The sequence below is a fragment of the Vulpes vulpes genome, chromosome 6 (assembly GCF_048418805.1).
Source record: "Vulpes vulpes isolate BD-2025 chromosome 6, VulVul3, whole genome shotgun sequence".
Lineage (NCBI taxonomy): Eukaryota > Metazoa > Chordata > Mammalia > Carnivora > Canidae > Vulpes > Vulpes vulpes.
In genome coordinates this window covers 65217622-65339517 of record NC_132785.1, presented here as the reverse complement: position 1 = coordinate 65339517, position 121896 = coordinate 65217622, and the positions used below count along the sequence as shown (strand labels likewise).

Below are 121896 nucleotides of genomic sequence, written 5' to 3'. Positions count from 1 at the left end.
TATGAATCCCAACGAAGTCCCCTACTGACCATACCATGGGTTTGCTCTGGGGCATGCTGCCTGACCTGTGCACACTGCCATTTGCACACTTTTACTAAAGGCTGGCTGTGAGGGTAGGTGAGGTCCCGAGTGTGAAGCACCAGGTGAGGCCTGGCATCAAAACCCATAGGTTCTCTCTGGCTCTGGGCTACTTCTTCTCATAGACCAGACTGGTACCAAGGCCAGCCCCAGAACAAAGCTGATGTGGGTGTTCCAGGCTCCAATCTAAGACGTGCTTACTTCTTGCTATCTCGATTTCTACTTGCTGGAAGTTTCTGAGTTCAGTGAGGAAGCTGTTGCAGAGTTCAGTTAACAAATGATTCTGGTATTTCTCTTCATCTTGGGGGCATCAAAGGGGTGTTTTTTTTTCCCCACAGAGAAACATATCTGAAGGCTCTGTTAAAACTACTTTCTTGAAGTCAGGGGATAAAAGGCCTCAGATAGGAAAAAGAAAGAGTGAGACAGAGACAGACACTGAGCCTGGTTCCCACAGAGAGAATTTATTGAGGGAGCCAAAGCCTTTATTGAGAGGACGAAGGAGTCCTACTTCAACATCCCTCCTTGATACTGCTGGCTGCCAACATGATGGAACAGTCTGGGAAGGGAAGGCCTGCCCTGTGTGGGGCCACTGGGAGCCTCTCACACCACAGCCTGTCCCACCCTGAAGACCCAGACAGAGCTGGAGAAGACATAATTCCCACCCCAGCAGGGTGCTGAGGATGCCTTCCCCAAAAAGGCTAGAGCTCTAGCCTTCAGGATCTCTGGAAGAATGGCCAGGATGCCTGGCCTTCTGATTGGCCAGTCTAATCCTCAATATGAAGGACAGGGCAATAGGCCCGGCTGACAGCTCAGTTCAGACCTGACCTCAGGCATCTACTCTAGGAGCTAACACTTAACATCCAAACATGATTAAAAACACTCAGGACAGTTCTCCTGCTGACAAAGGGCACACCCCAGATAATGGCAGTCCTGCTGGACCCTGGCCAGAGATAGAGACCCTAGCCAACTGGGTGTGAGCATGTGAGGAGTCCACTCCGCCCCTTGGGGAGGATCTTCCAGGGCTCAGCTAGGGCCCCCAAACCTGGGCTTGTGTTTCCCCCATCCAATGCCAGTGAGTCCTCAAAGATCTCCCGGAAGGGAGAAAGGCAGGAAGAGGCAGAGAGCTTGTAAGAGGCTCTCCGTGTACGGGGCTGGAGATTAGAATTACTGGGGGGAGGAAAAGGCTGTAGAGGGGTGGGGCACCGGGGCAGGGGCACTGGGGGGTTCCTCAGATTCTGGCATGTCGTCCTGGAAGTACTCAGCCTGGCGGTACTGCCACAGACGCAGGTTCCCGTCCCACTGCAGAGCAGAGGTGACAAGAGTCAGGAGATGCTGCCCCGCCTAGGTCCAAGTCCCAGACATGCACTGGTCCCTGCCCCCCAAACCCTTGTAACCTCACCGAACTGCTGACAATCTTTTCCTCAAAGGGATGCCAACTGACGTCACGCACACAGGCCTTGTGGTTGGTCAGCTTCTTCACGATGTGGCCGCTGAGGAGGTCATACACTGTCCAGGGAAGGCCGGAGTGGAGAGGGGCTGCCAGAGTACCTTCCAAGCACCCCTCATAGTTCCTCATCTGCACTACTTACCTATCTCTTAGGCAACTTCCCTGCTTTCACAGGGGAGCAAAGCCCACACCAGAGGGTGCTCTAATTCCTCAGTTTCTTTTCCCTACCTTGGGCTGAGAGTATGGTCTAGCAGAGCTTGGGTATCTCTCCCTGGCCCTTAGCTAAATGTCACAGGGTCTACACTAAGAAAATGCAACATGGTTCTAAAGCTCTTTAAAGCAATTTTCCAAGAAACCCAGAAGACACAGAAGGCATAACCAAAGTGAACAATGGGCCATCTGCAGACATCTGAATTTGCTCTTCCCCATCTGGATGGGGGTGCATCATTCTCTCTTTCCCAAGTGGGTCTCTGTCCGAGTGCCTCCCTAAGTATGGCACTATCCTAGGCTCCTTATAAGCTGTGGGTGTGTCTGTGTGCCCTTCTGTACACTATTCTGGCTTTAGGGGCTGCACATCCTTTACTTGGAGCTGCTGTCTTTTTGTCTCTGATCCACCCCCACCCCCCCACCTTTCATATGTAATCTCTTTAAAAAACAGAATTGCATATATTTCTGGCAATCTTTTATATTTACTGATTAGAATTCTATGTTCCCTTTCTTAATTTAAAATGCTGATGAATATAAGGTTCTCTATTTCTCTGTTTTAAGCCTGACCTGCTCCAGGCTAAATTATATTTCACTTGTAGTCACCACTGGGCTTTTTCGGTGGTCACTGGTGGTTACAGGTGAAATGTCAGAGAAACATTCTTGCCTTTCCCAAGGCCCCCTGTCCTGACACAATCCTTACCAACAACTTTGCCAGTAGAGCAGCCGCTGTAGATAAACTGCTGGCCCGTACTATGGATGGGAGAGAATCGGCAGCGGATGAGGGTGTGCAGCACCCCATGGCCCCGGTAGGTCATCAAGGAGCTGTCCCCTGGGAGCTTCAGTTTCCGCCAGGCTGGGTAGGGATGCACGGAGAGCCCCGAGATTAGGGAGTCTGGATCTTCCCTCACCCTTAGTCCTCGGCAACAATCGATGCTCACAGATGACTGCCTTTTCAATCCCCAACTGATGGCTCTTTCCCCACCTAATATTCCCCCAGGTGGCTCTGCTGGTTGTGAAAACACTGAAATACTTTTGTATTAGTTGGTTCTGAATGATCTCCAGTCTCTTGCCCCAACTCTCCGCACAGTTGGGCAAAGAATTAATGTGTGGTGAAGGGGATGGGGTTTCTCCAGGCCATAGTTACATCCACTGTGCCCTGTTAGGTCTTACCTGTTAGGTCTTACCAGGGGCTAAGTATTGGAACTTCCACCCCTGACTCTCCACTCTCCAGGTGTCAGCTTCTACCTTCCACACTCACCTTTTTTGGGCACCTGCTGCCAGCGGTAGTCCCAGTTTTGCTGTGTGGCAGCCTGCCGTGAGGCCTCCATTCCTTCCCGACTAGAAAAGCGTCGGATATCCCAGAGCTTGATGGTCTGGTCTTTGGAGTTGGAGATGAGATAGCGGGCATCACCCTGGGAATCCCCAGATGGATAACAAGGCATCAGAGCTTGCGAATACTGGTGGTTGTGTCTGTCTAGCTCTTCTCCAGGTAAAGGGTAAGAATGCCAGTCCTTTGACTTAGCTTGCCTCTTTCTTCATCCAGGCCAGCTCACTGCTGGTTTTCTACCACAGAACCCACCCCCTGGCTTGGTTTTCCCTTCTTTGCCCCAGGCACTGGCTGGGCCTCCCATTCTATCCTGGATTAATGGTCTTCTTTCCTTCTACAAAAAGCCCTGCCCTGCTCAGAAGGATCTCGTGTTTCTTGGCTTAAGCCCTTCCCTAAACTTCAGCTCTTGCAAACCTTAACTAATAAGGAGCTCGGTGAGTCCCTACACCAGGCCACTGTGACATGCTCCCAGACAACTGTAACCTGGATGTGCAGGTCTGCTTCACTGCCCACCTTACTGTCAATGAATGTGATGCCATCCTGGTGCCCAGCCAGTGCGCCCACAGGTTTGGGGTCGTCCTCCCGCATGGTGCGTCGATCCCACACTTTGCAGATGGCATCGTCACCCCCAGAAAACAGGATCTGAGAGCTTATGTCAGCAAAGGCCACTGCATTCACATCATCCTCGTGGGACTCAATCTAGGGGAAGAAGGAAGCCAGAATACCTAGGGCCTCTTGCTAGGTCTTCTAATAGGGCCAAGGACTGGGAGGCAGAGGCTCTAAGAGCAATACCTGAAGGGTGCGCCGGTTCTGTTCTCGATCAAAGACATATAGGCAGCCGTCATTTGCCCTGAAAGGGAAGGGATAAAGAGGGTCCTGGGTCCAGAACCAAGAGAATCATTGTTATGTATGCTCTGGAGAGTCTCTGTTTTGGAGTCCTGCTGAAGGGCAAGCCCCAGTCTCTATACGCAGGAGGTGGGAGAAAAGTTAGCTATGTTTGCAAGGAGGTTTGAGACCTTTCATCTCATGCTGGGGAAATGGTGAGCAAGAGGTGAAGTAGCTCTGAAACTCTGACCTTGGAGAAAAATGGGCTGGTTGCTCTCCATAGCTGCCTGGATAGCTGTGTCCAGTAGTCTCCGAGAGAGCAGAGCTGGCCTCTGGGAGTACTCCCCTCTCCCTGATCAAGGGCTGCATCCCTTACCGATACTCACCCTCCTAGCACTTCCCGTCCATCGGAGGAGACAGCAATGGAAAAGACAGCAAAGCGACGCTCGTCTGGCCTAAAAAGGAGCAGAGAAGGAGCTGGGTGAAGTAGGCCTCCTTCAGCCTCTGTTAGTCTACACAGAATCTAATGAGGGTTGCAAGGTGTACTTCTAAGGGGAAAAAAAGGTCCTGCCAATACGTCCCAGAATGTGGATTACCTCCATGAGAACCCCGAAATAATCCTGCAACCATCTATTTTACCCTGGTCCTCTGGCTGACAAGGATAGGTGCTTCCCTCCCAGGAATCCACACAGAGACACTTGCAACCAGTGTACTCTTCCCTCTAAGCAGGAGTTCCAGTTCAAGAGGTTTGCTCCTGGAGAGCCTTCCTTGAGAAGTTTCTGAAGAGTCTGCCCAAGGAGGGAAGCCAGTACCTTAGATCCAGGGCAGTGTGTGTGTCTCCCTCCCCGTAGATGTTGCAGATATGAACTAAGAGAGGCAAGAGAAACAAGAATCTTTCAGGGCTGGGGGAACTTGGGTGGAAGTGAAATTAGGCAGGAGACGGAGCAAAGGGCAAGGATGTGAGACCCTGGGAGTGATTTTCCCGGGAGGAGGCATGGAGTCCTGGCACAGAGGACATGGACATTTGGAGAGGTCCAGAGCTGGAGAGCCAGTGGAAGTCTGGGGCATACTCACTGTAATCAGACCAGCTTGAGTATAGGAAGTGATTCCCATCAGGGGTGAAGGCCACATCTAGGACGCTCCAGCCTACATCCCGGGCCTTGATGCTCTTGAATTTATGAAAGCGGCCATACCGGCAGTCATACAGTCGGATCGTCTGGTCTGGGGAAGTAGGAATCAGGCAGAATTAGGGAACCCCCTCCTGGCATCCTCTCTAGATCTGACCTCTCTTCCTCTGTACATCTGTGGAATCTTCCCTTGATCATGGGAAACATGTTCTGGTCAAGCATCCCTAACCCAGGGAGTTCCTTGGGCCTGGGTCCTTCTAGCCTTAGTCAGAGGGTATGCTCCTTGTTCCAGGGCAGTTTGCAGGACCAGGGTCTGGTGGTACCTTGGCAAGCAGACATGAAGATCTGACCGTCTTTGCTGTAGATGCCACAGAAAGCCTTCTGAGAGTAGGTATCAGTGAAGCCCAGATCATTGGGCAAGAAGCTGGAAAGCAGAGGCAAAGTGAAGGTAAAGGGAGCTGAGGATGAGGAACGTCCTGGTTAGCAGAATCCTAACGGTGAGTGTGAGTACAAGGGTGGACTTCCCTTTTGCCTTGGGGTACGATCCCTTTTTTTTCATTCATTCAATCATCCTCTTAATTTCTATACTCTTCCAATTTGTTTACCCTCAAGCTTTGATCCCATTCAACCTAACTTTAATATCCCTGAGGATCCTCTAACACCTGCCTCTTCAAAGTTTAGGGGATAAAACCTATCTGGCTCTTAGAGTCTCTCCACCAAGCCCCATACTCACTGAGACATCATTCGAGACCGTTCTCCAAGGGAGAAGCTTCCCCGGTGGCAGAGGCCCCGTTCTCTCTAAAGGAAGGGATTGGGGAATATTGCTAGCAGAAACAGAGGGCCACTTCAGCCGCACCAACCCCCCTCCTCCAAAGATATTGCTCTTGCTGCAGAAATGGACACCACATACACAAGTATGTCCCACCAAACTCTGATGCAGGCTGGCTAAGAAGTCTCCAGCTCCAGCACTTGATGCTTCCTTAGAAGGTTTATTTCCCTCTTCTCTAGGGCAGGCAGGGCTCTGGCTACCTCAAAAGTCCTGTGGCCAGGCTGGTTGGAGGTGGAGAGGCCTACCTGGTGCAGCATCTGAGGAAAGGTGTGCTCCTGTGCTGCCCGCCTAAGCCCCAGCCGCCCTGTGGCCAATTCCACTTGCGTCTTGATCTCATTGCATTCCAGCTCCCGGGTGTCAGGGGTTGCATCCACTGTGAGTACCAAGGAGAAGTTCCATCCTAGGTCATCCAGTCCCAGGACTGTCCTCCAGCCCACTTGATGTGGCTGAATATACCGGGGTTACAAAGACTCCCTCATTCCCTGAATCATCCCATCTTCTTTCAATTTAACCTACTGTTCTTGCAAAAAAAACAGAAAAAGGGTTTTCTAATGAAAGTCTTCCGACGTTAGTGTCTCAATCTGCCTTTCCTCTTACCAGGTGGGTTGTATCGGTCCCCAAGACGACCATCCCAAGCACTGTCATGCTCTTCCTCTGAGTCCGAGAGGGCCTGGATGAGTTGTAAATTTGCTGCACCTCCTCCCTGCACCAACCTCACTTGGCCTCTGTGGAGAGATGCCCATGATAAAAGGGAGGATCTGTTCCCCAAACCAACCAAATTCAGAGTCAATGGCTACTCAGCTCTTAGATCACTGCTACTCAAACCCTCGTACTGTCCCCATGTTGTAGTTTGAGGTTGACCAGACCTTGGCTGTTACTTTCAGTCTCCTATAAGATACAGTAGGAAATGAATCTTCGTGCTTACAGCAGGAGTAGAGAACCCCAATATTCCATGGAAGTTGACACACCTACTAAGTTGACTTCCTAAGGAGCTAAAAATTCGGAGAGCATTTCCTTCTGAGCCTCTGCCTGAGGAGTCCATCACAGAACACAGTATTCTGAAGGGATCCCTGAGCTTGTCTTCTTCCCCAAGGAGCCATAGCTAAGAAACGGAGCCAGTGGCACACCTTTCCAGTCAATTACTGGTGGTGGTCACTTTCCTCAAAGCATTCTTTCCTCAAGAACAGGGTAAGAGTTAGGTTAATTTAAACTTGTTTTTCAAGTAAATCCACATGGCCTCATATCACATGTCAGCAACTTCTGGAAAGTTCAACACCCACCTCCCCAGCTCTTCTCTTTACCCCTCACGTCACTCCTTTTCTATCACAGCAAGGTTTTTATTTTATTTTTCACTTACTTGGAAAATGGATTCCATTTGTGTAGTCTTAGCTAGAGAGGCTCCCCAACAGTCCCCTCAAACACAAAAGCAAGTCGTCTTCATGACCCTCCCTAATTAAAAACAACTCTTATTGGGTGTTGAGCTCAGTGCCTGAGTGTCCAGAGGGAAGCTCAAACAGAACAGCTGGTCTGGGCTAATCTCACTTCCTATCCTTTGTAACCTCCCTGCCTGGAGTTGGGATCAAGGGACTGTGGTGATCCCTGGTGGGGACACATCAGAGGGTAAGTTACCTGCGGAGGAGATAGGCCAGTACCTGGGCCAGATCCACATCTTCATCCTCCTCTTCCTCTTCCTCGCTCCGACGCAGGCTAGCACCTCTTCGGGGCAAGCCCTCGGAGGGGTCTCCGGACCCAGTTCCTGCACTGCTGCTGTTCCGTGATCCCATCTTCTGATCACAGCATCATTAGGTCCTGTGCAGGGACTCCTCCTGTCACCTCCTTAGGTTCGGTGAAAGCAAAGCCTGCTCTAGAAACACCAGGGTTCTCCCGAGATAGAACGGTAGCTATCTCTAGGAGGGCGACCCTTCCTAGGGATTGAAATCTGTAGGACAGATTCTCTGTAGCCTGTGACAACTCCCAAGGCTTCAGGAACACAAACCCCCAATTCTGTGAAGCAAAAAAAAAAAAAAAAAAAAATCAGAGAGTGAAGCCTAGGGCGCTACCCTAGCTCACCAATGAGAATCCTTTGAAGAGGAATTTCTCAGTTTTCTACCTCAAACTCACCTATCAAAGTCCCTGGAGGGGTGGGTGAATTCCCAGGTAACCTCTTTGGCCGACCAATCAAAACCCCTCGCGGAAGAAAGCGCCTCATTAGCTTATCTTATCTAACCAATCAAAAGCCTGCGGGCTCTGAGACCCCCGACGCCCCCCTTAGGAACCAATCAGAGCGCTCCGTTGCAAAAGCCGGCAGCATCGACAACCAATAAGGTTCGAATTCGACTTAACACCCCCTCCTGTCTCGCCTCACGCCCACGTGGTGTGCCGGGGGTGTGTACGCCAAGTGGGGGAGGCAGGGAGGAAGCCGAGAAGCCCCTCCCACTGAAGCCGGCGGTTACCGCCCCGCGCGAGACCACCCACCAGCCAGGAGCGGTCGCAGGACCCGCAGCGGCTCGAGGCCTTGTTTACACCGACGGAGGCCGCAGCCTGGCCAACTGCTCTCCGTCACGCGCCTCCTTCGTCATGCATCTCCCGGCTTCCCGGCCGGAGGGCTGCAGACGTCACGCGCCGCCCCTGCCGGCCCCGCCCCCTTGGCCCGCTAACTGGACAGCTGAGCGCGGTGATTGCTAGATGGGCGGGAGAAGGTGGGTGAGCGCTGGGCGGGGAGGAGGAGGAAGCGCGCCTCGGAGGGGCGGGCGCTCGGGGTTGGGCGGAGTAAGCCGGGAACCGCTGCTTCCTGAGAGACGGCGGAACTACGCTTAAAGGGTGACGGGCGGGGCTTGCAGAAGAAATCGGTGGTTCGCTACCTGGAAGTGTCTTTAGCGAAAGATGCAATTTGCTGTCGGCCCCTGAAGCTCTTTTGGCTTCACCATTTCCAGGCGACCTCTAAGGGCCTCCCTTTCTCCTCACTCGCCGCCCCCCACCCCGGCTTCAGCCTTCCTTTTTTTTGTTGGCTGCAGCTTCATTCGGCTTTGCTCTAAGGGGTGGCCAGTGCCTTTGGGGTGTGTTTACGTCACAGGGAGATCCGGGCCTCCATACCCTCTCTTCCGGGATCCGGGAGCCTTGTTTTGTGGGGACTGCCCTTTCTAGACCAGCCCTTAGCTGCTTTGGCCACTTTTTAGACGATCCCTGGCTTTTCTCCGCGGTCTTTGCAGACGCTCCCTAATACTAGCCAGGCTCTCTAGGGGCCTTTCCGGTTCAGTCTGTTTCTCTTGGACTCTCCTCGGCTCTCCGGGATTTGCAGACCTTCCCTAGATCGTCGGTCTTCGGCTGGCCTCCCGGCCTGGGCGCCTAGTCCGGGGAGTGCTTGAGAGCCGCCTCCCACCCCTCCTCTGGGTTGATGAGTAACCCACTGAGCCCACGGCCCGGACGTGCCACGTCTCGGGATCCTCTCCCAGGCAGGAGGTCGAGTGACCTCGCCGCGCCGAGTGCTAAGGCCCTGGTTCCTAGCTGCACAGCAGTCCGCATTCTCTTGGAAGTGTTGCGAGCTCACCTAGGGCCTCCCCGAGGTCAGGGATGGGTGCGAGGGCTCTTAGTTGACCCTGGGCCCTCCTGCCTCTCAGTGTCCCTAGGAGGGCGAGGGTGTGGTCAGACCCGGGCGCTTCTTGGGCTCCAGGCATGTAGAGCGGAGCTTATCTCTGATCACTAGAGCGGCCACATATGGGCTGGGCTTGCGATCTGTACTGGGCTCTACGCTTCCAAGGGCCCCGTGTTTGGTTTAATGTCCTGCTATCGCCGTCTTATTCTTTTTTTTTTTTTATTTTTTATTTTATTTATGATAGTCACACACACAGAGAGAGAAAGAGAGGCAGAGACACAGGCAGAGGGAGAAGCAGGCTCCATGCACCGGGAGCCCGACGTGGGATTTGATCCCGGGTCTCCAGGATCGCGCTCGGGGCCAAAGGCAGGCGCCAAACCGCTGCGCCACCCAGGGATCCCCGCCGTCTTATTCTTAATTCAAAAAGTTTTTTTTTTTTTTTTTAAAGATTTTATTTACTCATGAGAGAGAGACAGAGAGAGAGGGAAAGAGGCAGAGACACAGGTAGAGGGAGAAGCAGGCTCCATGCAGGGAGCCCGATGTGGACTCGATCAGAGACCTCAAGATCACGCCCTGAGCCCAGGGCAGACGCTTAACCGCAGAGCCACCAGGTGTCTCAAATTCTTAATTTTTTAAAAATTTATTTATGATAGTCACACACAGAGAGGGGGGGGGGCAGAGACACAGGCAGAGGGAGAAGCAGGCTCCATGCACCGGGAGCCCAATGTGGGATTCGATCCCGCGTCTCCAGGATCGCACCCTGGGCCAAAGGCAGGCGCTAAACCGCTGAGCCACCCAGGGACTCCGCCAAATTCTTAATTTTTGAACAAGCACTCCGCATTTTCATCTTGCTCTGGGCTCTACGGATTATGTATGTAGTCGGTTCTGCCCGTTACCCACCTCTCATTGTCAGATAAGTTACTATTAGTTTCCCTGTGACATTTACTGAGACCTTAGGATTCTGTGGTTTCTGGGTTATCCGGACTGGAAAATCTGAAATCATTAAAACACACACACCTCACAAAAACTTGTATGCCATGGGAAATTGTGCAAGTTTCACTGGTAGGTTTTTTGTTTTTGTTTTTTTAAAGGTGGTGGTCAGTTCCTCTGGTGACATGTTGTGATGGATGCAAAAATAATATGGTTTCAATTACCCATTCAAGAGGTCTAGGGGTATCTGGGTGGCTCAGTGGTTGTTGGCTCAGAGAATGATCCTGAGGTCTTGGGATCGAATCCTGCATCAGGCTCACCATAGGTAGCCTGCTCCTTTTTTTTTTTTTTAATAAATTAATTTTTTATTGGTGTTCAATTTACCAAATACAGAATAACACCCAGTGCTCATCCCGTCAAGTGTCCCCCTCAGTGCCCATCACCCATTCACCCCCACCCCCTGCCCTCCTCCCCTTCCACCACCCCTAGTTTGTTTCCCAGTTAGGAGTCTTTATGTTCTGTCTCCCTTTCTGATATTTCCCACACATTTCTTCAGGGAGCCTGCTCCTCCCTCTGCCTATGTCTCTGCCTCTCTCTCTGTATCTCTCATGAATAAATAAATAAAATCTAAAAAAAAAAATATTCAGATTCATTATATCATTAAACAAATAATAAAACAGGGAAGGCCTTGCATGAATTAATGACAAAGGTGTAGCATGAACAAAGCATCAGGATTAATATGTTTTGAGCACTTTTGAATTCCACAAAAAAGAAACAAAAACTTGTTACACTCATCTTCTAAATAATGCATTTCTTGATTACCTCTTCCCTAGCCTCCGCCTCTCCTTACAAACTCAGTTTAAAACTGAAATAGAAATTCAGACCTTTGAAATATAGAATTTGTATATTATTGAATAAAACATTAAAAGTCATATTTTTAAAAATCTGAAATTTTATGACCAAAATGAGTTTTAACATGAAGATAAAGCTAAAGAATGTAGGATTTTATCTCTGGATCCATTGATTGATTTCTCTATGTAAAAGACTTTTAAGCTTTTGAACTTGTCACCTGGGGATGCCTGTGTGGCTCAGTGGTTGGGTGTCTGCCTTTGATTCAGGGTGTGATCCCGGAGTTCTGGGATTGAGTCCCACATCGGGCTCCCTGCATGGAGCCTGCTTCTCTCTTCCTCTGTGATGCTCATGAATGGATAAATAAAATCTTAAAAAAAAAAAAACAACTTGTCACCTGTGACTTATATACTTGTTAAATATATGAGCATTTATATCTTAGAATATACTACATGTCCATTGAAAGAAAATAGCATTTCTTTTAAGATAATTATAATTTTAAAAATAATTATAATTAAGTCATTCTGAGAAACTCTATTGGCCTTCTCTGTCATGATTTTGAAATTTAGCACTTTGCTTGGTGACATTTTGTAAAGTGCTTTTCATTTGGGGCAGCTTCTGCTTTCCCCAGCTACACCTGAAGCCACTTAAAGCCACAGAGAGCTTTTCTACCCTTAGGTATTTTAGGACCTGTTCTAGTGATTGCTAAATTGATTTTCTCTCTGACCTTCCTTTGGCTGTTTCTTGCTCATTAGCATCCCCACTAGAGGGCGGGCTAGGCTCGAGAGGAAAGAAGGAGAGCAGATTTTTTTTTTTTTTTTTTTCCCCTTTCCTAGCTAACCCCGTCCTCTCTCCCTTACCCCACTTTCCAGCTTGGCAATTATACAAAGCTCCTGGGACACTTGTCTAGCTCTGGACTACAAAAGGGAAAGTTTTGTTTTCCGAAGTGACCGATGACATGTGTTTATACATTATCTTCTTGTAGCATGCTGTGTAGAAGGAAAGGGGGAAGTATGCTAATTTACCCAGGACTTAAAATCTATTGAGTATAAAGCAATTGAGTAATTATGGGCTTTCTAATACTCTCATGTTCTGTGTCCCTGAGAACCAGAATTTTTTGTGTGGCAGAGAGGAGGTACAGGTGTGGTACAGAAGTTAAAAACCCTTTAGCCAGGGAATTTGAGTAGGATGTAAGTATGAACTCTTGAGGCGATTTACTGTCTCTATCCTTTGAAAAGGTCTGAAAACAATGACCAGTCCCGTAGCCATGTACACTCCTACCACTTTGACCTTAAAATACCATTTCCCATGGAAAGCAACCAGAACTTGAAGAAGTGGCTGATTCCACGGCTGGGGCGGGAAATGTATAAGATGAATGTGGAACAACTCATCTTACCAGTTAGCAAGAAGACAGCAACCACTATCAGAGTGATGGCAGAAGGACTCAGAAGCCAAGTTCTCATGGCCAAAGTTGGGACAATTTGAGCATTAAAATGATAATTTAATAAACGTTAAGTATGTTTAAATCTATGAGGTTCAGGAGTGGTGAGTAGCTAAGTTGGTTAAATGTCTGCCTTTGGCTCAGGTCATGATCTCAGGGTCCTGGGATCACAAGCCAGGTCAGGGGAGCCTACTTCTCCCTCTCCTACTCTCCTACTCCCCCCGCCCCCTTATGCCGTGTTGTGTGTGTGTGTGTGTGTGTGTGTGTGTGTAAAGCTAATTGTTCGCCCTTTTGCAGGTTGATAGGAAACCAAATCATTATATTGAAGTTAGTAAATATGGGAAAAGAATCAGTTATCTTGCTGTTTTTTATAAACTGTACCTCAAGGTAATGAACTAGATGAAGGGATGTCATTTTTTTTTTTAAGATTTTATGTATTTATGTATTTGAGAGAGAGGGAGCTTATGAGCAGTGTGGAGGGGCAGAAGGAGGGGGAGAAGCAGACTCTTTCCCTGAGCGGGGAGCCTGATCCCCCTCCCCAACCTGGAGATCATGACCTGAGCAGAAGGCAGACACATAACCCACTGAGCCACCCAGGTGCCCCTGAAGGGATGTCTTTTTGTAAAAGTATTCCATCTATTATGACAGAGTTTGAATATAGCTGTTTTGAAATCCCTAGTAAATTAATGAATCTAGACATTGAGTTTCCGAGTCTGGATGCTTCAATGGTTAAATTGAGGGAAAAGAAAGGAACGGAGGGGGAGCGTGGAGATTGAAAGGCATGCCTTCAAAGGCATATGAAATTCTTAAAAATAGGCAAAGCTGAAGTATAATGTTTAGGGATCCACATTTGGGTGATAAAGCCACAAAAATAAAATAAAGGACATGATTATCATGCACCATAAGTATCCATTTATGCCAAGGAGGGGCTGTGATGAAGGTGAAGAACATGTCGGGGGGAGGGGTGGGGGGCTTTGGGTGTCTGCAAAGTTCTGTTTCTTTCTCTGGCTGATGGTTTATTTATTTATTTATTTATTTATTTATTTATATTTTATTTATTCATGACACACACACACACACACACACACACAGAGGCAGAGACACAGGCAGAGGGAGAAGCAGGTTCCATGCATGAAGCCTGATGTGGGACTCGATCCTGGGTCTCCAGGATCACACCCTGGGCTGAAGGCGGTGCTAAACCGCTAAGCCACCCGGGTTGTCCTGGGTGTTGGTTTAAAGGGTGTTCACATTTTCTTAGTTTATGAAGCTATACCTTTGTTTTTCATGGTTTTCTGTACACGTGTGTGTGTGTGTGATTATTTAAGTAATTTCTTTTTTTAAGATTTTATTTATTTATTCATGAGAGACACAGAGAGAAAGGCAGAGATATAGGCAGATATATTGTGGCACTCAATCCCAGGACTACGGGATCATGACCTGAGTGGAAGGTGGATGCTCAACCACTGAGCCACCCAGGTGCCCTACCTGTGCTTTATTTTTAAAAGATTAGGGATGCCAGGCTGGCTCAATTCAGAAGAGTGTGCAACTCTTGATCTCATGGTTGTGAGTTGGAGCCCCACATTGGGTATAGAAATTACTTAAATGGGCAGCCCGGGTGGCTCCGTGGTTTGGTGCTGCCTTCAGACCAGGGTGTGATCCTGGAGACCCGGGATCAAGTCCTGAGTTGGACTCCCTGCATGGAGCCTGCTTCTCCCTCTGCCTGTATCTCTGCCTCTCTTTCTCTGTGTCTCTCATGAAATAAATAAAATCTTTAAAAAAAAGAAATTACTTAAAATGAAAAGGTTACTTAAAATGTAACTGTTAACTATGTTTTGTTAACTGTTAACTATGTAAAATGTTAACTATGTTTTATCATGTATCTGCAGCTGCAAGGCACGCAGCCCAAGTTTATTCTAATCATCAAAACCACTTTTAAGACTAGTACCTTCATATCACTTGTATGTGGATACCAGGAGGGGCCTGGAGCCCCACTTCCCTGCCTCTTTCATAGAGGGACTTATTTCCAAACCTATTTTCTTTCTCGCCTAAATATTATTTACATTGCTTATTTTCCTCGTAAACTGAGGAGTCAGCAATATGTGATAGGGGCTTATAGGGTCTACTCCAATCAATAGAGTGGAAAAGTGAGAGCAGCTAGCATATAGCCGATGATTACTCTGTGCCAGGCATAGTTCTGAGTGCCTGGCTCCACTGACCCTTTTTTTTTTTTTTTAATATTTATTTATTTATTTATTTATTTATGATAGTCACACAGAGAGAGAGAGAGGCAGAGACACAGGCAGAGGGAGAAGCAGGCTCCATGCAGGGAGCCCGATGTGGGATTCGATCCCGGGTCTCCAGGATCGCGCCCTGGGCCAAAGGCAGGCGCCAAATCGCTGCGCCACCCAGGGATCCCCTCCACTGACCCTTTGAATCTTCCTAACAACACTGTGAGGTGCAGGCACATCTCCATTTTACAGATGAAGAAACTCAGAGCACCGCTGCCCAGACTCTACTGTGTGCCTAACATCTGTGTTATGCTGCCTCTGATCCTATTCTCAGTTACCATATGCTGCTCATGAAGCTGAGGATTTGGCTGTATATTTTTAAGTATAATAGACTCCATTACTAACCATGTTTTAGCACGTGATCCACTCTGACCTTAGATTCTTTTCTGCTTACAAATGGTAGCTAATGATTGGCTGTCCTCTATGAAACACTTAGTTTCCTCCTCCAGTGTTTTCTTTGGAGGCAATTCCCAGTAACTCCATTATATTTGTTGAAGTTTATTCTCATTTTCTGGGTACAGATTTCCATCTTCCCAAACTTATACCGTCACTCAGCCTGATTCAGATCAGAGGTGAAGTTATCCCTTAGCCAGTGCCCCTGATTTATGGAGGATCATCTCTTTCTTTGTGGTTTCCCTCTAAAGCTGATTTCTGAGGATTTAGGCCAAGGCCTTGCCACTTCAACTATGGTGCCCAGATCAGCAGCATCAGCATCAATTAGGAGATTGTAAGAGGACGGAATCTTCTGGCCACTTCAGACTTGCTGAATGAGCATTTTATCCCTAGGTGATTCATATGTACTTTTAAGTTTGAGAAGCATGGGATGGGGGACATCTAAAGTTCTTCTAGTTTTTTTTTTTTTAATAGATATTATTTATTTATTCATGAGAGACAGAGAGAAAGAGAGAGAGAGAGAGAGGCAGAGTCACAGGCAGAGGGAGAAACAAGCGCCATGCAGGGAGCCTGATGTGGGACTTTATCCTGGGTCTCCAGGATCACACCCTGGGCTGAAGGCAGCACTAAACCGCTGAGCCATCCGGGCTGCCCAAGTCCTTCTAGTTCTACAAGTCTGCTGCTGCTATGAGAGATGTCTATGCAGTTACTCTTTACCCTGGCTCTACTGTTCACTGTATGGGCTTGGACAATTACTTGACCGCCTTGGGCCTTTGTTTCTTCCTCTTTAATGTGGTACTTGCTTCAAAGTGTTGTTTTGTAACATGCTCGGAACAGTACCTGGCACATAGAAGGTACTATAGAAGTGTTAGCTGTTTTAATATTGAATATGTTTTCATGTATGCTTTGGGAGTCCCAATTTCAGGTCAGGCAGGAGGAAGAACAGGTTTAACAACTGACAATGGAACTGCGGAAATGGGGTTATAGAGGCTTCTGCATCTCACAGAAGGAGATCAAGAACTTTAGGCCTGGAAGCTAGACTGAGCAGCTCACAGAAGCCCCATCTTTTTAAGACCTCGGAACATAGAGTTGATGTGCCTTCTCCCAGAAATTCCTACATCTAAGGCCCAATGGCAGAGCTGCCTGTGAGGTCCTGGAAACCACGAGGCTGTGCCAGGCCAGGCTGCCTGCCTGGAGGGCTGCAAGACGACTGTGAAATTGATGTTAGAAGCCCGTGAAGACAGGCAGGAATGAAAACAGCAAGAAAGTTGTGGAAAATAAATGAGCATCTTATTGGACAGAGTGCCAGAGAAAGTCTGTGGTCTGGTTTCATGGCACCCAGATGTCAGTTATATCAAATTACTCATATTTTCTGCAAGCCTGGTGGCTCTCCTATCCCTAGATGGGGGGTAGGAAGGGATGGGGAATGCTGTGCTTTCTTGTTAGCCTGGAGCCTCAGGTCACATCCTGCGCACACGTCCCTCCAGGGCCTCCAGTTCAGCCAACACCTCTTTAGGTAGATCCTGATTGACCTGCTCTGTCAGGTAGCTCCGAATGTCACGAACCTCCTGTTCCCAGAAGTCCTTGGGGAGTGAGAACAGCTGGGTGGTGTCTACAGCTCCCAGGCCACTGAGATCCAAGGCGCCTTCCTTGGGCACCAGCCCAATGGGCGTCTCTTGGGCACTGTCCTCTCCCTCTAGCCGCCGGCAGATCCAGTCTAGCACCCGAGCATTCTCTCCGAAGCCTGGCCACAGGAAGCGGCCTGCCTCGTCCCGCCGGAACCAGTTGACGTGGAAGATGCGGGGAAGCCGGGCCCCCTTGCGCTCTTCCATGCTCAGCCAGTGTTCCAGGTAGCGCCCAAAGTTGTAGCCAAAAAAGGGGCGCATGGCAAATGGGTCGTGCATGATGATCTTCCCTGGGGAGGGGAGCAGGGCAGGTAAGGAATCTGTCTTGTTATCGGAGAAGGCGAGGACACCCTGCATCTGGCTGGAGGGAGTTGCGAAACTTTGGTGGCTCTGGAATCTCCTCAGAGCAGGGTGGACAGAAGGGATCCGGAAAAGAGACACGTGGGGAGGGCAGGCAGGAGGAAGGTCTGGCTCAGGAAGGGTGAGAAGCAGCAATGTGGGTACTCAGAAGAGGGGTATGAGAGGGCACCCACCTTTGTGTTCTGCCGCTGCAGTGGACTCCGAGCGCATGGCACTGCCCACAAACACCCCGTGGCGCCAGTTGAAGGCCTCATATACTAGGGGTACTCCTAGAACCCAGGGGAACAGGGTCACAGGTGGCTTTTTTCTTTGGACCCTCACTCCATCCCTACTGCTGATCTTGACTCCTGGCCTGGCTCTCCTAGGATCTTTGCCATCCCATTTTTGAATCCCATGCCTCCCCCTAATTTTGCATTCTCCAGGGGACAGCTCTACAGCCAGAAAGCTACGGCTGGCAATCCAGGCAGTACAAGAGAGAGGCGGGCCCTAAAATGGAGCCAGAAGGCATGGAGCCCACACGATGCTTACCTTGGGGTCTGCGGCCTCCAAAGATGATGGCATCGATGGGGACACCTTCAGGGGCCTCCCAGGCCGGGTCCATGATGGGGCACTGGCGAGCCGGGGCACAAAAGCGAGAGTTGGGATGTGCACAGGGCTCTTTGTCTCCTGGCAGGGGAAATACAACCACTATCACTTCCAAGGACTTGTCCACCCCCAAAACACACTTACTTTTGCATGCACTCTTGCACAATTTCCATTTGTGTTATCAATTCCCTGCAAGCCGTTGTTGTGGGAAGGAGGAGGGAGAAGGGAGTCAGGACATGTCCCCCAAAAGATCAGGTTATTTACCTATAATGATGCTGCCAGCTGAGCTATGTGAGAAAGAGTGGGTGAGGAATTGGGGTTTAGCAAGACACTACTGTTTATGCCAAGCTATAGCTACCTGGCATTGACCAGTGCTCAAAGGAATGGGCTTAGCTAGTGGCAGAAGGTTAGAGCGGAAAATTTATCCCAGAAACAATTTATTTATGGGATTATTATTTAAACAAACACTCAAATCTGAAGCAAAAACTGAGACTGTCAGATCAGCATTTCAGACAACTGGCTTTCCATCAGCAACTAGGGGAAGATGGGATCTTCTGAGATATCAAAATGTAAATTCATTTTGAAGCTAGCAGAATTCTGGTGATTTCCCTGGGTCTGTTCAGACCCAGATGGAGCGACAGGGCTTGAAGAACTCAGAGATAACCTGAGGAACAGAGGTCATCTGGCCCCTTCAGGTGCCCTGGAGAGGGGATGGACCAAGTCAGTGGCATAGGTACAAAGCAGCACCATGGAGACCCTGAGTGGACACGGTGTCTTCTCTGCTGGAGGTTGCTGGTCAGCCCTGGGGGGACCAAGGGAGTTCTAGAGCCAGTCCCCTACTCCCACCGCGTCCCCTTCCCAACTCCCAGCTCCTGCCTCCACTTGCATGTAAGAGCCTCTTGTACTTCCATCAACCCCCAATTCAGGTCCCTGGCACAGGGTTATTCCGGGAGTTACAGCTGGGCACAACATGCCCTACTTATACCCCTGAATCTAGAGATGATGAAAGGGTTGGGGAATTAGCCTGCAGGGAAGTAGGAAAGTTTCTTGGGTTTCTCAGTTGGGTGGGGAGGCCTGGGAGGGCTTAATGATGGTGGTGGATAAAGTGAGGGGTGATTAGATAAGGAGGGAGCATGCTCAGTCAGCCCAGCAAATGTGAATTTAGACTTCAGCGGCCACAAGCATGTCGTCCCCAGCAGGCACTTGTTTGCTCTCTTCCCTTGCTCTCAGGGCTCTTTGGCTGCAGAAGGTCCAGAGGGCAGGGGTGGGGGAGGGGGCAGGGCTGCGAGGCGCCAGGGGCAATGACAGGGTTGAGAGACTAGCTTTTAGAAGAGGCTAAAGAGGGACGCCTGGGTGGCTCAGCCCAGGCTCCGTGGTTGAATGTGTCTGTCTTTGACTCAGGGCATGATCTGGGTCTGGGGATCCAGTCCCACATCGGGCTCCCTGTGAGTAGCCTGCTTCTCCCTCTGCCTGTGTCTTCTCTTCCTCTCCCTCTGTGTCTTTCATGAATAAATAAATAAAATCTTTTTTTTTTTTTTTAAAGAAGCAGCAAAAGAGCTGGTCTGATTTCATCCAGAAGATGGACAAACAGAAGATTGGGTTATTGGGTTGTGCGTGTTAGAGGGATGAGGAAGGGCAAGGGGAACAACACAGACCTTTATTTATTATTATTATTATTATTATTTTAAAGATTTATTTATTATTTTAGAGGGGGGTAGGGGCAGAGGAAGAGAGAGATAGAATTTTTTTTAAAAGATTTTATTTATTTATTCATGAGAGACACACAGAGAGAGGCAGAGACACAGGCAGAGGGAGAAGCAGGCTCCATGCAGGGAGCCCAACGTGGGACTTGATCCCAGGACTCCAGGATCACGCCCTGAGCCAAAGGCAGACGCCCAACCACTGAGCCACCCAGGCGTTGAGAGAGAAAGAGAAAGAGAGAAAGAGAGAGAAGAGAGAAGAGAGAGGGAGAATGAGAGAGAGAGAGAGAGAGAATGAGAGAATCTTAAGCAGACTCCCTGCTGAGTGCAGAGTGGTCAGGAGGCTCAATATCGTGACCCTGAGATCATGACCTGAGCCAAAATCAAGAGTCAACCACTTATCTGGTGAGTTACCCAGGCTCCCCAACACTGACCTTTAGACAATGGTTGTTTTTTTTTTTTTTTAATTTTTTTATTTATTTATGATAGTCACACAGAGAGAGAGAGAGGCAGAGACACAGGCAGAGGGAGAAGCAGGCTCCATGCACCGGGAGCCTGACGTGGGATTCGATCCCGGGTCTTCAGGATCGCGTCCTGGGCCAAAGGCAGGCGCCAAACCGCTGCGCCACCCAGGGATCCCCCTAGACAATGGTTGTTATACAGAGGATGGTGGGAACCAAGTGGCAGGGGGAGGGTCAGGTTTCCTCCTTCCTAATGGGTCAAACTTTATGGACTGTACTTTGAGCCCAATTCCTTGTGTAAAAATACTTTTTTTTAAGATTTTTAACTTATTTATTCATGAGAGACATACAGAGAGAGGCAGAGACACAGGCAGGGAGAGAAGCAGGCTCCATGCAGGGAACCTGACGTGGGACTCTATCCCGGGTCTCCAGGATCACGCCCTGGGCGGAAGGCGGCACTAAACCGCTAAGCCACCCCGGCTGCCCGGTAAAAAATTTCAAGGCAGTCTTTGCCTTTCCTTTTTTTAAAAAAACATTCCGGCTTATTTTTATTGATAATTTGCTATGTATTTGGCACTGTGCTAAACCCTTTGCATGCATATTAGCTTTAGGAGATAGGTACTTTGGTAACTACCTCTATTTAACTGATGGGGTCACTGAGGCTCAGGAGGGTAGGCTCAGGATCCCAAAGCCAGTACTTAGTGGAGTTGGGATTTGACCTGAGATCTCGTTTGGGGTTGGAAACGGAATATTCATAACTTCCTGTGCCTCCCAGAGGTCCTGGAGGATGGCTGCAGGTTGTGGAGAAGGCTTTTATATCATCAAGGTACTGAGCCCGGGGGAGGCTGTCACAAATCTCTCACCCCACTTACCAGGTTTCCAGGGTTTGCCCAGCCAGGAGATCACGGTGACACCAGGTGGAAGGGGCTGGTCAATGCCCTCCCAGTATACTCCACCATCGCTGGTCTCAGCCACATTGGTGAAGAGAGTGTTACTCTGGATTGTGGCCATGGCATTGGGATTGGTGGTGGCAGAGGTACCAGGGGCCACCCCGAAGAAGCCATTCTCAGGGTTGATGGCCCGGAGTCGACCTGTTAGGAGGAGAAGTGAAAGAAAAGAAGGACCAACCAGGAAGGGTTGAGAGGTGCAGCCATGGAAGGTTCTGTTCTGCTCCTGCTTGCCCTGAGCTGGCCCCCAGATCTGATGGGGAGATTCTGTCTCTAGGTGACTAGACTGCTGCCAGGAGGTATGGAGCAGGTCTGCCAGAAGCAGTGGAAAGGAGACTCTTTTTTTTTGAAGGGAGACTCTTACACTCTAGTAAGAGCCAGAACTGCGACTATGATCCAAGGGCCTCTCACCATCACTGTCAAACCTCATCCAGGCAATGTCATCCCCCACACACTCCACTTTCCAGCCCGGCAGTGCTGGCCGCATCATGGCCAGATTAGTCTTGCCACAGGCACTGGGGAAGGCTGCCGCCACGTAGCGCTTCTTCCCCATCGGGTTGGTGATACCCAGGATCTGTGTGTTGGGGAGAGAAGGAATGAAGAGGAGGTCACCAAAGGTCAGTTATGGTCTGCACAGAAAGGATAGCTGGGGGTTATTAACAGGGAGGACAAATGTTTATTTGCTAAACAGGTGCCAACACCTCACCACGGGGCTGGGGTGGTGGCAAGTCAGAGCCCCCTCAGTGTTCAGCAGCCTGGGATCAAAGCTTCAGTCATTTGGGCAGAATCCCTGCCTACCAGCCTGGCATCTGGCAGTGGGGAAGTGAGGCTAATGCTGCCAGCCAGGCCCCGCCCCTGCCCTGTTCCCTGCAGCTGCCCAGATCCTCACCAGGCCCTCACCAGCATGTGCTCCGCCAGCCAGCCCTCATCCCGGGCCAGTCGAGAGGCGATGCGAAGGGCAAAGCACTTCTTGCCCAGCAAGGAGTTGCCACCATAGCCGCTGCCGAAGGAGACGATCTCTCGCTGGTCAGGCACATGGCCAATCAGGGTTTTCTCTGGGTTGCATGGCCACTGGCTCCCCTGCTCCCCTAGGGGACAATGGGGTCATAGAGCTGGCTGCTGGCGAGGGCATCAGGGACTGAGGTGTTAGGGGCTGGAGGGATCGGGGTTGGCAGGAGAGACACTTAGGAGCAGTGGTGGTGCCAATGAGGGCTAAGGCCCTCCACCTCATAATATCCATCAGTTCCCATGTCCCTGTTTTGGGATGTGGACAATTGACTTTTCTCAATCTTGTGCAAAGTGCTCTGGCAGTACGGCATCATCTCCAGCCCAGACTGCTGCCCTAGATTTTGGGAATTAGGTATTTCACGAATTAGGATGGGTACAATCTGGAGTTCCCTCCGAGTGCAAGCAGGTCTATGTTCCCCCCTAGGCAGGGCAAACACTTACCTTGCCCAGTCAGGGGCTGGCCCACCGAGTGCAGACACTTGACAAAGTTGCCATCTCCTAGGGCCCGAAGCACGGGCATCCCCAGCCGGGTCATAATCCGCATGCTTGCCACCACATAGGCTGAGTCAGTGAGCTGCACCCCAATGCGGGACAGTGGGGAGCCCACGGGACCCATGCTGAATGGAAGCACGTACATGGTTCGGCCTGTGGAAGAAAATGCCACCTGGATGAGGGGTTCTAACCTGTTCGTACCTTCAGTGCCCCTGGTTCTGTGTCCCTGCCCAGGTTACCCTGCATGCAGCCTGGGAATCTCTCATCCACAGCTTGCTGGAACTCAGCTGGGGACATCCAGTTGCCTAGTTGCCCACGAGCCCCACCGGCGGGGAGGGGCACTGTGTCCCGTTGAGAAGGAGTTACAATCACCGTCTTGCTCTCTACTCGTGCCACATCCTTGGGGTCTGTGCGGGCCAGCCAGCTGGGGGAGAAGGGTTATCAGGAAGATGTGGCCAGCCGAACTCCCTCATCCCCAGATCCAATCTTTCAGGTCCCATTTGGACTCTAGGTCTTCTGTGGGCCTGATTTCTTTCCATCCATTTGCACCTCAGTTGCTTCCTCCAGATTTTATCCCAACTAAGGGGGTAGTTCCCTCCGCCCAGCCTTCTAAAGGTCCTTAGTGAAAACTCTCTGAACTTGGGGGAGAGAGAGAGAGAAAAAAAGGCACAGGTTTTTACTTGTGTCAGCTGCTCGGTTTAATGTAAAAAAACAGACCAATCCCACTAATTCCTGATTCTGTTTCTCCCAGAGGTCCCATTCTTGCTCATTTCATTGGGATGGTCTCGATAACTTTGATTTTGTCTTGGTAAATCAAAAGTGGCCTCGGTGCAAGCAGCTGCCCCTGCTCCCACCTCATGGGTGGGTCATGGGGCTGTGGGCTTACCAGTTGTCATACTTGGGGAGCTTTCGGATAAGTCCCTGCTTTTCCAGCAGGGTCAGTGTGGCAGTATTCTCACTCTCGGAGCCATCACAGATGTGGATGGCCTCTGGTTGGCACAGGTGGGCACTGCGCTCCACAAAGTCTCGAACCCCAGCAGGCAGCTGGCCCAGATCTCCACTGAGTACCCGCAGGGTCTGGATGCTGCGCCAGGATGACCAGCCCCAGGGGCTCAGCCCAGGCCAGCTAAGCCTGCAAGACAAGAAGCAGAGAGGTGGTGAGCAGGGTGTTCTCATGGAAGATGGGCGAGTCAAGGGGATAGGAAGCCTGAGGGGTGCTAGGGAGTGTGCAAAAGCGTGTATATCATGGGCTTTGTGAGTCTCAGCGAGGGAGTCTCCTGTTCAGCAAAGGACAGGTATTGCCCAATGAGAATAAGGGCACATGCCTGGCGGTATGGAGCATGTGTGTAGGCACGCTGAGGTTATTGCTGGCTTAGCCCACGCCCACGTTTAACTGTGTCTGGTTGGATGTTGGAAATGAGGAGGTGCCCATGGCCCAGTGTTGATAAGCTGTGCCTAGGTGAGTTTCGTGTGTCTCGTATTTGAAGGTCTCATCCCTGTTCTTCCCATTCTCAAGTACAATTTTTATAAGTTAAAAAAGCAGCTATTTTTACTTTTTTTCTTCTGGTGTGTATGCTATAAGACTGTGAAAGCCTCAGCAAAGGACCCAGTCTTGGATAGTCCCAGGTTTCTAGATTAGGCTCTTTTGCACAGAGAGTGAATAGCTGGATATTGAGGTTTCAGGCATCAGAGCTAGGGCTCCCCACCTGCTCATCTGGCCAACGAGGGTTGCATAAGATGTTGCCTTTGGGTAGGTGGGTCGAAAGCTGACTGTTGGGGAATGTCACTGGCTAGGGTTCAAGCCCATTCCCAGGAGGGCGGGGTCCCTGTTGTTTGTCTCTTCACAGGGAGAGGGAGAAGCAGGGTCTGCTCTGATTGGCCTGGACCCAGGGTGGAGTAACCCAGAGAGCAAAGGCCACAAGAGGGAAGTTGCCCTCCTCCTATGCCAGGGCCTTGCCCACCAGAAACTGCTCCACACACTGGACTGCATGCCCCTGTCATGCAGGTGACATGCATTCCCCCTCAGAGGGGAAGCCTAGAGAGCTTCGGGTGTTAGTGGTAGGAGGGAACATCAGACTGCAGAAAGCTCCAACTCAGAGGCTGTCAGCCCAGGGGAGGGAGAACAGTCACTCAGACCATGGATGTGGGAGCCAGAGCCTGCTTGGAGGGGGACCTGGGCTGGCTTCCAATGGAGAAAGCAGGATGGAAACCCAGTATGGCCACAGGGGCAGAGGATGAGGACTCCTGGAACCTGGAGAGTTATTCCTGAGCATTAATTTCAAAGGCACCCAGTCCTGGGGAGAGCTTCTCCCCACAGGGGGCTTGGCTCAGGAAGGCTCTGGTGATGTTCCCCCACTCCTCTCCAGCCCCCTAAGTGGGACCTCCTTTTCCTCTGCTCGGAAGACCACCCACAAGGGCTGGCAAAGTGGGACCAGCTGTTGGAGAGATATGGGGTCAGTTCAGACTTTGGGACAGATTCTGGGGAGAAGGGAGGCTACCCAGGAAAGATGGGAAGCTGTGAAAAGGTAGAGGGCCAAGGGGCTCCCGTCCCGGACAGGGGTTGAAGCCAGCCATATACGAATTGAAGGCAGCCTGTTTCCCTCCTGCCCTGGCCCCAGGTCCCTTGGCTGCACCCGGCTTCCCTCCAGTTCGCGGGAGGCTGGGAAATGGAGGTTTACCTTCTACCTTCTTTGGGGAGCTCTGAGCTCAATCCCCCAGGGGTTCATGCACCCCTGACCCCAGGGCCCTACCGCTTCTGATCGCAACTGAGGCACAAGAGTTACCTCTGTACAGGAAAGGAAGAGACGAGGAGACAGGGCTTAGCGGGGGCAAGCGAGGAGGGGGAGGAAGTTCTAAGAGCGGCAGATCGAGGCCGCGCGGTCAGAGACCAGCAAGGCAGGGAGGGGGAGGAGGGGGAGGAGGGGGCGGAAGCGGGGCGGCCAGAGCGGCGAGGCCACCCCGACCTCCCGCGAGCCGCCGGGCCCCGGAGGCCGGGCCCTGAGAAGCACGCGGCGCCCGCGGAGGAGGCGGCGGGCGGGCAGCAGAGCGCCCCCGGCAGTCCCGGGGCCGAGCGCGGCGGGAGGTGCGGGTCGGCCCGGGCTGGGGCTCACTCACCGCAGGCCGGGGCGGTACACAGCGGCCATGGCACCTGGGCGGGGGCTGCGGGGCGGCCGCGAGAGCCGCGAGGACCCGGGAGATAAGGAAGGCGGGGCAGGAGCGGGCGCCGCGAGCGGGAGCGACGGCCCGGCGGGAGGCGCTTAAAAGGAGGCGGGCGGGAGGGTGCGGGGGCGGAACCCAGCCCGGCGGGCGCGACCCCGGCCCCGCCGGTCCCCGGCCCCGGGCCCGCCCAGGCGCCGCCCCAGGCCCCGCCCCAGGCCCGCGTCCTAGCCCCACACCCGTCCCTCCCATTGGACGGCGGGCCCCGTGCCGGCCCCGCCTCCGCGAGGCCCCGCCCCGCTCCGCCTCGTCCCCTGCACATGATGTAACTTTGAGGACTCTTGCTCCCGAGCTGGGGCTGGGAGACCCTGGGGTGGCACACGAGCCAGGAACGAGGCGTGAGGCCAGGCAGGGGCCCAAGGAGACTGGAAGTCCAGAAGCTGGGGGTTGGACATTGCCTTTTCCCTTTTCCTGGGGACTGGACACTCTGAGACCCAGGCTTTTTTTTCCAGGGCCCCAGGGCTAAGGTTCCATACCCCCATATCCCTGCTTCTTCTCCTCCTGATGAGGGCTCTCTTCTGCCTTCCCATGAAGTGGTGGTGCCTTTCCCCCAGAGTCTTTCCTTTGGGCCTCTGCCCTGGCTGTTCTTGCCACACTCTCCTGGAGAACAAATCTGTCCCACCCAACCACCACCATAAAGTCCTTAGGTAATTTCTCAAGTCAGGTCTCCAACTTGAGAGCACTGAGTATCACCCCAAATGCCACAGTATGTCAAACTCAAACATGTCTATGGTAGGCACCTGCCCAGCATTGATTCCCCCTTTCTGGTAGTAGCACCCTGATGTTCCTTTGGGGAACCACCTCTTCAGTCCCTGTGATCATATGGGTCTCCTATGGGTAGGCTCTCAGTTTGGCCAATTTGTATGTTCCTCACTTTGGCCACAGCGATTGGGAATGTTCAGGGATGGGCATGAGTTCCCTCTTGGGAGCTTTTGCTGTAAACTTTCAAAATGGGCTCTCTTTCTGCTGGGTTTGCTGAGCTGGTAGGATATAAACCTAGGTAGGATATAAACCAGGTAGGATAAACCTGCTGGGTGTCAGCTTGGCACTGCCCTAGATGGAAGGCAGCCTGGAGGAAGTAGAGCAGAGGGATGGAGAGCTACAGTTCCCTGATTTCAGTTATATGAGTCAACACATTTCTTCTCTCGCTTAAGCTAATTTTCAGTGGATTTCTGCCATTTGCAACAGAAACAATCCTGATTCTCAGGCTTCTCAGAGTTCTGTGCTAGAATAAGTGGGACAAGGAGGGCTGGCCTTCAGCCTTAGGCTTGCTGTTGGCTCTCTATCTCTTCCACCCAGTCTGCATCCTGGACTCAACCTCATGTGTATATATTTGGGATTCTTTCCTCCAGTTCCTATATCCAAACTCTGTCCACACCTACTCCACTTCAAACAGCTGCCTTCTTGTCCACCTTTTGGGCTTAAAGCTGTGCATGCCAGTGGCAGCATGGATCTGCCGGAGGCCATCACCTCTTCCATAATCCTGCACCTGCTCTCATGCTTCCCCATCTCAGTGAATGGTACCAGCATCTGGGCAGTTGCTCCAGAGGAACCTGAATCAGTCTAGGCTATTTCTTCTCTTCCAGAGCCAATCAGACACCAGAACCTTTGGATCTGTACTTCCTAATTAGCTCTCAAATCTATGTCTATCCCCACGGCCACTGGCTTAGTTCAGGGCTTACCTCTCACCTGGCTTCAGGTGATATCTTCCAAGCCACCTCTTGGACGCCCACCTCTCCAAATGCCACCCGACTCCCTCCCACTAAGCTACCCTCCAAACTCCGCATGTAACTTCACTTTGATGAGTTAAGAGAAAGAGGGATAATGTTTATTGTGTGGCCACTAGATCAGATTCTGTGCCAACAGCTTTACACACATCATTTCATTCAGTTTCACAACCTTAGAAGAAGTTGTCATCTACTCAGTGTCACATAGCTGGTCATCAGAGAGAAATGGAATCTGAATCCAAGCCTTTCTGACTCTTCTTACCAGTTTACTTTTTTCCCTTCCAATCCTATAGTGTCCCCTTGATTTATCATTTTAAAAAAAGTGAGATCATATCACTTTAAGGCTTAAAATCCCTTTGAGGCTTCCTACAACGTGGCAACTGATACCCTTTGTAATCTGGCTCCTATTTATCTAGCATTATCACTGCCACCTCCCTACTTGCCACCTCTCCCACATACCCAGCTGCAGTTTCCAGAGCACTTCTGTGAACCCCTTCAGCTGTTCAGATTTATTTATTTATTTATTTATTTATTGCTGTTCAGATTTAAATTAAACATCCCCTCCTAGGTGAAGTCAGTTTGACTCTTAGAATTAACATCTATGTCATTTGTGTTGGTTTTATACTGTATACATACCTCTGTTTTTGAAATTCTCACACAGGGATCCCTGGGTGGCGCAGCGGTTTGGCGCCTGCCTTTGGCTCAGGGCGTGGTCCTGGAGAGCCGGGATTGAATCCCACGTCGGGCTCCCAGTGCATGGAGCCTGCTTCTCCCTCTGCCTGTGTCTCTGCCTCTCTCTCTGTGACTATCACAAATAAATTTTAAAAAAAAATGAAATTCTCACCCTTTACTATAGTTGCTTTTGTATCTCTATAATCCTTACTCAAGTGTTAGTTCCTTGAAGGAAGGACCCACATTTTAGTCTTGTTTTTATCCTAGTTCCTAGTAGAATGGCCTGTAATAGGCAGCTAATAAATGTATTTGAATAAAAGAGTAGACAAGTCTCATGTTCCTGAAGCTCCATTATATCCTTCCTTCCTTAACTTTAGGGGCTCCTATGAAGGTTTCCTTATAGTGTTGATTCCCTTTATTTGCTACACTTTTTTTTTTAAGATTTTATTTATTTATTTATTTATTTATTTAATTTTTTAAATTTATTTATGATAGTCACACAGAGAGAGAACGAGAGAGAGGCAGAGACACAGGCAGAGGGAGGCAGGCTCCATGCAGCGGGAGCCCGACGTGGGATTCGATCCTGGGCCCTGGGCCAAAGGCAGGCGCCAAACCGCTGCGCCACCCAGGGATCCCAAGATTTTATTTATTCATGAGAGACAGAGACATAGGCAGAGGGACAAGGAGGCTCCCTGTGGCAGCCCGATGTGGGACTCAATCCCAGGACACTGGGATCGGGACCTGAACCAAAGACAGAGGCTCAACCACTGAGCCACCCAGGTGCCCCTATTTGCTACACTTTTATATGGTTCCCTGGTGCACCGCCCAGCCTGGTCAACCAGTAGGCCCAGTGTTCCAGCCACACCACCACCAGGGGGCAGGGTGTGACCAGCTTTCCACTGGTCTGCATTTTCTCTTCCCCAAGGCCCTCTGGGTCTGGCCCTTGGATGCTGTGGTGTGCCACCTAGATTCCTTCTTCAGGATCCAGGTATTCATTGTCCCAGCCTTGGAGCATTGGCTGCTAATGGCTCACAGCTGAATACATCCTGTGGCTGAAGGGAGCAGTCTCACCAAATGTAACACCCCTTTCCTGGGGCAGCATGTATCCAAGGACTGGTTGATGCAGGGGACCAAAGGCCTGGTCCCCTTTCCTCAGTTTGGTCCATCCAAGCTCCAGAGCTCCTGTGGGATCAGCTAAAGCCTCTGTGCAATTGCAGTGCATTTCTGCTTTTCCTGCTATCCAGTCCTGTTTTTCTCTCTGCTTTTAAAAGTCACCGCCCCCCCACCCTGCCCCGCAAGGAACCACCTGTACACAAGCTTCCATTTCAGAGTTTGTTTCCAGCTTAAGATATCCTCCAAATTCAACTTGGATACTGCATTAGCCCCCTAATCTGGTTCTGATTCCGTTTTTCCCTCCTCCACACTAAATCCAAAATGAGCTTTTCAAACACAATCTGATCATGAAATTCTTTAGTAGCTTCTCTCTACTCTTAGAGCTCAGGGGCACCTGGGTGGCTCAGTGGTTGAGCGTCTACCTTTGGCTCAGGTCATGATCCTGGAGTCCTGGGTTCAAGTCCTGTATTGGGCTCCCCACAGGGAGCCTGCTTCTCCCTCTGCTTGTGTCTCTGCCTCTCTCTCTCTGTCTCTCAGGAATAAATAAATAAAATCTTAAAAAAAAAAAAAAAGCCCAAATCCTAAACTTGGACTGCAAAGCTCTGCTGGAGTGAGTGGGAGGCGAAGGGAAGGAGAATCTGAAGCAGACTCCACGCTGAACTGACACACAGGGGCTTGAACCCATGAAAGCAAGATCATGACCTGAGCTGAAACCAAGGGTCGGTTGCTTAGCTGTCTGAGCCAGCCAGGTACTCCCTTGCGTTTAAATATTTAAAGTGTAGAACTTATGCTAAGAAACTGTTAAATAGGATCCCTGGGTGGCTCAGCAGTTTGGTGCCTGCCTTTGGCCCAGGGCATGATCCTGGAGACCCGGGATCGAGTCCCACTTCGGGCTCCCTGCATGGAGCCTGCTTCTCCTCTGTCTGTGTCTCTGCCTCTCTCTCTCTCTCTCTGTGTCTCTCATGAATAAATAAAGTCTTAAAAAAAAAGAGAAACTGGTAAATATGTTCTATTCTTCTACCTTGATAGATATATGCAAAATGGTCTGGAATTTAGTTCAAATTTGAATTCAGATTTGGACTTTATTCAGAGTCCTAAGAATTCTACAATAGAATGTGGTGGTGTGGGGAGAAGATGTGTTTGGCCCCTGGCCTTTGGGTCTGCTTCTTTTCTCTATCCTGACACCATCTTGTACTGTGAGGGGCCTCATGTGCACACATGTAGACCTCTCTGTCTACATGTCCCAATTCTGTCTGTGACCTCCTGCAAATAGTCACTGTCAGCCAGCCTTTGGTTCTGGAGATGTGTATAACAGTAATGTGGTCCACTTCTACAAGGGTCAACCCAGGAGAGAGGTCCACGTGGGCCCTAGAGGTAGGCAGGGAATTCCTGGGTATTTGGGCCATAGAGGTGGGCAGGGGAGGCCTGAATTCCTCACCCCATGGGGTGGGACACAGCCAGAATGGAACCTTACAAAAGCACAGAGCCCAGGGTAGAGACCACTCTTATCTGGGCCTAAGGGCAATAAATTGATGTCTTCCAGTCTCATCAGGCTATACGCTCCACGAAGGCAGGGCAGGTGTGAGTCTGATTTACCAAGGTGTCCCTAACGCTGAGCACAATGCCTGGTGCTTAGTAAACACTTGTCAAATGAACATACCAGGTAGACCAGGAAGAGGTTTGAAGACCTGAATCCATTACTGAAGATCTAGATACCAAAAGCCAGAACTTGTACGGCTTACAGGGTCTTATGACTCCAAAAAGGGAGTGTGGGACAGAGGAGGTTAGTGATGGCGCCCTGGATTGCTGGCTCAGTCTCCTCTCCTCCCTCTCCATCTTGTACCCCAATTCTCCCGGCAGTTCCCCCAATTGTCCAGCATCCCTCTGTTTAGATATTTTTCCTTTTGTGTCCTTTGGCCACTGTGCTTCCTCTGTGGCCTGACCCTCTGTCTGTCTGTTCCTCTGTATTTCTTTTAAGTTCTTGGTCCCCAGTCTTACCTTTCCTCTGTCCCTTCCTTCTATCACCATTGCTCTTCTGATCCCTTGTTCCTATCACCCCTCTCATGGCCCCTCATTCCCTTCTTGGTCCTCCCCAGAAGACTTCCTTTCTCTTTTATTTATTTTTTAAAAAATATTTATTTATTTATGAGAGGCACAGAGAAAGAGGCAGAGGCATAGGCAGAGGGAGAAGCAGGCCTACACCTCCTGCCCCACTCAGCGAAGCTTCCTTGCCTCCCTTCCTCTCCTCTGTCATCTCTGAAGTCCACCTGGCTTCATTTTTTTCGCTCCCATTTCCCTGTCCCCAGATGTCTTGGTGTGCATCTCCTAGGCTCGGGTCCACCCCCACCAAGATGGTCCATGAACCACCTTCTGGGGCCCCACCGATTGCCACGGCATCTCCTTTCTGTGCCCTTGCTTCTTTTTCTTGGCCCAGCCCTCACATCCCGGACACTTTTCCCTAGCCAGTGGCACCTTGTCTGAGCCCTGAGTGGCTCAGCTAGCCTGAGCTTGTTTAGTCTGACTCTTTGAGCCCATTAGCAGCTTAGCACCTCCCCCCCATCTCTCCTTTGAGCTGTCCAGTAAACAAGAAGATCAACACAGACCTGACAGCTGCTCAGGGGCGAGTGTCTGGCTGGGGCCAGGCATGAGAAAGGGGCTGCATTCAACACTTCTTCAACTCAGGAAGTTCTGGGGGCCTTTCCTGGGTATGTGCTGCAAAGCCACATTCCATGGACGAGTGTGTTATTCTCTGTCTTCTTGATCTCCATTCCCACTTTGTGACATTGTCCCCAGGCCCTGGTTCTTCTGCAAAAAACGGCGAGATCCAGGCAATTACACTGAGAAGCCTTATTACTTAAATAGGGACAATGGTTTCTGCTCCACACAATGCAGGACAGATGTGGGAAGAGAATGATGTCTTCTGATCTAGGTCTTCTTATAGGTGTGTACCTGTAAGCATGGTAAGAGAGACCCCCCAACCCCCCCCCCCCGCCCACAACACACACAGAGGGAAGGCTGCATTAGCTGTAGGTATTCTGTAGACCAGTTGTTCTCAAATTTCAATGTTCATCAAAGTTGCCTGAGGGCTTATTAAAACACAGATTGTGTGTGTGTGTGTGTGTGTGTGTGTGTGTGTGTGTGTGTGTATGTGTGTGTCTCATCCCCAGAGTTTCTGATTTAGTAGGTTTGAGGTAAGACCAGAGAATATGCATCTCTAGCAAGTTCTGAGGAGATGCTGCTGGTTGGGGGAACCACACTTTGAGAACTACTGCTTTAGGGCATCTGAATCCACCAGCTCTTCACCCAACACCTAAGGCATGAACAAGGTTAATTTTTATAGCCGATCATCCTTGGGGCCGATGGACACCCAGGTTTCTCTCTGACTTGGGACAGAGGGCCCGTTAACCCCATGGGAATGGTTGAGTATCTTCACCAGGTAGGGAATAACCATTAACTCCTAGAGTTCTATTCTCATACACACCCTGTTTTAAACAGCTTCAGACAGGTTTAAACACCTCCTTAGCTAATTCCTAGCATCCCCGTTCCAACTTCTACTCAGGGATGAGAGCTCTAAGAGGTGTTAGGGGATTAGGCTGAAAATGTAGGTCACCCTCAAGCCATCTGGGAACCAGGATGAGGAGAAGGAAGATAGAGGGACAGAGACACGCAGGGAAAAGGCAAGAGGAAGCAGAGGGCGTGTGAGGGCAGTTACAGAAGTGTCTCGGATGGATTGGTGGTGATTAGATTTCAGTGTCCTGAGGTGGCCCGGAAGGAAGGAGCAGAGATCCCCACTCTCCCCCACTCTCCCCCACTCTCCCTTCTGTTGCCCCTTTTCCTGAGCTGGGCTGCCTGTCCTGGGGCTAGCTCAGTGAGAGTGGGAGAGGCTGAGGACTGGGTGGCCAAGTCCTGGACATTCACCGTGGGGATGGTTGCCTGTCTTTCGGATACAATAGCTGTGAGGGGTATGTGGCCAGTCACAGTGGGAGTGAGGAGGGGACAGAAGTGTGCGGATTCCTGAAAACAAGAAACAGTCCCAACTGGCTAGGTGAGAAAGAGTGGGTTCAGGACTGCTCGTACTCCTGCAAACACTGCCAAGGTGCTGCAGAGTGTTGGAGGGTGAGGGCACCAGGAGCTTCTCTGGGCCTCTTTTCCAGTCCCAGGCTCTCAGTTGCTGAGGGCTGAGGGTGATGTTCGCCGGAGGGTGGCTGGCCAGGCCAAAGCAGCTCTCTGTACAAGGGAACTGGGCACCTGTGAGAAGGACCATCAGTGAGGAGCTTTGTTGGGGCAGATGCCCCCTTTCCTTCCTTGAGAATAGGCATACTTGTCTTCTCCCCTCTTCTTATTCCCCTCAGCCCCCCAGGCCAATGAGATATGCAAATGATCCCCTTACCTCATTGGCTAGAGGCCTGAGGACCACGGATGACCTCAGAGCACTGGCCCTTTAAGAGAGCCCTGTGGGCTTGGTGCCCTCAGCGCCTTGTTCTGAGTGCTCAGGCACCAGGCCCTGCTCAATGGGGTCTCCAGTCTCTGGGGAAGCTGTGCCTGCCTGACTCGGACACTGACCACATCATTGCTACCATTCCCCAGGTGAGTATATTCGGGGCCTACCTGGGTGCCAGGCCATTCACCAGCAGCCTCCTCCTCTGTCACCTGCTGTCTGCTCTCTGTTGTCTGTTTTTCAGAAACCCCACACATCTGTTCCCTGCCCCACTCCCACCCTGACTGGCTTTATGTCCCTCAGTGCTGTCACATCAGAAAGACAAATAACCCTCCCCACGCATCTCTTCATTTAGTTCTCTCTGGACACCTCTCTCAGCATTTCACCATCTCTTCCCTGCCAAGGATTATTCCTTCAATCTGTGTCTTTGTTTCTTTTTTTTTTTTTTTTTAAGATTTTATTTATTTATTCATGAGAGACATAGAGAGAGGCAGAGACATAGGCAGAGAGAGAAGCAGGCTCCCTGAGAGAAGCTGGATGTAGGACTCAATCCTAGGACCTCGGGATGATGACCTGAGCCAAAGGCAGATGCCCAACCACTGAGCCCCCCAGGCACCTCCTATGTCTTTGTTTCTACCACCCCTGTCCTCTCAAGGGTGAGGGGCTCAAGAGATAAAGCAACAATCCTTCCCAGGGGCAAGGAAGAGAAAAGGATTCTCTCCTCCCACCTCTAGGAGCAGAACCTGAGGGTCTGCAATGTCCTTAGAAAGAGGGCTGCCTAGGCTTGGGGTCTCAAGATGGAGCCAAATGCCAAGCTCTGGGGATGAGTGCTCCCTGCCTTGCACCTTTGGGGGGCTGGCAGTGGGGCTGTTGGAACTGAGACCTGGGCTAGAACTTGGGAGCTACAGGCTGGGAAGGATGTCTGAGGTCATCTAGCCTGAGGTCCCTCAGGTGAGCACACACTCTGCAGTTGATAACAGGGAGGAGAGCTCCTTGCTGACATAAGTTTGGGACACTCTGGGTTGAGTTTGAACAGACAGTTTACTGAACGACTCCTCAGATCGATAAGCTGCTATGCTTTGTGAATCTGCAGAATGTGGGGATGGGAGGCAGCATCTCTCAAAATGATCTGAACATCAACTTCTTGGGTATTTCTCAGACTTAGGGCTTCCCAGAACACTCTTTGGGAAATGGTAAAGTTTACCTGCCTTTATGGAACAAAATGGGAAACCCGGGTCAGAAAGGGGAAGGCAATCTGTCCAGTTCACAGAACATAGCAGATTCTGAGTAGAAGGAGGAAAACCAATTTTAGTTGGTTCCCTTTGGAGAGATTGGCTTGGGGAAAGGTGGTCACCACTCAGTCCTGATCTTTCTAGAACTGACTCTAGGATCTTTCTTTTTTCTTTGAAAAGTCTCATGGTCCTATAAACAGGATTGATTGATTGATTCACCCATAGAACAGATGTGCACTGAGGACCCTCTATGTGCAAGGCATTGACCTAGGCGTTCTGAGAGAGAAATATAACATCACATTATCCTTATACATTAAATTAAGTCGTGGTATCTGTGCCTTCCCATTGTCCTAAAATAGACACATACTCTGTCACAGTTAATTAAGCAAAAATTTTTTGATTGCTTGGAAATGGAATGATGTCTCTTGAGATGGCAGAGCCTCTCAGTACGTCCCAGCACTAGAGTTGGGAGCACTGCCATGTTCCTCCTGTTTTTCAGAGTTCCCAGAGGCGCCAGTGGGGCCAGAGGCTGTGCTATTTATCCTCTTCCTCAGTCAGGCCTCTAAGCTGCTTGTCCCCAGTCAGGAGCCCCTGCCACCTGAAAAGTTGCTGCCGCCCAGAGGTGACTATTTAGGGAACAGGGTTGCACATCACCCCAGCTTTCTGGAACTCCGGCTCTCCAGGGCACTTGGGCTCCGGGAGAAGCAGGTTCTGATGGAGGAGGCTGGCAGGCAGCCTCCAGATGCTGCTCCAAACCTCTCCTCTTTTTTTGCAGGTGCACTCCCCACAAACCAGCCCCAGAATGGCACTGCCTCCCAGCCCCCTGGCTATGGAATATGTCAATGACTTTGACTTGATGAAGTTTGAGGTAAAACGGGAACCTGCTGAGGGGCGATCTGGCCCCCCAACAGCCTCACTGGGCTCCACACCTTACAGCTCAGTGCCTCCTTCACCCACCTTCAGTGAGCCAGGCATGGCGGGAGCGACTGAGGGCCCCCGGCCTGGCCTGGAGGAGCTGTACTGGCTGGCCACCCTGCAGCAGCAGCTGGGAACTGGGGAGGCGCTGGGGCTGAGTCCCGAGGAGGCCGCGGAGCTGCTGCAGGGTCAGGGTCCAGTCCCTATCGAGGGGCCCCACGGCTACTACCCAGGGAGCCCCGAGGGGACGGAAGCCCAGCATACACAGGTGAGTGATCAGTGAGTGGTCTGAGGCGAGGCAGGGTGAGGCAGGGCAGCTCAAGAGAGGAAGGAGACTTTCGGGAGAGGTTTACGGATTGGGGAAGAGCCCGAGGGCAGGAGAAAGGAGGAGCCCTTGAAAGAAATCCAATAGAGAAAATACCTCTGCCCCCTCCGCTTTTTCCAAATGGAGAGAAATGACTAGTATGAACCCGGAGGAAGAGGGAGAAGAGAAGGCTAGGAGAGGACTAAAAGGGGAGAGTTGAGAATTAATGACGGGGAGGTAAATATCCTCAGTCTGTGCAAACACGGAAAGAGCCGCGTGTGGAATGGAAGGAACCGCGTGGAGGCTGTGGGAACGGGAACGAGGTTGGCCTTTCCAAACCTCGTGCCTCCCCAGCCCCCAGCCTTCTCAGGAAGGATCGGGACTCATCCTATTAATTATAGACACAGATGGGGGTGTTGAGGGCATTAGGATGTAATCCAAATCCTTTGAGGGTCACAGGGTTGCGGCCTTCAGGACAGGGGCGCGAGGTGCCCTGGCGGGGCGGGGTTTGCCTGGGCGCGTGCCCCCGGGGCACCGAGAGCCCGCGGCCCGCCGCCGAGCAGCGCGGGGGCGGCGCGGGTGTCCGTAGGCCTGCAGCGCGCGGCGGCCCGCAGGGGCGCGCGTCCCCCGGGGAGGCGGGGCTTGTTGGGGCCTGGGGCGGGGTCTGGGCTGCCGGGCGGATTCGGCGGGAGCGGGAGCGGGAGCGCGAGCGCGAGCGTCCGGGAAGGCGGGGCGGGGGGGCGGGGCCGTCCCGCAGGCCGCCCGAGCGCGGAACTGCGGAGCGGGGCGGGACCCGGCGCTGACCAGCCCTCTGCCCTCTCCCGCTGCAGCTGGCCGAGCGGTTCTCGGACGCGGCGCTGGTGTCGATGTCTGTGCGGGAGCTCAACCGGCAGCTGCGGGGCTGCGGGCGCGACGAGGCGCTGCGGCTGAAGCAGAGGCGCCGCACGCTGAAGAACCGCGGCTACGCGCAGGCCTGTCGCTCCAAGCGGCTGCAGCAGCGGCGCGGGCTGGAGGCCGAGCGCGCCCGCCTGGCCGCCCAGCTGGACGCGCTGCGGGCCGAGGTGGCCCGCCTGGCCAGGGAGCGCGACCTCTACAAGGCTCGCTGCGACCGGCTGACCTCGAGCGGCCCCGGGGCCGGGGACCACGCCCACTTCTTCCTCTGAGCCGCGGGGGCCGGGGAGTGGTGTCGTAGGGGGGTGGGGGGCACCACCCAGGAGGCCACTGTACCTTTCACTAGATGGTTTACTGAGCGCCTTCTGGTCCAGACGCTCCGTAGTATGACTATACGTAAATATCCTCTCAGGACATGCTCCAAGGTTAGATGCTGGTCGTTTTTTGGGAGAGGGGTCTTCTCTCTTCACGCAGGCAGCACACAGAATCCTCCACCTCCCGTTCCGCCCCACATGACCAGGACACTGAGATCTGGAGGGGCCGGTGCTGGGCACTATGGGGTGGGGTGGGGAGGTGTGGATGACAGCTGGGTGACAGTGAATGGGTGGGAGCCGAGGGAGTGGTGTGACTCCCCCTCAGTTTAGATTTTAATTCAAGGTTTTCAACCTGTAGTGCAGGAAGGTGGTAATTAGCAATGAAGCCTCATTCGGAGGCTTGTAAACTCCCCATTTTAGGACTACTGCGTTTTCAAGATTTCAGTTACCAACAGCAAGACAGACTAAGAACGCTCCCCAAGAGGCTTTACTCCTACCCAACCTAGAGGCCTCCAGGGCCCAGGGCAGAAAAGGCCTGAGGAGCTCTGAGAGTGGCTGGGAGAGAACTCCGGAGACCTGGGTGCTAGTCCCAGCTCTGCCACGGGATACCTCTGTCACCTAGGGAAGCTCACATGGTCCCTGGGATTTGGTTACCTCATCTAATCCTGGGTTGGATGACTTCTGACACCTTTCCAGTTCTGGCATCTCCTTGGTGTGGGAGTGCCAAGAGTCTCCCCAAGAAGCCCCCAGAATAACCTCACCAAAGGGACTTCCTGTCCTGCTCCCGCTTCTTGATTGCAGCCTAGGCAGTGGATGAGCCCACACACTGGTCCTCTGCTGTTCCCTCTGGGCTGCCTTGGCCTCCAGACCTGCATAGAGTACCCTTGCTACCTCCTGCCTTGCTGAGGGCTGAGATGAGATTTTACTCAGTATGATAAGATGTTGAAAGAATGTGGTTTTTGTGAATTAAACTTGAAGTTCAGGAAGAACTTTATACCATTGGCTAAATGTTCTTGCCATTTAAGATGTGTTCATTCTTTAGCCTTGCTCTTGGCTTGTGTGTGTGTGTGTGTGTGTGTGTGTGTGTGTGTGTGTAGTATCGGTTCTGGGGGCCCAATGAAAATGAGGTGGAAGGGTGGGGATTGGGCCAGATGGAGCCTCCTCCTCCTACCACCATAGCACAGAAGCCCAGGAGCAGCAGTGACTGGGCCAGGCCTGCCTATGGCTATCCTGAGGTCCCATAGTTGCCATGGTTACCCAGCCCTCTAGTTCATCTGCCTACAGAGAGAGTAGGCGGGGGCTCTGGGCAGAGCAGAGGCATTGAGCTGGGAGCATCTACCTCACCAGCCACTGTCGTAGGTCCTCTAAGGGACATAATAAATAGGGAGAAGCAGTTGAGGGTGGAGAAGAGGCTCCCATATGTCTCTCTTCCTTTCTGCCCCCTCTTTCCACCCCCTCCCCAGCTGTCTCTTCACAGTTCTTGTTCCCTCCTCCCCCTCCTCTAGCGCAGCTTGTCCCTCTTCCACTCAGACACCTGCAATGGGAGGCATCTCCTCCATTTCCCCCAGGATTTCTTCCTCTTTTCTCTTTCTTCACCACTGGCCACTGGCCACTGGCCACTAGCCACCCTCTCTGGCCCTGGCTCCTCTCTCCTGAGTGGCTCACAGCACCTTTGGCCTCTCCTCCGTCATCTCCTCACATGAGCATCATTGAAGGAAGAGGCTGGGGCAGCGAGGACCCCTCCAGGAGCCCATCTTTTCTTCTCTTGTTCTGGATTATCACCTGTGTCCTTGCCTGCTCTCTGGAGCTTCAGTCCAGACTGAATACTGCTCTTGCACACCTTCCTTAACTGGCTGAGGCCTGCACAGCACATACACGGGCAGAGACACCATCCATAGGCACCTGCCCTCCTACACACAATCAGCCCACGTATACATACACCTGGGTCTCTAGATGGGGCTCACACAGAAGTTGCACACTAGTGATTAAGAGTGTGGGCACTTCAGTCAGATGGGTCTGGGCTCAATTCCAGGCTCACCAGTTCTTTGACGATGGGTGAATTTAAATGAAGCCTCACGTGGTTTGCCAGAAAAATGGGGTAAATGATGCTAGTGAGAGTGAATGCATTTAAAGCATGTAGCACAAAGTTTCATACATGCCAAACAATAATGTCCACTGCTGTTGTTAATGTTATTAAGGGGACACAGACTGACTTCCTGAAACATTAAGACCACACTCATGGAGAGGCAGGGATGTGCAGTGTATGAGGACATGCGCACATTCACGTCCCCAGGAAAACCAGGCTGCGCAGACCTTAGATGCCCCCTCTGTGTTCATAATTCACTCACAGACCTGCTGCCCTCCTTCAGTCCCCCCAACGCCCCTGCTTGACTTGCCCCACAGCTGTGTGGGGGCTGGAGTGCAGCTCCTGGAGGACTCAGCAGGGCTTCTCTGGAGACAGCTGTAAGGGGGCATCAACCTGCCCCTTTGACAGCCCCTCATTACCACCCTGCATCTTTGGCAAATTAACCTCCATGGTGCTGGGCCCCCTGGGGTTGGGAGGTGAGGGAGGGGCTCCTTAGATCCCACTGGCACACATTTGGGGTGAAACCGCTGAGATACCAGGCTGCATAGGAGCTGTGGCTCAGACTTGAAAGGGCTGGTCCTCTTTTCTAAATAGTGTGGGTGGACGGGCGGGGGTTATGGACTGTCCATGGCCATATGGGGCACGATGGATAGAGGCCAAGGTGCTAGGAGTGATTCCTTTTATTAAAGACCAGAAAGTCAGGATAACTGAAGAAAGTTACAAGGCTGAGGGGTATGGGGCCTGGAGAGAAAGAGCAGGGCTCACCGCGCACTTCCAGGACCTAGGGGGCACATCTGGTCCAAGGGGGAGAGGCACTGGGCACTCGAGTCACAAGGGTCAGGACAGGCACCTGGGACCGGTGGGATGGATAGTCAATTAGCACCTTCCTCTGCACTGCACGGAGCCCCCCCCCCCCCCCACCTGCTCCACCAAGCCCCACGCCTTAGGGCCCCGGGACTCACTGAGAGGCGGAGGGAGTGTCAGTGGTCCGATGGGAGGCAGTCACGGGCTAGGGCTGGGGGTCGTGGCCGGGGTGCAGGGCCTGGGAGCCCCGGGGCTGATGCCCTGGCTGGCGTAGTACTCCACCACCTGCCTGGGCACCTCAGCCAGGACGCACTTGGCAAGAGCGGAGGGTGCGGCCTGGGGGTGGGGGTGGGGACGGGGTCAGGCGAGGGGGAGGGATTTCGGGGGTGGCCCGCGGGGAGCCAGTGTCCCTCACGCGCCATCAACCCCAAGTGGGACAGATGGGTGAGATTTGAGGGCCTGAGGGCCTGGGGAACTGAGTCCTTCAGCCGGGAGGGGGTGCCGGGCACTCACATCCTTGAAGTCCCGAAAGGGCACGAACTGCACGATGTCTCGGGCCGCAGGCACCCCTCGGGGGCAGCGCAAGGGACCGTCGTCGCCATCCAGCAGCCGCATGTCCGAGAAGTCGGCGTTGCCCACACCCACGATGATGATGGACATGGGCAGGCGAGAGGCGCGCACGATGGCTGCGCGGGTCTCGGCCATGTCGCTCACCACGCCGTCTGTGAGCACCAGCAGCACGGAGTACTTCTAGGGCAGGCAGCGGGGAGAAAGGGTGGGCTCTGTGTGCCAGGGCGTTGGCACCTGCCCCAAGCTCAAGCCTCGGCCCTGGCCCCACCAGAGGACAGCCAGTGGGGCAGCGCCTGGTTTCGCGCTGCATCTCCTCACCGTGGCTTGGCCGGTGCTCTGCTCGCGCTGAGCTGGCCCGGCCACGCGGTTGATGATGGGGGCCACGTTGGTGGGGCCGTAGAGCTGGATCTGGGGTAGGCACCGGCGGTAGGAGGCGATGACCCCCGAGATCTCTGTAGGCGAGGGGGTGAAGCCAGCAGAGATTAGCAGGCCTTTTGACACCCTTAAAGCAAAGAGGTCCCTTCCTGTCTCAGGACTGCCTGTCCCCCTAAGTTCCTCACTAAGCAGGAGAGTTGGATGGTCCAGACTCTGGGAGAGGAGGCCAGGCAGATGGTGGGCCAGGGACCAGGAGTCCCCAATGAAAAGAGCAGCTGAGTGGTCCGATCAGCCCAGGCCTGGGCCCATGAGGATGGAGTCTGTGCCATGGGGTGTACAGGCTGCACGAAGTGTATGGGGGGAGGTGGGCCAGTGAAAATCTCTACTCTTACCTTCACATTCAGGGTTTTCTGGGTCAAAGTTGATAGCAAAGTCATGGGACACCTGTGAGGGGGAGAGCGGGGAGAAGATGTCTCTCCTTCCTTTCGCACTCTCCCAACAAATCCTCCCTTCTTCTCAATCCAGCCTACCTCGAAGTTAGGGGGGATTCGAGCGCCAAAGCCAAATGCTGGAAACCGTTTATCACTGGGGAGAAGAAAAGGCTGTGGGGCCTAACGGGCAAGGCAGGCCTCCCTCCTGACCTCCCTCCTCCCCAGCCTACCCCTCTCCCACCTGTCATAGTCCTGGCAGATGCCTCCCACGGCACGCAGGGCCTGCAGGTAGTGGTTGGGCTGGCGGGGGCTGAGGCAGTGTAGGGACTGGCTGCTCCTCGGGTCCCCATTGGAGGCAGTGAAGTCGATGGCCACCTAGTAGAAGTGGGGAGAGGGTCACACCGCATCCGTGAGAGCTAACAGAGAGGCTCACCCAGAGCTAGTGTCTGTAGGGAGGACTAAGGTAAACCCAGTCAAGCCCACAGGGAGCCTTATCATGGAGTGGGTGTCGGGTACAAGAAGACCATACTAAGCCTCCTGAGAGGTCCCAAAATAGGGGCAGTGGGGATTTGGAGCTCCTTCTGTTCACTCTGTGTTTAGTCCCTTACTCTTGCCTGTGTCCCCCCTGTCCCCTTTACCGTGAAGCTGATCTGGCAGCCGCCCATGATATAATCCAGGAAGGTGTGCACCTTCTCCACCTAGCAGGAGGGGGAGAGGTAAAGTAGCAGGACCGTCCTTTCAGGAGGTAACTGGTCGGGGCTTCCATGGGGCAAGTGGAAAAACACGTTTTTGAGGTTGGAGTTCCCGGTTGGATAGGGCAGGGCTTCTCAGTTCTCAGAAGAGGAGAAACTGGTCTTTGAGACAAGGGCAGGGGTGAATCTGAGGGTCTGACTTGAGGCAGACCCTGGGATTTACCGTGCACTGGGCCAGGACTACGGTTCCTGAGCTCCTGTAGTTCTTCTTCTTGTCCCGGTACTTGGGATTGATACAGTCCCACTGCATCTAGACCCCACACACCCCACAATCCCAGAGTCACCATTTCCTGTGGTGACCCCTTGTCTCCCTTCCAGCTGGGCCTCCCAGAGCAAGACCCCCTCTGTCTAAGGACAGAGCCCGGGTACTTTCCACCCTTTCTCCCTCATCACACATCCTGGGCTCTTCAGTACTCTTGGAACTCTCCCAGGGATCTGGGTGGGACTCTGAGGGGCTGGGGGTCTCTGCGGCACCTCCTGCCCAGGGTTTGCGGTCCCTTCCTGCATCTCCTGGAAGGTGCTGGTGAACTCGCCGATGAAGTCATGCTTCCCGCTCGAGTCATAGTCATACACCAGGAACTGAGAAGGCAAGGAGGGGAGGCAAAAGGGTCAGGGTCACTTTGCAGTGGTTCCTGGGGAGCAGAAGGAGGGATTTAGGGAGGTGGGGGCTAACAGTCCCTGGGCCCACACACATGAACTCAGTTTGCCCAAAGAGGCTACCTGCTGAACTTTATTTTTTGGCTCCATCTGGCCCAGACTTTGGCCTTGATAAAAGGCACACAGTGTGGGAGTATTGAGCCATGCCTGGGTCTTTGCTCCACAGTGGGAAAGGCTTATCACATGAGGGAGGGGGAGGGGTCTTGACAGACTCAGGGGCCATGTCTTCCACAGGGGCTGGACGCTCCTTGGCGGCCCTTGCTTGGCGGGGCCTCACCTTCAGAGGCCGGTGGACATCACAGCTGCATAGGGAGTGCAGGGACAGGCGGAATGGCTCCCAGCTGGGATTCAGGTTGTTCTTTACCACCTTGGAGAGGCACCAGAGAGCTGGTCACCTCCTGTCTGGGTTCCCCTACCTTGCTCTTCTTCCCTCCCTCCCCACAGCCCCAGTCACCAACCTCAGTCCTCCAGACGAGCTGGTCACTCTGGTCCCCATCGGTTTTATAGATCTCCATGAAAGGATCAGACTTGCTGAACAGATCCTGGGGACGCAGAGGAAAGGACATGTGAGCCTGGTGAGGTCTGCAGGGGGAGGTAGCTAACACTGAGGAGGGAGCAGCACTGATTTGTCTTGAGTGGGGGCCTATGCTCTCTAACAAGGAAGATGGGGGCCAAGACTCTAGGGGTTCCCACCTTGTTGTCCAGCTTGTGGGCTCTGAAGGTGAGCTGGACATAGTCATTGGTGCCAGATACTTCCTCGGCCACAATCTGCAAGGGGATATAAGTGGCAGGATTCCCCCCTACCACCCAAAGATTCACTTTATGCCCTGTCCCTTCAGTGAGGGCCAGTCCTGGACGTGATGTCACCATGGATATCCATGAGAGGGCATTGAATGCCCCATCTAAGGGTGAGTACAAGGTGATCTTGCCTACCGTGATGGTGGACTTGCCCGCAGTCTTCCCATTCTTCAGCAGTAATGGCTTGGTGACCTTGGTTTGTGACACAATCTGGAGATGGAAGTGGAGGGAGACCCAGCTGTGACATCCCCATCTGCCTGGGCCAGGGAACAAGGGACAGGGTACTAGGTGTCCTTAGAGTGTTCACAGCGGCTGTGCTTGGGCTAGGGTTGGACTTAATTTCCACAGTAACGTTTCAAGAGTAAACAATGTGATGACTCCCATTGTTTAGATGAGGAAACTAAGACTCAGAGAGGTTAAGGATCTTGCCCAAGGCTGCACAGCCAGCAACTGGTGGAGATGGGGGTCCAAGCCCAGAATGAACTCACTCCAGAGTTGATTTTCTGTTATTTTGGCTTTCAGAGGCAGAAGCCGACGAGGGTGGGGTGAATGGGAATGCAAACCTGGCCCAGGGTGCATTCTGTAGAGCCCAAGAAGGTGTCGTTGCTGGGACCGGTGGCTCCGTCCTCAGCATCAAACACGTGGAACTGCAGGGGCTGCTTCTCCTCAAAAAAGTACTCAAGGGCCAGCACCCGAGAGAAGACCGGGCTAGAACAGGAGCGTAGCACCTCTGTGCGTTCCACCTGCAGCAGGAGGGGCGAAGGCCCTCTGGGAAACCAGGCTACTTTGCCCTGCCCTGGACCACCCTGCTCATGCCAGCTTTCTTCGGGCTCCCATACCCCCGGTGACTAGCTCTTCCTTTGCTAGGTTCAGCCCTGAGCTTAGGATGCTGCCAGCCCACTGAGCCATAGGGCCCATCTCAGGACTGTCTGGGACTCTGCGGACTTTGGAAGCTGTAAAACGGTTTGTGTTTGTCATGATGAAACACCTGTCCCCAGGGTGACCCCCACTGCCTAGAAAAGGCCCCTCAGGGTCCTCACACTCCCCTGTGAGGCTTCCCTTGCCCCTTCCCAGCCCCCATCCTCCCTAGGCCAGGAGGTTAAGATAAGACCAAGCCTGTTCTCACCTCCACCCATTGCTCATCAGAGTAGAGCTTGAGCAGCACGCAGGGGTGGGGCTTGGTGAGTGTGTCTCTGTCCAAGAGGCCATGGCAGGACACCCGCAGCTCTACCCGTGAGGCCCCCAGCGTCATGGCTGGGGGCTCGGGTACCCATCCCATCTCAGGGTCCGACATGTCACTGTGGGACAGAACAGATGACCTGGACACTGGAAAGGGAACATGTGCCAGGAGAGGGATCTGTCTTCTGGGAACCTAGGCCCCCCTCCTCCCTTGTCAAGCTTCCTGAGGCCCTAGGATCTCATGGATCTCTTGCTTCCCCCCTACTCACCCCCACCCCTGCCCTCAGCTTGGCTTCCCTGGGGCTCTGAACAAGGAGGGCGGAGGATCTGAGCCTCCCGCTCCCGCACAGCTGTGTGCCTCCGTCACTCCTGCTGGCCTACTGTGCGTGGATGAGGCTCAAGAAGGCTGGGGGTGTTCGGTGGGGGGGGCATTCCTGGCAGTCTTGGCTCCTAGGCCATCGATTGATCTAAGCTTTCTGCTATCTCAGCACCTTCTGCTATTTCCCGACTGATGTTTGAGCCAGCACCGCACTCAGTCTTGGCACGCACGCACGAGGGAGCTGAACTGGGGCAAGGGAGTGGGGAGATGGGTGGAGGAGCCCCTGGAAGCCTGAAAGGGGTTGGGCCTCAGGAATGGAGTCTGCAGGGAGCGGGAGGAGACTGCTCATAAGGTGCCCTGTGGGGCTGTCCCTCTCCACCTCACCCTATTCACCTTCTGGGTGGCTCATGGCAAGGGAGGGGTGGTGGGTTTGGGCAGTTGGAGACGGATGCTGGTCTCTGCCGAAAGCTCCTCCGAGGTTCCTGGCAGGGACTCCCACTATGACAAGTCTCGCTTCCCTCCCCACCTCCCCTGTTCTCACACTTCTTGGCAGCACTGGCACTGTCTCTTAGCGACAGGATTTTTGGGGAGCCACAGCCCCCTCCATGCTGCCCGTGGGATGCACGCATGCCACCCTCCCCCAGCAGTGGTACCAAGCCTCGGGCAGCAGCAGGCAGGGGGATGCTGGCCCGAGTTCACGGCCGGTCAGTCCATCTATCTGTGTCTGTCCACATCGCAGGGTGAGGCTGTCTCTGATCCTGTGTCGTGCTTTCCCCAGGCGAGTGTGTGTTGATATGTCTGAATGCCCCCACCCTGTGTGTCTGTCCCCTGGTTGTGTGTCTGTTTCCAGGAGGGTGTGCCAGTTCCAGTACCTCCCTCAGGACTGGGACCCTTCTCTGGCTAGGGTACCCCCCCTCCCCATAGTGCGTACCTTTCTGGATATGTGAGGGGAGGGTCTGAGTGGGTGGGTGGGGGTCTCTGCCTTCCATTCACAAGTCTCCCAGTTCCTTCAGGGTCCCTGAGATGGGCAGGGGCATGTGGTGGTGAGAGGATAGGGCAGAACTGGAGGCCTCTCTGGGGGCTGGGGGAGACGTTGTTATGGAGACTGGGCCAGACTGGGAGCTAGGAAGGAAGGGTAGGCTCACCTGGGCTCTAGTCGGGGGGCTCCTCTCTCCGGCTCTCTGGCCCTGGCCCTGACTCCCTTGCTGCTCCAGCCGCTGGCGCCGGCTCCGGCTCCGGCTCTGCTGCTATTTATGGGGCATGGATGGGGAGGGGTGGGGGGGCCCCGCAGTACCAGCTCCCCCCCCCCCCCCCCCCCCCCCCCCCCCCCGCACAAACCGGTTGGGAGGGAGAAGAGGGAAGGGGCAGGGCCACTGCCGAGGAAGGAGCCACAGAACCCACGGAACCGGGGAGGAGGGCGGGCTGGGGGTGGCTCAGAGGCAGGACCCCCACAGACACAGTGACACACCCACACCCGTGCTCACGTTGTGGCAGTGCCTGTGTGCACACACAGTCACGCTGGGGGATGATGGAGACACACGCACCCACGACTCATGGGATACTGACACACACAGGCGCCAGCACATAAACTCACTGTGACACCACGACAGTTACAGCCCTACCAATACACATAAGGAAACACACCCAGTCTCACAGCACTCTCCACATCACGCTTGTTGAGGATATTCGCAGTAACACATCAAAGAACACGGGGCTATACTTGTCACACACACATACACTCATTCACACCAGCCTAAATACAACAGAATGGAGATCTTCACGTGCTCCTTAAAAATCATCCCGTGCCACGCTAAATCTCATAGCTTTGAGAATGAGGTCCAGCTCCCTAACTGCTTTTATTTATTTTATTTTATTATTGTTTTTCCCTAACTGCTTTTAAACAGGGACACACTTAAGGAAATGGATGCAGTTACCTAAGGGCACACAGCCTTCCATCCTGAAGCGGGGGCTGCCAGTAGAGAGATCTGCCGAAGGACCGATGGCATCTTCCCAGCACCCATGGCTCACCGCTCCCCCCATATTCAGCCCGAGCGGTCTTATCCTTGTGGGAGGGGCGATGCCACAGACAGATCGTGAGGTAACAAGTCATTAGTCATTCCCTATTGAGACCAGGGACAGTGAGGGATTGCCTGGGTAGCTGCATGCCATGAGTGAAGACATTTGGGTCCATGGTGACCTGGGATGAGTACACAAGAGGGTTCACCTGAACATCTCTACCCTCCCTCCTCTAAACTGCTCACATATTAAGTTAGCAGCCATTTGTTGAACATCTCCTGGGCGCCAGGGGCTGGGGCTGCACAGGTGATTGAGACATGGCTCCTGCCCCTGGGGGAGGTGCGTGTGTAAAGAACAGACAGACCCACAGACAGAGGGATGATAAGCTAACACACAAATGCTATGAAGTGTGACAGGTGCAAAATTACGGACCGGTTCAGGAGGCCACAGGTCACAAAGAGGGAGGGTTCAATTTAGATGAGTCGGGGAAGGCATCAGGAAGGGCTTCACAGAGGAAGAGGCCCCTGAATGGAGCCTCGAAAGCCAAAGTAGTATTTGTTAGTACACCAACAGGAGGCAAATAATTCGATTGTCTCTTGCCATAGGCACTTCTGTTCACCTTCAGGCCACTCTACTGTTGAGGTTTCTGACTACTGATGGCACCCCTAGGATAATGCAACACCATTTAATCCCATCATCAGTGAACCTGCCTGTATGTGAGCTTGTACGTATACTGCTCCCATCTCCTCCTGGTACACGGGGGTCTTCCGATCCCACCGCACCTCCCAGAGCTGGGCACACACACAGAGAAATCAGCATTTCTGTCATCTCAGTCTCTGCTCCAGCCAGCTCAGCCCCGATCCTGCACGTGACCCCTGCCACCCACTCAGGGGGCACTTCTCAGTACCCTCCCATTTGGTACCTCTCAGGTCCATCCCCCTCCTATTGGGCTCCTGTTCCCATTCCTGTGGGGTATTCCTTACTTTTCCCTACTGCGACCAAACATTGTGCACTAAAGGGGAGCAGATGGTGGGGGTGGAGGTGGCAGTGAATGGGGGAAGACAGCAGAGATGAGGCAGGCAGTGATTTTGTTTTTTTATTCTATACAAGGAGGGAGAGAGTCCCTGGGGATAGAGGGACAGATCCGCCCTTCCAGGAGAGAGGACGGCTCTGTCCCAAGCTTTGCCTCCCTCTCTCCAGGTGGCCCTTCCCTTCCTGTCCCCACACCTCATCCTGCCATCCTGCCTCTGTGGGATGGGAGGGCAGAGGGCCTGGAGGTGTGGGCGGAAGGGTTGGGGTCTGAGTCCTTGTGAGGCACATGTCGAGAGGAGGGCTGGGCAGGGTGCTGCAGTGGCTGTCAGTCTGTTCCTGGCTCACTGGTTCCTGCTGGGGACAAATCCAGGGAGTCCTGTTTCCTGGACAGGGAGAGCCAGCCTCTCGGCAGGGCGTATGCCACGTCAGGCAGAGGGGGACCGCCCTGTCGCCCACCCTACTGGCACCTGTGGGGTCAGGGGGCTGTCTTCTATCAGGTTCCAGCTTGTCACAGGACTGTGCCCGCCGTGTCCTCTTGGGCTTCAGGGGGGCAGTCCGGCGGCCTGGATCAGGGGGCCCTGAAATGACAGTCAAGGCAGGCCCGACACAAGAGTAGAGCTCATAGGCCAGGCACTTATGCAGGCTATGACTCATTCCAAGCCCAGGAGGGGGTCCTGATGTGGGCAGCAAGGTCTCTGAGGCACCCGACCCCCCCTCTGGCTGGGTGGCAGACCTTGGACCTCAGGCTCCTCTTGGTCCTGCTGGGAGCCCAGCCTCAGCCTGGGCTTATTCATTCCTGGGGCTGTACCCCCAGCCTCAGCCTCCTCCCTGCCCCCCGGCTCCTGAGGAGGGCGGCGGCCCCTAGGCACAGCCACTGGTTTGGGAGGCCGTGGAGCTAAAGGGGGGTCCTGTAGCTGCAGAAGAAGAAAAATGCTGGGTCAGTCAGTTAGTCCTTTCACCTCATCCAAGGACCCCTTTCGTCTGCCTTGCTGGCCCTCACCTTGGCATTCCTAGCGGGAATGGTCCTCTCTGGGAAGAGGGTCCCCTCCTTCTCTTCCTCCCCATCCTGAGAGGCTGGGCTGGGGCTCTGGCAGCTGTGGTTGGGGGCACTCTCCTCCGCTGGGGGATGAGAAGAGAGGAGAAGCTGCAGGAAAAGGCATTCTTGCATAGCTCGTCCTGCCCTCTCTGTCCTCATGACGCCCTAGAAGCCAGGACACACCCCTGCCCCCAAGCCCATTTGCTCCTGTGTGTCTGTCCTGGATGTATCCCTCACTCTCATGTTTTCATAGCCCCTGGCCTCCAGGACTGTCTGGAGCCTATTGCCTTTGGAGGATGGGTGCTCTGCCCTGGCTGTTCCTCTTGAAGAGTAGTCCCCAGGCCTGTTCCTGCTGGAGCAGAGCCAGGGTGCAGGGACCGCTGGGTCCACAGGCATGGCTGTCTATTCAGGGCTGCAGTGCCCCGGGGCCCTGCCAAGGCTGCAGCCTGGCATTTGCTGGATTCTGTCTGCCAGTCTGATTTAGATGGTGAGAGCCCTGGGGAGAGATGTCCTGACACCCTCCTCCTGCCGCCTCTGTGGCTTTATGCAATCTGACCCAAGGGTATGCTGACTGGAAGGTGTTGTCTGTGTTGTGTGTATGTGAGGTATAAGAGGGACCTGGAAGGTGCTGGTGGTAGGTGTGTGCAGAGTGGAGTATCTGACTCTTTTAGTTTTCTAAATGAAGGATGGAGCCTCACTTTAGGTGTTTGAACTGGTCTCTGTGTGGGATGGGATAAGTGGCAAAGACGGCCTCGGAGGATGGGCCAGGAGCACAGGCTCTGCATCACACCCGTGTACCCTAGCCTTGCGATGGGAGTGGGGCAGGGGAGCAAGTGTCTACTTCTATGGGGAGATTTGTCCATGTTGATGTTGTTGGAGGGTCATATTCTAGGCCTGTGGGCAATTCAGTTGATGCCCAGCTGACCAAGTTTCCTTTAGAGGCTCCTTAAGTGAAAGATGCTCCTGCAGAAAGAAAGCATCATGTCACAGTTTATTTACTCCTTCAGAGTCCTGAAGCCAGAAGGTAAATGATTTGCTTAAGGTCGACTTGGGAAGTGGTGGCTGAGCTGGGATTGAGATCCAGTTTCTGATCTCCAACGCATGCCTCTTGCCCCTTCCTTGAGGCACGTTTCTGAGTGAACTGAGGATAGTGTGGCAAGCTACTTTTGGAGGAGACTGCCATGTTTGAGGTGGGGTATTGCCCACCCTATTACCCCCTGAGGTGCAGAGAGAGAGGCCTTCTTTATAGAAGTGCCACTCTGCTGATGGTGGCCAGAGGTGGCACCTGCCCTCCAGAGTTCCCTGGAACCACCCACAAAGTATTGTTCCTATCTGCTAACCCTGGCTGGCAAACAGAACTTGTTTTGTAGGACCTTGCTTTGGATGGGCTTGTTAGTTTTCTTTTGCACGTAGCTTTGTAAATATCCGTAAACATGTTTACGGTGGTGACTTCCTCACTGCCCCATCCTGGCTGTAAATTCCCCAACACAGGGCTGGGGGTTCTGGTTCTTTGGGCACACCCTGGGCCTTCAGTGTCGCTGCCCGAGAAGAGGCGCTCCATACCTATGTGCCATGTGGCCTCTGCTCGGCGCATGGCGCTGAAGCTTGGCTTGGTGCTTTGGGGTGGCGGTGGGGGCTTCCAGGCCCCAGGCCCTGGAGCACGGGGAGGGGATGGGGAAAGGGGGAAAGGGAGGAAGGGGAGAGGCACATCAGGAGGGGCCTCTGAGAGAGGGGTCAAGGAAAGGAAGTGAGGGCAACTGTTCTTACCTGCGTCGTCTGAAGAGCGCCGTTTCTGCCAAGCCTGGACACTGCCCTCCAGGTCTGGGCCTGGGCCCTGAAAGGACAGCTGAGTCAGGTCGTAAGACAAATATCCTCCACACTGGGGCTGTGGTTAGTGAGGAGAGGGTTTCTGTTCTGGCCTCTCAGGCTGTTCTCATGGCATCAGTCCCTAGACCCTTGGACCCTCTTCCCCCTGAAAGTGGCACCCCTACCACCCGAGGGGCATAAGAAATGGTTTAGACGAAGGAGCATACTGTTATTTTAATAGTTTTTTGCTTATTTTATGTGTGGTAGAAAATAAAAACATGACTAGTACAGTAAGCCCACGCTTTGAAAAAATAATGCTTAGGACCAAAGCTAAAAAGGTAAGTTGATTTAAAGAAAAATATGTAAATGATAATACAGGTTGGTAGGTGGAGAGGGTAAAAATCCATTGTGAAGGTGGTAATCAAGTCACCAAAGTTTCAGAAAGTGAGCTCTAGAAGTCAGTATTTCTATGACTGCCCATTTCGCAAGGAGGTAGAGGCTCCAGGAGGTTAGGTGACCTGCCCAGGCTTTCGAGGCAGGCAAGCTTGCGGACGGACGGGAGCAGACCTGCGGCTCACACCTTCTAACACCACAGACTCACTCTCTCTGCTGGCCCAGCAGGGACTGGCATGGAAGGGAAGGTAGAAGGGGGATCCGTAGGAACAGTTGGGTGCCTGGGCTCCCCTCACCTCTCGTTTCCCGTCGAAGCTCCAACCCTTGGCTCTTCCCAACCCAGGAAGGGCAACACCATGGACCCTTGGCTGCTGTGCCGTCCCAGGGGCCAGGCCCCCCTCCCCTGGCTCTGCCCCCTCAGTGCCCTGGAACAAGGCCTAGGGTTTACAAGCAGTTCCTGATGGAGAAGGGGCTCCAAGGGCAGCAAGGGAGCAGGGGAGGGCCCTTTCCCCCTCAGCCCCCAGCCCAGGGGCTGCCCTGCCCCAACCCTCTGGCCCTCCTCTGACTCCTCAGAGGAGTCCTTTTTTTTTTTTTTTTTCCCTCCTTTGCATGCAGCACTCCCAGCATGCTCTGGGTCACCAGGCTTAGGCAGCTCAAGGAGTGGGGTGGGGGTGGGGGTGGGTAGGGGGCCATTGGGATGACCAAAGCTCCCGAGAATCCTGAGTCCTAGCCTTCTCCCATTAACTGCCTGGGGTGGGTACATGGGTGGGCTATGTGCAGAACAGCAACCAGGAAGGATGCAGCACTTCACCTCACTTACCATCTTCCTGCGGAAGGAAGGCCCTCGGCTCCCCCCAAATCCAGGGAGGGGGCCACTCTCCTCCTCTGGGCTCCAACAGGGGGAGGAGTTATTGCCAAGGCTGGGGGGATCTGGACTGGGGGGACTCTCCTGAGTTGGGGGTGGGGGTGGGGGCGGAGGGAGGAGGAGCCCAGTGGTGGGGGACCCTGGGCCCCGGTCCCCCTTGAAGCTCCGGGGCCGGCGGAAGTGAAACAGGCCTCTGCGCCTCTTCTTCTGGAGTGGAGGCAGCGGTGGCTCTGAGAGGCCTGGCCGCAGGGTCCGCAGAGTCCGGGGATAGCTGGGCAGGGTTGGGTGAGTTAGTGACAAAGCCGTGAGGGCAGATGCAAATGCCAAATACGGGGGCAGATCAGGACACCCCCACACCCCAGGACACTCTTGGCTGGTGCTGGCAGTGCTGGCACTAGTGTAGGCCTAGGTCTAATAAACCTCCCACTTCCCTCTCCCATCCAGCCTCTCCTGCTACCCTGTAATCCTTTCCACTTTGTTCTCAGGGGAGATGGCGTCCTCAACTTCCCTGTAAAAACCCTCCAGCAGCCCCCTTCCCCCCATCTCCACAGCAACTCCTTCCTCCCAGGCACCCCCTGGCCCTGACCCCTCACCCTTCTCTCTGCTTTTCCAGGCGACTCTGTTTCTTCTGGACAGATGCTAGGGAGTCCGAAGGACTGTGACGGAGAATATACCCTCCAGGCCTCTCTCCACTGACTGCCATCCCATCTTAGGGCCTGCTGTTCCCCCATTCACCCACCCCTGTCCCCATCATGCCATTGTGGTGGTTCACCCTGGCCATCCCTTCCAGCTGTCCTGAGGACAATCAGAGAACCTGAGAGTTAAGGGCTGGGTGGGGAAGGTTGAGAATGTGGGGAACTGTTCCAGGGGGACTGGCTTTGGAACCTGCCATTGGAGAGGCCTCTGTGATTGCTGGGAGGACACAGGAGCCCTACAGGGCCTGTGGGCCTGCAGAAAATGGGACTGTATCTAGTTGCCACACCTGGAGCTTTCATCCATGACCCTTCGGCTGAAAAAGTCCTCCAGCCCCTCATCCAGGCGGGTGGCCATCCCATTCTCCTGACGAGTCCCAGTCACTGGCATCTGCTGGGAGGAAAGTCCTGGAGGGTAGCTCATCTGGATGCAGAAGTCCTCCCCATTGCCCCCACCCACTCAGGGCCTTCCTCTTTGGACTTGGACTTGCCTCTTGTTTGTCCCATGGAAACTGAGACTTCAGTGCACATGGGGCATTTCCTAAGTTTGGTGGCTCTTGGCTCTATCCCTCACCCAGATGGGAACCGCTGCTGTCTGGCAGATAGAGATTTCCTATCTCGGAGAACTGGATAATCCCATCCTCTTTTTGGTGGCCTTCTTCGGCCCCTGCCTGCTCTCCCAAGGCTGATGTTTCTGGCATTTGGGTCCTAAAGCTAGAACCTCTGGCTGTGGCATTGCTAAGTGAAGTTGGTCCTCTTGGGAGGATTTGGGGACTCACACTGGGCCGACCAGGTCCTGGAGGTGTGGTCCTGGGGGGCCGGGGCCTGCCTTGTGTTTGATGCCTCAGTTTATAGCCGTGAGTCGGCAGCTCAGACAGATCCTCCCAGGAGCCACTGGCTGTGGGCTGGCTGCTCCCGAGTCCTGAGAACCAGCCGGGGGGGATCCCCAGACTTCCCAGCTGGCTTTCCATGTCCTGAGGGCTCCCACCTGTGGGCACAGCAGCCTTAGAAGGACCAGCAGGAGGCACAGGGAGAAAGCAGGCTGGCGAGACAGAATTAAAAAGAAAGGGACCAGGGCCTGGGAAGGGTGGAGGAACCTGGAGGACATTAGAATTGAGGCTGGGGACTCACTAATGAAGGCGGACACTGGCCGGATCTTGCGGCAGCGTTTCTGCTTTTTGATGGCCATGGTGTCCTGCAGAAATGGAGACGAAGGGTGGGGAGTGATTGCAAGTCCCAGGACCCTCACCCGAAGGCTATTCCTTGAAAAGCCTTCTCTTTAGAGACCCTCCTGACTCCCTGTTGTCCTTGGGTGGCTGAGGGATTGGGATGAGGGAAGGGGCGAGGCTGGATTGGGATGGAGGGTGAAACCCAGGCCCAGTAACCGGGGAGAGGGGAGCCCAGGGAAATGGAAAGGGACAGTGTTTTGCAGGTTTCTAGTTTAGGGTGGGGAGTGCAGGGTGGAGGCACTCACAATGTTGGTCCCGAGTTCATCATCTGTGGTCTCCTCATGGTCGTGGTTCCGGCCTCGGCCCCGGGAGGACAGATCCTGCCCTTGGCCTGGCCCCAACGGTGGATCTGATAGTGTCTTTAGCTGGGCCAGGTGCCGGGCCTGGGGAGGGACAGGCACGAACAGGTTCCCAAGGAAGCTGCCCACTTCCCAGGGCTTTGGGGAAGGGTTGCTTGGGGGAGATGGGACGATGTGGGGTGGAGGGTACGCCTGAGCCTGGTGTGGGTTCCGAAGTCTTACCAGGCTCTTATGGGAGTGGTAGAGCTCCTGCAGGATTTCATCCACTATGGAGTTGGTCAAGTAGGTGACTACTGAGAGCTTCACTTCGCTGTGGGTACAGGTAGGACTGCTCAGCCACCCCTTCCAGGCCCCTGGGCCTCGGCCCCGCCCTTCCCCAGATGCCTAGGGGAGTGGGCAGCTGGCCTCGCTGTCCACAGAGGCACCTTAGGTCTCCCCTATGTCTCCATAAAGACATGCCCCGTCCCACCCACTGACCCCCAGCATAGGTGTGTGTGGGTCAGGAGGGCGGGCAAAGAGGAGTTGAAGGGGAGCAAGAGGCCTCCAGGCCAGGCTCCTGGAATTCCAGTAAAGCAGAGCTGGGTAAACTGGGGTGTTGAGTAAACCCTGCTGGTCTCTGCTGTAAGCCCAGAAACTTTTTGGCTTGAGCTTGGCCGTTTCATGTGTGTGTGTGATCATTTTCTTCTGCTTTGGTGAAGGGTGGGACCCAGAATGAGGATTCTGGGGGGGGTGCAGGCAACAAGAACTGGAGGGGGCAGAATATAACCACGCCCCCCCCCCAATTTTGTCCACGCCTCTGAAGAGGCTGTGCTTTGTTTTGGGAGATAAATCTTGGTGTCTGTGCGTGGCTGTGTGTGTGTGAGTGTACTCCTGTGTGTACTTGCCAGGCTCCTAAACCCAGGCTCAGCATTTAGATTCTAGGGCAAAGACCAGTCAGACCCTAAATAGCAAGGTTGCAGTTAGTTAAAGATTTATCCCTTGTAATGGAGATTGTGCCATTCATTATTCATTGCTGATAGCTGGGCCCCAAGTCCCTAAGTGCTCTGGGCCAAATCCAGCCCCATCCCAGTGCCAACCCCCTCCGCCTCTCACTCCAGCTTGTTCTGAATGTCCTGTCCTGCCTGCTCCAGCAGCGCCCCTCGGATGAAGTTCCGGGGCACAGTGACGCGCTCGGCCACATTGCTCAGCATCTTGTTGTGCCCCTCAGCCACTCGCATGGCCACGGGACATAACTCCTGTGTTAGGCTGACCATCGACTCCAGGATCACCTGGTATGGGGGGAAGGGAGGCCAGAGCCCCATGGGGGGCAGGGTCAGGGCTGGCACCACACCAGGAGAGCCTCCAGCCTATCTCTCCAGCCCCCTATGGTGAGACTGAAAGGCCCACCAAACATTCCAGGTCTGGTTACCAGGAGAGCCTGGGAGACTCAGGCTCCCCCACATCCTGGCCAGTGTCCCTTCCACCCTACCATATGGACAGGGGAGAGTCAGTCCAAGGATCAGAGTCCAGAGGGGAGAGATCGGAGTTCAGAGGCCAAAGTGGAAGCTAGCAGAAAAAAATCCAAGCCCTGTTTGCTAGCAATGCCTGACATACTGGGAGTGTGGGTGGCCTCCACTCTGTATCTCCTTCTCGTCCCCAGTAATATCCCCATGCTGATCTTAGCCCTTGGCTTTGAGCCTTGGTCAACATTGGGCTTCCTCCCTCAGGACTTGCCTGCAGCTCTTTGTCCACAGCCTTGGACACCTCACTAGCAACCGACTCCAGCCTCTGTCGTACAGGCCCATCATTGGCTAGCACGTGGCCCAGCTCGTAGAGGCTGGGGAATAGCTGCAGAGGAAGGGATTATCATGGGGTGTGTGTGTGTCAAAATTGGGCCTGATCACGTCCCTGGGGGCCCTGGGTGAGGAGAGCAGATGCATGCATGGGTCAGGGCCCGGATACTCCTGGAGTAGTGTGGCTGGCCTTCCTGGGCTCTCAGTCTGTGAGGGAGGCTGGGGCTATGGAGGGCTCACCGCCCGTGAATTTTTGGCATCCTTGATGAGGTCCCGAGCATAAAGCAGCTCATCTTGCACAGGTTCCAGGGGGCACAATCTCAGTGCCCGAACCTCCTCTTGCACTCGGCCGCACAGCCGCTGCAGCATCTGGAGCACAGCCAGTAGAAGAGTCAGGGTGGACACTTGCACCCTTATCTTCCTAAGGTGGGACCCCAGGCACCCCACTCCTGGGTCCCCTGGGGCAGTGCTCCTGATGCTGGCATTGATGGGGTGGTGGTGGTGTCTCTGGAGGGTCTGCTCTCTCGTCTTCTTGGGATGCCCTTGAATGCCCAGGGGAGCTCCTGCAGTCCTGCACACTCCTTGTCTGGGCCCCCCCACATGTCCTCTCATGTTTGAGGCCATACTGCCAATGTCCTGTCTTTTGCTCTCCCACACACTCAGTCCAGTTGTAGATGCCACAAAATGTCTCTTTCATGCCCTGCCCCCAAGCATGTGCATGCTCCATCGTGTCAGACCTGAGCCCCACATGCCCCATGCATGCCCCATGTGTCCCAGAGGGAAACGTTTACTTGCTCGGCGCTGCTGGTCACTAGGCCCTGCTGCAGCCTGAAGGCCTGCTCCTGGGGGCACGTCTGGGAGTGGTTGTTCCTCACCAGGCACCACTGGATCTGGAGGGGATGAGGTGGGAGGGGTCAGGGCCTGGGACATGGGCTGGCCTCTGCCCCTCCCTGTTCTACCCGGCAGCCGAGGCCTCTACCTTCTGCCAGACATCCTCGGTGCGCTCAGGGGCACTGCGGTAGGCTTGGGAGATGTCGCTCACAGGGAAGGACATGAAGCGCAGTGTGTGGTTGCTGTGGGGCACAGTGGTACAGCTGGGTGGCGGAGAGGGGGGGACCAGCCCTTGCTCCCCACACCCCCTTGCCGACCGTTTCCCTCACTCTCGGCCTTTCCTAGCGTTTCTGTGCAAATAGGTTGAGCAAGCTGGGGTAAGGGCTGGTCTAACAGGCCTGGTCCAGGCCCAGAGAGGCTGGGACTGGGGTCAGGGCAGAGCCCTGGTCCACTCACCTCTCCAGGGCCCTCGCAATGTCCAGAAAGCCTAGGGCAGACGTGTTGTTCCGATCCCATAGGATGGTTCTAGGGAGACAGTGAACAGTAGCTGGTGGCTCCTCCCTCTGGGTCCCTGTTTCCGGCAGGCACATTAGCCTGCTCTGGAGTCCTCCCTCCTTTACTGGGTGATGTGGTTGACTCCAGGATGGTTCTGGGGCTGAGGGTGTCCTGGAAGCTGGGGTACAGAGCAACAGGCAAGGGGGGGGCGCCTGTGTGCGCCTGTGTGTCTGTGTCTGTGTGTGTTGGGGGGGGCACCAAAGTTCCAGGTCGGGGCCCAGCTGTGCACTGCACCTGAGGGAGGAGTTGATCTGCAGGGCCTTGGACAGCATCTTGGCCCCGATGTCCTCCATGCCGTTGCCGCTCAGGTCTACCTTGGCCAGGCAGGTGTTGCTTCCCAGTGCATTGATGAGGATGCTGGTGCGAAGCTTCAGCCGCGAGTCTGCCACGGACAGTGACTGCAGGGACTGTGTGGGCAAGAGTGGGGTTGGGCCTGGTCCCCGTAGCCCCTGCCACTGTGGGTCCCTCCCAGGGCCCAGGAACTCACACAATCCTCTTCTTGGATCAGTTGCACCAGCTTATGGAGGATTTCCTCCAGGGTCCTGTGGGGAGTCAGGGCTCAGAGCAGGAGGGGAGGGGCCGGGGTCGTGGTACTGGCGGAGCAGGAAGTGACTTGAGCAGGAGAGGGGGCAGAGGGGCCACAGTGAGACAAAAGGGTAGGTGGATGATGGAGTGGGGTCTGTGGGTATGGGGAGGGGCCTCACTTGGCCTTGACGTTGAAGTTCTTGCCCAGGAACAGGTGCTTGAGGGACTTGTTCTTTCCAAGTGCAGGCACCAGTGTCAGGAGGTCCGAGTCAAACCCTGGCCAACAGATGGGAGAAGTTTGGCCTTGAGGCCTGAGGCTCACTGGAGCATCCTTGGGGGTTCTCCCCATGCTCCAGCCCTGACCCCACTGGTTCCCAGGAAGGGAAGTGCCCCTACTCACCATTGTCTGACAGATCCAGGCTGCCCACACAGGTGACAGTCCCCAGCTGCTCCTGCAAAGCCTGGGCTCCTGCTGAGCGGAGCTGCAGGGACACGGTTGGGGGGTTTGGGAGGGCGGTTAGAGCAGGGGTGGGGGTGGAGGGAGAGCACCTTTAATGCTCAGAGACTAGAGTCTCTGACACAAGGACTCAAGGCCAGCCCAGGTCTCAGGTGTCAAATCAGGAGGCCCCTTCTCCACACCAGATCCTTCCCCAGGGCTCTCTCCCGGTTTCCCTTTAGCCCGAAATCTCGCCAGGTGGCTGCTCTGAGATAGCTCGCTCCTGCCCTCTGGTGGAAATGTCTAGTATCTCTCGCTCCAAAGCTTCCAGGGAGGAGGAGATGGGTGGCTGAAAATGACTTCTGAAGACAGCGAGCGAACTACCGACTAAGAAGGAAAATGGAGGTGTGGTGGGTCCAAGGGCCGCAGGGGTGCAGCACAGAGGCAAGATAGAGCCAGCGTTTGGTGACGGTTGGGGAAATGAACTGTGGGGTTATGGGTGGGGGACTGGCGGTGGTGCTGGGGGAAGGGGGGCTCACCTCACAGCTGCTGAGGTCCAGGTGCAGGTCACTGAGGTGAGTGTTGAGGGAGAGGCCCTGGAGCAGTGCCCTGTGGGAGGAAGGTCAGCGGGCCCATCTCTACCTCTCACCCTCTTCTCTCATGGTTCCCTCTTGGACGCCCCCCAACCCTGCACCCACCCGACCTGAGGGCCTCCAGGGGCAGCCTTGTGGCAGACAGGTTGACGTGGCTTAGTGTGTAGGCGCTGCTGAAGAACTGCTTGAAGGCCGGCGGGGCCTCCCTGCCCTTCCTGCAGAGACTCCTGGGGTCAGCAAGGGAGGGGGAAGGTGTGGCTCACCCCATCCCTCCCTGCATCCCTCGTGCTCCCACCTGTGGGAGCAGCTGTTGCGCGCCAGGTTGAGGTAGGTTAGGTGGGAGCAGCACCCGTGGAGCAGGGCTCCCAGAAGCTGTGGGGAGAGACATGGTGGGTGTCACAGGGGCTGAGAGGGGTGTGGGGAGGGGCTGGCAAGGACTCCTCCCTCCCTCCCCTTCAAGGTCCTGGCTCGTCACCCTCGTCTCCCTCAGCAGTTGGTCTGTGTGAGCCCTTCTATGAATGCCCACTTTGCCTCTCAATGCCTCAGTTTTCCCCTCTGTGGAAAGTGGGTCTACTCCCGGCCTGACCCCCAGGGGTGGGGAGAGTCTCACAGGTAGTTAACGTGTAAAGCCAGGGCTACCAGGGGCTCATGAGGCACTGTGTTTAAGTTAGAGGAAGAGCCCTTTCCTCCTGATGGGCTCAGCCCTATCCCAGGGTGCACAGTTGCGGAGTAGAGGAAGGGCTGGCTTTCAGGCACAGCCAGTCGGACCTCGGGCAGTGGCCGGGATAGCATACCCCAGGGGTGTGAGCTGTGGGCGTTGCCTTATAATTCAGCTGAACTTCGAGTCATCCTGCCAGCTCTGTCCACTCAAGGCAAGGGTGGTGAGGCAGGGACCCACCCTGGCCTCCCTAAGTCACCTCTCCTGTCACCGACCCCTCACCAAGTCAATGGCGCAGTCAGTCCCTGCCAGGTCCAGGTGCATCAGAGCATTGGGCTGGGCCAGGAAACTGTAGAGGGCCTGGGAACAAGGACAGAGGGGCTGCCAGGGAAGGAAGGGGCGACAGAGCCCCTCTACCCCCAAGCTATAGCGCAGAGATTCCCAGGTCCTGAAGCCTGAGCATGCTTCTGCAGGGCTTGAGCTATGTCCCATGGACTCACATTGGCCTCGTCTGTGGCGAGCAGCCCAGGGTTCTTGCTCAGGTCCAGGTATCGAAGGGAGCTGGCAAAGGCTGGGTTGGCCCCGAAGGTCTGGCCCAGCGCCTGGAGCCCTGAGCACAGTGGGCACTGAGCTGGGTTGGCCCCCATCCCCACCTCTCCCCTTCTCCACAATTCTTCCCCACCCTGAGATGTGGCTCATTTCCCTTCCTCGGATCCCTGGGATACTGTGTGAGTGTGCTGGTCCACCTCCGGGACTCAAGGCTCCAGAGGGTGCTAAGGGAGGGTGGGATGGGGGGGCTGAGGTCAGAGGTCGGGGGTCCTGGTGCAAGTACCTCGAGGGGAAATGGCAGTCTTGGCCAGGCACAATTTGGTGAGGCCAGTGGGGAAGCAGAGGAGCTGCTGACTCAGACTGAGGAAGCCTGGGGAGTGGAGAGAGAAATGCGCCCAGTGAGGGGCAGGTGGTGGGCATCAGGGGTGCAGAGTCAGGGTGAGGGCTTGAAGGGGGTATAGGCCCGGGGTCAAGGACAGTAGTATTGGGGCGAGGGCTGGCATCAGGCCATAGAGCCCCTGTTCAGCCCGGCGTTGGGCTCTGGGTGAGGACAGAGGTCTGTATTGTGGTGGGGGTAGGATTCAGGGCTGGGGCTCACCCTTGTCCTCGATGGGGTTGTGGGACAGAGTGAGGGCATGCAGCACACAGCTCCCGTTCTCCCCAAACACCCCGGCCAGCTTCTGGACAAAGTCCCTTCAGGGAAGGGGAGGAAGGATTTGTTTGTCCCAGCCCCTGGGCTTCCCTTCTTCTTCCACCTGCCTGCCTGCATGGCTCTGGAAAGGTCAGAGGCCCCCACAGGTGGGGACCAGCTTGGGCCCTGCCAGGGAGCTTGTCATCACTCTGAAGGAAGTGGGAAGTTGGGAAGTTGTACCAAGACAAAGCCTAGCTCTGGGTCCTTGAGACTAGAGCAGCCCACCCTGCTGGGTAGTTGACAGAAGAGGGGGATGGGGCATGGACCATACTGGGAGAGGCCCTGGAGCTGGGGGGCCAGGAGGCTTGGGTCTGAGTCCCAGCTTGACCACAGACTTGCTTTGTGCCCTTTTGAGGCCTATGTCTCCTTTTCTGTCAAGTGAGGAGCTGGAGGAGATAGCTTGGAGGCTGCATCATGCTCTGAGGTTCTGAGACCCTAAGCCTACATCATTGGGGCACTACTGCCCAGGGAGGAGGCTGGCCTCACGTCTTAAGCCCAGCATTGTCCAGCACCAGCTCTTCAAGGCTCCCAGACTTGCTCAGGGTATGTAGCACCTGTTCTAGCACTTCAGAGCCCTAAGGACAGAGGGGGTTTTTTGATCAGGAGCCAGAGAGGACACCACTCTCCAGCCCCTCCTCCCACCCCTCCTAGTCCCTACCAGTCGCAGATCCTTGCAGTAGAGTTTGGTGAACCACTGATTATAGGCCAGGGCTGCCACCATTAGGGCCAAGTCTCTGTGGGCAGATTGAAGGGGGCAGGCAAGTGGTGAGCAGGTAGCCAGGGCAGGAAAGAAGAATCTAGAGATGGGGTAGTTGGGGAAAGTCTAGATGGGTAGAGGGCAAGGGGGAGTGGGGTTGGGGAGATAGAGCTGGGGCTGTAGGCAGGACTAGAAGAGGGAGCCTGGAAGGGCCAGGGTTGGGCTGAGGCTGGAAGGGGGGGATTGAGTCTCTGCTCCATCTGCTTACCGGCTTTCCAAGTGGCTGAAATCCAAAAGATTGAACTCCCGGTTATCCTCGGCATGATAGATGGTGTCCACATCCTTGGAGAGGTGGAACTGGCTCACATCTGCTCCCCTTATCCCTTGCCCTCTCCCTCTGGGTCCCACCTGCCCACCTGCTAGGTCCTTGCCCAACGTACCCATTGCACCTCCTCACGGCAGTGCAGTCCATTGTAGTCACACAGGGCAGCATAGGTCTCAGAGAAGCCACCTGTGGGGCAGAACATGAAATGGCTCCATGAGGGGTAGGGGTGTGGGGAATAGGTTTGGGGCTCAAGGAAAGGTGAAGTTCATTGCATGTGGCCAGTGTCCTGGGTACCCACTACACCATGAACCTCTGAGGTCTGAGAGCTACAGAGTCCTCGGGGCAGGTAAAGCCTCAGGCACAAGGGAGTCTGGACAAGGGCAGGGTAGTTGAGGTTCCACTTCCATCGAGTCTGTCCCTGCTCACCGCAGACGCTATGAGTAGTAGATGTGGAAGTCTCAGAGTTGGGGGACGTGTCTCGGGGCCCTTCTGGGGTGTCAGCATTTCCACGCCGGATTAGACACCTGGAAAACGAACAAATCCTTCCCAGAGAGGGGTGGAAAGAGGCTCTCAATTCTTCCCCTGTTATAGCTTCTGGATCCCTGGGAACAAGCAGGAGTGGGGACATACGGGCTCTTCCCCTCGGTGTGCCAGGAGCCCAGGTCCAGGGGAAGGAGAGAATGAAGGAGAAGTCTCCTTGTTGTCTAATCCTTTGCAAGAGTCCTCCTTTGCCACTTACCCGGGGCCAGGGCAGACCTTGGAGAGGGCAGAGCTCACATGTCGCGTCACCTGGTCTACGCTCTCTGCGGATGGCAGCCGCAGGCTCACCAGGCCATGCTCCGTCTCCACTAGGATCTGGAGGAAAGGGGGAACCAAGGCCTCGGACATCAAATCCTTCCTCCTGCTGGCCCAAGAGTAGGGCCCAAGTCCTGCTACTCACCTGGTTCTGACTGAGTGTATTGAAGGCGCGGATTTCTAGGACATTGAAGGAGCTCTCCACCTGTGGAGGGGGTGGGCATGGGGATGTTCATCTTGAGGATAGGGTGCCTAGCTCTGGAAGGAGTAGTCCAGGGGTACCCCTGCTCCTCAGCCAGACTCACCTTGGCTGGGACCTTCAGAGGGAAGAGGTGGAGGCGCCAGGAGGTCAGGGCCTTCAGAGAGAGGGAAAGAATGTCAGCAGCCAGTGGCAGTTCCTGGGCCCAAGGCCTCCCGTCCTCCTTCAGCCCCCTCAGCCTGTGTGCAACTCCTATCAGCAGTGGCCCCCTGCTCCAGGGGTCCTCCCTCTCTCTCAGCCCCACCCTGGGCTCCTAGACAGCCACCTAGTCCGGCCTGCTCCCTTCCACAGCCTTGGTCTCCTCACACCCCCACCATCCCTAGTCTCCCCTGCCTCCTGGCGTTTCTGTTCTCAGTAGCCCAGCTGCCCCTGATTATGCTCCCACTGCCTGCTCCTTCCCCCAGCCCCCAGCCTAAGAGCAGTGCCCTCACCAGAACTCGATCCTCAAACTTCTTGGGTTTCGTTTCCAGCTTCACCCGATGTTGTTGGAGCACAGCCCCTTGGCTTAGGCACCTCCTGATGCTATCTGCGGGTGGGTGGGGGGCCTGCTCAGAGCTCCCCTTACCCTGGCCATCCCCACCTCCCCAGGGTTCTCCAGGGGTGGGGTCAGATGAGAGGACAAAGAAAGAGAGAGAGAGAGAGAGAGAGAGAGGCTTTCCTTCTTGGGTGGCTTTTCCTATTAGAGAGGAAGGGGGGTGTGGAAAAACTCTGGCTCCTGATGTTCCTGAGTCAGGGGACAGTTGCTGAGTGACACTGTCTGTGGGAGGGTGTGTCTTACACTTTGGCGGGTGTGAAGGATTTTTCCAACCCATGTTCTCCAGCAGCCATCAACACATACATAGTGAGTCAGTGTGGGGGTGTGGGGGTGTCCCTTTGACTATATTCTGGGTGGTCTGGGTGTGAGCATCTGCCTTTTACTATGCATGTGTGCCTGCCTTCTGACGACGCCAGGGAGCCTGTGTGTGTGGTGTGTGGCGTTAGTAGGGGTGGATAGGTGAATGAGTGTGCCATGCTTGTAGTTGTGAAAGACAGCTCTGCTTTGGGAAGAGGGTGGGAGGCAGGGGTGGTGGTGGTGGTGGTAAGGAGTTACTGTTTAAATTTCCTAGTAAAACCATCCAGATATCCTAGTGCGTGTGTGTGCATGCGCTTGTGCGGTGGGGGTGCAGTTTCTGTTAAGACGTGTGTACACACACATCCGATGCTTGTGTTTATGTGTGTGTGTAGATATGGGAAATTGCCACGGCGCAGCATGCCTCTTGAGTACCCTTGAGCGTCCTGGTTTCTGCGTGGGCTAGACTACGCTCCAGCCTGGGGCAGGGGGCGAGTGAGGGTTGTGATAGTGCTGGGGGGTCGGGCCCTGGTTTGGGTTGAGTCTGAGAACCTCACAAACAGGAGAGACCTTGAGGTGTGCGTGTAAGTAGGGAGAAGGGGCAGGCTCAGACGGGGGTTGTGGGAGGGGAGCTGCAGAGACCCTGCTCTTGGTTTCAGCTCCAGTGGGGCCCTCTTCCCTGACTCCCTTCTTGCCCCACTGGCCTGGGAGCTGCCGGGCTGCCGGAGGGGCTCTCAGGGCTAGTTCCGGGGCGGGGCCGGGAGGAGGGAGGGTGCTGAGCCAAGAGGCGGCCAGGACCAGGGGCAGCTCCCGCGGCCCGGCGGGGCGGGCCGGGCCCCGCCCGGCGGGCAAGCGGGGACTCTCCGGAGGGGAGACTGGACGCCTCGCCGAGGGATGGGCCAGAGCAATGAGAGGCAGCCCCAGGGAGCGCCAGGGGACTGCACCTGTCACCGAAGATCGGGTCGGGCGGCTCTGGGACTGGAAGGTCCTGACGGGGTGAGGCGAGGCGGGCAGTGGAGGATGCTCGGGGACTGCGATGCCCCGAGCTAGGGTGCAGGGGCCGGGGGCTGCCTTGGAGTCGGAATGCATGGGGCGCGGGGAGGGAGGAGGCACCGGGGCAGGGGTGCACCGCGGGGAGGAACGCACTGGGTCTGGGATGCTCCGGGACGGGGCGTCCCGGAGACCACCGCAGCCTCGTACCTTGCAGCTCGCGGGTGAGCTCCGCGCCGGGCTTGGCCATGGCGGCCGCTGCTGCCGCCGTTGCTGCAGAGGAGCCGCCGCCGCCGGGGAGCCGCGGCACATGCTAGACCCGGCTCCGGCAGGGCCCCGGCGCTCAGCGCTGCAGCAGCCGCCGAGCCCGCTCCCGTCAGGGGCGGCTGCGCGAGCGCTCCTCCCCCCTCTCCCCCCTCACTCCCGCCCTCCCCCCCGCTCCCCCCGCTCCCGGGCCTGGAAGCCCCGGTCTCCCGCCCCGCCCGGAGAGGTGCGGGACTGAGCATGCGCGCCGCGCCTCCCGGCCGCGTGAGACCCCGCGCGCTCGCGCCCACCCCTCCCGTCGGCTCCCGAGCGCGACGCCCGTGCGTGTCGCCTGGAGCCGGGCCGTTTCCGGGACGGGTGGCTCACGCTTTCCGTGCCATCCACTCCTTGGGCCCCGTGAGCAGGACCCATTTCTTTTATTTGTGGGCCTGGGGACCCCTCCTGGGTCATCCTTGCAAGGCCCCTCCCTTTTGCCTTACTGCTAGGGACGCGCGTCCAGCGCCTACAAGCTGACCCGCAAGGGAACTCAGGATCGAGGGCGATGCCAGGAGAGGACCTGGCCAGATCTGGGGATGTTCATCCTCCCTCCCACTTGCCCAGCTGTGGGGATTCCTGCAGTGCCCTTGGCACCATCCCCATAGGTGTGAGGCCGAGAGTCATCACTCTGGGAGTTCCCGAGCCACCTCCTCTCAGCTGGCAGTTCTGCAGACGTATCCGCCCCTGAGCATCAAGCTGAGGTCCTGGAGACAGGGAGGAGGATTAGGGGGAAATGCAGAGATGTAGTCCACCAAGGATCTCTGCTTGGCTACCACTCCTATGAAAAATGAACACACCGATTCAAAGCAACACAATCATCTGCATTTTATTTGCATCTCCCTTTGCAGGTTGTTGATTTTCCACCCTGCTCTTCCCACCTGGGTTCCTTCAGTCCCATCTCCCTCAAGTTCCCCCATGCAAGGGAAAAAGATACTGGTTGGTTTTTGCCAAGGTAGACATAGCTTTCTCAGCAGGCCTGCCCTATACTCTCAGGGGAAGTTTGTATCCAAGGGTACAGCAACAGAGGGAATCCTCACAAGAGGATACTTTGACCACAGGGAAGGCTGGATCTTTTCACAGAGCAGAACTGATTTGGGGGGTGGGGTGGGGTGTAAGGTGAGCAATATATTAGGCAGAGGTGGGAAAGGCAAGTCGATGAATACTAGAACAGGACTCAGGTGTGGAGCCCAATCTCTGCCCTGGTGAGGTCTCTCCAGGTCCTCAGAGGCGGGATGGTGTCCCTCCACCCACTACCACTGTCTCCCCAGTGATGTAGCTGGCATCTTCAGAGCACAGGAATGACACGATGCCTGCACAGTCCTCTGGCTTGCCCATCCTGGAGAATAGGGGCAACAAGAAAGGTAGTAAAAATCAAACAACCCCTGATCTGGCCCACAGGGAATGAATTTGCTTAATCAAGAAGTATCAGGTGATTTATCAGGACCAGTGTACAAGCTTCCTGTCAATCAAATAGGATTGGCATGATGATGAGCTGTCGTAATAAATACTGTATAAATACTGTACCCTGCAAAACCCACCACACATTATATTCAATAATACAGAGATACTTTGGTTTTTAAGAACTCAGGACAGCAAAATCTGACGTCATACAGATAAACTGGTGAGCAGCGATTTTATTTGTTTCACGTGTGTGTATACTGTTCCAGTGTCTGGGAGTCTGTGAGACAGTAAATGGTTTGTTTAAAACGGTTGCATTTGTGTGGCTTCAATTCACAGACAACTTTTTCAGGAATCTATTTTTGTCCCTTAAAGTCAGGTTCATTTTGGGAGAATGTGCTAATTCTCAGTGCTTGTATCAGTGATTGCATAGTTAGGGAACACTGTAACCTAACTGCTGTAGAATGGTCTAGAGGTGGGCAGAATGGTCACTTCAAACCTAGAAGGCTGGATTAGTGCGGTTCTCCATCCTAGCTGCACATTGTAACGTGCAGTGAAAAGAGATGCTTAGGTCCTACCCTGGACCAATTGAAAAAGAAACTCTGGGAGTAGAGCCTGAGCATATGTCGTTTTACAAGTGCCTAGATGATTCTAATGCACATCTAAGACCAAGGGTGTAGACATTCACTGGGGCTCCAGGATGATGGTACTTTGACATGTCAGCGAGTTGTGAACTAGGTGTGCGGCTCATGCCCGACATCAGAAAAGCTTTGGGCGCACCTGAGGGGGTCTGGGATGTTTGGACCAGTAAAGACTGGGCATTGCTGGAATGTGTACTTGAAGGGACAAGACAGGGTAGCCAAGAGCTGGAGGCAGGGAAGATAGAGGAAGAGGAGCCAGACAAAGGGGCCTGAACCGTTTGGCTAGCCCTGTGGGGAAGAGGTGAGTTTTCTTAGCAAGGGGAGTTTTGGGATGCCGTGAAGCTCTTCAGTCCTTTTATCTGGATTGGAGGATCATCAATTTGAGCTTTACAAACATGGCCTTTTATTCAAAGGGAACTAAAAAAAAAAAAAAAAAATGGTTCTGGTTTTGGTCTTGGTCCCTGGGCGCTAGGGTTGCCCAGAGATGGAGGCCACACCCAGGTGGAGAGAGAAGTCAGGGCTTCTCCCAGAGCAGCGCTCTGCTGAAACCCAGAGCTTCTGTATTTGGTTTCTGCAGTGGGAGAGGACCTCTAGCACGCGCCACTGTAGTGATGCAGTGCTCATGGACTTATGAGGTCTGTGTTTGCAGCAGAGGAGAGCTCGTGTTGGCTGTGGGACCAAGTGACAGCAAGCTGTGGGCTGTGTGAGGGACGGGACCTTTCGTCCTGGTCCTTCTCAACCCTCCCCTGTGACAGCCTTACCTTCTTATCTGCATGACGTTTTTTATGCTCTCCTCCCTTGCCTTGTCCATCCAAAGCTGTGGGAAAAAGGGACATCTTTTTATGTGGCAGAAGAGGAGACAGAGACAGAGAGGGAGGGAGAAAGGTGCATGTGGGGTCTGCTCTGGACAGGTGGCTGGAAGGGGGGAGGTTGTCCAAAAGCCCAGGGTGGTGGGGGTGGAAGATACTGGGGTTCATCATCTGGGAAGATACCCCTCTAGGGTCCTGGCAGTCCTCACCACTTTGCTGAAGCTAGTCTTAATGAGTCCTGGTGCCAGGCAGTTCACTCTAATGTTCCTTTGGTCGAGCTCTCTGGCCAGGTTCTTGGTGAGGCCCAGCAACGCTGTTTTACTAACATTGTAGGGGCCCAGGCCCTGGGGAAAGGAGACAGCGGGTCAGCGTCTTTGTTTCCAGTTCATTCTTGGTTCTTACTGTAAGGCATAAAGGGCAGTAGATAATAGAGGAGTCTCCTAAAGGGAGGGTCCTAGCTAGAAAACTGTCTTGTGGGAAATCACCCCTAGGTTACGGGTTGTAGAGGCAAGGTGTCTATTTTGTCGGAATGGGCTTGGTGGTGTGATTCTAAAAGGGGACATATACTTCTCAGGGTGAGTGGGAGAGTGGAAAAATGTAGGATCGGGGGTGCGGGTGGGAATGGAAGTGGTAAAGAAGGGGGATCTTACAGGAAACGGAAAGTAGGCTCCTATGGAGGCCACAATCACCACTGAGCCACCTCTGGAAAAAGAAAAGAATGATCCTCTTCCCAATGGGATCCTGGCCCTCAGCCCACATGAGGTCTATCGTACCCAGGCTCCCTCTTAGTGTCTGTACCCTCGTTTCTCCATCTCTGGCACCACTGCCTTGGTTATGAGGGCTGTGGCCTTCACGTTAATGTCCAGGATCTGAAACCAAGAGAGAAGAAGGAGAAAGAGCATGAGGTAAGAGCTGGAGAAGGCAGGGCGATGAGGACTCCCAGGGCGGATTTCCTGAGATGTTTGTTGGGTCCTGGTGCAGATCTCAAAGATGGTTTACCTGGAGCCTGCAAGCGCAGGAGCCAAGGCCAGGGAGAAGCCCCTTTCAGAGGCTTATCCAGCTAGAGAATGACATATTAGGTTCCTATGGGAAACAAAGGAACCTGGTCTATCCTGTTTCCTAACCAACCGAGCATGATTTGGCCTATATTAGCTGGAATACTTTGGATTTGAGCTGGATTTTCTGTGTTTCTTCTGACTAGGGAGAACCTGGAGTTGGGCTGGCCTCCTGGACATCCCCCAGAGTGGGCTGTGCTGCTCAGGGAAAATGTGGCCTGACCTCGGGCACTTGGGGTGGTTCCAGCATTTCTCTGGCTTCTAAGCTTAAGGAGTCAGATGCTTTTGGCCCTCCAGGATGGACTGTCTGGATGGACATTTACTGGAAAGTGGGATCCTGAGGGGGTACTTTTGGGGGAGCTGAAACATAGTCTACAGTCAAACCCCACATCCATAATTTAAAACAAATGCACAATCCTCATTTACATTGTTCTAGGTACTGCTGGGATATTCCCCTCCCATGCCCTCCATGGACTTATTATTTTGAAATTTTTAATCTTACAGAAAAGTTGAAATAGAAGTACAATGAATCTCTAGATATCGTTTACCTAGATTCATCAATTGTTCACATTTTGCCCCATGTGTCCTACCTCTGTAGCTGCATAATTTTTTCTTGAACCATTGAAGATAAGTTGCAGTCATCACAATGCTCTATCAGTACAACTTTAGCATTTTTTCCAAAGAATAAGGACATTCTTACACAGCACCAACCAGTATCACACCAAGACATTCAACATTAGTAATAATGATTTTGCCAAATACGCTGTCCATAACAAAATCTCCCCAATTGTCTCCTCAAATGTCCTTATTTTTTTTTTTTTTTAATTTTTTTTTTTTTAAATTTTTATTTATTTATGATAGTCACAGAGAGATTGAGAGAGAGAGAGGCAGAGACACAGGCAGAGGGAGAAGCAGGCTCCATGCACCGGAAGCCCGACGTGGGACTCGATCCCGGGTCTCCAGGATCGCGCCCTGGGCCAAAGGCAGGCGCCAAACCGCTGCGCCACCCAGGGATCCCCAAATGTCCTTATTTTTAAAATCCAGGGTTTAATCAAGGATCAACCACTGAATTTATATTTGATGTACTGTGACATTTTAAAAAATGCAAATTAAAAAGAAAAATTACTTAGTTTAAAACTGATTTTCATGTGGTCTTTATTCAGACTGCTCATGAAAGATGTTTCTTTAAAGAATATCAATCAGGAACTGACTCACTGAAGTGCATTTGGCACTTTGGTCTTTATGTCTGCGAAACACTGATAAACAAACTATAATATTTTAGTATCCTTAAACTTCAGTGTTGAGAAGTTATTGATGACATCAGAATGAAAAGCCAAACCAGGGGAGATCATAAAAAATTCAGCATTTCCAAATATGTGTGAATATTAACCTTAGTAAAGAAAGACAAATATTTTAATTAAGGCTTCATAATTAAAAGCTATAGGTATGTGAAATACATCACAAATATAATTATGTGTGCTCACATAAAAACCTATATTCCACACTTGAATTTAGACATCTGGATCTCAGATTCTCTTGACATCGCAGTTAAGAAGGAAAGAGCATGGGTCTTTTTCAAACATTATATGTTATAAAGTGGTAACAGGTCATTTCACTTGACTAGCAGCTATTAAAGTTTTCCAGCTAATGAGAAATCGTTCTTTTTTGGCAGCTGAAAAGGGGGTGGGGAGGGTGTGTGTGTGTGTGTAGGCTTAAGTGTATTAGCTATTGGCATCGAGCTGCCATGTCTCTGCTGGAAAAACACCAGGAAGAAGAGCCTGGATGAGCAGGTGCAGGGAGAGAGATGGGGAGTGAAACAGAAGAAGGCTAGCAAGGAGCAAAGGGAAGAGCCAAACTGGGGAGAAGCAGAAATGAAAGAGGGGCAAGGATAGAGGAAGCCACTTCCCACTGCCCTTCACCAGGTGCACTCCAGGTGTGGGCAAATTACAAAGATTCCTCATATGTACAGAGGCACTTGACAAATGCATTCTAAAAGCAGCCTGAGTTTGTTCTGGCTGTTTGCTGAGGCCTTTCTCCTGCTCCTTTAATCGCCTCTCACCTTGTCCCACATCTCCTCAGTGACATCCATTAGGTTTCCAAAGAAAGGGTTGACTGCAGCATTGGAGATCAGGATGTCAATGCCCCCGTGAAGGTTCACAGCCTGGAGAGAGAGGCATAAGGTCTGAATTAGGACGGCAGGTCAGTGAGGGAGGTGCATTTATCAATGTGGATAAAGATTTTCTTCTTAGGAACAAATTGATGTCAAAATGACATCTCTTTTTCTTGAAACATTTCCCTCCCCAGCTTCCTTAAGTTCTACTGCTAAACATTTTGGGTCTAGTTTCTTTTGTGGTCTTTTCTTCCTGCCCCCACTTCCAGGGTTCTTGCTGACCTTTTACTCTTTCCCTTTGGGGAGCTCCTCTATTCTCATGGCTTCAGGTCCCACCTCAAAACCCACTTCTTTGGAATATTACTCAGCCATTAGAAACAACAAATACCCACCATTTGCTTCGACGTGTATGGAACTGGAGGGTATTATGCTGAGTGAAATAAGTCAATTGGAGAAGGACAAACATTGTATGGTCTCATTCATTTGGGGAATATAAAAAATAGTGAAAGGGAATAAAGGGGAAAGAAAAAAAATGAGTGGGAAATATCAGAAAGGGAGACAGAACATGAGAGACTCCTAACTTTGGGAAATGAACTAGGGGTGGTAGAAAGGGAGGTGGGCAGGGGGTGGGGGTGACTGGGCGATGGGCACTGAGAGGGGCACTTGATGGGATGAGCACTGGGTGTTATTCTATATGTTGGCAAATTGAACACCAATAAAAAATAAATTAAAAAAAAACCCACTTCTAGACTTCTTTACTTTTCGCACCAAGTCCCAGTCCCATTTATTCAAATGCCTACTGTCCAGTTCTCCTTGACTGAGTTACCATGATCACAAACTCAATCTGTCCACACCTACCTGAATGGAGAAAATGTTTTATTTATATATTTATTTTGAGGGGGGTAAAGATTTTATTTATTTATTTGGGAGAGAGAGAGTGTGAGCATGAGTGTGGGGGAGGGGCAGAGGGAGAGGGAGAAGCAGACTCCCCACTGAGCCTGGAGCCTGACATGAGCTCAGTCCCAGGACCCCGAGATCATGACCTAAGCCGAAGGCAAACACTCAACCATTTAGCCACCCAGGTGCCCCTCAGCTAATATTTTTTATTATTTTTTAAAAGATTTTTATTTATTTATTCATGAGAGACACACACAGAGAGAGAGAGAGAGAGAGGCAGAGACATAGGCAGAGGGAGAAGCAGGCTCCCTGTGGGGAGCCAGATGTGGGACTCCATCCTAGGACTCCGGGATCAGCCGCTCAACCACTGAGCCACCCAGGTGTCCTGAGAAACTGTTTTATTTATTTATTTATTTATTTATTTATTTATTTATTTATTTATAAAAAAGATTTTATTTATTTATTCATAAGGGACACAGAGAGAGGTAGAGGGAGAAGAAGCAGGCTCTTCATGGGGAGCCTGATGCAAGACTTGATCCCAGGACTCTGGGATCACAACCTGAGCCAAAGGCAGACACTCAACCATTTAGCCACCCAGGTGCCCTTTGAGAAACGGTTTTTTTTTTTTTTTTTAAGATTTTTATTTATTTATTCATGAGCGACACAGAGAGAGAGGCAGAGACACAGGCAGAGGGAGAAGCAGGCTCCCTGTGGGGAGCCGGATGTGGGACTTGATCCTGAGACTCTGGGGTCATGCTCTGAGCCGAAGGCAGACTCTCAGCTGCTGAACACCCAGGCATCCGGAGACACTGTTTTAAATGGACTGACAGGACATCACCACTGGGAGGGGCCTTTAGATCACTCAGCCCAATGCAGGTGAAGAAACTGAGGTCCAGGGAAGTGAATTTCTCAGTAATGACATATGAGGGTTGGCTAAGGAACAGGAGGCCTGCTCACTGGGTCTTTGGGAAAGGCCAAGTGATCTGCTTAGAGCACAACCTAGTTAGTGGCAACAGATCTGAGCATGGTTTCCTGTCTACCACAGAGGTAATTCTTAAGAGCCCTCTGAAAGTGAGCTGGGGTCACTATGAAAGTGGCTACCCAGGAGCCACAGTGGGGAAGACACCACCAGCCTGGGCTTAAAGCAGTTTCCCACTCAGTTATGTCATTTCTCTTTTCCCTCCCCCCTTTACTGGCATGGAGGTGGGGAAGATTCAAGGCAGAAACCGAGATTTAAACTGGGGAAGCCAAGATACGGCAACATCTCACCTCGCTAATAAACTGAAAGTAGGCAGTGAAGGCATGTGCCAGAGTAACGAGTGGCCAACCAGAATCTGCCAATGATATGTGGCTCTAAAACCAGACTATGCATTTGCCCAGAACAGGCGACTCTGATGCCTTGGGCGAGCAGCACTAAATGGGCCCTCAATCAACTTTGTGCTTCATGATTTGGCACACAGAGGGGTGTTATTAACAATGTGTACCATCTGCTGGCTCCCGTTTTAACTAATTATTCTTGCTAACCAGGTGCTAAGCTCAGTTGCTTCCACACCGCGGAAGGAATGCTTGGGCTGTCAACATGTAAATTTAATAAAATTTAAAGTCACATAAGCTTTTGAAACCAGTATCAAGATACTGTCTGGTGTATAAGTTTTGGTGTCTCGGCACAAAGCTCCGGTCACCTGTCTTGGCTCTATGTAAGTCTTGGCTATGGACTTGTGATGAGCAAAGTGTAGAATCAGCTAGAAAGGGGTGTGTGCTGTACTCTGCCAGTGTGTGGTTGGGGGCAGGGGACCCAGCAGCTTGGAGAGGGGAAAGGTCTAGGTTTTGATTGAACAGAGAGAAAGACCCATAGAAGACTCATGAGAAAGGCACAATGACCACCCAGGTGTCTCCTAAGCCTACTCTAAATTGTGTGATCACTACACTGAAGTGGTTAGGAGTTGAGTGTTCTGTGTTCTGATAGGTATATTTTTTAGAAAAAGTATAGTCAAGTGGAGAAGTGGCTGATCTGGATTCTGTTCCCCACACATTTGAGAAACTTTGCAGTGCAGATTTGGAAGCCAGTGGATAGTAACCAGTCTTTTTATTTACTTATTTTTTGAAAGAGAGAGAAAGCAAGCGCTTCAGTGGGGGCAGGGCAGGGGGGTGCAGACGGAGACAGACAATCTCAAGAAGACTCCCCGCTGAGCTCAGAGTCCCACGTGGGGCTCAATATCATGACCCTGAGACGGTGACCTGGGCTGAAATCGAGAGTGAGCTGCTTAACCGACTGAGCTGCCCCGGTGCCCCGGATAGTAACGATTCTTAAGGAGCGGCCTTCCCCATTGCAAGGTAGCAGCTGGCAACACGCAGAACCCATCTCCAATAGCTAATAAGTATCCTCTCCTGGCATTCTCCACCCTGACACTGGCCATCCAAATGACCTGAGAGTTATTTTTGTCTCATCCCTCCTATTTCCCATTTCTCGACAGTGGGTTAGGAAGAAAAAAGAAAATCTCACTTGGCTCCCACTAAATGTCTCTTGGGTGTATCCATTCTGGTCCCACTGCTGCTGCTCTAGACCTGAATGACAGAAACAGCTTCCTTGCTAACATTCTTGTCTCGGAGTCTTTTCTACTCTAATATGTCTTCTTACTAGTGCCAGATTATCCTTTTCAAATCTTGCTCGAAACCTCACATGGCTTATTTCCTCCAAGAACATCTGAACTCCTTTAGGAGGCTATGGAGACCCTTGTCCCTTAATTTCCCACCAGCACTCCAGAGCCTGTGTTCTTTGCTGTGGATTCACAGGGCTCCCCTGTTCCCTTCAGTCCCTCCTTGGCTGGCTGCTTATTTTGCAAGATCATCAGGAGCCCTGTTCCTCCTCTATCTGTCCAGTCTCCCCTGCTCCCGGAGGTCTAGCTCAAGCCCCTACCTCTGAGCCAGGGCTGTAGGACAGGTTAAGTGGACCTGGCGGGGTGAGAGGTGGTTTCCCTGGTGGGATTTCGACCTTAAGTTGCTAAGCACATTTCATATGGCTAGTCAGCAAACTGGCTGATCCCAGTTGGATCTCCCAGATGGTTCTCTTCACCCTTAGGAGCAAGGTCCCGATCTCAGGCTCTGTCCAGCCACCTATGCCAGACTAGGTGACTTCCTTTCTTCTTTTTTTTTCTTAAAGGTGTATTTATTTATTTTTAGAGGGGGTGGGGAGGGGCAGAGGGAGAGGGAGAGAGAGAATCTTTTTTTTTTTATTTATGATAGTCACACAGAGAGAGAGAGAGAGGCAGAGACACAAGCAGGCTCCATGCACTGGGAGCCCGACGTGGGATTCGATCCTGGGTCTCCAGGATCGCGCGCTGGGTCAAAGGCAGGCGCCAAACTGCTGCGCCACCCAGGGATCCCAGGGAGAGAGAGAATCTTAAGCAGACTCCATGCTCAGCATGGAGCCCTTGATCTCAGGACCCAGAGACCATGACCTGAGCCACCCAGGTGCTCCAAGGTAACTTTCTCCGACACACATTTGGCTCTCTCCAATGCACATTAAAGCGTCTGCCAAATGGTTCCTTAAAACATAATGATTCTATCCTGTCTATCCTACCACTGTTTACCATTGTTTAGGGTACCCCTCTTCTATGACGATTACCAAATTATTTCTGTCACCCTTTCAATCTGTTAGCACCATCCTGTACTTTCTACCCAGGGTAGATTCTCCCTTCTACTCCAGGGCATAATGTGTGTGCTCTGAGCCTGAGAGAAGAGCAGCCTCCTTTGCCAGATAGTTGTATTTTCTTGTGTAGCTGGAAGGCTGGTGCCAAGTACCAACTCTGACACTGGCTTAGACACTTTCTTTGAGACTTACATCCAAGTGGGCACCAACGACCTGACCTGATGCTAATGGAGAAATGCCTGGTGATCTGTAGTCAGCTCAGCAGGTCTGGTTTGCCTTACAGCTCTTTCTAACTGGCTGAGGGACCTTGGGATGCTACTCCAGCTTTCGGAGCAGAATGTTCCAAATGTTCCGAAACCAGGAGAATAGTCCTTGCCTTGCTTGGGTCGTTGTCAGGTTTAGAGATAACCCATGAAGGCTCTGAACAAAGTGGATGGCACACAGTAGGTGGTTGAAACATGGCGGGCTGCCTCCTGGAGGTTCCCAGGGACTCAACTCTATAACCTAAAGAACAGGGAATTGATTAGTAGCCTGTAGTTGGGAACATCTATTTTGCAATTGCATTTACCCTTCTCATCTGCCCAATTAGTTTGGAAACTATTAGGGATGCCTGGGTGGCTCAGTCAGTTAAGCGTCTGCCTTCAGCTCAGTTCATGATCCCAGGGTCCTAGGATGGAATCCAGCATCAGGCTCCCTGCTCAGTGGGGAGTCTGCTTCTTCCTTTCCCTCTGCCCCTCTCCCTGCTCATGCTCTTTCTCTCTCTTTCTCTTAAATAAATAAATAAATAAATAAAATCTTAAAAAAAAAAAAAAGATTGGAAACTACTGGAGAACCAGGGCCAGCTGTTTTTCTGGGTGACCGAAGGGATGATGCAGGGTTGAAGCATTAGAGTGGTTTTTGATTTTCTGACTGGGATGGGATGATTCTCAGAGACATAACAGAAAGGAACACAATAAAAACGTGCTGGAGGATTAGTGCGGGGAGGCAGAACTACCGGTTATGTCTTAGTTAATACTGCTGGCTTGGATCACATCAGTGATGTCTAGGAAAGCAGGGAAGGAGGCTCAGGCTGGCTCCCTTCTGCCACTCCGGGCTCTGTGCCCATATCCTTGTTGCTCACCGTGGCCACCAGCCGCTCCCGGTCCTCGGCCTTCCCCACGTGGCACACGGTGCCCGTCACACTCAGCCCCTCGCCCTGCAGCGCTGCCACCGCCCGGTCCACGTTGTGCTGCTTCCGGCTACTGACCACCACGTGCGCCCCGTCCTGGGCCAGGCGCCGGGCGATAGCGAAGCCGATCCTGCAGCAGAGAGAAATAACTGTCAGTGCCAGGACAGGGGAAATGGTTGAGAGGTGGGCTCCGGAGTCAGAATGCCCAGGTTTGAATTCCAGCTCTGCCTCTGTTGGACGTGCTGTCTGCGTTACATGTAAAAGCGGGCTAGTGGCACAGCCATTACCGCACAGATGGCCGGGCTTGACATGTTCTTAGCACTCATTTACTGATTTTCCCCCCAGGGTTTTGACCCTCGGGCTAGGTTCCTAGGAACTGGAACTGCCGGTCTTCCTCATATCCACCCCATACCCTATGGGGACTGAGAGGAGAGAAATGAGCAACAGCCACTTCCATGATTGAAGGGTCTCATTTGAAAGAGCCCTTGCCCCAGATACCTCCCTTACTTATTCTACATTGGTTCAAAATTATATTGTTAATTATGTTGGGGGGGGGGCATGTGAAAGGGTGGGTCTCTAGTAAAAAATGTAAATTTTTTACATTACTCCTGTGGGAGTAAGGGTTACACACTCTGGAAGTGTTTGCCATTAGCATTTTGCATATATTTGTATTTTAGATTTGTGTAGTGCCGGCATCTAGCAAAGTCCTGTGGGGATGAGAAATGGATAGACAAGAGCGGTGGGTGAGAAACAGGGCAAGGGCAAAATGTGCTGAGCTAAAAAAAAAAAACCCTGGACACATGGGTCTTGTGTCCTGTCCAGGTTAAGGGGCGCCAAATGCAGTGGCTGGAACATTTCCACAGTCAATGGAGGCCGTGGAATGGGATTTTTGAATCCTGAGCTCTTGGATTTCTGGTGTTTGGTCTTCCCAGACTCTAGGTGGGGCCGCTTGCCTGGGGCTTGCCTGGGGCTTGCCTGGGGCCGCCCGGAGCCCTGGGAGCCTGGCTTGCTGGAGGCTGCTCTGAAGTGGCGCAGTTGAACCCGGGGCAGCCGTGACAGGAGACCAAGGCAAGAGGGCTCGGAGGCGCTGCAGGCCGGCCGTGTGGCTCCTTCCTTCTGGGGTCGGGCTTGGCCCGGGAGTGAAGTCGGAGGCCGGGAAGCAGAGGTCAAGGGGTTAGTACCTGTTTGCAGATAGCTGGGGCCCCCGAGCCTCCGGCCCGGCACTCACCCGTCGGTGGAGGCCGTTACTAGGGCCACCTTATTGGCGAGCGGGTCCTGGCGCGCCATCCCGGAGCTGGCCTTCCGCACAGCCCTCCACGCCCGGGCGCCGCAGGCCAGCGACAGCCCGGCCTTCTGCATGGCACCGCCTCGCGGTGCAGGAGTCCGGGACACCCGGGCGGGGCGACCACAGCGAGGAAGAGGAACCGGGAACTGGCCGAGCTCCTCGCCCGGCGCCACGCCTCCGTCCCGCCCCCAGCCCGGCTCGCCGAGCTCCGCCCCGCGCCCCTGGCACCCGGGAGCGGGCTGTGGCTGCGGAGCGCCCCCTGCCGGCCCACGGCCGCCGCACCCTGCTGTCCTCGGCTTCGCTCTGGCCGTCCCTTTGCCGCCCGCCTCTTGGCGGGAACCCACAGACTTCCCTGCCCTCGGCAACGTCCCGCCGCTTGACCTTGTTATTTTTGGGGGGCGGGAGAGCCTTAAAGTTGGCTGTTTTTCCTTCCCAGAACTTCGAGATGGACCTCCACCTCCAAGAAAGTCTGGGTCTGTGATAGCTAGCTCACAAGGGAGCAAATGTTTGGAGATTGCCAATGGAAGTGAGGCCTGTGGTCCTTACGGAGGCATCAGGTGAGGGTCTCAGGTGAGGGTGGAGGAGCCTGGGAGACAGATGTGATGGGGAGGAGCAGCCGGGCTAGGTCTGGCACTGCCCTTCACACTGGCTGCCGGTCTCCTCCATCCTCATAGGCCCGGAGGGCAGACTCTGATCACTATGGTAACCAGTGTGCAGAGGGAAGAAGATCCTGATTGGATCAGACTTCTGGTACCCTCTACTCCAAGAGGACTGCCCCACTGTCCAGAGCCTAAGTGGTAGCAAGAGGGGAGAGGGTCTCCCAGCCAGTGATGGAAACACAAACCCAGGGGTACTCAATTCTCCATAATCACCATGTCCCCAGGTCTTAGCCTTTGTCCCAGTTCAATAAATATTTACTGAAGGTAAAAGCATTTTATTAACTGGAAACTACTAAACACGTAGTAATTTTTGCCACCATAGAGTTATTATTATTATTGTTGCTACAGGCTAGGCTCTTCATCTGTAAACAGAGGATGCTAGGGGAGATGATGGATAAAGTCCTCTCAATCTATATATTCTGGATCTGAGACTGCACCCTACACTTCTGCTGAGCAGGCTGGAATGATCTCTCCTCTGGGTTTCTGAGAGAATGAATAAATCTGGAGGGCATATGGGACACTGTAGAAAGGCCCCAAAAGACCCCAAGTATCTATCTGGATTGGTTGAACACAGTGGCCTCCAAACGCCAGACTGAGAAGTAGTGCTGATCCATGGCAAAGTTTGCACTCCTTCAAGGCAAACTGAGAGAAAGGCAATATAGTGAGATTCGTAAAGCTAAGCTTATTTAACTTGACAGTTCTTTATCCGGGGATATGTTTTGCTCCTTTTGTGTATGTGTGTGTGTGTGTGTGTGTGTGTGTGTGTAAGTGTTAGTCTTTTTTGTTAAGATAAGATGATGAAAGCAGATGGGTACGTTGAGAAAAGTGTTGTTAGTTGGTAAAATCACCAGTCTGGCAACTCTATATCAGTCGTTACAATTAGAGGAGAGAGAGTCCTAGTCTATGAAATTCAGTTCTGGGGATTGCTGTTTAATAGAATTCATACTTGCTAGAGATTCATTTAGTATACGTGTAGTTCTGCAGAGCAGCTAAAAAGGGATTTCAACGTTCAAAAGGGATGTATGGGTAGCAAATGATCTATCAGGCATGCACTGGATTTATAGTATATTCCTCAACCAAGGAGCTACAGATGCGGTCCTCAGCTTTGGTACTCAGCACATCCTGATGAGATAAGAGAGCCGAGTCTAGTTTTCCCCATATCCAGGGAAAACTGACTCTCTGACTGGTGCCCCTCAGTCTGAACCTCATGAATTATTGATAACAGAGGCTGGATAGCATGACATTCCCCCTCCCCTCCGCATTCAGAGCTAATGCACTGTGGGAACCCTTCCCAGTGCTCTCCACCTGTGGGCCCTGGGGAGAGTATGTAGGAGGATTGGAGTGGGGGTTCTCAGGGCTTTCGGCTCACAGGGAAAGGCCTTCACAGCAGATCTGATCTCTCTTCATCTAGAGCAGAGGCAGGCAGCCAGATCCAGGGGCTGAGGCTGGGGAGAGGAGGGAGACCACACCTCAAAGACAAGTGTTCTGAAAAAAGAGAATTCTGGCCTGGGAGCTTGGTGAACATCACATGGACAAGGTTGATATTTGGCCTCCAGGACCATTTCTTTTGGGAGAGCACAGGGGACATTAGGGAGGGGGATCTGTGGATAGAAAAGTGTAGAGGGAAGGCAAGTCGTATGGGAGCCTCTAGCTCCTACTCTTCATCAAGCTGGTTTGTTGGAGATGGTAGGAGGGGTAGGAAATCTTTGGGGGAAATACCTGGGTGTGTAGGAGTCTCTTTGAAACGGGGAGCAGTAATAGGCAATGGGATTGCTGCGGTATATGTGGAGGTGGTACCATCTGCAGATCCTGAGGATCTTCATTGTTGGGGAGACACTCCCATCTTCCTTGAGGGCTAACATTCACCTGGGATGGAATTTAAGTCTTGCATTTTGCAGTAATCATCCTAGATGGTCATTGACACAAGTCAGAACTGGGTGGCGTGGGAGGGCTGTGGGATAACAACAAACTTTACTGAATGCTCACTCACTGAGTGTGGCAAGTGTTGGTGCTTTTTATAAATTTTATTGACTGTTTCTAATCTGGTGAGGTAGGCATTTTCATCCCCGGATGTGAAACCAGAGTGAGTCATGACAGCCTGACCTGCTGTGTATGTTGAATAGCTATGCTTCCTTTTTCTGACATTGTTGGGGAATGACGGTTTTCATAGAAATTAATTTTCTCTGAATTGGAATTTTACTTTCAGCACTGTTGTTTTAATCATTAAATATCTAGTCTTTAAATTATGAAAATAACACATGCTCATGATTTTAAAAAGAGACAGAATGTTTTCAGGTGAAAAGTGAAAAAGTAACTCTTCCCTATGCTGTTTCTACCTACTCCCTGTAGAGTTCCTGGTCTGGTGTATCCTTCTAGAAGTTTCCTATGCATTGCATGCATTTTTCCCTTAAAAATGTTTCAGATGAGTGCAAGAACACTATATATACTGTCCTTCAAACTGCTTGCTCTTCTTTATCCCCTTTTTCCTTTTATTTCTTTCATTTCTTAAAATACATTCTTAGAGAATGTTCTGAGTGGTACACAATAGATCTACTTTGTTCTCTCCCTTTTAAAAATAGCTGTACAGTATATCCATTGTGTGGATATTCCCTAATTTATTTAGCCAGTCTCCTACTGATGAACATTTAAGTCACTTCTAGTGTTTTGTTATTTCAAACAATGCTTCAGTGTACAAGCTTGCGTGTATATATTTTTTTTTGTGTTTGGTGCAAAAACATTTGTAACGTGGGTCAAATGTTTTCAATTAATGTCTATGGTCAAATTACCTTAAAAAAGGTTTGACCAGTTCTGATGGATTTGTTTTTCTAAAGTGAGTTTACCTGTTGTCCTACCCTCTTCTACATAGCATGTAGAAAAGTTTACACTTTGGTTGATAGCTGAAGCTCAACACAGTGTGTTGGCAACACTGTGTGGCCTTGATGGCTGGGAGCCCGTAGAGGTTGGTGGGTCCTGCTGACCTGCAGCCCGCACACTTGATGTGTACTCACTTCCACCCAAGTTTGGCATTGAAGATGCCAGCCCTGTGATGCCAGATCTTAGGAATTTTTAAACAGAAGGTAGAAATCTGAATTTTAATATGAACTCTTTGATTTTTGAATGTTGGCAACTAATTTACTTAAAAAGAAAGCAGCCCCCCCCAAGGCACCCCCAAAACAAAACCCCAAACTAAAGCAGTGAATGTATCTGTCAGTGCTAGAGACTGGCTGGGTCTTTGCTCATTCAGTTGCAGTGGCTTGCTTGGGGCGCCTGGCTGGCTCGGTCAGTTGAGCATGTGACTCTTGATCTCAGGTGTGAGTTCAAGCCTTATGTTGGGTGTCAAGTTTACATAAGACAAAACAAAACAAAGAAAAATATAAATGGCAAGGCTTATTAATTTTGTGAGATACTGGCCTATGTAGAATCTCATATCTCTTGTATAGCTTACTGAATTTCTGGTTTTTCAATTTTTTCCCCGATTGCCCTGTATTTAGGCAACTGTTCATGAACACCATTTAGTTTCATGCATCTAGTCTTTGTACAGGTCCTTCTCAGGAACTCTGTGCTATGGGTTCTTAAAAGGTTCTTATAAGACAGGCATTGGCTTCTCTTTTCCCCATGCCCATGATTGCTTCTTTTTTCTCCATTTCCAGGATTAGGAACGGGTGGTAGTGGTGGTGGTGGGGTGTTCCCCAGTCTATTTTCAGGTAGCAGTTGGCTCTGTCTTGGTCTTTAGTGCTTTCTGCTGCTGGTTGCTTCCAGGAACTCCAGGATTCTAGGTTTCTGGTGGTTTCCATGTGGATGCTGAGATGCAAGCTTTGGGACAGGGATAAGATGGGGAAGATCACACTTCCCCAGCTGCTTTATTCTTTATTCCTTACGATTCCATCACACCAAGAAATTCACTGAGGAATTGTGGGTAGTGTGAATTACAATATAGAGGGACAGATCCCCCCAAAGGGATGCCTACTATGACTTCTCCTTGGGTCCCTTATAGGCACAAATACCCTGTTTTCAAAATTGTGGTTTCCCCCTTTCCTCCCACAGAGACAGGCCTTGCAAGATGCAGACATGGAGATGCAGGAAACAGCTCAGATCCTCCTTCTAGAAAGGACTTGTGCTGTCTGCTGGGAGCCTGATTAGCTGCTAGCCTTTAGCTGACAATTAACTCCTTCTCAGACTGGCCCCAACCATTGACCCAGCAGGACAGCAGACAATGACTATCCTATTTCTGCCTCACACAGGGCTCTTCTAATAGGCCATATTTGCTCTAGAGCTTCCTATTGGGTTGGCCTTATTGTCAGACCTTGTCCAACAACTCCTTTTTAGTCCTGCTTCCTCCCTCTCTTTTTGCAGGCGTTGTTCCTACTCCACCCTTCTTCTGACTCCTGACTCCAATCAGGCATTTGCTTTGCTGAGGACTCACTGGCAGTCTCTTTCATTACCCAAATCCAAGTTTGGCTGCTTGACATTCGAGAGCCAATACTCTAGAGACACGAGTTGGTTGGGAAGGAAAGGTTGCTTTGTTTAGGAAGCGGGTAACCTGGGAAGATGGTGGACTAGTGTCCAAAGACCATCTCCAAAGTCCTGGACCAAGCAGGGGGTTGTTCAGGGGGAAGCACTGGTAAGTGGTGAGGGTCCACATGCAGGGAAACAATAGTACAGCAGTTAATTATTCTTGGTATGATCTCAAGCAGACTTGCTAGCATCAGGGAAGGCTAGTTTCTAGTATGGTCACGCTTGATCTTAGAACATCTTGTTCCTTATTTCCCCAGAGTCAGTGTTCTGTTGAAATCTCAAAGAAGCTATAATTAGTCAAGCTAACAGCTAGAGGACACAGGTCAGTTGGTTAAAGGTATATAGCCTTTAGGCTGCTTGAAACACAGTTAACATTTTCTTCAGAATCTTTCCAATGCGACAGTAGGAGTTGGTCTTCCAGAGGATCTGTCCTTGTCCTGGAATCAGAGCATCAGAGCACTCTGAAGCAAAAGTCTTCTGAAGTGATTAATTCTTGCCAGTTTGACTTATTTGATGAGGGGCATTAGTAGAAAATTGCAGGGTGGGTTTTGGCTGACTTCGGCCACCACGATAGTGCAAGTCCAGTTCTGGAGCTCCATGTGTTTTCCCTGAGATCTCACTGGAGGATGAGATGAAAGTCCCCTTGTCTCTCCTAAGGTATTCCATTTTCCTGTGAGGAACTGAACACACACATGCACACACACACACACACACACACGCACACACTCTTCTAAGAACCAATAGCAATTCTTAGGGAGAATGCTATCCAAAGCTACAGTAAGAAAGAGAACCATGTCCCTAGAGGTGCCAGCCTGCCCTCTCTGGAGACAGCATTTGACATTCTTATGCAAAGCAGCTTCAGTTCCTTTGCCTTGCTTTTACAGAACAGTGTAAGAGGCCTATGGTATGAAATGAATAAGGCCTGTCACAAGACTTGCCAAAGGACAGAGCAGTCTACTTCTGAGGGTTTTCTCTTTTGTTGGGCCAGATCAAATTCTTGAACAAAACTGCACTTCTTTTAATCTCTGCAAAGGAAATGGGGGAATTTAAGAATTTATTATCCTTTTGCTGCAAGCAAACCCTTGGGAGTGAAGGGGATGGGTGTGTTTGTCCTTCTGGTTGCATAGACTCTACCCACTCATTTTGAATGTAATGACAAAGGGTTTGTTCTCATCTTTTGATACTTCTTAAAAAACCCAAGGATTATACAATACACACATTCTGCACCTTGTTTTTTAAAAAAATCTTTTTATTTTGAAGCAATTAATAGACTCAAAAGTAGTACCTAGAGTCCCAGTGTATGCTACCTTCACCTTCCCCGAGTGATGACACCTTATAGAGGTGACATCTGTAATACAATATCAAGATTGGGACATTGACATTGACGCGATACTGTTAACTAGAGCAAAGACCCTATTCAGTGTTCATTTTTTATGTGCACTCTTTTATGTGTGTCAGTGTGTGTCTGTGCACTCCTCAACTTGTTGGTATATCTTAGAGATCTTTGACTAGCGGGGTCATACAGATCTACTTCATTCTTGTTCCTTTTTTCATTATCTGGATGGATTATTATTTGTCAGTTCTCTTTGTTTTTAGTCGTTTTTGCCTTTTCTCGAATACAAATGATGTTGCAATAGCATCTTGGTCCACATAGCTAGGAGGACTCTGTACTAAACCCACGTCAATAGTTGAGTCATTAAGCCAAACGTATGTACTTTGGCATTTGATAGAAATTGTCAGTTGCCCTCCAGAAAAGCTTGCCCTTCTCTGGTCTCAGGGAACCTTTCTAAAGGGCAATTTATTGTGATGGTGCCTAGCTCTTCACAACCTCCTGGAGCACAGTTTCACCAAACATCTTAATTTTTGCCAGTCTGGGTGAAAACATTTAAAAAATTTACATTTCTTTATTAAGATGATTGAATATATTTTCACATATTTTCAGGTATTTATGTTTTGTTTCATAAACTGCTTATTCATATCCTTTGTCCACTTTTATTGGGTTGTTACTCTGTTTTCTTATTTATTCTTATAAACTCTTTATGAAAGGACTGTCATGAGTTGCAAATATTTTTCTCAGTTTGACTTTTGAATTTGTCTTTTGGATGTCATATATATGTTTTACATTTTTATGGAATCAAATGTATTTGTCTTTTCTCTTATGGCTTCTGAGTTTTATGTCATGTTTAGAAAGGCCTTTCTTACAGGAGTATAAAAAAATTCACTCATGTTTTCATGTAGTTATTCAATATTTTTCATGTAGTATATTTAATATGTGTCTGTTTAAATCCTTAGGGCATCTGATATATTTTTTAAATTTTTATTTATTTATTTATTTATTTATTTATTTATTTATTTATTTATTCATGAGAGACACAGAGAGAGAGGGAGGCAGAGACACAGGCAGAGGGAGAAGCAGGCTCCATGCAGGGAGCCTGACGTGGGACTTGATCCCGGGACCCCAGGATCACGCCATGGGCCGAAGGCAGGCACTAAACCACTGAGCCACCAGGGCTGCCCTGATATTTGTTTTTGTATGAGAAGTGATATAGAGATCCAGGTTAACTTTTTCCTCCAATGGTTAGCCAGTTATCTCAGCCCTGTTGGAATTATTCCCCCATGTTTTAATTTCTTTATTATTCCCATATATATTTGAGCCTATTTCTGGTTTCTATTTCATTCCATTGATTTGTCTATCTCTTCCCAAGTCAGGATTTTAATAGCTATTGCAGAGAGGAAAAAAGAAAGTGGAAAAAGTGCCATAAAATAATTTCAAATGGAGTGGCATGGCAATTCAGAGGAGGGAAAGAGTATTTTTAGTTTGGGTGGTTTGGAAAAGCTTTATGAAAGAGAGACATTTAAGACAGAGCTTAAATGAGCTTCATTAGTCAAAGGGAATAAAAAACAAAGACATGGAGGCAGGAGGTGTTGAATATCTGTGCAGATGCCTGTTGTATCTCTGCAAAGGAGCCCAAAGTCCACCACTTGGGTTTTTATGCATGTATGTCTTGAATACAGTCAAGAGCATAAAGAAATTTTTGTACTACCCTTTTGAGTCATTTTGGGGATACATTTATTAACTATAATAGCTACAAGTTGAATGCTTACTATTTGCTAGGGATATCCTATGTCAATTCTAATTCTCACCACAACAAGCAAAGTTAATATTATTATTCTCATTTTAGGAATGAGGGAAAGCCTCAAGTAGGTAAAATAACAGATCAAAAGTGGCTGCACTGAGATTCAAATCCATGGCCAGCAATAAAAAACCAAACACAGCAATGAAAAGCCAGAGTAGAAAATACAGCACGTTACCCACGTTACCTGGGATCCCTGTACTTCCTTGCACGGCAGGGGAAATCCAGTGCCAGCTCTTTGCCCAAAGCCAGCATGATGTTGGAAGGTACGGGAGAGCTGGAGGGGCTTAAGAATGTCCCTTCCTTCCCTCCATAGCCCTTAACCAAAGACTGTGGGGTTGAGATATACGTATTCTAGCTCTTTTTGTCTTCTCACTGAGATGGCTTTGAGGTGTGACTTGCAGTGTCCCCCAAGTCCTTTGTGGGAATGAGTCCAGATTACCCTCTGGCTTGATATTGCACCTTATGTGGCCTAGCCTCCTCACTTCCTCTAACTCTTTTCCCTGAAAATATTTCTTAATACATCTCTTTCACATGCATCTTTCTCTAAGGCAGTACTGTCTCAAGAAAGCTTTGTTTCAGTTATGTGGAGGCGTGTGTGCGTGTGTGCATGTGTGTTTATATATTGGGTTGCCATTTCACTTGAAATTTTTAAAAAAGATTTTATCTATTTATTCATGAGAGACAGACAGAGAGAGAGAGAGAGAGAGAGAGAGAGGCAGAGAGGGAAGCAGGCTCCATGCAGGGAGCCTGACGAGGGATTCGATCCCGGGTCTCCAGGATCATGCCCTGGGCTGAAGGCAGCGCTAAACCGCTGAGCCACCTGGGCTGCCCTCACTTGAATTTCTTACTGGGGAGCCAAAAAGTTTGAAAGCCACTGTCCTATAACACATTAAACTGTCTCTATTTGTATAGCATTCATTGAGCTGGAAAGTTTCCTGGGTGCTCCAGTATCAGAATGGCAGATCATTTTCCAGGTATTATTGCCTATTTGAGTCCAGCAACTTAAAATATATTGAATAAAAATGTATCAGTCATGGGTCTAGAGAACACCATCAACTTTGACACAATTGGTTAGGCTGTTCTTTGAACTTCTTTGGGCAATCAAGCCTGCCAAATAGCTTTCAAAGTCCAGATTTCTCTTTGCTAAGGTTGCTATGGTATAAAGGTCATGATGGTTGATTGTTAATTTTTTGCCGACCAGCAGAAATAGGAAGACCAAGTTTGCCTTGGAGCAGAGCCAGAGGGTATACCTGACTGCACGGCAGGATATTCTTTCCAGAGCTATGGCCCAAAACTGTGGCTTTGGTGGAGAGAGGTGGGGTGTTCAGAACTGCTCTGCAATTACCCCTCAAGACAGTTAAAAGAAGGGAAGATGACACATCACAATGCTAACAGCTGATGAGACCTAACAAAGAAGTCAGGCAAGTTTCTGTTGGACAGATCAGTAGAGATCCCAGGGCAGACCTGGCTGCCAGAACCCACTGGAGGCCACAAATAGAAGAAAACACCAACCCCCAAAGTACAGTAGAGATGAAATCTGGAAAGCAGTGCAGAGAAAGGGCAAGAGACCTATCTTCCTGCAAGGCCTTGGGAGCCCTGTCATCGTGGTATCGGTTGAAGATCCTTGTTTGTTAGTACATGATGTAAGATTGTGTCCGTATTTAATAAAGAACTAAGATATGTTGAAAATTCAATGGAATGATTAAGAAAAAGGAAGGAGAGCTTAGCTTTGGAGGTTTTGGCTGAAGATGGCTGTGAGTTAAGAATTTGTAGGGTCTTGGGCAGCTTAGGTGGCTCAGCAGTTTAGCGCCACCTTCAGTCCAGGGCCTGATCCTGGAGACCAGGGATTGAGTCCCATGTCAGGCTCCCGGCATGGAGTCTGCTTCTCCCTCTGTCTGTGTCTCTGCCTCTGTCTCTCTCTGTGTGTCTCTCATGAATAAATAAATAAAATCTTAAAAAAAAAAAAGAATTTGTAGGGTCTCTACTACTGTCCCAGGGAAGAGCCATGTTTTCTGGTAGATGTGGCATTTTGGTCACCACAAAGGTATATTGCAGTGTGGGAGGTAGATGTTCATTAGCATGGTCAATGTCTGGTTGCAGGATCCTTCAACATCAGCCAACTCCCTCCCACCTGATTCCGCATTCATTCCACTGCTTTCTGATTGTTACTGCAGGTAGGAGATGTGGATCTCAGCTAACATCTTTTTTTGTCACTGGGAGGTAACGTTCCCCACCAAAACCTATTCAGTTGGAAAAACCTATTGGCTTTTGTGACTAAATCAATTTCATGTGAGTTCAGGTTGTGAGAGTCAGTATCATATGCCCCTCCCCACCCCAAAGTGTTGACTATCCATGTTTCAGGCTGACCAGTCTGAGAGCCATGCCAGGAGGAAGGACCCTGTGAGGCCCAGCCTGAAACATGCAGTCAGATCTCACTGGTTCGGACCACAGAGGAGCACCAGACCCCTGCCTCGCTGAGCCACAAACCCCAGGGGAGGCAATATAAGCTGGTTCCTGACTGTTGTTGAGACTAGAATTCAGCCATAAAGGGGGTGTTCACATAGGGGGAGGGGTGAGAAAGCTTTGACTTGAGGGAGCAGAGTAGGGGTGGGGTGTGTGTGTGAGGGGTTAGTTTTGCCCTCAGTTTCTGTCCTGACTACTGTTTCTGGAAAATTAAGTGAGAAAGAAATCTTTAGGCTCTGTCTCTAGGGGAAGCTGTGCTCAATTCCAGTGGCGACGACAGGCTCCCTAGCTCAGAGTGCTGGCTGTTGGACATTTGAGGTGTGATGGAGTGTCCCCCAGGAGGCATGGTGAGGGTCCGGGATGGCTCATAGTGCACAACTAGTAAGTATTTTAAGCTTTATAATATTCATACAGTACTTTCACATAAACCTCATAGTGTAATTGTTGCAAGGGTACACAATTTTTTCCCCAAAGCAGATTCTAATTAATCAACCGTATACTGATTAAGTATCTGCAGGAGAAGCACTGTGCTAAACACTGTAAAGATTTACAGCATGAACTTAGTCCTTGCACTCAAGGAATTTACAGTCTACCTGAGGAGCTAGGACATATCAATGAAACATCCAGAAAACAACTGCTGTAAAAAAAGTGCTAAACTAAGTGTTATTTATCTGTACCTCCTTCTCACTCTCCCCCTTCACGCCCCAGCTCTCCCAGGCCCCAGGGGGCAGGGCTCAGGAGGTTCTAGGTGGATAACACAATCCTTCCTCTCATGCCTTTACTCTACCCTACCGGCTCCTCATTCAACATCTTAGTCCTTTCCCTGCCCACAGGCTCTGTGTGGGGGTGGGGTGGGGTGGGGTGGGGTGAGGTGGGGAGTAGGGGTTCCTATGGAGATCTCTCCAGAAAATGGGTCCTGCAAAGGCAATTGGGTCAAATAAAAATAGGTCTAATGTTTTTTTTATCGTTATCTGTTAAAATTGAATGGGTTTGGTTAGTTAAATGAGCACCTTGTTAAATTGATAAGCATCTGCTGAGCCTCACACACGCAGAGGGAAGATAAAAGGCCATCAGGAGACCAGGGTGTGGACTTCTTGGGGGCCCCTTTGGCTGCTTTTCCAGGTTCTCTCACTATGCTTTTTTACCTATATTCTTAAAATAAACATTCCTCCCAGACTAGTGCTAATGCTGTGAGTGTAATCATTTATGGGTGGTCCTTTGAACTAGACAGGTTCAAGAGAGTGACAGAAGTATTGCTGGAACCAGCTTCAGCTCTTGGGCCAGCCTTACTCAACAGGGGCTCCAGAAGAGAACTAAGGTCTATAGAATATTATTCAGGGGACTATTTCCTCAATTTTCCCAAGGATGGTGCATAGCTAGTACCATTTTAGAAGCAGAAGAGACACAAGCTAATTCATTACATACAGTAGATGCCTTAAGACATTATGGCTTTATCTTCTCAAAAAGCCCAGGGTCTCAAGCAATAGTGGGGCTCCCTTCTTTTCTTGGCCTGACTCAGTTACCATAACTGACCAATCATGACTTCTTGAGTCATGATTTTTGACAATGTAGACTATAAGTAATTGGAGTTCAAAGGCAAGACTAGAGCCCTGTGGGTGGTAGTGAAATGGGAAACAAAGGCAGAAAGAACTATAGATAAAATTAGATGTCCACATAACCTGCAGCCCATCGACAAATACTTGAGACAAGCAGAGTATAATGTTCCTCCAGGAAGCTCCCAATTGTCTTAATGTTCATGTCTTGCTAGAGGGAAAAGCAACCTTAGTTTGAAAATAGCAAGGCCTCCTGTATCCAGTGGGATAGCATATGAATCTTTAGCATATGAAAATCCTTTTGGAAATTCCCTTATCTTTACTTCCCTCAACACCAAAGTATATAATCAGTGGCCCCTCATAAACCCAGGGCAGCAGCAGGCAGCAGGGAGCAGTAGTTTTTTCTGCCCACAGGTCCTGTCCCCAGTGCTTTAATAAAACCGCTATTTTGCACTGAAGACATCTCAAGAATTCTTTCTTGGCCTTTGGCCCTGGACCCCAGCAAACCTCACCTACATTCAAAAACCACATCAGTAGTATGTTGAATTGTAATGTTAGTAGCTATACTAAGGTCTAATACTCACCTAGGTTGGGCAGTGAACTTGGAAAGAGAAGAAGACTCTAAAACATGCTTTCTCCCTCAATCTGTATGCGAGGACTCTGCAAGGCAGGGGTGGCTTGGGATGGCCATACATTTGAGTCGTGACTCTCGTCTGTAGTCTGCAGTTGGAAAACCTCCATTGAAAATATACACTTTAGATCTTGTAAACAGTGATGTAAGTAGCAAAGGTGAAGGAAGTATGTTTGCCTCATCTGATCTACAAGTTTAGAGCTTTTATGATTTGGCAAGAGGAGTCGAGGCATTGAATGAATTTGGAACTTGTCAATATTGACGGGGTAAACAGAGAAGATAAGGGTGCCTGAGCTCAGCAAGACAACAACAGGAACCTTTTGGTACAAAAGAGCACAGCAGCCACTGGCTCTCCTGTCCTCACTCTCACCAGGTGGGGCTGGGTTGGGAGGACGCCTAGAAAATACTGTCACGTTGGAGCTTAAATGTTTGGGAAAAGCTTTTTCTCTGAGGCAGCCTTGGCCTGGATGTTGCCCAACTCCCATGCTCTGGAGGTTGCCAGGGGGATGGACAATACATTCTTCCGAGATTCTGGTTTCTTCCCTGGCTGGACCAGGCAGAGCTTAGTTGGCAGACAGAATAACTGCAGGTGGACAGAATAACTCCATTCCTGCTTCTGTGGCTACTGTGAATGGAATCCTGCTTGAAAGCCCCAGCTTCCCTCTTTCACTAGAGACCTTTCCTTTCTTCCCTGCTGGATCCAGGGAGGCTGAGAAGGGGCATTCAAGCTTGCCATGCTGCCCCCATAGCTCGTGAGGCTGCGTCCCTGTGTAAAGACCCACTTACTCAGAATCTCTAATGTTACCTGTGGAGCTACAAAATTTATTCTTATTTTAGATCAGGTCTCTCTGTTGTACATTCTGACGTAATTCCCTTTTGAAATATATATATTAAGATTGTTTATTAAGTATTTGTTTTCCCTGATAGACTATGAGTGACATGGGATCACGGACTGTCTTGCTCACTGCCATATCCCTCTTACTGAGTACAGCATCATCCTGGGCACTTCAAAGAGGGGATTTAAAAACAGGGAATGGATCACTTAGGTAATGGACAGAGGTGAGAAGCTGAATGGACTGAAGAAACGACTAGCTATTAGCACCCGCAGAACGGTGCTGCTACCAAGAGGGCTCGAAGGACACAGAGGAGGGATGGTGTCACTAGAATCACAAGCTGAGTCTGCACTATGGAAGGGACTGCCCAGGACCCTGCAGGGAGGGGCTGTCTGGTGAGGAGGTGGGCCCATTTGCAGGAAAATGATGCTCAAAATAAGGAGAGAGGGATGGAAAAACTAACCTGGCTTCTCTTACTTCCCAGCGTCCCACCAGTTTCTAGTGTCTCCTACTGGCCATTCCAGCTGGAAGGCAGTTGGTAAGGGTAAACAGGGAACAGTGTTTGCAAGGGGCAGGGAGGAGATCTGAGAGCAAATAGGCCACAACTGGCACAAGGTAAACTCACAAATATTTGTTGCTTACATGAGTGAAGAAGCAAAGAGACAATATTGGCTGATCGATGTTTAAGGGAGCCACATCCTCCATTCACATTATGCCATGCCTCACTTCTTTGCCAGTAGATGCCACAGGTGCCTTCTTGAGAATGGGTTTGCCCTGTGTAAAGTAAGTGTAACTGAAGTTCAAAGGAGAGACAAGATCCCTGGGGCCAGGAGCTTCATTCTGAATTGCCTGAATCTAAAAAAAATTTTTTGGATTACCCAAAATACTAGTACAAATGTAGGCCCTTTAACATCACCCAGTTTGAAAACCAGCCTAGTTTTTTTGAGTCTCGAATCTAACAGCTGCTAGAATAGCGTGCCCCAAAATAACACAGGTCACCATTTCTGAGGCAAAGACATAGCTTGTCCCTCACAGGTAGGCCCTTGGTTGGGGTGGGCTCCTGGGCCTTTTGCAAAGCATGGAAGACTGCGATTCTATAGTGTGTCCACCAGAGGGCCGCAGGGCTTCCCCTCAGAGTCCAGACGGGGTGGAGACTTGGTGCCTCAGCCCTGCTAGTGAGGCTGGGGGTGCTGGCGTGTGGGGTCTACTCTTAGACACCTCATGTGCTGGAGCAGATCTCGGGGAGCAGAGCTGCCATGATTCCAAAGAGACCAGTGCCCTGTTCAGTTTCCTCTCTGTCCCTTTCACGGGTTCATTTTATGCTTAATAACAGTTGATTTGAAAAACTGACCAATGAGGAAATCAGAGTAGGGGTGTGTCTGTGTGTGTGTCTGCATGCGCATGGGTACAAACGCACACGTGGGCACTTTGAAGGTGAGGTAGCAGGAAGTGGGGATAATTCTGGTCACAACAGTGAATGCCAGAACGCACAGCTTAAATATTATTTAATGTTGAAGAAATTCAGAGCTGAAAAACGACCTTGGAAATAATCTAGCATCTCCCTCATTTGTAGCTAGAGAAACCCACATAGCCTTTGCTGCTTGCAAGATGCCTGGAAAGTTCAGAAACTTTAGGAATGCAGCTAATACATCAAGTTATTAGGGGCACCTGGGTGGCTCAGTGATTGAGTATTTGACTTTGGCTCAGGTCGTGATCCTGGGGTCCTGGGATTGAGTCCCACATCGGGCTCCCTGCAGGGAGTCTGCTTCTTTTTCTGCCTATGTCTCTGCCTCTCTCTCTCTGTGTCTCTCATGAATAAATAAATAAAATCTTAAAAAAAAAATCGAGTTATTAAGGGGTTTGTGGTAAGATTTCATTTTAGTCCTTCATACTTGCTCCCCTTTTCTTAGGTCCAACATGAGCCTTAAAGCAGCAACAAAGCACAAAAAAGCATTTTTTTCTAGTCTTTGGTTCTAATCCCATCTTTGGCCTTGGGTTCTTTTCAGACTTTCTTGAACCAGAGGATAGAAGGACCTGACATGGTAGGAATATTACCCAGGAAGATGGTGGAGTGAGTAGAAACTCACTCAAATCAAATCAAATCCTAATCACCAATTCTATTAAAATCAATCAGAATTTTTGCTAAAGAGTTTTCCATGGTAGAGCAGAGGTCAGTCACTAAGATAACTTAAGGACTTAAGGGGGGGGGGGGGATGCATTAAGCTGGAAAAATTTATTTATTTTTTATTTTTTTTTTAAATTCTTTTTTTTTTTTAATTTTTTTTTAAAATTTATTTATGATAGTCACACACACACACACACACACACACAGAGAGGCAGAGACACAGGCAGAGGGAGAAGCAGGCTCCATGCACCGGGAGCCCGATGTGGGATTCAATCCCGGGTCTCCAGGATCGCGCCCTGGGCCAAAGGCAGGCGCTAAACCGCTGCGCCACCCAGGGATCCCAAGCTGGAAAAATTTAATGTGGCCTTCTCTGAGAAAGTGTCATCACTCAAAAAAGAAGAGAGAACATACAGAAAACTTTGCTTTAATTAACCCTGAAGAAAGAGCAGCCATGGGGAGCCACACACAGAATTCAGAAAACGGTTGCAGCCTCTTTTGAAAGAAATGAAGTGGATACCATCTCCTCTCAAGTGAGAGAGGTCAGAATTAAAAAGAATGAAGGTAACGATCATTGCAAAAGACAAACTGAAGATGTTGTTTAAGTTGCACAAAGTGGAATTGCCACTTAAATCGAACAAAAAAAAAAGTCTTGAGCAATATATTCGGAATTTTAAGAAACTGAATTAAGAAATGAAACATTTGGGAGGGCCATTCTGGGGAACAGAGTTCAGCATTGCAATTTCTGCAGTTAGACTTCCTGGAAAAGCAGACAAAATAAGAGGCACTGAGTCAATAGTTGAAGATGCAATGATATTTTCCCAGAACCAATAAGAGATGAGATCTGAAATGAGAAGAGTCATATGGCCTCAGAGTCCTAAGGATATTTCAAGAGTGACATTATTTATAACACAGTTCTTATGCTCTAACGTCTTCTGATTTGCCCTTTACAACAACTAGGTGAGGTGGACAGATATTATTTTCTCTCATTTTACTTGTAGAAGTTCAGCCTCTGAGAGGCTGAGTGATTTGTCAAAGAGATATAACTAGAGAGTGCAGAGTCCAAGTTCAAGTCCAAGTCTCACTCTCCAGAGTGGGAGGGTCTTAGACACATTTTACACACTAAGGAAAATACAACTGCAGTGACACTTGAAAAGAGAAGATCACTTTTAAAAGAATGTAAATTGGAAAGACTATTGCCCTTTCTAGGAACATAAAAAGAGCTTGGTGAATATGGAACAATATCACCAAGGATGGAGAGAGAGAGAGAGAAAGAGAGAGAGAGAGAGAATGAGAATGTGCCCATTCATTCATGACCTTGCCAAAGTGCCCTCTGTGTGGGATGCCACAAATACCTGGCCAAGGTCCTAGTAAGCCAACTGGTCACCTTTGTCCAATTAGCTCTGAGGACTGCCTCTAATAGAAGCCTACACCAAACACAGAAACCTGAATAGGTGGCATTGACCTGAGCTAAGTGAGAACGGTATGAGGAAGCATTTTTTTGTTGATGATCATAATTATTGTACTTATGGAATGAAAGTAAGATGTTTCTTCATTCCTGTATGAGGCATTGCAAACTTCTGTCACCTTTCTAAGAGCTATTTGGCTAAATGTGACAGGAACTAGCCCCTACACTCAGTACTACCACTCTGGGAACTTATCTGAGAGCAACAATTCAAAGAAGAAAGTTATAGGTAGTTATACTGATATTATTTATAATTGTTAAAAATTGAAATAAAACCCCAATAATTGGGTTATAGCCCAAATGAATATTATGTAAGCCATTATAAATAATGAAAACGAAATGTATGTATGAAATTAGCAATGGGAGTAGATCTAAATTTTTCATATTATCATGATTAAACAATGAAAAATGTGTGTGTATAGATAAAAATTGGAATGCTGTTTAGAGGAATGACACGAATTCATTTAGGGAATGGGATTGAAGCTGAGCTTTCTAATTTCTTTCTTTAAATAATTTTAAATTTATAAGTTATTAAGAATTTGCAATGCTGTTTCTGAAATATGGCCAGTCCCATTCGAGTTAGAGATCTGTGGGCTCTTTGGAAGGATGAGAAACTGCTCGAAGTCCCAGTGTCTGAGTAGGGGAGCTGGGGGCCTGTGGGCCTGGGGCCAGGGCTTAGAAGAGACTTTATTTGTACTCGATCTTCTTTGATGCCTTTTGAATTTTGTATCCTGTGCATGTGGCACCAATTTTGAAAATGATATCCAGGTGCAATAAATCTCCATTGACTAGGATTTCTGATCCAAAAATTGGACCAAGTGGTCTGATGATGGGACAGAATAGTTGAAATCAATGTGGCCTTGGAAAATCCAGAGCATTTAGTCAGCGTGTCGAATAATTGGAAGGATGGGGAGTGGAAGCCAAGCTGAAGCTAGACAGAAGGCACCAGGTGGGAGTGGGTCCTCCTGGGAGTCCAGGTGAAGCAGTAGAGATCTGGTCAGATCTTGGGGTTGAGGGCCAAAGAGCAGAGAGATGCAGTGTGAAAGGTGAAGGTGAGTAGAGATGGGGACAAGGCCCCAGAAGGGCAGTGCATGTGATGCAACGGCTAGGAGGGAGAGGCCAGGACCGCTCCTGAGGTATAGTGCAGATACAACCAGGAAGTAGGGCATGGAGTGGGGCCAGGGCCTCCGGGGAAGTAAAGTGGGGACACCACGGAGGCTTGGAACAAGGGGAGTGTCCTGGGGTGGGTTGCTGAGGCCAAGTGGGGGAAGCAGATACACCAGACTGGGCCCGAGGATCTGGGGTCAGGGGCGGTAGGGTAGCTGAAGGATTTTTAAGGATTTATTTTTTTTAAGGATTTCTTTATTTTTGAGAGATGGATAGAGATTGTGCATGTGAGCAGGGGGAGGGACAGAAGGAGAGGGAAAATCTCAAGCAGACTCCTCGCTGAGCACGGAGCCCCATGTGGGCTCAATTCGAGGACCTGGAGATCATGACCTAAGCTGAGATCAAAAGCCAGCCACTTAACTGACTGAGCCACCCAGGCGCCCCAGGGTAGCTGCAGATCTTAACTCTTCTCTTAAATAGTTGGCAAAGTAGAAAGAACATGAAGGCCTAGGTTCAAGTCTGCTCTTGAGACCTGCTTTGTGACCTTAATCCCTGTTTTGTCATCTCAAATATGGGTAATATTACCCGGAGGCAGAATGAGGAGGCAACAGCAAGGTCACCTGCACAGGTGGAAATGGGGAGCTAAGTGCTCTCTGAGCTAGAAATGATAAAATCAGCATAGAGCAGATCAAAACAGAGGAGTGCCACATCACTTGAAGGAGGCAGAAAGACTCTGAGGCCACTTGAGATGGACCAAAGCCTAAATAAAACTATTAGAATAAAAATATTGTTCTTGTTAGAACAAGAGCTGAGGAAGCACATAGCCCTGAAGAGTGGCAGGTGTCTACACTGGCTAGGTGCTGCTCAGGCAAGGGACAGGTGTAGTGTTTTTGTGGAAAGGGATGCCTCTGGCTACTCTGACCCCATCACACATTGGAGTCATGGTAACATGCTCACCGAGTAACCCTCCTCTGGCACCGCTTGGCTTCCCACATTGCTTGCCCCCACAGGGAGGATAAAACCTCCTGTGGGACCGTGGGAATAACTAACTGGTCCCTTTGGAAGTTGTTTCTCTATGTTCACCAAAATAGTTAAAAACACCAACTTCGGGGACATCGGCATGGGTCAGTCAGTTTGGTGTCTGCCTTCAGCTCAGGTCATGATCTTGGGATCCGGGATTGAGCCCTGCATCGGGTTCCCTGCTCAGCAGAGGGTCTGTTTCTCTCCCTCTGCCTGTCCACCTCCTCACCACTTGTTCTCTCTCTCTCTCTCTCAAATAAATAATACAATTAAAAACAAAAACAAACAAAAAACCCCCACTAACTTGGGGACCAGGTTCAAATTCCAGCTCTGCCTCCCCTCTCTTCAGCGGCCACCAAGGAGCTCAGTCCTTGGAGCTAAGGCCTCGCTGGGTGAGGGCACTTCATTCCATGACTAGCACTGGGCCCTGCAGCGCTGCCCAGCTCACGGGCACCACGGCCTTCATCTGGGAGCTCACCGGCATCTACTCAGCCATTATCCTGCATGGCAGCAATGTGGTGACAGTCCCGGAGCCTAGGATCAATGCCCTCATTAAAGCAGCGGTTGTGAACATTGAACCTTGCCGGCCAGGCTTGTCTGCAAAGGCCCTGGCTGAGGTCAAGGTTGGGTACCCCACCTACTGGGTAGGGGTGGTGGACCTGCTCCATCAGGAAGTCCTGCTCCCCTCCACCCCCCCCAACCCTGCACCACTGCTGTCCATGGTGAGGAGAAAGTGGAAGCAAAGAAGAAGAATCTGAGGAGTCCCATGATGATGTGCACTTTGGTCTGTCTGGCTAAAGCCCTTCTGTAACCCGTTCGGTAAAAAAGCTGAAGTCTTTTTTCTTTTTTAATGATTCTATTTATTTATTCATGAGAGACACAGAGAGAGAGGCAGAGACATAGGCAGAGGGAGAAGCAGGCTCCCTGTGGAGGGCCCGATATGGGACTCGATCCCAGGACCCCGGGATCACAACTTGAGCCAAAGGCAGACGCTCAACCACTGAGCCACCCAGGCATCCCAAAGCTGAAGTCTTAAAGAGAAAAGTTCTGGCTCTGCAACTTCCTAACTGGTGACCTTGGGCATGTGACTGGATCTTCCTGTGCCTCTGTTTCCTCATCTGTAAAATGGCGATACTAAGAGTACCTGCCTCCTACTGGTGAGGAGTAGTGAGTTAAATCACGTCCGAGCACTCAGTGGTTGGCACATAGTAGGTGCCATGCACACGCTGTGGTGCACATGGAGAATGACTGACTTGGCCCTCTGGCTCATCCACATCACACTCCGGGAGCTCAGACTCTCTGAGATGCTGGCGCCCCTGAGAGACTCTCCTACTCTCTCTGTGTTGGTAAAATTAGGTTTCTGAGCCTGTAAGCTTGAGAGGAAGACATTCAGCCATGGCGACTTCTCCAAAGTAACATCCTGCGGGGCCCTTCGGCAGGGACCCGGTGGGCTGCCTCTGCACATCTTCTGCGTTCTTCCTTTTCTTCTACGTTGGAAGGCCACTTGGGATGGTTGGGAGGGCTGGATGGGGTGTCTGTCAGGCTCTCATCCAAAGCAGGCATAATTGACAAATGATGAATGAATGAACAAAATTGCCTGTTTAACCCTTTCTCCAGGCTGGCAGCCCCCTGAGAGACAGATCAGTGTGGACATTGTACAGCCATACAAGAAGAGGAAGGACGAATCTACTGTGTCGGGGAGAGAGGCAGAGGAGGGGATTTCATTTGTTTTGAAGAAAAGTCCAGGGATTTCCTAGAGGGAGGAGCTTCCAGGTAGTTGATGTGGTTTTGCATGAGTCTTGGGGGATGGGTGGGGACAGGCTATAGGGAGCTGAGGGGGCTGCAGCCTGGGTACAGGTGGAAGAATGTGGGAGACAAGACAGAGCATGGGGGCCAGATCCCATGAGTCTGAACAATGACAAAGTGTGCTGTGCTTAGAGGTTTTGATTTCATTCTAGAGGCAATGAGAATCCCCTGAAGAGTGAGTGACAAAAGGGAATTTGCCTTTTAGATGTGAGATCCTTGAGAGCAGGAGAGATGTTTTATCCACCCCTGTGTCCTAAGTAAGAGACATACAATTTTGTTCGTGGTAAGAAATCAACATTTGGTAAATGAATGAAAGACAGCACTGGTGACTACAGAGAATGGGTGGGCATGAGGAGATCACCAAGGAGGCCAGGTGGGAGTCCTGAGGGTGTGAGCGAAGGGAGCAGTAGGGCTCAGGAAGAGGCGATGACATCTGAGGCTTGTTGAATCAGACCATTTGGTGACTGACAATGCAAAGATGACTTCATGATTTCTTTTTTTAAAAAAAAAGATTTTATTTATTTATTCATGAAAGACACACAGAGAGAGGCAGAGACGCAGGCAGAAGGAGAAGCAGACCCCTTGTGGGGAGCCCGATGTGGGACTCGATCCCAGGACCCCAGGATCAGGACCGAGCCAAAGGTAGACGCTCAACCACTGAGACACCCAGGTGCCCAACTTTATGATTTCTAGCTAGGGTGGTGGCAAAGCTACTAAAAACTAGAAGGAAAAGAGGAAGAAGAACCCAATTTGCTAACATCTAGGACAATGACACAATACGAAGTGCTCAGTGGGCATAAATGATTTTTTTCTTCTCTCAATAATTTTGCAAGAATGCAAGGCTGTCATTGTTAACACTGCTTATCAACCATTTTCAGTCTTTGAGGGGAGCAATAGTTTTAGTTTCAAGGTAGCATTAAAAAAAAAAAACATGTTGTAATCACCACTCATATTATTTTAGGTCATATGGATGATGGGCTATCGCTGGAAAGGGCAAGTCTAAGCATATGTGCTTAAATTTGAACATTACAAATAAACAACTGAATGAAAGGTACACAGATTTCCCTTATACCCCTCGCCCCTCTCCCCAACTTCCCTCATCATCAACATCTGCCACCAGAGTAGCACATTTGATACAACCCATGAATCTACATTGACACGTCGTTATCACCCAGAACCTAAAACTACTCAAAAATATGAAATCTATTAGTTAACCCCCTCCCCCCCCAGACAACTGTATACTTGTGTACGTGGTGCATGTATGCATATGCAACTATGTCCTGCTATCTGTGGTGGAGGTAAGCAGGACTGTCTGGTGTGGGACCCTGATCCTGGGCCTCTTTCTAAGTTGTGTGGCAATGAGCCAGATCTCAGATCCAGTGTCCCATGGGACTGAGGGCTATCATGTTTTCTGAGGAAGCTGAGGCATATTGGAGAATCCCCCTAAACTGTAGACACCTAAAATGAGAACTGTTTCGTGTGCATATACAAAATGTTTATTCCCCCACATGAGGCCACTTTTATACACATCTTCTAAGACAGCAGAATACAAGGTGGGGGTGGGTGCTGTGGGTGCTGGACATCTCCATAGCACATTCCGTTCATTTGGCCCCAGCACACTGTTCCTTAGGAGCCTGGGAGGGCAGGCACCTGGCCTTGCTGACCCTGCTCTCTGTTCCACTTGCACCAAGTGACGCTGCTTGGTGTCCATCCTGAGCCCCTTATGGAACTGCTGTGCTGTCTTATTCCAGATCTTGAGGAAATAACCGGTGCTTTCTGTAGATGAGAAGACAATCTGTCTGGGGGCCGGCAGCACTGAAGTCCACTGCAGCTAGTAGAGCAAAATTTACTGTTTCATCTCATAACACATGCATCGTAGTTATTTCTACCACAAGATTTAACAAAACTCTAATGTTAAATTTATTTTTTAAATTAGTTTTATTTATTTGGGAGGAGAGAGACACAGAGAGAGAGAGAGACAGAAGAGTGTAAGAGAGCGAGAGAGAGCACTAACGATGGGGAGGGGCAGAGGGAGAGGGAGAAGCAGACTCTGTTGAGCCAGGAGCCCGCCCCTGTGAGGCTTGATCCCAGGATCTGGGATCATGACCCGAGCAGAAGGCAGATGCTTAACCAACTGAGCCATCCAGGTGACCCTCTAATGTTAAATTTAGAATAGCATGAGGATTTTATTAAGACCTTGCATAATAAATTCTAGCCCATACGGCCTCATTCACTGAATCTAAAAGATTGTTATTTACTTTTCTTACTATTTCCAAGGGGAAAAACGTTTTAGATCTGCTTCTTCTTAGGCCTCCCAAATAATGGTAATGTATTTTCTCTCTAATGACATGGCCCTCTTCTACTGATTTTATTGATCAGATTTGAGTCAATGATAGTGGTTTGTTTGAAGTGGATTTTTGTATTTGTGTGTTTGAGGTAAAATACATGCAAAGAGACAGGGAGAGTAGTCCTTTGGGTTCTTGCTGTGACCAAGCAGTTTTTATTTTTTTAAAAAATTCTCTTTTCGGGGATCCCTGGGTGGCGCAGCGGTTTAGCGCCTGCCTTTGGCCCAGGGCGCGATCCTGGAGACCCGGGATCGAATCCCACGTCGGGCTCCCGGTACATGGAGCCTGCTTCTCCCTCTGCCTATGTCTCTGCCTCTCTCTCTCTCCCTCCGTGATTATCATAAATAAATAAAAATTAAAAAAAAATTCTCTTTTCTTTGAGAATGAAAAATAACACAATAATCTTAGTTGGCTTTATAATTGGTCCAATTATTGGGGAATAAACAAATCTCATCGGTGACATTTTCATGTTTAATATGACTACATTTATATACTTATCAGGACCAGTTGTATATAAAGACATTCATTTTTGATGAAAACTAGAAATGCTCATTAAAGCACTTTGATTTCCTTCTCTTCCAGTAACTGCTACCTGAAAATACCTCTGAATGTGATGTTAAGGGAAAATGTTTTGAAACAAGTGGAAAGTTATGTGAGAAGACACATAATTCCAAATCACATAGAAACAAAATAGAGGCAAAATATGTAGACAATGTGTGTGTGTAAATTATGTATGCCGTATATTTCCTATCATTTTTTCTGCAATTGAGAATATTATTGTTTTCCTGATATTCAGGAACACAATTGGCAATGACCAATTTCTAGTGACCCCTAGAATTCTTGATTGGTTTGACCACAAATGGGAACCTGTAGTTAAGCTTAGTTTTGGCACAAAATAAAGGAGGAGCTCAAGAAAAGGGCAGCATCTACCAGCTCTTTCTCCACCACGTGGGTGTATGGGGTTCTTGCTAAACTGGCCCAGGCAGAAGACAGGGCACCAGGGCATGATTCAGAATGAAGTCTCAGACTCTGAAATGTGTGATCAGGAGCTCCACACCCAGGAGAACAAGGAGGAAAATACTAGCCAACTCATTCCCTTTCTTCCTCCAACTTCCAAACATTAAAACACCTCTGTTTTTCATGTGTTTTTCTGAGAGGAATGGTCAGAATGCCTGAGGTGGTCAGGGAGTGAGGAAAGTGGTAAAAGGGCATTTGCTACAAAGTGATGGGAAAAATGGAATTGCTCTGTGCATGGCTGGTTGAGTTCTCCAGCTCTATCTATAATAAAGAGAATAGACAATTGTTGATTTTCCTCCTGGACAATTACTATTACACAGACTACTGGTGGGATCTGAAACATTGCCCCTGTGGATGGCTTGGAAGAGAACCATTATGAAGAGTCATTTGTAATGGAATTTTACTTCTGGTTATAAAAAAATTGATAACCAAATTTATAATACAAACAATTAGAAACACCTAAAGAACGTTAATGGCAGAATTTGTTAAATGATGTATTCAGCATGAAAACCAGATCTTTCTAATTCATGTGCCTTGCTTGGGCATATTGAGTGTATAAACTGTGATCTAACTGGACTAAAATGGACCTTATTTTAAGAGAGCATTCTGGACGAGGGGTTTTTCCCCTGCCCACTACTGACTTGAAGTTTGACTATAGTCATTCCTAAAAGACATTCAACCAAATTCCTTACATGAATTGATCTCAAGCACAGCTCAATGTTTACTAATTTGTAGGGAATTAGTGGGAAGCTGTAGGGAAGCTAAGGAGTGTGCTCATCCAGGAAGGATGTGAAAGGAGGGGTTTTAGCACTGGTGAATGCTGCTTATGTCAGCACCTAGTTTTTAAAAAGTATGAAAGGCTGCAGTTTCATTGCAGAGGTCACCAAAATATCAAACGCACACTGGTTGTTGAGAAGGAAGTTCATGGCGGGACCTTATGAGGGGACACGTGCAGGTCTTGAGGTCCCAGAAAGACAACACTTCCCAGACACAGAGGACCAGTGGATGCAGTGTGGCCAGGAATGGGAATAACAAGCCTTCACCCTCAAGTGGTGTTAGGGCCGATGGAGAAAGTATGAATGATGCTAAGTCTCTAGGGGCTACCTGGAGTTTACCTGGCCACCAGGTAACAAGATCTAAATTTTGAGCTGCCCAAAGCCAGTGGTTTTTCTCAAATGTGGACAAATCTGCTCCTATCTTAGTTTTGAGACAAGACTTTTTACACCCTTTGATAAGAGATTCTTTGATTTGAAATTAAGAATGACTAAAGCAAAATATGGCCTGGATTCTGTTTCATCCCCACCACCCTCTTTCCCAGTCTGACACCACCTGTGTGCTATAATCCACTTCTGGTGTTAACCACCCAGAGTTAACACATACTCCATGAGTTGAGGGTTCAGTCCTCCACAAGACTGTTCCCACTTCAGATGCTAGGCACACTGTGGGGGTTCCCAGGTCACCTGCACTATTACCAACTGGTTACAAATTTGGGAGGTTCCCACAGTCCTCTCAGGTTTGATAATTTGCTAAAAGCACTGTAGTTAAGGACTATACATTTATTATAAACGATACAGAACAGGACCAGCCAGGTGAAGAAACATATGGTGCAAGGTCTAGAGGGGTCCTGAATGCAGAGCTTCCCTGCCCTCTCTGGGAGAATCAGGAGCTAGTACCCTCCTGGCCCATCAATGTGTTTACCAACCAAGAAGCCCTTCTGAGCTTTAGTGTCTGGTTTTTATTGTGGTTTTATTACATACGTGTGGTTGATTAAATCATTGACCAAGTGATGGAATGTGATCTCCAGCCCTCCTCCTCACCCTGGAAGTAGGGCTGTTGCTCAAAGTCCCAACCTTCTAATGAGGTGGTTAGTCTTTGTAGTGACCAGCCCTCATTCTGAAGCTATCCAGGAGCCCCCACCCCCAGGCCCATTATCTTAGCATAAATCCAGGTATGATTTGGGGCTCATGAATGATGAGGATACTTCTATCACTTGGGAAATTCCCGGGGTTTTAGAAGCTCTGTTCCAGGAACCTGGGACAAAGAACAAAGACCAGACAAATGCTGTTATATCACAAGAATACAGATATATGGGCATACTTCTATATAATGAACTTTAAAGGATATATAGAGGGTCCTGATATGTTTTCCAAAGTGGAGCAGCACACAGAGAAAAGTCCATATGAGGACACAGTGAAGAAGGTGGCTGTCTACAAGCCATAGAGAGAGGTTTCAGGAGAAACCAGACCTGCCAATACTCTCATCTTGGACTTCCACCTTCTAGAACTACGAGAAATAAATGTCTGTTAAGTACCCAGTCTGCGATACTTTGTTGTGGCAGCCTTAGCAGACAAATACAGGGCTTTTGCTTATGCATTTGCTCAAAGTTTGCCTTTCTAGAGTCTTTGCCAGGTGTGTTCTTAAGGAGACTTTAAGATGTTCTCCAAGATACCCGCTGCTAATTTACCAGGGTGGGGATGGCTTCTGGCTCTGTTGGTGTGGGGATTTCTGTCTATGCTGCTTTTCTGTGTTGACTCTTATGTGCTCTATTCTATTCTTTTCTGTTCATGGCTGTGCTGTCCGAGGCTGTTCTTTACCTGCATTTTGTGAGACTTCTTGTTCATACCATTAAATCTGTCCTGGACTGGAGCCGCCCCAGGGCTGTTTTGGTTGAATGATCTTATGCCCACTGTCAGGTGGATTAATCTTGTCAAGTATAATCATTCTGTTGGGAAGCTATAATAAACAGATGCAGAATTGGGTGAATTCGACCTCGCACGTATAGCTAGTCAGGAAAACAACTGAAGTTAGAATACCAAACTCTGACCTCATATTTAACTGTTCTTTCCACTCTACCCCTGAGTTGTCTCACATTGTGAGTAAATGAATAGAAAAATTTTGTTGATAATCTTTACACCTCTCAAAATGTGTGGAACCACAGCAAACTACTTGTCCTGTTAGTGTCATCTCGTTAGATTCTGTAACTGCAGGAACCAGAAGCAATTAATAGCAATAAGCTCGATTTTTCTTAACATTCCCCTTCAGAGGTTCTGAGCAAAGACAGTAAAGAACCCAAAAGTGCCAATTAAGGGAACTTGATGGCATATCCAGATGACAAAACTGTGACCAATCATCTGGAGGTTTCTCTTCAGTGTCCACTTTGTAAAGTGGTGAATTCATCCGTACCAGGCGCTGATATGTTCATACCACCAGTTTTAAAAATCAATGAGAAAGAAGATTTCAGTTTTCCCACCTGAGATAAGAAAGTTCAGAAAACATCTTATTATAAATTACTTGCTTGTGGACATCCAAAACATTCTATAAAAGATGAAATATGGATATAATTTAAGGGGGATGTAGTTTAAGGTTTTATGAGATTAAAAAGCAAGGATACACAGAAAGTTTCCAGCTCTTCAGTCGATCTGATGGATGCTTGAGTTCTTGCCTTGATTATCTTGTTCTTTCACCAGCAGCCCTCATGTTGAAATGAATAGAATGCAAATGATTAACTCAGAAATAGGCAGGTCATCTGATGAAGAGGAATACTAACCGTTTGCCAAGAGGATGCTCTGTCCTACTAAATGTTCTGCATCTCCGTTAAGGTTTAAAGACTTTTGTGTCTTTCTCATCAAGCTTGTCCAGGGTCTTCAGACACAAGCCTCCATCCTGGGGATACCTGCTTCCTTTGCTCATAGTCACACAAATCCACAAGTACTGTGTTTCATGATTTAGAAGAGTTTTCTTCTTTTTTTATAAATTTATTTTTTATTGGTGTTCAATTTGCCAACATATAGAATAACATCCAGTGCTCATCCCGTCAAGTACCCACCTCAGTGCCCGTCACCCAGTCACCCAGTCACCCCCACCCCCCGCCCACCTCCCCTTCCATCACCCCTAGTTCGTTTCCCAGAGTAAGGAGTCTTTCATGTTCTGTCTCCCTAGTTTTCCTCTTTCTAATAAGGATCCAATCAGGATAAGATCAGCAACAGCAGCAGTTTTAGAATTAATCATTTTGTTTGTTTTGTGTTTAAAGCCCAAGTTAATAACTCCTTCAAAATAGATCTTCAAAATGGAGTGCACCAATTGTAATCAAAATTCTGGTGCACAGCCCTGCACATCGCAAGGCACTGCCATCCCTCCGCATATTTCTAAATAGTTATATTGTTTTCTTAATCTGTGTGCGTCATTAAAACAGAGGCAGATGGGGCAGTCCGGGTGGCGCAGCGGTTTAGCGCCACCTGCAGCCCAGGGCGTGATCCTGGAGACCCTGGATCGAGTCTCACGTTAGGCTCTCTGTATGGAGCCTGCTTCTCCCTCTGCCTGTGTCTCTGCCTCTCTCCTTCTCTCTGTGTCTCTATGAATAAATAAATAAAATAAAATAAAAATAAAACAGAGGCAGATGGAAAAGCAGCTTAGCTCCTTGTCCCTTTCCTCTGTTGGCTCCTATATCCGAGGTCTTCTTTTTGTCCCTCCAGACGGCACTTTCCACCCATCCACTCCCAAACAGGGAGGCTGGCCCATATGGATGTCATCAACATACTCTGATGCCTTCTGGCTCTGGTTGGGTTTGGCTACTGGACACCATCCGCAGGAGACAGAAATGGCAGGTGCAGAGGAGGTGGAGGTGTGTATTCCAGCAGAGGCTTGTTTCCTTCCAGTTCAAAAGAGATGGCTGCATCCTACTTCCATTGAGTGGCCCTTTCCCTGCAGCTATGCTCTGTGGGTGCCCAGAATCTCCCTTTCCTGAAACCCTTCTGGCCTAGAGGTGGTAACCAGAGTATGAAATATCCATTGTTGGTTTCATAAGCCCTGCCTGTGGCTCTGTGAATAGTCCTTTTCCTATAATCTCTCCCAGCCTCCTTTGCATGACCATGTGTTAAGAGCTGAGTCTGAAAGGACTCTGTGTTCCTTTCTCTCATTCACCTTGTCCCCTTCCTCTCCTCCATTTCCCTCCCTCTGACTACCATTTTTTCTTTCTATTCCAATCTCCTCTCTCTGATCTTTATTTTCTTTTTTTCTATCATTTATTTTCTTGGTTTTCATTATAGTAAGACTACATTTATTTACCTTACTTCGGGGGTGGGGATGAGTTTCATTTAATGAGAATCTTAAAGAGTTTAAAAGATATAAAAGCAAGCTGTTATTGCTGCTGGAAATGTAAAATGGTATATAACTACTTTAGAAAACAGTCTGGTGGTTTCCTGGAAAGTGAAACACACTATAATATGATTTAGCCATTTCACTAATAAGTATTTACTGCACCCCCCAAATTGAAAGAATATAAATATTTTTACATGAGTGTTCACAGCATTTTTATTCATAATAGCCCCAAATGCAAACAACTGAAATGTCCACCAATAGGTGAGTGTATAAACAAAGTGTAGTATATCTGTGCAATAGAATACTATTTGGCAGCCAAAGGGAATGAACTATTGATATGCACACAACATGGATGAATCTTGAACTAAAGGGTAGGGTGAAAGAAGCCAGACAAAAAAGGTGCATACTATAGGACTTCATCTATAAACGAACTACTCTGTAGTGAGAAAAAAGACTGGTAGTTACCTGAAGGGGGTGGGGGCGCCGAGGGATGGCCAGGAGCAAGGGATTGTAGAGATTCATGAGTTAACTTTTGGAGGTCATGAATATGCTCACTATCTTGATTGTTACGATGGTTTCATAAGTGTATGCATGTCAAAACTTAACAAATTGTGCACCTTAAACATGTGCAGTTATACCTCAATGACGTTGTTAAAAAGAACACACAATGACGGGCTTAAAGATGGTATATTATTACCAAATTACCATAAATGAAGTGGTTTAAAATAATATGAATTTATTCTCTTTTAGTTCTGGTGGTCAGAAGTTCAAAATCAGTCTCACTGGGCTACTGAAGTCAAGGTGTTCCTAAATCCTTTTGGAGGCGTTCAGAGTAGAATCCATTTCCTTGTGTTTTTTAGTGGCCACCTGTATCTCTTGTCCTGTGGCTCCTTCCCCCACCTTCAAAGGGCATCACTTCAATCTCTGCTATATCATCATATCACCTTGTCCTTTTCTGTAGTAAGAGCTCCCTCTGCCTCCCTCTTATAAGTACATTGTGATCACATTTAGGGCCCACCCCAATGACCCAGGATTATCTCTCCATCTCAAGATCCTTAACCATACCTGCAATGTGCTTTTTGCCATATAAGGAAATATTTATAGGTTCTGGGGATTAGGACATCTATATCTTCAGGGTCCATTACTAAGCCTGCCTTAGATGGTATATTGTTTGTTCTGCAAAAATGCATGTCAAAGGCACCTGGGTGCCTCAGTCAGTTAAGCATCTGACTCATGGTTTTGGCTCAGGTCATGATCTCAAGGTCGTGAGATCAAGCCTGCTTAAGATTCTCTCTCTCTCTCCCTCTGCCCTTCCCTGCCTCTCCCCTAATACAGACACACAAATTCTTTCTTTCTTTCTTTCTCTCTCTCAAAAAAAAATCATGTTGGTTAGTGTCTGGGAATGCTTGATCTCTTTCTGTTTTGCACTGAAGTATTTATAAGTAGCCCTGGCTCTTGAAGAGAAGAGGACAACTTCCAGGTTGGATACTACCTGAAAATCTCACTGTGCAGGAGTCACACTGTTCCTCCTGTGCACAATTACAAGCTTTCCCAATGTTGAAGTGGCAACCTCAACATTTCAAATCCATTCTCACATGGGCCATGCTTTTTCTCCCAGAGAGGGCTCAGATGACTAGGGGAAAGATGACCCTTTAGACAAATGTTGTCGTTCTGCCCACAGCTATTCCCTATTTTACAGGCTTCTATCTGCCCTTTGTTAACTCATCTCTAATCATCTCCCCCTCTAAAACATGGCCTTGGTCAATCTGACTGGTGGGGTGCTAGGAAAAGCCTCACCAGCTGATTGCTCTGTAGAGAGCAAACATCAGGGACGATATGTGGAGATGTTTCTAGAGAAGCTGTTGAGATGAGAATCTCATTCCTAAAGGAGGATGGACACTTGGGCTTTGCTGACCCTCAACCCTGGCTTTGTGGAGCTTTTCTCAGAGGAGTGGAGAGGTTGGGAATAGGGTGCATTGTGCTGGGGAATGAAGTCAGAAAGAGAATCTGCCTTTGAAAAAGTCTCTCAGGGAAGAAGATGGAATCAGAGCAATGCTCTTGCTGCTCACAGCCTCAAGAGTGGCTGCCTTAGGTCTGCACTCTGGCCAACACTCACAGGAGGTCCATTTCTGTGAAAGCAGCCTGGCTCAATAAAAAATGTCTCCAACTTGGGAGTTCTCCAGGGTATGTGGGCCCCCAAAAGGGAGGAGAATGCAAGACTTGAATCTAGACTAGGGAATTAGTGGTTCAAATAAAGGTGCCTCTAGCAATGTCTTTGAGGCCCACTAGATGGTTCTTAGTCTATAAGGTAAGGGGGATAGGTCCCCTTTACAAAATACTGTCTCATAGGTAGGGGAGATAGTCCTATTTGTTCCTACTTGATGCCCTGACATGGTGGGCTTCCTCCATGCAGCATGTAGCCTGGGACTCTAGCTGTCTCTCCTAAGCAAAGGGTCAGGTAAGGGAGATACCGCCGTCCAGGGAGGTGGGAATGTTACACTGGTGTGGACACAGCTGAAGTTCCTCCCCTTGCCTGAAGGGGTCAGCAAAGGCCCAGGAAGGGTGGAGACACCTTGCCTCCCAGGAGAGACACTTCCTAATAAGATCAGGACCAGGGGACAATCCCTACCTAGCTGCTGTGTGATTTCTCTGCTTGCATGTTGTCGACAAATCCTCCCACAGTGTTCCCCTAACTGCCTAGAAATATTGGGACAGGCCCTGGATATTGGAGAATGGGAGTCTATGCCATGGGATACCGGAAAGGGAGTAGGCCCAAGGGCCCGCATTGAGGGAAACCACAAGGGTATAGAGTCCCCCAGCTCCGCCCTCTTGGATGCCTCCCCTGGGATGTCTGTGCCCTAGCCAGAGCCTGTAATCAAGCCATTAAAACTAATAGGATGATTTCCGCATAAAATGAAATTGTGGATGAAGAATGGGGATGCAGGAAATAGACTAATGGTTCTAAATGCTTTTCCCTCAACCTTTCACTTCTCAGTAAAGTGCAGTCATCTGACTCCTCGTTTGTGTGCTAGGAAAATGATGACTTCTCCGAGAGGCTCTTAACAATGATCATTTTGTTCCTTGTTGCCCGTGTCAGGTTGGGTTGGGGACAGGCAGAAAAGACCTTGACAGAGATGGGCAGTAAGTCACAATCTGCCCCTTTGATGAGCATCTGGCTTCTTTCCCAGTTTCATTGGTTGCTGCATTTTCAATAGTCAATAATATTTCTATTTTTTGATCACAAAACTATGACAAAAATACACACCGATTATTAAAAAAAAAACAAAAAACAGAAGTAAAAACAAAAACTTTTTACTCAACTCCTCCATCTACTCCCTTCCTTGGAAGTTTCTTTCATTCTTGATTCAGGAAATATCTTTCTCTGTATGTGTGGTGGTTTGAAAATATGTCCACATTATTTGATCCTACTTCTTTCAAAAGGTGGAGCCTAATTTCCCTCACCTTAAGTGGGGGAGGTACTTAGTGACTTGCCTTTAAAGTATGGAATGTGGCAGAAGGGATTGTTTGCGATATCGGAGATGAAGACTTGAGTGGCATTAGGTCTTTCTCTTCTTTGTAAGTCTCTTGGATTCAGGGGAAAGCCGGCTGTTTTGTTGTGAGGATGCTCTAGTAGACCTGATGAGAGGCCTGTGTGGTGGGGAACTGATGCTTCCCACCAATGGCCATATGATTGAGCATTAATAAATTATTATAATAGGTTTTGCCACCTCTGAGGCACAGGCCCATCTCTGATGTCAGATATTGTGCTCCTCAGGGTTTTCTTGGGAATAAGCAGGGGACAGAGCACATAATCCCCAGGTATACTTTTCTATTGATAAAGAGGATCTAAGGGTTTATATAATAGGTATATCTACTTCCAGAGCTCAAGCTATGTGGTAGTTGCTGATATCTGCTGCTAGTATTTTTTTTTTAAGATTTATTTATTTAACTGAGAAAAAGCAAGAGAGAGCATATAGGAGTGCGAGGGGCAGAGGGAGAGGGAGAGAGAATTTCAAGCGACTCTGCTGTAAGTGTGGAGCCTAATGTGGGGCTCAGTCTCACGACCCTGAGGTCAGGACCTGAGCCAAGACCAAGAGTTGGATGCTTAACTGACTGTGACATCCAGGTGCCACTCTGCTGCTAGTGTTACCCTTCCTGCTGGGAGTGCTCTCAACAATCAAACTGTTCAGGATTTCTTTAGCTGAGAAAGACACTATGCCTGAGGTCTTGACCCTTTTCTAGCAGCCCACAACTAATGATTGATGAATGAGTGGTATGGAGCCCAGACCTCTCTCTCCAACTCAGGGGATCCCTGAGGGGGTCATCTCATTTTAAGATGGATCCATCTTCAGCGTTTGGTTCAGACACAGAATTCCCTGAGGCATTCCACTAAGACCACTCTATCCTCTACCCACTCTTTCTCCTACTCTTCCCTTTCACAGGAGTATGTCCCAGAAGGACTCCCTAATAAACCTCTTGCATGTTAGTCTCCATCTCAGAGTCCACTTCCTGGGAAACCCAAACAGGGATGGAGTATTCTAGAAAGCAGATGTTGAGGTAGGGTTTTAGAGCTGGATGACTGGCCACTCAGCTGGTGTTGCTTGTGGTAGAGCATTGCTGGAAGGTGGCAGTGCTTTCATTTGCTGGTTATGAACTGTGATGGTGTACTGGTGGAAGGGAACATGTCAGCTCTTGTAGAACATTTGAGACACACAGGGAAAATCATAAACATATAGATGCTCTGGAAAAGGTTACAAAAAACTGGGGGTAATCATTCAGTTATTAAAAGCTAAGTGTCAGAGCTGGAGGACCTCTTTGGAGGCATGTAAAGAGGCTCTTATCTCCTGCAGTGAGAGGGTAAAGAAAGCTGAGAATTAGGCTTAAGTCTTAGTTACAAAAGTAGAGGAGCTCAAAGAAGGTTTGACTCCTATTTGAGGCCAGGGCCCTTGATGGGAAAGAATGGGACCCTGCATATGAGATGTGCCCTCAGAGCTGATACTCCTGAACTATGCATTCTCACCTTTCCCTGGGAAATAAAGGGTACAAGCAGGAGTAGCCCTGTTTACCATCACTCCCAGTGACCAACTTGGGGAAAATCTCTTTCCCATTCCTACTTTCCTGGGTTCTGTGAATGTAAAGCATTCCCAAGGAGGAAATTCTTTCATTGGGAAAAGGCAAGAATTCTATTGAACTATAAGCTATGGCTGCCGTCTGGATACTTTAGGCTACTTGTGACAAGGGACAGTATGGAAATAGGGGATTCACCCTCCTGACAGGACTAACTGACCCCGATCATTAAGCAAAATACAATTGTTGTTACACGGTGGCAGCAGGAAGGATCCCATTGAGAAGGCTATTTGGGAAATCTCTTCAAATACAAACATCCTTCTATTTGTTGTAGAAATTTACTTTATGAATATACATAAATATATTTTATTATATGCATTTTATTTTATGTATCCAAATTTTATTATGTATGTATAAATATACACATATATAAAAGAATGTTTATGTTGGAATTATTCATATTGCAAAACTCAGAACAAAACAGAATAACCTACTTGGAAACTACCTAATACTTACTAACATGGCATTAGTTAAGTAGATTATGATGTATCTACTGTTATTGTGGAACATATGTATCTATTAACAGAATGAAGTAGATCTGTATGTGCTAATCTCCAAGACATACTAGTGAGTGCAAAAAGTAATGTTCAGTTCAAAGAAAAAGAAAGTTATGTACAGAATAGTCTACATAAATCTTTTTTTTTTTAAAGATTTATTTATTTATTCATTCAGAGAGAGTGAAGAGAGAGGCAGAGACACAGGCAGAGGGAGAAGCAGGCCCCATGCAGGGAGCCCTATGTGGGACTCAATCCTGAGTCTCCAGGATCACACCCCGGGCTGCAGGCGGCGCTAAACCGCTGCACCACCGGGGCTGCCCTACATAAATCTTTTGATATAAATTAAAATATATAAATATGCATGCTGATATAGGGATACAGAATATTTTTCTGAATGATACATAAGCATTTTTTAAAAGTAGTGATTGCCTTTAGGGAGTGAAATTGGTAGGTTTAAGAAAAATTTTTTGTATCTCTCTGTAATATTTGATTTATCTAACCATATCCATGTATTATACTGCTTTCATTTATAGTTAGTAGCAAATGTCTAGGAAATGATAGCCATTTAAATTTTATTCTTTACAATTTTTGTTTTAAAAATGATTTCATGCTACTTAAGAATCAGAAATCAGCAGGTGCCTGAGTGGCTTGGTTAATTAAGCGTCCAACTCTTGGTTTTGGTGCAGGTCATGATCTCAGGGTCATGAAATTGAGCTCCACATCAGACTCTGAGGTAGGCATGGAGCCTGCTTAAGATTCTCTCTCTCTCTCTCCCACTGCCCCTTCCCCCACTTACATGCAATCTCTCTCTCTAACATAAATATTTCTTTTTATCTAAAAAAAAATCCAGAAATCAGGAAAAGAAGTAGAGAGTAGGTTAATATTTTGCTCCCCTCTTTTGAGCTTCAAATCATTTTTTAAAATTTTTATTTATTTATGATAGTCACACACAGAGAGAGAGAGAGAGGCAGAGACACAGGCAGAGGGAGAAGCAGGCTCCATGCACCGGGAGCCCGACGTGGGATTCAATCCCGGGTCTCCAGGATTGTGCCCTGGGCCAAAGGCAGGCGCCAAACCGCTGCGCCACCCAGGGATTCCCGCTTCAAATCATTTGTGAATTATGTTGTAGGACTTCATGAAAAGCAGTCTGGTGAAGAATTCATTTTTGTATCATTGCCCAGACATTCCTCAATCACTTATCCCACCATCTCAGCCTTCCCAATAAGAGGAGCCACTTCTTACTGGGTTAAATGTAGTTATAAGAGGTGTGTGTGTTTGTGTGTGTCCTGGGTTATATTCAGTCAAAGGAGTACCACATAACATTGACATAGTCTATGGAGTCAGGCAGGTTCTTTGTATTGGCTGAGCTCTCTTTCCACTGTGACTTTCTTGTTTCCCTGTCTGCAGATTCTCTCTTGGGGGTACATTAGTGGTCCTGCCAGCTGGTCTCAGTGAGTGACACACCAGCTGCTCAGACTTGCTGTAGTGACTTTGGCTCTCTGAGGGACTCTTCCATGCAAATGTCTGAGAGCAAAGAGAGATATGTTTGTATTTGTTTGGATACCTGGTAGCATCCAGAACCATATATCATATTCCATTTGGTACATCAGGGGAGGCCTGATGTGACTCCATTTGCCATTGTTAAATCCTGGTAACCAGGGTTAGTTCTCTGCAAAATTACCACGTTTAGTCAGTGCCTTTAGGTTCTGTCTTTCTTTCCCTGGGAAAGTCATGTCTTCACAGAAAGTGCCAACTTTTCAGGGACCTTGGGGTATTAATGATTCTGCATCGCAGCATTTTGGTTCAGACATGGGAAATGCAAGGGGACAGTACAGGGCTGGGGAAAGGAAGAGCATTTTATTCCTTCTAAGCCAGAACTTCATGACTCTGCAGTTGACTGTGGTGCCTCTGGTCCTACTATGGGTCTGGGCTCTTCTTTTCCTGCCTTGGGATTACTATGACCAGTGGCTTCTCTTCAGATTTGATTTGAGGATGTTAAAATGCGCCTCTAATCCATGCCCTCTCAGCCATCCGTATTAATTCAACAGGAATTTATTGAGTTGCCATATATGATGGCCAAATGATCCTACGCTGCCTTAAACTTAGAAAATATATATGCTATTGGTAAACAACACCACTGCAGTGAAAAAAACCAGGCAAGTGTCCAGGGGCAGGAAAGGACACCTGAGAATCTGTTTATAGTTTCAATGCCTACAGGGCATGAAGCTCCAGTATAGTTAGAATGAAGCTGGGAGAATCAGGGAAAGTTCTACATGAATGGAATAAAGAAATCTGCATAATCATCTCAGATGACCTCTGGAAATACACTCCTATGTATGGTGCTTGGATGGATAGCTGTCCATTGTAGTAGTATGGCATTTGAATCTCTGCATTTGCTTTGCCTCTAAAGCTTTTTTTTTAAAACCTTAATGGCACTGGTTTACCGATGGCACATAAATAATTGAGGCCTAAGGTCCTGCATGATTAGGACATGGCTAAATACTTGGTGTTCCATAATATTTACTTGAATTAATGGAGAAAGCTAAAGCTGTTTGGATTTAGCCATCTCCCTATCAGATTTGAAGAAAATCCAGGCTTAAGGTCAGCCTGACCTAAAGGCAAGTAGAGATCATCTGTTTTGCTTGTACCCCAGAGATGCCTCCAGAAATCCTTAACCTCTGAAATCTGGCTGTAGTATAGTGAGTCCACAGAACATGAGGAACTGTGGTCAACAGCAAAAGCATGGAGTTCTGGCTTAAAGGTAGCCACTTTTTTCCTCACCAGGCTTGAACATGGACCTGGTTATGATTCCCTATGTTTGAGCCAAACCGGGGTTAATTATCTCAATCTTCAGGTCCTTGTTTGATTCCGTTTGTCTCTGTGTGTGTTGACCTGGCCTTGCTTTTCTGGATCAACCAAACAGAAGGTCCTTGCTGGTCATTGTCACTGCAGAGAGAGAGTGGGTGGCTGAGGCCAGAGCTAGCCTGAGCGTGGCCTGCATCTCGTGTAAACCTGGCCCTCCAATAGGTGCTGAGTTATAAACCTTTTAGTGGCTGTCAGAAAGATTAACACATCTGATCTTCCTGCTCCTCATCTGTGCTAAAATATTACTATTACTATCAATAAAGAGTTTTAGCAATAACCATAAAGCCCTGGGACTTGATGATGTCCTATTTACCTCTCATGGGTACTGTTTACCCACCGCTTCCTCTCTGCTGCCGGTGGTTGTAGTCTAGGGTAGGGCATCTCTCATTCTTCCTGGTATATTTACTAGTGTGGGCAGTTTCTTTTCTTTTGGAAGGTGGAGTGTTTCACTATTTATTTATGACAAATATTCCACATCTGTGATCCTCTCTAGTCAGAAGCTCTTTGAAAGCTATTAGCCGTGGCTAGCTGGAGAATGAAGTCACTTGACTCATTCATCCTGTAAATGGCCCCACAGATAGCATAGAGTTTAAATTGGCTTTCACACCTGCCCATCATCTTGTCAACCTCAGCCTCATTCATCTGGATGGATGCCTGGGCCTTGTGCTGATGATGGTTGCTGGCCAAGCATTTCTGCCACACATACTGGTCCATGTTGTTACGGGTGCTGAGGCCACGCCTAGTACCACCACAACCAGGGCACACTTGCTGATTCGTTTTTTCAGCTCTGTGACCTGAGACCACCTTGCACCCAAGCCAGCTTCTGAGAAGAACAGGACTATAGAGCTAAATGCTTTAGTCCTCTGTCACAGACATCCTCTTCTCTGTGCTAAAGCTCTGGCTGATTGAAGTGCTTCACATATTTTAAACCACTCTGCTAACTTGGGATCTAGGATTTCTGATGTTTAACTAGAGTGAATGTTATGTCCCAGTTGCCATTCTCATGACTTTAGTTCTCTGGGGCTTTTTGCTTCATCAAGAGGAGGTGAATTTATGTGTCTTATGGAGAACTTTCCTAGTTTTTTTGGAAGCATCTTTTTTCCTTACGTAGCACAATCTCTGAGCAAGTCAGCCATGCTGAAGTTGGCCTTCTGGGCTCACTACAGAAAAGATCTGGGCAAAGGTTTGAGCTCTGCCTTTGTTTCATGTCCATGAAAATAGCATACACCCCCTACCCTTGATTCAGGGCATAGTGTCTGCATTCTGGCCCTGTGCTCATTCTCCTCTACTTAAGTTCCATCAGGGGTCTCTCTCATCCAAGTCTTCACAGTGTTGACATTAATAGGAGGGCTAATGAAAGTAGTCAGGGGAACTAGTAGATCCATAATGTGAAAGAAGGTATAGAATAAACTTTTTCTAATGTCACAGGAGATATAAAATCCTAGATTAGCCACAGTTAAGTAAAGACTATGAAAAACATGGAAATCATTTTAAAAATTGGTTTTAAAAAACTCTAAAAGACACACACACACACAGATACACACATGCACACACACACACACATATACACCTAGCTAAGAGATGAAATAGACTAGAAAAATATCAAATGAAAAGTAAAATCCTCTTCTATTTTTAGTTCTTTCAGAGGCTAGAGATTAGGAAAAATAAAAAAGCTGGATCACTACTTCATCTTTCTATGGTAAAATTAGTTATACATAAATCAAGTTGACATAAAAATGAAACTATAGAAGTACTAGAGGAAAGTATAAGAAAAAACATTAAAAAATATTCTTAGTGGGTGACATTTCCCTAAGCATGACTTAATGGGTGAAACCATAGAAGGAGAATCTGATACATTAGATCATATTGTGTTTCATATTTATCTATTTTTGCCTTCTGCTTTTTCAACAATAATGTCGAATAGAAGTGATTATATCAGGTAACTGTCTTGTTCTGGCTTCAGATGGAAAGATTTCTCATTAAGTTATCTATGTGAGATATATATATATATATTTATATATAGATATATATAACAAATATATATATATATATTTGTTATATCTGTTAAGGAACTTTTATGCTTAGTGTGCTATTAGTTTGTCATGAATAAATGTTGAATTCCAGCAAATGATGTTTCTACACTGATTGCTATAATGTGATTTTTTTCTCTTGAATCATATGGTGAATTATAGTGATTGATTTTTATTATTTTATTTTTAAAGATTTCTTTATTTATTTTAGAGAGAAAGAGGCTGAATGGGAAGATCTGAGAGGTAGGGAGAAAGAATCTCAAGCAGACTCCCCACTGAACACAGAGCTCAACACAGGGCTCCATCCCAGGACCCTGAGATCATGACTTGAGCTGAAACCAAGAGTTGGGCAACTGAACCACCCAAGTGCCCATATATTGGTTGGTTTTTAAAAAAGATTTTATTTTTTTAGAGCAGTTTTAGGTTGACAATAACACTGACAGGGAGATATGGGGACTTCTCAAGTCCCTTCTGGCTCCATATATGTATGGCCTCCCCATTATCACCTCACTCATCATAATGGTACTTTTTTTTTCTTCTAAGAATGAACCTATCTTGACACATTATAAGCACCCAAAGTCCTTAGTTTACCTTAGATTTCACTGTTGGTGTTGTACTTTCTATGGATTTGGACAAAAGTATAATTACATGTATTCATCATTATGTCATATAGAGTATTTTCATTGCCCTAAACATTCTCTGTCCTCTACTGTTCATGTCCTTCCCAATCCTCAACCCCTGGCAACTGCTAAGGCTTTTATTATCTCCATAGTTTTGTCTTTTTCAGAATGTCATATTATTGGAATCATACAACATGTAAGTAAACTTTTCATATTGGCTCCTTTAATTTAGTAATATTCCTTCAAGGATCTTCCTATCTTTTTATAACTTGATAGTCTATTTCTTTTTTTTTTTAAGAGAGAAAGGGGGAGGGGCAGAAGGAGAGAGAGAATCTCAAGCAGACTCTCCACTGAACACAGGAGTTCCATCTCACAACCTTCAGATCATGATCTGAGCCGAAATAAAGGGTTAGACAACCAACCGACTGAGCCACCTAGGCACCCCAATAGCTCATTTATTTTTAACACTGGATAATACTCCATTGTTTGGATGTATCACTGTTTATTTGCCCATTCACCTATGGAAGAATATCTTGGTTGCTTCCAAGTTTTGGCAATAATGAATAAACCTGCTCTAAACATCAATATGCAAGTTTTTGTGTGGACATAAGTTTTTGGTTCTTTTGGGTAAATATCAAGGAGCATAACTGCTAGATCATATGGTAAGAGTATGTTTAGTTTTACAAGAAACTACAAACTGTCTTCCAAAGTGACTGTTTCATTTTACAATCTTCCAACAACGAGAGTCCCTGTTGTTCCATATCTTCCCAGTATTTGCCATTGTCAGAGTTCCAGATTTTGGCTATTCTAAAAGCCAAATATGTCATTGTTATTTGTGGTATGGTGGTATCTCATTGTTTTAATTTGAATTTCCCTAATGACATATGATGCGGATTATCTTTTCATTTGCTTATTTGCCTTCTGTATATTTTCTTTTGTGTGGGGTCTATTAAGATCTTTGGTGTATATATATATATATATATATATATATATATGATTTTATTTATTTATTCATGAGAGACAGAGAGAGAGAGAGGGGGGGTGCAGAGACACAGGCAGAGGGAGAAGCAGGCTCCATGCAGGGAGCCCTATGTGGGGCTCGATTCCAGGACTCCAGGATCATGCCCTGAGCCAAAGGCTCAACCGCTGACCAACCAGGCGTCCCATTTTGGCCTATTTTTAATTGGGTCGTTTTTTTCTTAGTTGAATTTTAAGAGTTCTTTGTATATTTTGGATGACAGTCCTATATCAGATGTGCTTTTGCAAATATTTTCTCCCAGCCTATTTCTCCTAGAATATTGTCTTCTAATTCTCTTGATATTGTCTTTTGCAGAACAGAAGTTTTTTATTTTAACTAAGACCAATTTCTCAATTATTTCTTTTGGGGATCACTCACTCTCCAAAATCCATGTTGAGATATTAAAAATAAAAACTTACACTTCCCAGGAAGGTCTATAGACCTTATAAGATATCTTATAAGACATTTTTTTTCTTGGTTCATCTAGTTAAGGTTTAAATCTCTACATTAAAAAAACAAACCCTAATTGGCTAGAAGTATAAAGAGAAAATATTTTATTTTGTTTTATTTTATTTTTTTTGAGGAAACATTTTAAAATGCCAGAAAATTTTCCATTTTGTTAAAGGTGAAAGTTAGAATTCATTTTTGGGAAGCAGAAGCCTGCTTTTTTAATATTGTGAAAAAACTTCAATGGGCCTTTTGATTCTGAAAAGCCAAGATAGACTATTCTGGAGTGGAGAGGTAGAAGACAACAAAGAAACAAACTGCTAAACAACTCCACAGTTTGTCTTCCCTGTAGGTAGACTTGGCATTGTGGATGACTATGGTGGAAAGCTTGTCTGAAACTTAGATTTTCTTTTTCACTGGGCTCAGAAGAGCTGGGAGGTCTAGTTTTCGGGCAGAGAAATGGCCAAAGGCCTATCCCTGGCCCCTGAAATTGTGCTAAAGGTAGGAGGCAAAGGAGAGAACTGGTTAGTGGGTAATCTCCTGTGGGTGGTTAACCTAGGGAATCAAGGAGCAGATGTAACTAGTTCCTGGTTTACGTTTTCTTTTCTGTGGTGTTGCTGGATCTTGTTATCATGTAAAGCTTAAGCATAGTTTTGTGAAATGTTACACCTGAGGAATATAGCAGTGGACAGAGATATGGACTTGGAAGAAAGTGGTTTGAGGGGAGAATTATCTGTGTGGAGAAGGTAGTGATGAGATGAAAAGAGACCCGTGGCAGAGATGGGCAGCCATCCAGACACAGGCAAGGGGGAGAAGGGACAATCTGGATGGATTTGTGGGACCTTTAAGCATTCCTTCGGAATAATCAGAAATATTTGGGAAGGGAAACCTGATAAAAGATGGGATTTTTCTATAAGTAAGCAAGATGAGGACTCATACTCAGGTTCTCATACTAAGGGAAGCATGATCCCCGATAGCTAGAGAAGGTAGGAATATCTGGGTTACATCTAAAAATGATTGCTTGATTACCCAA

At 49.8% G+C, this 121896-nt stretch overlaps 6 protein-coding genes and 1 long non-coding RNA gene across 27 annotated transcripts; 2 read left to right on the top strand and 5 right to left on the bottom strand.

Moving 5' to 3' along the window:
- Nucleotides 1-519: 519 nt before the first annotated feature.
- Nucleotides 520-8545, bottom strand: DCAF11 (DDB1 and CUL4 associated factor 11). 4 transcript variants are annotated; one of them, XM_026007579.2, is made up of 15 exons: nucleotides 8316-8545; nucleotides 7493-7844; nucleotides 6438-6565; nucleotides 6086-6213; nucleotides 5745-5809; nucleotides 5335-5435; nucleotides 4959-5105; nucleotides 4697-4751; nucleotides 4271-4339; nucleotides 3852-3909; nucleotides 3573-3758; nucleotides 2991-3144; nucleotides 2433-2585; nucleotides 1478-1584; nucleotides 520-1377 (listed from the first exon to the last, which is right to left on the bottom strand). In XM_026007579.2, exons 2-15 carry the CDS (start codon nucleotides 7513-7515, stop codon nucleotides 1243-1245), a joined length of 1509 nt encoding a protein of 502 aa, XP_025863364.1. In that variant the 5' UTR covers nucleotides 7516-7844; nucleotides 8316-8545; the 3' UTR covers nucleotides 520-1242. The 4 variants fall into 4 exon arrangements, with proteins under 4 accessions (XP_025863364.1, XP_025863363.1, XP_072617348.1 ...); XM_026007578.2 differs by having other exon boundaries at nucleotides 7470-7844; nucleotides 8316-8535; XM_072761247.1 differs by having other exon boundaries at nucleotides 7470-7844; nucleotides 7962-8487.
- Nucleotides 8453-37527, top strand: NRL (neural retina leucine zipper). Its single transcript, XM_026007577.2, has 3 exons — nucleotides 8453-8539; nucleotides 35685-36092; nucleotides 36959-37527. The coding sequence occupies exons 2-3, from the start codon at nucleotides 35712-35714 to the stop codon at nucleotides 37289-37291; spliced, it is 714 nt and encodes a 237-aa protein (XP_025863362.1). The 5' UTR covers nucleotides 8453-8539; nucleotides 35685-35711; the 3' UTR covers nucleotides 37292-37527.
- PCK2 (phosphoenolpyruvate carboxykinase 2, mitochondrial) lies at nucleotides 15790-25849 on the bottom strand. Its single transcript, XM_026007575.2, has 10 exons — nucleotides 25626-25849; nucleotides 23398-23643; nucleotides 22751-22935; nucleotides 22461-22664; nucleotides 21912-22099; nucleotides 21423-21585; nucleotides 20937-21155; nucleotides 17847-17984; nucleotides 17492-17587; nucleotides 15790-17248 (listed from the first exon to the last, which is right to left on the bottom strand). The coding sequence occupies exons 1-10, from the start codon at nucleotides 25652-25654 to the stop codon at nucleotides 16794-16796; spliced, it is 1923 nt and encodes a 640-aa protein (XP_025863360.1). The 5' UTR covers nucleotides 25655-25849; the 3' UTR covers nucleotides 15790-16793.
- A 2557-nt stretch (nucleotides 37528-40084) lies between the features above and the next one.
- CPNE6 (copine 6) lies at nucleotides 40085-46618 on the bottom strand. Of its 2 annotated transcripts, none has more exons than XM_026007574.2 (17): nucleotides 46450-46618; nucleotides 44933-45104; nucleotides 44370-44549; nucleotides 43942-44016; nucleotides 43702-43776; nucleotides 43467-43550; nucleotides 43286-43375; nucleotides 42826-42930; nucleotides 42515-42601; nucleotides 42238-42297; nucleotides 41841-41974; nucleotides 41699-41753; nucleotides 41561-41612; nucleotides 41112-41245; nucleotides 40737-40973; nucleotides 40382-40559; nucleotides 40085-40269 (listed from the first exon to the last, which is right to left on the bottom strand). In XM_026007574.2, exons 2-16 carry the CDS (start codon nucleotides 45098-45100, stop codon nucleotides 40422-40424), a joined length of 1674 nt encoding a protein of 557 aa, XP_025863359.1. In that variant the 5' UTR covers nucleotides 45101-45104; nucleotides 46450-46618; the 3' UTR covers nucleotides 40085-40269; nucleotides 40382-40421. The 2 variants fall into 2 exon arrangements, with proteins under 2 accessions (XP_025863359.1, XP_072617347.1); XM_072761246.1 differs by having other exon boundaries at nucleotides 44933-45132; nucleotides 46450-46541.
- Nucleotides 46619-48402: 1784 nt separating this feature from the next.
- CARMIL3 (capping protein regulator and myosin 1 linker 3) lies at nucleotides 48403-65663 on the bottom strand. Of its 16 annotated transcripts, none has more exons than XM_026007567.2 (40): nucleotides 65388-65663; nucleotides 63790-63884; nucleotides 63405-63455; nucleotides 63245-63304; nucleotides 63044-63159; nucleotides 62731-62828; nucleotides 62420-62490; nucleotides 62248-62321; nucleotides 61941-62016; nucleotides 61769-61857; nucleotides 61190-61284; nucleotides 60875-60961; nucleotides 60543-60652; nucleotides 60325-60402; nucleotides 59680-59756; nucleotides 59495-59599; nucleotides 59331-59400; nucleotides 58756-58837; nucleotides 58535-58631; nucleotides 58318-58372; nucleotides 58065-58237; nucleotides 57732-57800; nucleotides 57424-57517; nucleotides 57236-57334; nucleotides 56685-56813; nucleotides 56386-56499; nucleotides 55765-55940; nucleotides 54895-54982; nucleotides 54619-54756; nucleotides 54276-54339; nucleotides 53924-54132; nucleotides 53435-53538; nucleotides 52408-52723; nucleotides 51884-52012; nucleotides 51156-51222; nucleotides 50952-51041; nucleotides 49353-49471; nucleotides 49086-49266; nucleotides 48820-48930; nucleotides 48403-48706 (listed from the first exon to the last, which is right to left on the bottom strand). In XM_026007567.2, the coding sequence occupies exons 1-40, from the start codon at nucleotides 65425-65427 to the stop codon at nucleotides 48678-48680; spliced, it is 4125 nt and encodes a 1374-aa protein (XP_025863352.2). In that variant the 5' UTR covers nucleotides 65428-65663; the 3' UTR covers nucleotides 48403-48677. The 16 variants fall into 16 exon arrangements, 12 of the variants coding, with proteins under 12 accessions (XP_025863352.2, XP_025863353.2, XP_072617339.1 ...); XM_026007568.2 differs by having other exon boundaries at nucleotides 48403-48703; XM_072761238.1 differs by having other exon boundaries at nucleotides 48820-48915.
- A 614-nt stretch (nucleotides 65664-66277) lies between these two features.
- Nucleotides 66278-78699, bottom strand: LOC112926525 (dehydrogenase/reductase SDR family member 4). 2 transcript variants are annotated; one of them, XM_026007565.2, is made up of 8 exons: nucleotides 78433-78699; nucleotides 77157-77334; nucleotides 71440-71541; nucleotides 69124-69194; nucleotides 68976-69027; nucleotides 68535-68669; nucleotides 68278-68333; nucleotides 66278-66813 (listed from the first exon to the last, which is right to left on the bottom strand). In XM_026007565.2, the coding sequence occupies exons 1-8, from the start codon at nucleotides 78561-78563 to the stop codon at nucleotides 66699-66701; spliced, it is 840 nt and encodes a 279-aa protein (XP_025863350.1). In that variant the 5' UTR covers nucleotides 78564-78699; the 3' UTR covers nucleotides 66278-66698. The 2 variants fall into 2 exon arrangements, with proteins under 2 accessions (XP_025863350.1, XP_025863351.1); XM_026007566.2 differs by lacking the exons at nucleotides 68535-68669; nucleotides 69124-69194 and having other exon boundaries at nucleotides 66313-66813; nucleotides 78433-78668.
- LOC140599338 (uncharacterized) lies at nucleotides 78208-79421 on the top strand. The gene is made up of 3 exons (XR_012002097.1): nucleotides 78208-78377; nucleotides 78926-79046; nucleotides 79164-79421. It is a non-coding gene; the product is annotated as an uncharacterized lncRNA (long non-coding RNA).
- Nucleotides 79422-121896: the final 42475 nt, after the last annotated feature.

Bases quoted from the DNA above. Each gene is read 5' to 3' on its own strand.
- DCAF11 (XM_026007578.2), bottom strand. From the start codon at position 7,624: ATGGGATCACGGAACAGCAGCAGTGCAGGAACTGGGTCCGGAGACCCC. The intron at 6,214-6,437 runs GTAAGAGGAAAG...TGGTACTCACAG, and splicing joins GGACCGATACAACCCACCTG to TGGATGCAACCCCTGACACC. The intron at 1,585-2,432 runs GTAAGGATTGTG...TTCCCTGGACAG, and splicing joins CTCTACTGGCAAAGTTGTTG to TGTATGACCTCCTCAGCGGC.
- PCK2 (XM_026007575.2), bottom strand. From the start codon at position 25,654: ATGGCCGCTGTGTACCGCCCCGGCCTGCG. The intron at 22,100-22,460 runs GTAAGTGTTTGC...ATTGTCCCCTAG, and splicing joins CCAGCCCCTGACTGGGCAAG to GGGAGCAGGGGAGCCAGTGG. The intron at 17,249-17,491 runs GTGGGTGCCCTC...TCCCCTCCCCAG, and splicing joins TGCAGCGGCAGAACACAAAG to GGAAGATCATCATGCACGAC.
- NRL (XM_026007577.2), top strand. From the start codon at position 35,712: ATGGCACTGCCTCCCAGCCCCCTGGCTATGGAATATGTCAATGACTTT. The intron at 36,093-36,958 runs GTGAGTGATCAG...CTCCCGCTGCAG, and splicing joins CGGAAGCCCAGCATACACAG to CTGGCCGAGCGGTTCTCGGA.
- CPNE6 (XM_026007574.2), bottom strand. From the start codon at position 45,100: ATGTCGGACCCTGAGATGGGATGGGTACCCGAGCCCCCAGCCATGACG. The intron at 41,613-41,698 runs GTAGGCTGGATT...TCCCCCTCACAG, and splicing joins GAATCCCCCCTAACTTCGAG to GTGTCCCATGACTTTGCTAT. The intron at 41,246-41,560 runs GTAAGAGTAGAG...CCTCGCCTACAG, and splicing joins AGAAAACCCTGAATGTGAAG to AGATCTCGGGGGTCATCGCC.
- CARMIL3 (XM_026007567.2), bottom strand. From the start codon at position 65,427: ATGGCCAAGCCCGGCGCGGAGCTCACCCGCGAGCTGCAAG. The intron at 59,600-59,679 runs GTGGGAGCACGA...GAGTCTCTGCAG, and splicing joins CGCAACAGCTGCTCCCACAG to GAAGGGCAGGGAGGCCCCGC. The intron at 54,983-55,764 runs GTGAGAGGCGGA...CTGTACCCACAG, and splicing joins GACATTCAGAACAAGCTGGA to CGAAGTGAAGCTCTCAGTAG.
- LOC112926525 (XM_026007565.2), bottom strand. From the start codon at position 78,563: ATGCAGAAGGCCGGGCTGTCGCTGGCCTGCGGCGCCCGGGCGTGGAGG. The intron at 68,334-68,534 runs GTGAGGACTGCC...TTTTTCCCACAG, and splicing joins AGACTAGCTTCAGCAAAGTG to CTTTGGATGGACAAGGCAAG. The intron at 66,814-68,277 runs GTAAGGCTGTCA...CCTATTCTCCAG, and splicing joins AACGTCATGCAGATAAGAAG to GATGGGCAAGCCAGAGGACT.